Source organism: Leptodactylus fuscus, chromosome 2, assembly GCF_031893055.1.
Source record: "Leptodactylus fuscus isolate aLepFus1 chromosome 2, aLepFus1.hap2, whole genome shotgun sequence".
In the NCBI taxonomy this organism is placed as follows: Eukaryota; Metazoa; Chordata; class Amphibia; order Anura; family Leptodactylidae; genus Leptodactylus; species Leptodactylus fuscus.
Genome location: NC_134266.1, coordinates 171,356,909 through 171,501,087, shown reverse-complemented (window position 1 = coordinate 171,501,087; position 144,179 = coordinate 171,356,909). Strand labels below are relative to the sequence as shown.

The 144,179-nt window shown below is 42.5% G+C and overlaps 2 protein-coding genes across 3 annotated transcripts; both read right to left on the bottom strand.

Annotated features, from left to right (window-relative positions):
• Positions 1 to 26,550: 26,550 nt before the first annotated feature.
• LOC142193799 (interleukin-1 receptor type 2-like) lies at positions 26,551 to 41,072 on the bottom strand. The gene is made up of 8 exons (XM_075262804.1): positions 40,994 to 41,072; positions 38,181 to 38,427; positions 36,527 to 36,707; positions 32,531 to 32,705; positions 32,284 to 32,349; positions 31,998 to 32,130; positions 29,267 to 29,412; positions 26,551 to 26,678 (listed from the first exon to the last, which is right to left on the bottom strand). Exons 1-8 carry the CDS (start codon positions 41,070 to 41,072, stop codon positions 26,551 to 26,553), a joined length of 1,155 nt encoding a protein of 384 aa, XP_075118905.1.
• A 23,145-nt stretch (positions 41,073 to 64,217) lies between these two features.
• Positions 64,218 to 137,099, bottom strand: TBC1D8 (TBC1 domain family member 8). 2 transcript variants are annotated; one of them, XM_075265102.1, is made up of 21 exons: positions 136,953 to 137,099; positions 136,536 to 136,729; positions 114,859 to 115,002; positions 105,804 to 105,922; positions 104,474 to 104,702; positions 97,562 to 97,802; positions 89,547 to 89,754; positions 89,108 to 89,290; positions 86,614 to 86,763; positions 82,601 to 82,751; positions 81,949 to 82,163; positions 80,452 to 80,569; positions 79,626 to 79,911; positions 79,198 to 79,327; positions 78,784 to 78,882; positions 78,283 to 78,351; positions 77,142 to 77,382; positions 77,001 to 77,066; positions 75,356 to 75,445; positions 75,059 to 75,159; positions 64,218 to 65,212 (listed from the first exon to the last, which is right to left on the bottom strand). In XM_075265102.1, exons 1-21 carry the CDS (start codon positions 137,018 to 137,020, stop codon positions 64,784 to 64,786), a joined length of 3,531 nt encoding a protein of 1,176 aa, XP_075121203.1. In that variant the 5' UTR covers positions 137,021 to 137,099; the 3' UTR covers positions 64,218 to 64,783. The 2 variants fall into 2 exon arrangements, with proteins under 2 accessions (XP_075121203.1, XP_075121204.1); XM_075265103.1 differs by having other exon boundaries at positions 114,892 to 115,002.
• Between the last annotated feature and the right edge of the window lie 7,080 nt (positions 137,100 to 144,179).

Genomic DNA, 144,179 nt, shown 5'->3' with positions numbered 1-144,179 from the left:
TGTTTATTAGCAACTGAACTGACAGACTGGGAAAAGTAAACAAACAAAAAAAAAAGAGTGCAATTTTGTTACAAAGAACTGCAGAATGTGTTGGTGCTAAATAAGCAAGCCAAATAAATGAATTACATAAAAATAGACTTGAACATTCATAATTCACCAACAATGTGTCTGATTGAAAATAATAATTGCTTCCACTTCTGATGGTCTGTTGAGTGCTGATATTATGGCTATCAATGACTTTCAGAGAAAGTGTCAGGTGATAGGGCCTAGGCACTCCAGATAGAATTATGGAAGCTACACTCACACTGGCTGAGACAAGCTGCCTATAAAAAAAGCTGACCTGTGCGAATTGTCCTGTGCGAGCCTCCACAAGAGGAGCACTTGTATTTAAATTTACATTTTGCCCCGAACTTGCATCTTCTGTTGTTGGAAGAAAAAAAAAAAAAACAGTCCCTTGCATGGTCAGTAAGCGTTAAGAAGAATCAGAACCCCAGGCATCAGAATTGAATTGCCCTCACTGGAGCAGCCACAAAGTGATGTACTTCTGGTCCCACCGTAAACTAAGTTGCACCAATTTCCTTTGATGAAATTATTTATCATACTAGAGCCACACCTGACCTCTTGTACACCCAATACACCAAAGGCGTGCAACCAATTTAAAGGGGTTGGCCACTTTCAGACCAATATTAACAAACAAATGTACAAAATAAAAAGATATACAATTTTCCAATATACTTTCTGTATCAATTCCTCACGGTTTTCTAGATCTCGGCTTGCTGTCATTCATTCTGTTACTTCTAGTGGATAAAACTCTGACCATGGTCATGTGATTTACGGTCCATGATCATGTGATGAGCACACAGGTGCCGCTCGTTACAGTCACAACACAATAATCAGACATCTGCCTAGTAATCAGCTGTGCACCTGTGTACATCACATGACCAGGGACCGTAAATCACATGACCATGGTCAGAGTTTTATCCTCTAGAAGTAACAGAATGAATGACAGCAAGCAGAGATCTAGAAAACTGTGAAGAATAGATACAGAAAGTATATTGGAAAATTGTATATCTTTTTATTGTACATTTGTTTGTCAATATTGGTCTGAAAGTGGCCAACCCCTTTAAGAAGGTCTGTGGAATCAGTCAGTGTCTCCTCTTCCGTTCCTTCTCCTTCTTAGACTCATCTCTTTTGGAGTGATCCAAATTGAATTGCTCCAAGGGGAGTAGGGAAAATATTGCCATCTACTGCCCTTTCAATAACTTATCCCTACCCTCCTGCTTTAAGTGCACCCCCTCAAAACAAACATAAACCTCGCCCTTTGCACCATCATCTAACCACGGGTGTTCATCCTTTTTTGCTGCCCAAATCTTAGTCTTTGTCCTAGTTCTGATCCTTATTCACACCTTGGAATGCCTCCTGCCTCTACTGATTCACACTCACCAATCCAGTGCCACGCTCCCCCCATCCCACTCTAAACCGCTGATTCCACTTCCCCTATCCCATTTAACTACAGAGCCCAATGCCAGGCTCCTAGATTGCATGTCACCCAGGCATAGGCTCACCAATCCTCCAGCCATCTGACTTAACCATGCCATAATTGGTAATGAGGCTTGAGGGCACTCCTGAAGCCCTGACACAAAATGCAACAGAAGCAACTCAAGCAATCTTCTATTAACCTCCTCAGCATTTCTTCCACCCCGCACCACTTTTCCCATATGGCTTCAAATGCCAGGAGGATGCCAACTGCAGCCCCAATTCCACACAGCACACCAGCACACTTGCCAGACGATATTTCCTCTGCTGGCCTCCAATGGGAAGACTGCCACACCCTGACTAGATCCCGCAGAAACATCTCAAAGAGCAAAAGGCTCCTAAGCTTGTCATCACAGTGGTTCAGTTACAGTCCACACTAGGCATCACATCTTTTCTCAGATTCATCACGTGACCCATTAAATCTTTTCTCAGATTCATCAAGCTACCTTGTCACTGCGGGAGATGTTTGTAGCAGCAACCTCTTATTGTCACGCATACCGTACTAAAAAGGGAAGTCCCCACAACAACTGAAATCCCTATATTGTGTAACTGCATTGCTATTTGCTTCTCAAGTGTAGTCTTTCTCATTGTGAAAAAGACATGTTTTAATGCCAAGAAGGTCCTAGCCTATTTCCCCATGCTGCTCTCTTTCTCACAGTTACCTTAAACAACCCCTTTCTCAATAAAGAACCCCATGCCACCCTTTTTACCACACAGATTCGCTTTTTACAATAAATACACGTAGAGATAGCCTTAAGAAAGGCTATTCTTCTCTTACCTTTATTATTCTTATCCGCGCTGCCGTTCCTGAGAAAGTTCTTCTTTCTTCCTTATGTAAATGTGTTTTCTTGCAGTCCTGGGGGCGTTCCCAGTCCTCAAACAGTACTTAGCGAGTCCCCAGTGCTACTTGAAAACTCTCCAACGACATCCTCTGTCTTCTTCTCTGCATTCCGCCTCTTCTCTCGCACTCCTCTTCGTCCATAAGTACCGACTGCTCATGTCCGTCGGCCATTTTCCTGTGGCCTCTCCCATTCGAGAAAACTCATTTACATAAGGAAGAAAAAAGATATTTCTATGGAATGGCAGCGCGGATCAGAATAATAAAGGTAAGAGAAGAATAGCTTTTCTTATGGCTATTCCTACGTGTATTTAGATATTAGTTAGCTATTTAGTGATAGAATCCCTTTAAACTCAGACTATTCCCAAAGTCAACCCTATTTACTTAAACTGTTCTCCATGTCTCTCTCTCATAGTCTTCTCCCAACATTTCTCTTCTTTCAATGCCACTCCTTTTTTCACAGACTGCTCCGCAAACCTTCTTCTCTTACACAGACTGCTGCCCTCCCCCTCTTTTCTCACATACTGCTCCCCATTACACTCTATTTGTCACACAAACTATTGCCTATGTTAACCCTCCCTTCTCTAACAAAGACAGGCATTCTTGCCCTTGTCACATATTGTTTCATACTCTATTGGCCTTTTTTGGAGGCTGATTTCGAGGCAGATTCAGTGTCAAAATCAGCGCCAAAAAACTCTGTGTGCACTGACCCTTACTCAATGGAAGGCGGAAAAACCAGGTTGTGGTTTTTGATTTGGTTTTTGACATGGTTTTGCAAAACCTGCTTCAAAAACCGCTAGCATTTTTTCAGGGTCCATATGCTGTGCTGGAGGAAAAAACAAACAAATTAAAAACTCCTCAAAAAATGCTACAAAAAATGCCTTGTAAATAAATTGCTTCAAAAAAACATTTCCTAATTCCTGAAACAAATTTTTTCCTGAAACTCTGTGTGAACTTACCCTTAGGGTAAGTTCACACAGAGTTTTTTTGGTCAGGAAAAAATTTGTTTCACGTGCGATTCGGCACGAAGACACTCCCTCCTCTGAACTAGGCTCATTTATTGGGCCTAATCCGGAGCCGAGTGTGCACCGGCTTCCAGTGGTAGCTATCTGGCTTTTGGACTGAAACCTGAGGCGGCCTCCGCCTCAGGTTCCAGTCCAAAAAACTCCATATGAACTAGCCATTTTTTGGACCGGATTCTGAGGCAGCCTCCACGTCAAAATCCAGTCAAAAAATCCCCATGTGAACCCAGCCTAAGACAACCACCATCCGGACATAAAAACCCAATGGGTGGTCTGGACGTGATTAAACATAATATCACTAGTTCAAAGTCCCCAGCAAATGATATCATTTAATCTCCTAGGCTTCAATGTAACAGGACCCCACTTTATAAACCTACCGAATCTCAACACTAGAATTATTAGCCCAAATATACTCAAAAACACACTATATACCTATCTAGTTTCAAGGCTGCTGTTATGATTCATAATGTCCACAAACATATAGACTATACAAAATATACTTTATTTATTTTAATTCTGAGCAGAAAAGGAATTTCATAAAACAATTAAAAACATCTAAAAATAATATGAGTGGGAGTCACAGTAGGATGAGCACAAGATGTAGTCTACTGAATATATATATATATATATATATATATATATATATATATATATATGGGAAACAGAGAAGTATGCTATTCACTATTCGAGATAAACAGATATATATAAATATACAATGAGGTATCAAGCACTATCGATCAGCAAATAATTTACACGGTATAGTATTGCAAGTGCAAAAAGGTATTTACCAGATACAATCTCTAGGGATTACAACAGTTTGCCAGAAAGTGCTTAAAGCCATAGATAAATATAGACACAATGCAGTGGATTCACATAGAAGTAACAAGCAAAGCCCTTACCACAATTAGTATATACAAGGATTATGGGAAGAATATGCAAACCTGTCTTCCATGATGTAATTAGGAATATAAGTATAACCAAATGTTCCCCAAAAGATATTTGTATATCATTCTCACCACTGTGACTCCCACTCAGAGCCCCACTTACTATGTGCCATTTATAATACTAGTGTTATTATGTGGCAGAGGGGCTTCTGGTCTTCTGGTTACCATATCTGAATTACAACTGCATCCTCTGCACAAATCTATACTTAGTTACCACCTACAGGTATAAAGCACAGCTCACAATAAAACAATGTTGTATAGTAACATACTGAATATTTAAATCAGGGAATTTCTTCTATACTTACTAGCTATATAGAGTAGAAACGCCCACTTATTAAATGCATACTAAAATAGTGATTGACAATTCTAATAATAGCTCTAGATTGATTGATCGCAACTGTTAAAGGGTGACTCAGGCTCAAATGAAATGTAAGATGCTTCTTGCTATACAAGTTGGGTGATACAATCTAAAATATAAATAGCCGTTATAACTTTTACATAATATATAAATAACTCCTTATGAACTTATTGTCACATCATTTTAGCATTAATTTAAATGGTCACTAATGTTTAGACCTACTTTACATAAATCAATAGTATAGGAAAATGCAAGAAACATTTTACAACATTTCTCATCAGAGAAAAAGACTTGTTTACCGCTTACTGGCTTTGTTTCCTGCCCCCACCTCAAATAAACTGATATTCACTGAGAGGTCTCAACTGAACCTGTCTAGCTAGAAAACAGAACTGGGGGGAAGTGAGCAGGAACTGAGTTTGAGAAGCGAGATCCACCTATAGAAACAGACGTCTACAGATAACCGTAACTATGTATGTCACTTAGGGGGCGTTCACACTACCGTCGGTGTCCGACATGTAGTGTCCGCTCCTAGTGTCCGCTCAAAATCTGTCACGGACACTAGGAGCGGACACTAGATGTGTCCGTGACACCTGTCATTCACTTGAATGGGCATCGGGTGCGTTCTTTTGCACTCCGTGCCCGTCCTTCCCTGTCCGCAAGAGAAGATGTCCGACTTCTCAAGCGGACAGAAAAACCCTACATGCAGGGTTCCTCTGTCCGCTTGAGAAGTCGGACATCTTCTCTTGCGGACAGGGAAGGACGGGCACGGAGTGCAAAAGAACGCACCCGATGCCCATTCAAGTGAATGACAGGTGTCACGGACACCTCTAGTGTCCGCTCCTAGTGTCCGTGACAGATTTTGAGCGGACACTAGGAGCGGACACTACATGTCGGACACCGACGGTAGTGTGAACGCTCCCTTAGAGGCTAAGGCAGCAAGGGCCATATCCTCAGCACTAAAGCGCTGCGGGAAGAACCGCTGCGTGAACGCATTGCGGTTCTTTCCGCAGCGCTTTTAAGAGAAAGTTCACAGAGTTTTCCTCTGCGGACTTTCTCTTAGGCCGGGGCCCCACGGACCGGAAATGCCACGATTTGCCCGCAGCGGAGACGTAACAAGTTGTACTGGATTACAACACTGGTGATTTGTCTTTATGATTGGTCCCTCCACCAATGAGTGGATAGAAGTAGCCATGATAGGCGAGTGCCACTTCCTTTTGTTAGGTAAGGCGTGCAATATGGAAGGTACAAGAGGGACTGCCCTGGGGGCAATGTTTAAACTTTGGGAGATTTTTAGTACACAATGCTCTAGATGTGAGTGGACTCTGATAGTGGGCATTAGCGATGTGTCTCCACTGTACATTACAGTGGCGACCCTGTAGTGGCCACCATCTTTAAAGACTTGACATGTGCCATAATAGTATGACAGATGTTGGGAAGGGGTTAAAGGGATTGCCCAGTTTCTTACATATACTGAGAGAATTTTTTAATATACTTTCTGTATTAATTCCGCACAGTTTTCCAGATTGCTGTCATTCATACTTCCAGTGGATAATCAATCAGCGGTCATGTAATGCATCACAGGTGCACTGCTCGTTACAAGAGAGATCTCTATTTATTGTGCTGTGACTCAAACGAGCTGTGCACCTCCATCACATGACCATGGACTGGTTTTCATCCACTGGAAGTGAACATGAATGAAGGCGAACAGAAATCTAGAAAAACATGAGAAATTTTTACAGAAAGTACAAAGATGCATAAGTGGTATACAGGGGAAGATTTTTCAAACAGTCTTACAGATAAGGTGTATTTAAGAAAACCACACATGGTAGATAACATTTACATAACATAACATTTCATAAAAACCGTAAGCCAAGTATTTAATGCCAATGAAGAGCTTTATGCCAAAGTGTGTTGAAGTGGAAAAACTAAATTACAGCAATGTGTAGATGAGGGCTGCCCGTTTCAGCATATAGGATATAAAATCTAAATAAATATACAATATTAATAGGTATACAGTACAAATAATGTTTAATTGAATAACAAAAGAATGAAGTACAATCTCTTATATGCTGAAATTGGCAGCCCTCACTGTTGTACAGGCTTCATACAAGTGTGCATGAGCTGTAGTAGCGACACAGAGAAGGAGAAACATATTGGTGTTTTTAGTGACAACCACGCAACAAATTGTGTGATCATTTACAGGTTTGCTTTTCATTTTTTGAGTGCAGCCAAACAAATGCAACTTTCATACCACTCTTCATACTTGTCAACACTTAAATATGTTCTGGGCACTGCCAGAACAAAGGGAAATCTGTGACTCTGAAAATAGAAAGATTTTCCTAAATACTGATGTGTGTCCACTCCTACACTTTCCCTCATTCTCTGATGGAAGCCCCCGAAATAGGAGAATGCAGAAACAAGGCGAGGTGAGTAACTAAATATTTGGTCTGAGGTCTTTTAACCCCAGAACAGTCACATTAAAGGGGCTCTATCACTGGGAAAAGTCATTTTTATCTAATCACATGCTTGCATAGGCTTTAGAAAGTCTATTCCACACCTACCTTTTGTATGTAGATTGCCTCAGTAGTGTTTGAATAAGTCCGTTTTTATTAATATGCTAGCTCAGGAAGTTCTCAGCAGCCTCCTCCTCTCTCCTATTATCTCCTATGTGTGTGAGGCAAACAGGAAGCTGAGTCATCAGCAGCAGCAGCAGCCTCCCATAGGAAACAATAGGAGAGGTGTGCACGATCTATCGTGCACCAGTCTAATTAGCATATGAATAAAAACGGACTTATTCAAACACTACTGCCTTACATTTCAGCATATAAGAGATTGTACTTCATTCTTTTGTTATTCAATTAAACATTATTTGTACTGTATACCTATTAATATTGTATATTTATTTAGATTTTATATCCTATATGCTGAAACGGGCAGCCGTCATCTACAAAATTTCACTCCACAAATGTCACTATTCTATTACGGATTTTAAACTCATGACTTAAATAAATATTGCCGGCACATAACTCTGGAGACTTATGTACATTTTAGTTTTAAACTAGTAATATTTTATCCCTTTCTGCATCCCTGCTTTTAGTGCTTTGCCTTACGGGCTGGAGATGCCGCGATTTGCCTGTGGTGGAAACACCACAAGAAAAATCACGGTGTTTTACAGTAACTGCAAAATGGATGGGATTCTTGTGAATCCCATACACACTTTGCGGTATAAAGCACAGTGCGGACACAACGCAATTTCCAAAACTGGTGCATTTTTAGAAATTGCAGCATGTCAATTATATCTACGGAAATGCCAGCGGCTTCCCCATAGATATAATTGTAACAGAAAGTCTGCAGAGGAAAACTCTGCGAACTTTCTGTTTAAAGCGCTGCAGGAAGAACCGCTTTATAGCTGTGGGTCGTCCCGCGGGGCCTTAGCCTCAATTTTATTCCAATGTAGACATTGTATGTTGTGAGTACATATGACTGTTTGATCAGTTTTTATTAGTTTCTGATTTTGAGAAGTGAGATGAACAGAAAACATCAATTCTGACATCTGAATTTTAAGGTTTATTGTATTTATCATATAGAATATACATAATGTAATAATGTAACACTTTCACTTGAATGGCAATACCAATTGTGTGTGATTTTTTTTCTCATTAATTAAAAGGAGTGGGGGGACTTTTTAAAATCTTTTTCTGTAACACAACATAGGTCTCGCGATCAATATTGATCACAGCACATAAGGGGTTAAATGGCTTTCTGATTGATGGTGAGGGGTGATAGCCCCAGTTACTTCATGATATCTGAGATAATGGAGAGGATAATGAAAACATCATTCTCCTCTCCCTGCACATTGTCAGATGCATGTGTACTCATACACACTGGTTGAAGTGTAGCTACAAGTATATGCAGCAGGGCCTTAACCAGTGAGATCTCAAAATCCAAGTAGGCTACACACATGATCTCACTCTTATTTTAAAGTCAAGATTGATCCTTGACCAATATTGCATCTCTGGAGTTAGAGGCATTTAAACTTACTATTCCCTCTGCAGTGTAAGAAGTTGCAACCGCCAAGAGTCCCCTGAAATGCCTTAGGAACATATTAAGCATACCTCCCAACTTTTGAAGAACCGAAAGAGGGACAAAATGAGCGGCGCGGCAAATTTAGCCCCGCCCACTTGTGTTGACTCCGCCCACTCGTTAATTTTTCATGTGCCCGCACACAGTATAATCCTCCCACAGTCACCCGTAAATTATATGCCCCCCTCTATCTCTCCCCCAGTTTCATATACACCCTTCATCTGCCCCCAGTTTCATGTCCCTCTTCCATCTCTGCCCCCAGATTCATGTCCCTCCATCTCTGCCCCCAGATTCATGTCCTCTCCATCTCTGCCCCCAGTTTCATGTCCACTCCATCTCTGCCCCCAGATTCATGTCCCCCATCTCTGCCCTCAGATTCATGTCCTCTCCATCTCTGCCCCCAGATTCATGTCCCCACATCTCTGCCCCCAGATTCATGTCCCTCCATCTCTGCCCCCAGATTCATGTCCTATCCATCTCTGCCCCAGATTCATGTCCCTCCATCTCTGCCCCCAGATTCATGTCCCTCCATCTCTGCCCCCAGATTCATGTCCCTCCATCTCTGCCCCCAAATTCATGTCCTCTCCATCTCTGCCCCCAGATTCATGTCCCCCATCTCTGCCCCCAGTTTCATGTCCACTCCATCTCTGCCCTCAGATTCATGTCCCTCCATATCTGCCCCCAGATTCATGTCCCCACATCTCTGCCCCAGATTCATGTCCTCTCCATCTCTGCCCCCAGTGTCATGCCGTCCTCTCCTTCATCTGCCCCCAGATTCACGTTCCACCTCCACATTAAACTTACCTTCTCCTCTGCTCCCTCGCCGCTCTCTGCCCGCCTCTCTCACTGACACATGCGGCTGAAGGAAGGAGCTGACACAGGTTAGCTCCTCGCTTCGCCGCTGCCCGCCTCTTTCCCTGACACATGCGGCTGAAGCTGCTCGCGTGCTCGCTTCGCCGCTGCGTCTCTGTCTCGCTGACACATGCGGCTGAATGGTATGTCCCGATTTCAACTCAGATGCGGCTGAAGCAAGGAGCTGACACAGGTCAGCTCCTCGCTTCGCCGCTGCCGCCGGCTCCTGGCTTGTACATCGCGTCTACAAGCCAGGAGCCGGCGGCAGCAGCGAAGCGAGGAGCTGACACAGGTCAGCTCCTCGCTTCAGCCGCATGTGTCAGCGAGAGAGAGACGCAGCGGCGAAGCGAGCACGCGAGCAGCTTCAGCCGCATGTGTCAGGGAGAGAGGCGGGCAGCGGCGAAGCGAGGAGCTGACCTGTGTCAGCTCCTTGCTTCAGCCGCATCTGAGTTGAAATCGGGACATACCTCCCTCCAACCGGGACCGCGGGACATGTCACCCAAATCGTGACTGTCCCGCGGAAATCGGGACGGTTGGGAGGTATGTATTAAGGCTAAGGCTCCATGTAGCGAGCCACAGAAAAAAGTGCTGTGGAGAAGACCATATCAGAAACTCATCACTTGCACAGTGATTTTCACAGAAAGTCTGCAGGGTTTTCCTCTGCAGACTTTCTGTCCCTATTATACCTATACAGAAAACACCAGCATTTCTGTAGGTATAACTGACATGTTGTGATTTACAAAAACTCAATGGTCTTTGAAATTGCAGCATTTCCACTATGAATATTTTTCTGCAATTTGTGAATGGTGTTAGCCAGAATGCCATCCACTTTGCAGTATTGTAATAAAAAAAACGCAGAGTATTTGCAACATGGGGTCCTGGCCTAAATCAGAATTTTGCAATTAATTCTCTACCAGTTGTCCAACACTATTTTGGAGAGTGGAATCTAAGGTACCCCCGATGTATTCAGCAGAGCCCGCTGTAAGGCAGGATGGACTTGTCACAAAAACAAGAAGTCTCAGGCAACAGGTGCACTAGCAAAATAAAGAACAAAACCTGTTATTTGTAGGATGGCTAAGGGAGTAACAAAATAGCCAAGGTCATACCAGGAGAGCAGAAAGTAGCCAGAAATGAGTATCAGAGACGTAATCCAAGCCAAAAGTCCATACCAATTCCAAGTAAGCAGCCAAGGGGGAAAACTAGGAGAAATAGCTAGCAGTCAAAACCAGAATATCAGGAGGAAAAATCACAGGTAAGATTGTGCCTGGATCTGTGCCTTAGGCTGAGGCCCAACATTACAGAAAAGCTGATGTTTTGTTGCAGGTTTTGCTGTTATTAACTTGGCTCCTACCCTAACCTGGGTATGTTCAGATCTGTGTGTGTGTTTGGTGGTGGTGATGTTGGGGGGTTTAAATGTGTATTTTGGGGTCTGCTCTAGAATCTGTATACAGAGGATATATACTCTGAGTTGTGTATACAGCGTTCTAACCTAGAGGTCATTTTGATGTGCTGAAAGGGATTTGCATGTATTATTTTGTGATTCAAATGTGATGTGTCAGAGGAATGTCCTATATAGTGTAAATGAGTAAGCCATTTTCTGTGCCTACCTTTGGAATATCTATGATGTTCCTTTTTAAAAGTTATCAAGTATGGGATACCTTCTGATTTAGTGACTGCTTTTATTTTCCTATTCTTGACCTTCTTAGAAAATCAAAGTGAACATCATTAACAATGCATAGACCCTGGGACCTTAGGGAAGAGTCAGCCCTAAGTGAAAGTGGATCAGAATACAAGAAATGTTATCTCCATGCTGCAGAAAAAAAAGCAGTGGAAACTAACCCGCTGTGCAGATTTTCATCCTAGACTGTATACTTTGCAATGCATAAGGTACATTTCACCTCCGATCCAATGCACATAAGGTACATGTGGATTCTATTGCAGATTTTACTGTGGATTCCAGTAAAATCTACATCAGAAAATCTGTGTCAGAAAATGTGCACGTATGCTAGTGCTCTATTCAAATCATGAACAACTTAATAGAAATAAGCACAGACAGCAGACATTCTATAACAATGTAAATTCCAGAATCATTAGTCACCTTTCCTCACATATACATTTAACTCTGGTGTTGCAAAACCTGCTCGGCAGAACTACACGTATTTATGTCATACTTTTCTATTTCCCTATGTTGCAACACGTTTAAGACAAAATGAATATGATTACATGCAATATTTTACCATCACTCCCATTTCCAAGATACAATAACAACATAACACCTGCAATAGACTGAGGCTAAAATAGTTTATCAAGTAGTAACTGTGTTCTTGTTATTCGATTGTTTCTTCTATCCTTGGTAACTTTCCTCATTCTCCTCATCCAGTCAGTTATCGCATATATCCATGCCATACCCTCAGACTTCCACTGTAGTAAGGTTAGGGATTGCAGTCTCCATTCTGTGTCCCAGACTCCACCTGCATGCATGACTTTTGGGTCCACCACTTTCAGTTAAAAGGAAGGAATACCCAACAGACCCCATTATAGCAAATTCCTACACATAATCAGCAACTTTAAATCACTTTCTATCATTGTGATAGGAGTTTTTTCCTGAAAAGTATACACAGTGCACCTAAAAACTAGCATGAGCCACTCTCAGCTGGTGTCCAATGGAGCAGCTCATCCCGACACAGGTACAGAGATGTACAAAATATGTAACACTACGTTGTATGTTGTGTCTGGCTTCAAGTTACAATGGTTCATGAAAGGGCATTGGATGTTGAAGATATTGTATCCTGAGGGACCACTGTACTTCAATTAAAAAACTAAACTAAAATCTTGCAGTTTTCCCCTATAATAGGCTGGAAGTTCCTGTTCTATAGTGATCACTTCTGAGCAATTCAAGGAATACAATAAAAGATAACAAATATATAGATAAATGAAGATTGCAACATACGCAATAGGCAGTGCTCATATACTAGTTTATAAAAATGGTGATAGGAGTTAAAGTTCACAAGATATTGGAGTTGTAAGAAATGCTAAATAATTAGCAATCTTTCTTACGTCACAAGTGTTGTAAATGACTTGATACAATGAGTCACCTCCAGACTGCACATTCTTGCGGTTCTTGTGGCTGGTGTAAAGCAAATGGTTTTTGTTTTTTAAGACCTTTACAAAACTGTAAACCTTTAAAATATGAAAACAAAATTCTTTGAGTCACTATATTCTGATATCTGGAAATTTTTCATATTTCAATGAAAGGAGCTGTGTAAGATTTCTATTTTTACCCGTAGGTAGTTTATAATTAGACTATTTGGGGTATTGTCTAACATTTGATCTCTTTTTATTCAGCCATTTGGATTTTTTTACACTCCAATATTCACCATGTATAATAAATCTTTTTCAAATATGGAGATACTAATGTGTTTAAGTCTATTTTGGGTTATTTCTTTTTATATGCATTGTAGGAAAAGTGGAGTGATTTCAATGTTTCTATTTTTTTAAAATAGTTTTAAAACAAACTTTTCATTTTTTTTATCGTCCCTAGAGGGATTAAATGTTTAAGAGTCGAATATAAACAGTAGAGGACCCCTGTGCAAGAACAATATTTCAGCCTTGTTCTTAAACAGTTCATCATAATGTACTCCATGTATGTCACCCCCAGTATAGCAATCCACCTGTTTAAGGTGGTAGTCAGTGGCATAACTACCGCCATAGCAACAGAGGCAGCTGCCACAGAGCCCGAGGCATTAGGGGCCCGGTGACAGCCGCTAACGCTGCTATCATTATACTCGGGGGTCTTTTCGGACCCCCAAGTATAATGATTGGCGGACCGGGAGAGGTAAGAAACATAAAAAATACTGTTACTTACCTCTCCACAATCCTGGCCAGGCCTCCTTCCTTGTTGTCTGACGTCTCTGATGTCACATGAACCCGGCCTGCGTCCCGGGTCATGTGACGTTCGACGTCATTGCAGAAGGATGGCAGCGGAGGCCGACAGCGTAGGAGCCGGGGGACAGGTAAGAAACAGTAGTTTTTTATGTTTTTATTCCCCCGGGTCTCCGATTATTATACTCTGGGGTCTGAAAAGACCCCAGAGTATAATAATTGTTTATGGGTGTCCACAGTGGGACATAATACTGTGTGCAGGAGCCACTATGGGGGATAATACTGCATGCAGGGGTCACTATTGGGGATGATACTGTGTGCAGAGGCCACTGTGGGGGATAATACTGTGTGCAGGGCCCACTATGGGGGATAATAGAACGCACAGGAATGTGTAGGAGGGGGTCGGTCGAGGTCTTCGGTGTCGGTGTTGGTCGTGGGGGGCCCATGTCAAAAGTTCGCCACAGGGCCCCGCCATTCCTAGTTACGCCACTGGTGGTAGTCAACCCCTTTCCCTATTAGGCAGAGGTATGTTCACCTCTGGGTTCTACTGATTTATCAATAAAGGAAGAAAGGCGGTCAAGCAAACTGGATAGGACAGATTCCTCCTACTGCATAACTGGGTTATCATTATTATCACTTCCTTTAACCTTCACATTCAGATAATAACTAGGAGTGTTGTCCTTGTATAATATAGATCAGTATTACTGATATACTTGTAATTTGTGATATGTAATACTTTGTGAACAGGAAGTAACTTAAAATATGAATTCATCCACAATAAAGCTCTGCTTGCACGAACGTCACACCTTTCACTTCTATCTATGATTAATCCGTAACGTAAGGAAAGCATGATGGATCCATAGAAAAGACCATTAATGTTTCATTGGTGGTTGTCCAATATCCAGTATATTTACATATCTTATTTTCAATTTCTCAGAATTACCATTTGAATAGTAAGTATGGCCAGAATGAAAACATAGCTCCTTAGTTTAATTTAAAAAAAAACAACAACAAAAACAAACACTTGGGGATCTAAATATCGCCTCAAAAATATAAAACATCTATGTTCTAGGTTTCTTGTTTTTCATGCATTTTCTAATAGGCTTCTGAAATTCAAGAAAAATTGCTTATAAAAAATGTCTAAGCATGTATGACCAAAATAAACACAACTAATTCATGGCAATTTTTACAAGCAAAAATTAACACCACAAAAATAAAATTAATGCATGTATAGTTTTAAGTGAATTTTCAGAATAAGTTGAGCACTTTGGCTTATAACACTTTCATCCATGAAAGGGTATAAAAAAAACTGTATAGATGTCTATGCAGCAAAAGGTCAACAAACAAGAGCAATATGTCATGTGTGCATATGTTGAGGCCTTAGGCTAGAGAAGGGGTCAGCAACCTCCCACACCTGTGCCGAGGTCAGCACTTCAGTCAAGTCCACCTGGCACAAGGCTGTCTTAGCTGTGTTACTCAGGAGAGGAGGTGTGGGCATGAGCTAGCCTGCTTAGGGTAAGTTTACACGGCAGAAATGAAGATGAATTCCTCTTCATTTCTGCTCCCATTTTCCGGCTGTGATCAAGCTGCGACAGGATACCAATGCAAAGCATGCCAATGTTTTCCCTTTCTGATTAGGCATAGATGAATGGGAGCAGGGAGTCTCAAGGCACAAAAGAAAAAGCAAGATCAAGCAGGGCGCTTATTTTTTTCAGCATTCTGCTGCAATCTCTGCTTCCCATTCAAAACAAAACAGATGTCTGGGACATTACCATGCAGATAATGTTTATTATGTCCCCTCACCTCTCCTGGGTCTCTGATTATTATACTCGGGATCTGAAAAGACCCCCAAGTACAATAGTAGTTCATGGGTGGGCCACTATGGGGCATAAGAGATGGGTGGGTTTCTGCAACCTCCATTATGCCCACAGCATCCCCATGCAACCTCTATTGTGCCCCACGGTCTATTGTGCCACTGTTGGGCATAATATAGGCTGCAGGGTCGCTGTGGGACATATATAATATATATATATATATATATATATATATATATATATATATATATATATATATAAATATAGGGGTTGAGTGCATGGAGAAGTGAGGAGTCAAAGATGTCTGTGTTGCAAACTTTACAGAGCTAAGTAACAGCTGGAAGGAATGGTCATGGAGGTCCAAGGGGAAGAGATGGGAAGTGTGGGAAGACGTCCCCTGTAAGTGTTACTGCACAAAATATTACTGCATTGTATTCACTGTAATGTTACCACTAGCACCCCCCTTCACTGCCTGAGGCGGACGATCAAAAGATGAACCCCCTCCCTGGGGGGGGGGCCTCTTTTGATCGTCCGCCTCAGGCAGCAGAGATGCTCGGTTCACCATTGGTCTAACCCCCAAATTCTCAGCAAATTCCTTCGTGTGAACCTACCCTTAGAGGGCAGCAGTTTTTTTTTTACATTGAAGCAAGTCTCAAAGTATAATACCACAGCAGAACATGTATAGTGTGCTGTCATTTATTTCAACAAGGCTGGAAGGGTCCTCTGATCATACGAAAGTTGATCCTATCACCAGAGAAGGATCACACTGAAATATAAGTTGAATCAACTAATAATTTGTTTGCTGATATGCATTGTATTATATTAGTTTCATGTAGATGTCGATATCCTTACAATTATTGTATGGCACACTGAATACTTTGTCTCTGACGTTTCTAAAAAAAATCAACACACCATACACAAAAGGTTTCCGGCCCCTGGGCTACAGTCATTTTTGGCATTCTTGCAGGGGGTTAGCTGCTGCATACTCATTGGAGACTGCGGCATAGTGAATCAGATTTTACCAGGTTATGAGTGTTTTTGTGGCTTTCAGGAAAGCATGCTGCTTAAATTCGCTGACAAAAATTCAGCAGAGAAAGCCCCAAGTGTTCAATAGCTTGTAAATGCAGAAAGAAGGAAACTATTTTCATCTCATATATATTAATGTTTTCCCTACTGCCTATATACATAGCTATATTGCAGAATTATTAGAGGAACACAGAAATATATTAGAGTTATTATAGAGCAGTTGTATCTACAAGCTGATATAGCGTATCTCAGATATAGTCTATGAACGAAAGTACTGGAACACCTACACAATACACCTACAGGAGCTTTTATGACATCTCATTCGAACATTCCCCAAACTGTTCCCACAAAGGATGGATACAATTGTTGAAAACGTCTGTGTGCTGAAGCAAAGAACTAAAGGGTCTAGGCCAACCCCAGAAAACACCAAAGCATTATCCCTCCTCCACCAGTTTTACAGTTTGCACAATGCAGCCAGGCAGGGAATAGTCACCTGGAAAATCCAGACGCATCCATCAGACTGCCAGCACCAGTTTGCTTTACACCACTTCATCCAGCATTGGACTGGCCCAGCCACATCGCCGATAAAAGCCTACCCAGGGGAGGTGTGAAAAATAAACATTTATACTCGCCTCTCATGGGCGTCACAAGTTCCGGATGTCACCACTGAGGCCCAATCTCAGGCCTCCGCGGTGACGTCTGAGACGTGTGACATCGGCTGCAGATCTAAGGAGGAAGGTAGCACAGAGAGCGGAGGAACACAAGGATGCCCAGGAGAAGTGAGGCAATGTGACTAGGGGGTGTGGGGGCTCTGGAGAATGTATTATACTGTGTGGTAAATTATATACCATGTGGGGCCACTATGGAGGGGAGCTTGGGGGAACATTTGTCAAAAGTTTGCTTTAGGACCCAGTCTTTGTTAGTAGCTCCTCAGATGTGAGGGCAATAAGCAGTATGTATGCATGGGGGCATAATATAAGGGTTTTTAAAGGGATATTTACCTCTGGGGTATTGGGCAGGATGGGGACTTTGTGAAGGTGAGGAAAATGTGGGTCAGATGTTCTCAATGTGGGTCACGTGGCGGTTCTAACTGTAGATTCTTTTTTATTCTATTGCCTGTACATGATTATTAGGGCGGCCATATTGCCTGAACTTTTCATGTGATACCATGGGAGACTCATTGAGGTCTATGGGAGAGTTTTGTACACATGCTTGGTGGAGTGATCTTTAGTAAAACTGACATCATCTATTGACAGTAATGGATGCAATGATGGTTCAATTATGTTATGTATAAAGGTGTTATAATGTATTGTAATTCTGGCTGTCTTGTTTGTGAAGTATATGAGATGTCTGCTGAAAAGAAAATTCCTACAGAATAGCAAGTGCTGGTCTATTATTAAGCTTAGTTGCCAGAGTAAAACATGCAGGATTGAGCAGAATTTTTTAAAAAATATAGTGACATGGAAAATTTTAAGAAAACATCAAACATTAAAAAGTATATATATTTCACTTTAAAAACTTGATTTAACACTTAGGTCATTTTCAAGTAATCACTGCCTGGATAGTTGTCTAGTTTAGGGTGTAGATCTGCAGCTATACCACTGATGTTGGTTTGGGAGTTGTTTTGTTATGAAGCTAAACTAGGATTTGGCATTAGAAGCTCTCACTATTGTAGTGTTTGCCTTAAAATAATTGAGAAAAATTATCTCCATAATTATGTATACACTTCTTTAGTATTTTAGGATCATACACTTCTTTAGTATTTTCTTTAAATACAACTTATACTTTCAACATGTACAGACGCCTAAATGTTATAGTATTTTATTACAGAAAAATAGAAAACACAGTAGCTATAGGAAATCACCATAAAATGATATTAAATTGGTAAATAAAACTATGTGACGGTAATTTTACAATGATCATTTATCATGCAGCAATAATTCTCATATGGTATATATAAAAGCAGGTCTGATTTAACAGTTTGGTGGGTCTTCTTCAAAGGTTTCATAAGTGCCCTCCCTCTCATCACCACTACATAGACATACCTGACTTGCACACATTATAACGCATCCTCAGAGGTCCCTTACAATATGATGTCCCTTAGTGGCCGATCACACAGTAAATGCCCCATATATTATAATGCTGTGCCACACATTAACCTGTCCCTCCCAGTGGACCGTGAGACATTAACCTGCCACCCCGTCCCCGAGACATTATAATGCCCCTCTCCAGTTGCCCTCACAGGATGTCCCAAGTTGCTCCCACAGTATAATGCCCCCCTCCAGTTTCCCCCACAGTTTCACGTCCCTCTCCTGCTTGCTCCAACTGTTTCATGTCAACCTCCTGGTTCCCCCAGTTTCGTGTCCCTTTCATATCAGTTTCCTACACTTCTCCAATTGCCCCTATAGTTTCATGTCCGCTCCTGGTACCAACAGTATAATGTTTCAAATAAAGAAAAAAGAAAACAAAAAACAATTCTTACCTTTGACTGTTCCTTTCTGTCTCTGGTCCCAGAGGCTTCAGGGAGCAGCTGGCCTGATGTAAGTGACTTCACTAGAATGTACCTACTGTTCCCAAAACCATCTGGAAGCAGAAACAGGGGCTGAATGGTGAACCAAGAGGGGCCCCACTATGATAGGGCCTAGTGCAAGTGCACCATTTGCTCTATGGTTAAAGTGCCCTTGTCCAAATGTTTACTAAATATTAATGATGCATAGTAAAGCTATGTTCACACTGCTGGATCAGTGTCCATTGTTCTTGTTAGAACAGCAGACATTAAAATTTTCTTTATTAAAGGGGCTCTATCACTGGGAAAAGTCATTTTTAACTAATCACATCCTTGCATAGCCTTTAGAAAGTCTATTCCACACCTACCTTTAGTATGTAAATTGCCTCAGTGGTGTCTGAATAAGTCCGTTTTTATTCATATGCTAATTAGACTGGTGCACGATAGATCGTGCACACCTCTCCCTGTTGTTTTCTATGGGAGGCTGATGATGATGACTCAGCTTCCTGTTTGTTTCACACACATAGGAGATAATAGGAGAGAGGAGGCTGCTGGGAACTTCCTGAGCTGGCTGGAAGCTCATTAGCATATGAATAAAAACGGACTTATTCAGAGACCACTGAGGCAATCTACATACTAAAGGTAAGTGTGGAATAGACTTTCTAAAGCCTATGCAAGGATGTGATTAGATAAAAATGACTTTTCCCAGTGATAGAGCCCCTTCAAACATAGAGCATCCTGTTTGTAACCTCTAGCATATATTTCACACTTCCTGTTTTTATAGACATTGAAAATAGGCTGCAGGCTGCACTACTTTCTCTGCCCACAAAAACCAGATAGAAGAGACCTTCTGCTTTATGTTATCATTGAAGTGGATTAAGACCGAAACAAATCGATTTATTTGTATCTGCCAGTAAGACTGTACTGGCCATTGTGTCTGATCCTTTGACAGATCAAACCAATGGGCAGTTGTGCTGGCAGTGTGAACCTGGGCAGTATTTGGCATGTTCAAAACTAGAAACTGATAATAATTACTTTAAATAGGTTTTCTTTATCTTGTATGTGTATATATATATATATATATATATATATATATATATATATATATGTATGTGTATATATATATATATATATATATATATATGTATGTATATATATATGTATATATATATATATATATATATATATATATATGATAATTGTAATGGCCAGACTTATCACCATGAATGATACATCTAGGGGTAGCTTGTGTTTCTTCTAATCTTCTAATCAGTGCGCATAGTAATATCCAAAATAAACACCTAAAAGTTGAAATACATCATAGGATATCACAACATGTCGCTTGTGATAATTTCAGTTTTACTGATTTGCAAATAAAAATGTCATTATTAATATACAGTATATATAACCCCTTCACATCACAGCCATTTATCACTTTTCATGTTTGAATCCCCGTGTTCCAAATGCCTTTCTTTCTCCATCCAAAGAGCACTTAATTTTTACGGGACAAATCGTACTTCATTATGGTACCTTTTTTCTTATTCCGTATGATGTACTAGGAAATTAATTCAAAATGGAGTGGAATTGAAGAAATAACGTGTTTTTGTGACTTTCTTATGGGTTTTCTTTTCAAGGCACTCACTGTGGAACCAAAATTACATGTCACCTGTATTCTATGGGTTGATATGAATCCTGGGATACCAAATGCGTATAATTTTTTTGCTTAACCACTTCAGTACCGGGCCAATTTGTGGTCCGGGACCAGACACATTTTAGGTTTATTTTGTATGTGCGGTTTTGAGGTCTGTAACATTTTTCTTGTATGTCATCAAGTAAGTATGATGGGATGGGGACAGGGCTAGCATAGATTACATTCCATTTACAGAAGCAGGGAAACAGAACGTCACCCGGAAAATCTGAAAATGTGTCTTCAGCGGTCACATGACTGCCCCGACGGTCTAGGTAAATATATATTTTTGGTAAAGTAACTTAGAAGGTAGGTGGGGAGAGGATGTTTAACTTAGTGTAGAAATATAATTTTGTCCTGGACAATCCCCTTAAGGATCTTATTCTCCCCCTTACACCTACAATTTTTTAATGCGGTTTCCTTAACAGACATTGCAGACATACATAGCAGTAATTCTGAAATCTGGGCTTGTGAAAACTATAGGCATATATCACTGCATAACTTTGATTTAAAACTATTTGCTAAAATCATAGCTATGCATTTGCTGCACATAATCCCTACTCTGACACACAGGGAACAAGTTGGTTTTGTCCCAAACTGCAAAACCTGACACAACACCATCAAAACATTCTCTGATTACAAAAGATTGGGCCTTGGGTGCCCCCTTCTGTTTATTGTCAGTAGATGCAGAAGAAAGCATTTGACAGAGTGAGATGGAAGTTTCTAGAAACAATATTGCAATTGGTCATCTGGGGCCCCACACACTGCAGCGCTTTATAGCACTGTATAGTTGTTCCATGGTGGGGATTCAAGCCAATGGCATGCTTTCCTCTCCATTCTCTGTCTTGAACAGAACAAGGCAGGGCTCCCCTTTGTCCCCCTTCTTCTACATATATTATCTATGGAGCCTCTAATAAATGATCTTTGCTCGAATCTTTCAATCCAAGGTTTAAAACTTGGCACAAATGAGCATAAGTTGTCTCTATTTGTAGTCGACCTGCTGTTGTACTTGTATGTGTTCTCCCAGAACATCTACCTTGTTAGAAATTTGTTGGTAGGAGGAAGGGCGACACCGGAAGATGTGATGTGGCCATTTTTAGTGAGTTAGTCTCCAAGGATCGGGGAAAGGCACAGATGTTGGGATAGGAGCTGTTGCCATCCGTGCTACGGAACTTTGTGCCAGAACGGAGAGTAGCGCTGGGTGAGCAGAGACAACCTCTTCTACACTCTACAATGTGCATGCACAGGGTGTTAACACTTTCTATTGACACTCAGTGCAGCCTGTTGCTATTAGTTAAAGACAGCATCTTCAGTTAATTATTATTTGCATTATTAAGGAATCTGGATTCTTCATCGTTTCCTGTTGTAACCTAACCTCAGAGGATCCTGTACCTTTTGGAAATATTACCAAGTCCATCAAATTGCCTGTTTCCACTTGCTCAGGACTGGATATTGATATTCACTAGGGGTGACCAGGGAGGTCTAGGTTTAGAGTTTCCTATAAGTTTGTTAGCCCCCGTGCTGCATCACCGGTAAGCTGACTTTACATACAAAAGTCTTCCTTCTTTATCAGTGGTATTAGTAGGTAACTGGGGCAGCTGTCCTAGACAGGCCCTTTGGTAGGTAAACTATAGTGAGGTAGTTTGGACATATAGAGCCTACCAGGTTATGCAGCACTGGGGTCTCAACTATCCAGCCGAGTCTGTGTGAAATTCTGTGTGGTTCTTTTACCATGGTCTTAGTAAAATACGTTTTTAAATGAACTGGTATTGGGCCATCCGTCTTCTCTATGACTTCGTTTAATCTGGGAGCCCACCCCTGTCATGGCTTGCAACGTCATATGATCTAAACTCAGATAATAGTCCGAGTGCCTTGACAGTGATGGGTAAATGTTGGAAGGAATAATTGCTAAAGCAAATAAAATTATAGGATACATCAACAGAGGCACAGAAGCTCATGATAAGAACATAGTTATCCACATGAACATGAAGACTAGGGTGCGCAATTTTGAACTGCAGTGTACAAGTAGGACATAACTAGATACAGTGCAAACAAAGGCAATCAAGATAATTAGAGGAATGGGAGGTTTCAAGCATAGAGACAGAATAATAAATTTGGCGTTATTTAGTTTGGAAAAAAGATGTCTATGGGGAAATATAATCACAATGTACAAATACATGAAGGGACAGTATAGACCTTTCTAATGATCTATTTACACCAAGGCCTGTAACAGTGACCAGTGACATCCTCTACGCCTAGTGGAAGGAACATTTCACCAGCATTATAAACTGGGATCCATTACTATAAGAGCAGTGATGAGAGACTGAGTGGCTGAGAGACTGTATCTGGTAAAATCCCAACATCATTGCAGACAAAGGCCTCTCAGAAGGTCGGCATGATGTTAAAGGGAGCGCCCTCTATAGGTTTTGCTTGACTGAGATTCTGTCTTCCTAATTACATCATGGAAGATAGACTTGCACATCCTCAGTGAGTGCCCTCTATTGGACTGCATGACTGAGGCACTGGCTTCCTAATTACATCATGGAAGTCAGATTTGCATATTCTTCCCATAAGAGCAGTGAGGCTATGGAACTCACTGTCACAGGTTACAATTCATTGTGCAAATTCAAAAACAGTCCTATTGTCTTTCTTGAACAGAAAAATATTACAGGTTGTGGGTTTTTGATTTTTGGTAAAGACAAGGGTTTTTTTCAATTGGCATCAGCCTCATGGGATTTTTTTGCCTTCCTCTGGTTCAACATTGTAGGGTTTTAGATTGATCTTGATGGACCAGTGTTTTCATACACCTTCATCTACTATGTTACAGGAGACGGCTCACCCTATTTTTTATAATGAAAGCTTGGAAAGAGGGAAAGAAAGTATTTAACCCCATAAACTAATTGTAATCTGTAATACGGGGTTCTAGGCTTATAATTGCAGCTCAGTATTCCAGAACACAAACTTTCCTGGCTCAACCCTGAATATATGAAATCAGTCTTTGACTCTTGACAATGACATTACTGAACTGTAATACCTTATCTAGAACACTTAACAGATTCTAGGGACGTGAAATGGTCTGGGAAAGGAAATGATTGAAATCAGCAGGCTATTCATCAGTATGAACCTCAGTAAAGGTCAATGGAAATTTACTCTAGCATTAGAACAAATCACCACCGAATAAACTACAGAATCTACTATTTACTATACAAGTTCTCCTAACGGATGTAATATTTACAATGCTAAAGACACAAAAATAAACCAAGTTAGAAATAGTTTACCAATGGAAATTTACATGAGAAAATGCAGACTAGTCAGACTGTGTGTGTTATTATTACAAGAAAGTGCACATATATCTCACTCAAAGATATAGTAACAACCTGAAAAACTAAATGAGTGAGTCAATAAACCAAGTGGTTACTACAGGCAACTGCTCCACTTTTCTATGGCCTTAGTTCCTCGGTTTTGTTACTGCTTTGTTATTGCTCTTCTTGAAAGCTACCGTATATACTCGAGTATAAGCCGAATTTTTCAGCCCAGTTTTTGTGCTGAAAAAGCCCCCCTCGGCTTATACTCGAGTCAGCAAAAAAAAAAAAAAAAAATTATTATTTTTTTTTTTTTAAGGAGGGAGGGTCTATGACCAGCCACAATATTAATGTATAGAATCTCCCATAAAATAGTGCAAAAGAAAAAAAAAAAAGAAGATTTTAATAACATAAAAGTTCTAAAACACTCCTTTTCCTAGAATACATACAAAAGTAGAAAATGACTGTGAAACACATACACATTAGGTATCCCTGTGTCTGAAATATAGGGGATCTGCAGTGCTCCTGTTCCGTCGGGAAGGGGTTAATAGAAGCACTGCAGATCCCCTATATTCAGCCAGACTGATTTCCAAGTGGGGGGAAGAAAAAACCCAGTCCTCAAGCTCAGGGAAGGGGCAGACAGACAACCAAAACACCCCCTCCCCTTTCCCAGCAACTACTGCACCCAAAAACTCTGACCATTTTAATTTTTGAAATTTTCCAGTAGCTGCTGCATTTCCCCCCCTAGGCTTATACTCGAGTCAATAAGTTTTCCCAGTTTTTTGTGGTAAAATTAGGGGGGGTCAGCTTATATTCGGGTCGGCTTATACTCGAGTATATACGGTATATTCACATTGGCAGCTGTAATATAGCTGCATTTTACAGTCTGTATCATGGCTCCAACACCTGGATCTGTAAATCTGAACTCTACAAACAGGACTTAGATCCACAATGCACTCTGATGCACTAAGTTCAGTGCAAAAGAATTGTGGGGTCATGGCAGGGGTATAACTAGCAAAAACTTGCTCCCATAGCAAACTTTTGGATTGGGCCCCCCACGGCATAGCGCCTCCTTTCCTGGCCCCCACATAGTATAACACTGCATTTACACACTCTATAATGTCCCAAAGTGGCCTCCACAGAGTATAATGTCCCACAGCGGCCCCGCCACATAGCATGTCATATAGCAGAGCCTCTACACAGTGTTATGTCCCATAGTGTCCCCTCCATACAGTATTATATCTTATCATTCATTGTAAATATTTCAAAAATTTCGGGATCCACAGAACCCAAAATATTTGTGGTACACCATCCATAAAGGATTATAAAATACTACCACCAGCTGCTATGGTGGTACCACTGGGTGCTGGTGTGCCTATTGTAATACAGACATTAAAATGCAGTGATTTACACTTATATGAATCTGGCCTAAAGCAGAATAAAGACATTTTCAATCCAGTAGAGACATTGAATACTTATTACCGGGTTTCTCTACAGATTACATTTCAATGCTGGGGCTGCCAGCAACAGGGCACTTAGTCTCAATGGACCCTTCCAACAAGTAAGAATTGAAAATTAATTAAAAATTTAAGACGTTGTCCAAGACTTTTATTGTTTAATAGGACTGCTTTACTCACCTCTCCCTGTGCCTCCATTTCCAACAGCAGCAGGTTGGTTGGTTTACAAGCCAATCACAGGCCTTAGTATTCACCACAGTTAGGTGCTATTTGTTAGACCGACTGCTGCCACTGGAAATGGAGGCCGGAGAAGAGGTTAGTAAACTTTTTTGTTATATTTATGGCCCCTTCAGCAGCCATTTTAAGCAATACAAAAAAAGAGTCGGAAAACCTCTTTTTAGAACATAAAAAAAACTTCTCTCATGTTACAAACATTATTTTGACTTCAGATTATGTTTTATTTTACAACACTATGAAATGTGATCAGGGTAACTAATACGAGACAAAATAAGAAATATCAATTCACCATTCTTATGAAAACTCCTGCGATAATCTCAGCAGGTTTTTATAATCTGTGCTGTTTTTTCTTGAGCAGTACAGAGGTGGCCTAGTAAACTTATCATATTAAGTAAATGGAACTTAAAGGGGTATTCTCACAACAACAATCATACTTCATATAAAAGTACTCTGCAAAATATCACTGTCATCCATTGAAAGTAAAAAGTCAAGCTGTATATGTTACTAGATAGAGTCATATATATTCCCACTTTCTCTAGCACAGCTTGAGCATTGCTGCCACTGCATAGTCCTGTAGTCCATCTTCATGTAGGACAAGCATGTGCAGTTTCTCCTTTTCTTCTCCATCGCTATTTCTAACATCAGGGCTATATAACCATGCATGTGCCAATGCGATTATTGGAGCACGTGCAGAACATTAGAAAAAATGGCCAGTGTGGCAGTAAGAGGCAAGATGTACCCTGGAAATGTAGATTTCATAATCACATGTTGTATAGTAAGAACTACCCACTCTTGTCATTGTAGGGTGAAAATGCAATGGTGATATACACGGGTGCAGATCTAGAAAGAGAGGCCACACATAGGTGGATGAAGTCACAGATACTGTACAGCTGGTTTATATGCGCAGAAGTTTGGAAATAAAAGGTTGTTTACTAGAAAAATCTCTTTAATTTCCCAGCTATGCGATCTATCTTTCCATGTTTAAGAACAAGTTACATTCACCATTTTATGACTTGGCAGGAGAATAATTGTTCTTATTTCCACGTTTCCTGTATTTGGTTATAAAAATAATGACTAGAAGCAAGAAAACCGCAAAGGCAGGAACTGCTGCTATGTACCAAGGAAAAGAGGGGGCTGTAAAAGAAAAATAACAAGCGTGCTTACTAATACATACCACAACATAAATAACACAGCTTACAATGATAAGATCACATATCTTTAACATGGCTAACAAGGAGGACAGGAGCATGAGATTAGAGAAAGTATAACACTGAATAAAGCCCCTTACGCACATTACATTAGAGAAGAATACAGACATTCTTTAAAAGTGAGTCTTGCTCACCTATACATTGGTTTTCCAGATTTATCTAATAGGACCTTATACATGCAGCTATGGTTTAACTCGCAGCCACAGAGAATCCAAACATGTTTCATAAACAGATTTTGTGATGTTTTCTGTACAAATCCAAAAGATCTCTTCTAGAAGCTATGTGTACAAGTGTACAACTCCATGCGGAGTCCCTGTGGCTTGATATACATTCTGCATGCTATGTACAAGGCCTGAAGACAATTCATTGTATAATGAAAAGATGTACAACTTTCTAACTTGCTTTGTGCAACAATTTCTCCCTAACTCAAATCCCTGTTTTCTCCTTCCACGATTTTTCATTTCTTTTTTTAATTCTTTCATTGTATTCTTGTTACCCATAGCAACAAAAATACAACATTCAATTACTTAGTGTAGCTTTTACTTTGCTAAAGCACTTTTTGATTGGTTGCTTTGGACAGCAATGGCAGTGTTTGTGTTACACATTTCTAAAACTAAACACCCTGTCAGCCCAAGTTATTAAAGTAAGTCTATCACCAGGAAAATTGATATCAGTCCAGCTACAGGCTGATCCAACTTTGATGTAATGTCCATAAAACATGTCAAAATGAGGCTCAGTAGTGTGTGTGGCCTCCACGTGCCTGTATGACCTCCCTACAACGCCTGGGCATGCTCCTGATGAGGTTGCGGATGGTCTCCTGAGGGATCTCCTCCCAAACCTGGACTAAAGCATCTGCCAACTCCTGGACAGTCTGTGGTGCAACGTGACACAATAATTCTCCCACCTGGCTCCCAGACACCTAGTAATGCTCCCCCATGGCCCCCAGGTATATAGTAATGCTCTTTAGTAATACCTGGGCAAGTAATAATGTCCCCTGTGATTCTCAGGCAAGTAATAATGTCCCTCAGTGGTCCCCAGAATCTAATAATGCTCCCCCTTTGGCTCTCAGAAACCTAATAATGCTCCCTAGTGTCCCTCAGACAACTAATAATGCTTCCCAGTGGACCCCTAGGCAAGTAGCAATGTTCTCCAGTAGCCCCTAGACAAGTAATAATGTTCTCAAGTTTCCCCTCTGACAACTAACAATGTCTCCCATTGGCCCCCTGACAACTAAAATTGTCCCCCAGTAGCCCCGTAACATCAAATAATGCCCCTCAGTGTCCCCCTGACAACTGATAATGTCCACTAGTGTCCCCCTGACAAATAATAATAATGTCCCCCAGTGGCTCACTAACAACTAATAATGCCCGCCAGGGGTACCCTGACAAGTGATAATTTTCCCAGTGGCTCCCTGACAAGTAATGTCCTTCAGCGGTTCCCTGAGAACTAACAATGTCCCTGTGGTCCCACACTGTAGTTGTGATATATAAATAAAAAACAAACACCACTAACCCATCCTCAGTCCCCAAAGCTCTGTGATTCTCCTCCTCTGCAGATCAATGCAGCAGGTATCACTAGCTGATGCCTGAGTAATAGAGCAGAGAACATTACATAATAGAACATTACAGAGCTATGGACCGTACTGTCAGGAGGACGTTCCTCACAGCCCAGTTAGCCTGTCAGCTTTCTAGAAGTATATAAAACCACGTATGCCCGAGGACATGAAGGTCCTCTTTAAGTACATCGGCTTAGGATGCCAATGTAGTTAAAAAGGGGCAAGCAGCCATTTCCCCACCGGATTGTCGCAGCACAAAAGGGATTCTACCATTAAAACTTGTTTTGTTGTGGATAAGATGTCAGAATAGTCTTTAGAAAGGCTATTCGTCTCTTACCTTTAGACGTGGTCTCCGCCGCGTCGTTCCTTAAAAATACCGTTTTTTACTGGTATGCAAATGAGTTCTCCCGCAGCGATGGGGGCGAGCCCCAGCGCTCAAACAGCGATGAGGGCTTTCCCACCGCTGCCAGAGAAGTGTCTCCAAGCGCCGCCTCCTTATTCGTCCGCCGCATCATGTTCAATGTCTTCCGGCGCAGGCTCGTAACTTCTAGCAGAGCAGACTGCGCAGGCGCACAGGTCACGGGAAAATGGCCGCTTGCACAGTATTGTTAGCGGCCATTTTCCCGTGACCTGTGCGCCTGCGTAGTCTGCTCTGCTAGGTTACGAGCTTGCGCCGGAAGAAGACATTGAACATGATGCAGTGGACGAAGAAGGAGGTGGCGCTTGGAGACACTTCTCTGGCAGCGGTGGGGACGCCCTCATCGCTGTTTGAGTGCTGGGGCCCGTCCCCATCGCTGCGGGAGAACTCATTTGCATACCAGTAAAAACCGGTATTTTTAAGGAACGACGTGGCGGAGACCACATCTAAAGGTAAGAGTATTATTTGCTAATAATGAAATATTACACTTGTATTTTTAATCACACATGCATATTATTATTATTATTATTATTATTATTACCTGCTTGTTTTATTTGTGTTGGCAGAACTTCTTGGCCATAGTCATTGACTGCTATACATTTAAAGTCAGTAATAAAATCTTCCTCTTCAATTCTCTCGAAAATCAATGACAATTCAAAGTACAGGCTATCCGCCTCTGTGGTTTCTCTGGTAGGAAGAAGGTTTTAGATGATTATTGGCAAGAGTTTGGGTGAAATACTGTAACATAACATTTCAGCCATAAAAATGAGGCTGGTGATTTACACCTCATAAAAGTCTAAATATTGATTTAAACAATTCTATATTTATCAGCAAGTTAATACAGTGGAGAGATATGATAGCTAGTTGGTTTCAACATTATATACTGTCAGTCTGAATTCAATTTTTTTTATGTATAATAAACCGAAGATAAAAATTTATCCGAAAACTAACCCTGAACAAGAACTTATCTGCTATAAGAACATTCTGCAAATTTTATATTTTTTTTGCTCATTAGAGAATTTTTGAGAAATAACATTAAACAGGACATTTCCCACCTCCAATCCTATTGGATCCAACACAGTTGGAATTTCTGTCTAGACCCTACTGTTGCCAATCAATCAGTGCTGTTAATCTTGATGTCTGATATGTTTCTTAGACTTTGTACTGTCAGATGGGCAGTGTCAGGGGTGCCTGATTCAGAGCTCCAATCAGAGGTGGATAGTGTCAGAACTCTGAATCACACCGCTTGCCCTCCTGACAGTACAAAGCCTAAACAGCATATTAGTGACCAAACATTTTTGTTCATTTCGGCACCCAATATGTTAATTAGGCTCTCTCTACTGTCAGTTCAGGACCAGCCACCTGATTGTAAGGAGCCTAATTATCTTATTGGGTGCTGAAACTAATAGCATGGATTGTTCAGGAGAGTGGCAGCCGTTGAATGATACAAAGGGTTGAAATTGGTGAAGGTACTCTTTATGTAAGTAATCCTAAAATAGAGAAGTAACGCTAAACAAAATGTATTGTATCCACAAATAGGAAACAGCTCCCCATGAGTCCCAATCATAGACCTCAGTGTTGACCCCTGGGGCACATCTATCAGTCACAGTCTGGAAAAGACCCAAAGAGGACCCTGGGGAACTTTAGAAGCCCAGGAAGGGTGAGTATAAGTGTTTGTTATTTTTACTCACCTCCCCTGGGCAGGCTTCCATTGGAAAGGGGCTCAGTGGCATTTACCTACATCACATAACACCGGGACCCTTTCTATTAATGAGATATATGGCGGTCAGGGAACCAGGCTTTCATCGTGACCACTATTATGGTGCTGTGGGACCCCAGCCACCTCCAGCTGGCTGCAGGCCACCTACCCCCTGCAGTCGCAGTGAGTGCTGGTATGTCACAGGTGCTGTTCACCAACTATAACTTGACTGATGTTCTTCCAATATGTCAGCATGGCAGCTAAACTAAATCTTCAGAAGCAGCCCTAGTGTACAACTTGCAATCTGAAAGTCCAGCACTTTGCAGACTTTCCATGAAGCACCAAACAGCAGCACACTGCAAGGTGCCACTTATCCAACAAAGACCTCTCATCTAATAGTTTAGTGTTATCTAAAACTGACATATATGTGTTCTCCCTGGGGATAAGGTAGTTAGTCAGTGCTAGATGACACAGCACAACATTCACAACCCTTCTCTTCCTCAGCATCTGCTTTGGAAGGAGAGGAGAGACCATAATTAGGGTTGAGCGATCGTGTTCGGAAAAGATCGGATTCCGATCGGCGATCGAGAAAATTTCACGATCGCGATCGGAATTCCGAACACGATCTTTTTATGTGGGATTGAGATCGGTGATCTTTTCCCACAATGCTTTGCTTAGCCTTCACACTGAGTATACAGCGTATACTCAGTGTGAAGGCTCAGCTGCAGTTCCATAGGAATGAAAGGAAGCAGCTGGCACACAGCCTTAACCCCCTGCGCACCGGCTGCCTCCATTAATTCGAATGGGAGGCTAAACTAAACATCTCTAGCAGCTACTTACCTCTAGAGATGGCTGCTCCAGTGCCCTCCTTCTTGTCCTCGCTGCCTCTCCACGCTGCAGTCTTCTTTCCTTGCTGCCCCGCCTCCCAGGTCAGTATTTAAAGCGCTAGGTAGGCGGGGCTTGTGACTTAGGAGAGTGTGGGCGGATGCAGGGCGGGGAGATGTGACGTCTCCCCTCCCAGTACCCGCCCACACTCTCCTAACCCGCCCACACTCTCCTAACCTGGCAGGGAGGGGGCAGCGAAGGGAGAAGACTGCAGCGTGGAGTGGCAGTGAGGACAAGAAGGAGGGCACCGGGCACCGGACCAGCCATCTCTGGAGGTAAGTGGACACCAGTGGGGCTAAGTAGCCAGAGGATTAAAAAAAAAACCTCTGGCTACTTTAGTGATTCACTACACAGCGTGGATTCTAACAATTGTTAGATTCCATGCTGTATAGTGAATAGGATTGCTTTTAAAATCCGGTCTCCGATTAATAAAAAAATCCCATTGACTTGCATTGGGATCGGAATTGGGATCGAGATCGGGTTCGAATGAAAAATGATCGGAAATCGGATTTTAAAATCGATCCTGAAAAGTCAAGATCGGCTCAACCCTAACCATAATGCATATTAGAAAGTCTGTTATTCCTGCCAGAATCAGCTGGTTCCACTGACTTACCGCAACTCTATAGGGCCAACTTAAGATTTAAAAGTGTCTCATAGGCTCTTTTAAAACAAAAAAAAGTTCACTCACTTTAAAATACCTTCTGTAACACGGCGATCTTTTGAGTAGTCACTCACAAAGGAGTCATTTGCCATCCACCAAACCATGAGATCACCGTCATCGTTGCTGGCAAACACTTTGCATGGGATGACTATCTTAGAACCTTGTGAAATACAAAAATACCTTTGTAAAACAAACATTAAATAAAAACTCCAGTGAGTTGAATAGTAGAAGCTCAGTGGCTAGTTAATTGTCTCTTAAACTTTTCTTCCAAATTTATATCTATCATACTGCCCCATGATGCAATATACCGTACCTATGGAAGCTGCTATTGTCTTGGGGTTGGAATTCACAATGACAGGATGTTGCTTCTTCCCTTGACCTACAAAATTCAGGCGAAAGTTGTTACAAAAGAAATTGTGAAACAATCATAAAGTGTGACAATTGTACAACCAAGAAAGATGAATTCCGAGTGACAAACTCTGTCCTTCTTTCAAGTACAACTTGTACAGGGTATTTCCTGTATATTATTGTATTACAAAATTCTTTAAATTAGTAATTACCAATAATCCGAAGTTGGATAATCCTTGACATGGTGTAATATATATTCTCAAGGGAAAGTGTTAACTGACATTTGTAATAGCCTTCATCCTCATGGCTTACATCATTTATCAACATATATGTGGTCCCGTCCGAGTAACTGTATTTCACAGTGTCATTAAGTAAAGGTTCTCCATCCTAATAAAAGATATGTCCATATGTTACTTGTTCTGTATTATTCCATATAACAATTGCTGTATATATCGTTTTGAGGTTTCTATATCATAACTTTTTTTTTTTTTTTTTTTTAATGTAGATTGTGAGCCGCACATAGAGCTCACAATGTACATTTTTTTCCCTATCAGTATGTCTTTTGGAATATGGGATGGAAATCCATGCAAACACGGGGAGAACATACAAACTCCTTGCAGATGGTTTTTTGCCCTTGGTGGGATTTGAACACCAGGTCCCAGCGCTGCAAGGCTGCAGTGCTAACCACTGAGCCACCGTGTGGCCCCGTTTCTATATCATAACTTTGTGTGCCTGCATATGTAGGTGTAGCATGATTAACTAAATTTTTGCAATTGGTTATACTGTTGCAGCGTGATCTTTTATCAAAGATGACAAATACACTGCTCCAAAAAATAACACATCCTAGATCTGAAATAATTAAATATTCTCATTGAATACTTTGTTCTGTACGAAGTTGAATGTGATGACAACAAAATCACACAAAAATCATCAACGGAAATCAAATGTATATACCAATGGAGGCCTGGATTTGGAGTCACCCCCAAAATTAAAGTGGAAAAACACACTACAGGCTGATCCAACTTTGGTGTAATGTCCTTAGTAGTGTGTGTGGCCTCCACGTGCCTGTATGACCTCCCTACAACGCCTCGGCATGCTCCTGGTGAGGTTACGGATGGTCTACTAAGGCTGATTTCATACAGAGTTTTTAGGTCAGGATTTTGAGGCGGAATCCGCCTCAAAAAAACGCCTCACCATACAGTCCTATGTGTTACACATGTAATTTTTTCCGCTACCGGAAAAAAGAAGTGACATGTCCATTCTTCAGGCGGATTCTGCCTGAAAAATTCAATGCAAGCCAATGGGAGGCATTGAAGATAATGCATGGGCACATTCCAAAACGCCTCTAAAAACGCATAAAAAATGCCACACAAATTTTACTAAGCAGATTTTTCCTGACCAAAAAACTCTGTGAACTCAGCCTAAGGGATGTCCTCCCAGACCTGGACTAAAGCATCTGCCAACAACTGGACAGTCAGTGGTGGATCATGACGTTGGTGGATGGAGCGAGACATGATGTCCCAGATGTGCTCAGTTGGATTCAGGTCTGGGGAACGGGCAGGCCAGTCAATAGCTTCAATGCCTTCATCTTGCAGGAACTGCTGACACACTCCAGCCACATGAGGTCTGGCATTGTCCTGCATTAGGAGGAACCCAGAGCCAACCACACCAGCATATGGTCTCACAAGGTCTGGATCTCATCTCAGTACCTAAGGGCAGTCAGGCTACCTCTGGCGAGCACATGGAGGACTGTGTGGTCCTCCAAAGAAATGCCACCCCACACCATTACTGACCCACTGCCAATCTGGTCGTACTGAAGGATGTTGCAGGCAGCAGATCGCTCTCGACGGCGTCTCCAGACTCTGTCATGTCTGTCACATGTGCTCAGTGTGAATCTGCTTTCATCTGTGAAAAGCACAGGGCGCCAGTGGCGAAGTTGCCAATCCTGGTGTTCTGTGGCAAATGCCAAGCGTCCTGCACGGTGTTGGGCTGTGAGCACAACCCACATCTGTGGACATCGGCCTCATACCATCCTCATGGAGTCGGTTTCTAACCATTTGTGCAGACACATGCACATTTGTGGCCTTCTGGAGGTCATTTTGCAGGGCTCTGGCAGTGCTCCTCCTGTTCCTCCTTGCACAAAGGCAGAGGTAGTCGTCCTGCTGCTGGATTGTTGTCCTCCTAAGGCCCCCTCCACGTCTCCTGGTGTACTGGCTTGCCTCCTGGTAACGCCTCCAGCCTCTGCACACTACACTGACAGACACAGTAAACCTTCTTGCCACAGCTCGCATTGATGTGCCATCCCTCAGGAGACCATCCCCAACCTCATCAGGAGCATGTCCAGGTGTTGTAGGGAGGTCATACAGTTACGTGGAGCCTAATTTTGACATGTTTTAAGGACATTATATCAAAGTTGTACAGAACAAAGTATTCAATGAGAATATTTCATTCAGATCTAGGATGCGTTATTTGAGTGTTCCCTTTATTATTTTGAGCAGCAGTGTATATTGTATAGGGAGAGCTATATTGTAAAGGGAGAAGTGGTGAACTGACTATCCATTTACTTTGTACATGCTTTATTAAATTGTATAAAACATGTTTAGGGCTAGTTCACACGTGAGTATAAGGGGAGGTTTTTGACAGCGGATTTCGCGTCCAAAACCTCCCCTTATAATGGTGGTCTATGGAGACCGCTGGGCTTCTGTTCTCCGCTAGCGGCGAGCTGCTGCTAGCGGCGAAAAGAAAGGACATGTCCTTTCTTCAGGCGGAAGCCGCGCGGGCTCAGCCGCGCGGCTTCAGCCCCCGGCAGCTCCCTCCTATGTCGGCTCATTCATTTGAGCCGACAGCAGAGGGTTAAGCCTCGACAGCGATGGTCGCGGCGGGCGGGTTTTGACAAGAGAGAGACGTGGCTCGCCGCGTCTCTCTCTCTGTCAAAACCCGCGCGGGCAGTTCACGTGTGAACTAGCCCTTAAGAAGAAGCAAACTAGCACCATCCACTGGTTAAAATAAAAATATCCTCAAACTAGGGACAGTAGAAGGGACACAACTAGAATTATTATAATTTTTTTGGCAACAGGTCTGTGTTTATTTGTTTGTATATTTATTTTTAAATATGGTATTTTATATATTCAAATATTTTAACATTTTTGACACATTAGTATGGTAAAAAAAAAAAGTTTTCCCCATTTTAAATTAATATTTCAAGTAAAATGTCTAAAATATTTTAATGTTTACATGTTTCTATCTTATGATGTATAGGTTTATGCATATACATACATCAATCTTTCCTGCAAGTTTTTTTGCTAGCATAGCAGTCTAAGCTGCAGAGGAAAACCATCCTGTATTTGTGACACTTGCTGAGCACTTAGTATATTGAGATCAAGAGATAAAACAACATTTAAGACTTCTCTTTTGGGTGTATGACTGTTATAGACAGGCAGGAACTCAATGTGTGTTTGAAAGATTACTTCCCCTGAATGATTCTAGTGAAATTGCAACAGAATACTCACGTTAAACAGGTCAGGGGTTAATAATACTAATGACCTACATACAGTGTATGTAGCTTTGCTAGTCCTGATACAATGTGGCCACTGCAAAGAGATGATCAGCAGGGGTGCTGGGAGTCAGTTATCCACTGACCTACTATTGTCGACTCTTCCAAAGGATAGGTCATTAATAAGTCACCTACCGGCCGACTCCCTTTGAAGACACATAAATATCTCCAATTACATGTAAAGTGTAAATTACGTTTACTTTTTTTTTTTATTCGCCATTGTGTCGAGAAGAGGGGGGGGCCTTTCACGAGCTGCCAAGATTATAGTACTAGCTGTACAATAATAGATATCAAAACCATTTTCTAGGTGGTATAAAACTGTAGATACAGTCAATTGAAGTGGCCCCACTCGTCACCCCCTTTGGCAAATGCTTCAGCTCTGCATATTTAGAATATAACTGTGTATGGTCTTTCCCTATAATACAGTATATTACAAAAATAGTCACCAGATACCCCATGACACAATAGCGAAATAAAAAATGGAAGTTACATTTTAACTGAAAACCTGCACCCAAACCTGCCACGGATTATACATAAAGACATTGGAGCAGCAGTGAGACACCACTTCAGGGGACATGTATGGAGAGAATGTAAATTTTAAGGAAATGCAAATACATGGTATATGGACAATTGTCACATCAGTTAAATAACATACCTTAAACCAATCTATCTTCACATGCGTATAATCTTTTGTAAAGTCTGGTAAAGCAGGACAATTCATGAAAAATTCTGTGCTTTCAAAAGCAATTTGTTCATATTTAATATAAGGGAATGATGTCAGTGTGTCACTCATAACATTTAGGAACATTGATATTTCAATACAGTAGGATGCATTTCTGGAAATAAAAAGGTGAAAATATATAGTAGTTATACCTTACTAAAGTATTCCATCAGATTTTCATGAAATTCTAAGAAACAAATAATTCATAACAAACCTTTGAGTTATGCTTTGTATAACTTCAATAATATAAATGGAGATCTTGGTGTCATTCATTGGTGGGCAAAGAGAGCAGCAAGAGAAGAGGGAGTGCCCTATACTTCTGCTGTAGCAGAGCACTAAAGGAACACTCCCTCTTCTTTTAATATATGCAGGTCTTGAGCTGGCTGCTGTGCCAGCAAAATATACCATGCATGCCACTCTTGGTACGCATGCTAGGGCTTGCTGACCTCTGTTATAGATACTTAAACGTAACGGGTTATTCCCATCTTGGCTAATTATAGGCAGGACAAGAAAAAATAGCTGCAAGTCCCGACCACCAGGATGGGACTTCTGGAAACAGGGAAGAGATATTGCTCTGCTAAGATTCTGTAAGGGGGCTTTCGCTCGTTCTCCGGTTTGTGCATTCCGCCGGTTTCCGTCTGCAGCCCCGGTGAAATTGGTGAGGGGAAGGAAACCCGGCGGTTTAGTAAAGAGTTAGTGAATGGGTTAGTAAAGGTGACCGCCCATACCTGCGGGGAGACCATTTTTTTTAACCGGACACAAAGTCCTGCATGTCCAACTTTGTGTCCGGCTAAAAAAAAACAGGCCACAGGTGGACACAGGCAGTCACCTTTACAAACCCATTCAAGTGAATGGGTTTTAAAACTGACCGCTGAGTTTCTGTTCCCTGTGCAGTTTCACCAGGTTTGAAGACAGAAACCTGGCAGAATGTACAAACCGGAAAACGAGCACAAGTGTGAACCCCCTAACTCTCGTTGGAGCTAGGAAAACAGGGAAGTACTGCTGTACTACACTGTTTCGGTAGCTACATGGTTATGGAAATAGCATAGACCAGAACCTCTCATCTGTTTACATAAGTCCTGCCCCTGATGGTTGGCACTTGCGGACAGCTTTTCTTGGACATGATTTGCCATGATCTAGAGAACCCTATAATGTGCCTCTTTCTCAAGACACTTCAAAATCTGCATGTTCAGGGGCACTAGAAGTGGATAGTTTGGTTTCAGTGCTACTCGATAGAAGTACCAAAGATAGCCGAAGTACAGTACTCAGCTATCTGTGGCGCTCCTATTAAAGAGAATGGGGGCCATGGGTGCTCTATCCATCCACGAAGCAGAAGATGTGTGAAGTTATTTTCATTGTTAATGCCCTGTTGTTGATCTGATACTGAAGCAATACAGTAAGAAGAATTCTTAAAAACTCTTTTATAACTTTGTGTATGTTTATTGTTCGACAATAGCAGCATGTGAAGCTAGTAGCATGTAAACTTTTTGTGTGTGTGGGGATGGACGTCTTTCTATAGTCCGCCTCAGGCAGCAAAGAGACTAGATTCATCCCTGATCAAAGGTAATATAATTTAATTGTTACATACCTCAAAATACATGTGTAGCGTCCAGTATCTGCTATTACAGCAGGCATGAACCACAAGGCATCTTGTTTCCCCTGTATTCTAGGTTCTTGTTCTGTATCCAAAGTTTCTGAACCGTTTCTAGTCCAGACTAATTCAACTGTTGAAAGGTCTAGTGGCAGATACTGTAAGACTGGACAACCCATGGTAGCGAGCTCTTCATTTAGTACATAAGATCCCAGTGAATGTGTGATCTGGACTTGACATTTCTCTGTAGGAATATCAAAATAGGGATTGTCACTTTATTTAAATATCACATAAACAATTTTTAAACCTTACCCTCAAAAAATGCAGATCTGGACCCCCCACCCCCTGCATGAGTAGAACATGGCACAATATAGTCCATATTATTGCACCAGTTCATATATAGAATGTGGTAGACTTGAAATTGTACAGTGAAGGAGCTTAGTTCTGAGGAGAGATTGTTATTGCTGTTATTAATTCATTTCTTTATAGAGCACCATTCATTCCATAGTGTGAATTCCACACTGAATCTGTCTCAAAATTAGCCTTTAAAAAAAGCCTCCCAATAGAGTTCTATTGGGAGGCATTTTTAGACGGCTGACTTTGAGGGAGATTCAGCATCAAAATCAGGGCCAAAAAACTCTGTGTGCACTGACCCTTACAAGATCCATTTAAGATGACACCTCACTCCATCACATTTGTAGGATAGATTGTGGCTGTCTGGTAGCCATTATTGGCATGATGAGTGTACACTGATATTGTACCATTTTACAATCTGCTAATTTGTTTTAGTTATTGGCTTTTTTGTATTTATACTGATGGGTCTACTTATTGGCATCTCACATGTAATTGTTTATGTTTCTTAGGCTATATTCACATTGGCGTTGTTTGGTCCTTTGTTCTGATCTGTCCTGAGATCAGAAAAACGGATCTAAAAATTGACACAATTTTGGAGGCAGACATTGCATCCTCCATTTCTATCCTTCATAGTTGAATCTAATGAAAAAAAAAAAAAAAGACAGAAGCTATCTTCTGTTGTGCTTATTTATTTTGTCAACAGAAGATAAAGTATAACATGCAGGGCTGCCATTCACCCTTTTCTCCACTTGATGGCATTAGTCCTGTTTTTTTCACAAAGAGGACCTTTCACCTTCACCAATTTAAGTTCTTTATATCTGCTAATAGGAGCTGCTCCACTGATTCCAACAAAGTTGGAAAAAAAAATTTCTGGCCTCCACCATTTCCAAGCAACAAGTATTTTTGTGCCTGATGTGCTATTTAAAGAGGACCTTTTATGTTCTCATGAACATTCAGTGTTATATACTGCCAGAAAGCCGACAGTGCACTGAATTCAGTGTCAGAACTCAGAATTACACTCGCTGACTGCTCCTGCCTGACACCACTCCTGGCACCAACACTAATAGCATTGATTGCTTGAGAACAGTGGGGGCTAGAGAAAAAATTCCAGCTGCGCTGAAATCAGTGGAGCAGCACCTATTAACAGATGCTAAGAAATAGAGTTAGTGGAGGTGGTGATGGGTCCACTTTAACCCTTTCCCAACATCTGTCATACTAATATGGCAGATTCTGAGTGTTTAAAGAGAACCTTTCATCAGATCGGGCACATGCAGTTTTATTACTGCTGGAATCTGACAGTGCGCTGAATTCAGCGCACTGTCGGCTTTCCCGATCTGTGCCCGGTGTAAAGAGCTATCGGTCCCGGTACCGTAGGGCTTTACAGTCAGAAGGGCGTTTCTGACAGTTAGCCAGGGACGTCCTTCTGCCTCGCGGCGCCTATCGATCTGTACAGTGTGAGCGGGGAGGAACGCCCCCTCCCTCTGCTCACACAGCTCGTCCATAGATGAGTATTATCAGGAGGGGAGGGGGGAGTTCCTCCCCGCTCCACAGTACAGCGCGATAGGCGCTGCTGGGCAGAAGGGCGTCCCTGGCTAAGTGTCAGAAACGCCCTTCTGACTGTAAAGCGCTACGGTACCGGGACCGATAGCGCTTTACACCGAGCACAGATCGGGAAAGCTGATAGTGCGCTGAATTCAGCGCACTGTCAGCTTTCCAGCAGTATATAAAACTGCATGTGCCCGATCTCGTGAAAGGTCCTCTTTAACTATGGCGGCCACAGCAGGCACCCAGCACTAATGTCCACGATTGGTGCCTGCACTGATTGCATTAACCCTTCTGGCGCCTCGGTCAAAGCTGACTGAGGCACCATTTTACCTGTGGTGCGTGGGCGCCACCATTTTGTCGGTTATCACCGGCACCCAGAGCAAGCTCCAGGGCTGGCATAACATTGTCATGACATGACAGCTGGGAGCCTTGTAAAGGGTTCTAGGCCTGTCTGCAATGATTTTCTTTTGCAGGTTACGCTACGATTTTTTGCAATGCATTGCAATGCATTAGCACTGTAATGCATTGCAATGCATTGCAATGTATTAGCATTGTAATGCATTGCCTTAGTGATCAGACCCCCTGGGGTTTAAGACCCCCTAGGGGGTCTAAGTGCAAAAAAAAAAAAATATATATATATATATATATATATATATATATATATATATATATATAAAAATTAAAAGTATTAAAAATTCAAATCACCCCCCTTTCCCTAGAACACATATAAAAATACATAAATACTATGAAACATGTACACATCAAGTATCCCTGTGTCCAAAATGGCCCGCTCTACAAATCTATAAAAATATTTTTCCCATAGGATAAACACGCTGCCTTTAATAGTAGCCACAAAAAGATGCTGTTATTAGCAATATTGCATACATGAGTAGTGATAAATTATACTTTACCTCCAGTATTCATCCGATGAACATTAAATCCAGATGTCTCTAATAAATATGTTCCAAACATGATCAATGGAAACCACATCTTACTGTGAAGAAAAAAGAGATGAAAATGGTTTTTACCATGGTAATGTTATTTCATGTTATATATGTATATATATATATATATGTGTGTGCGCATATGAGTGTCTTAGATATCACACATTGGAATGTAAATCAGTGTAACTGTAACACACTAATAACAAAATCCATAAACCTAACCTGTAAGTCATTGTGCTCCAATCTCTGTTTAGAGAAGGATGACAATCTGATATAGTTTACCATAAATCACATACTTCATAAGTGAATTGAATTAAGATGATTTTTTTTTTCATGTATTGCCAATACTGTGATAATTTGTTATTACTAATGTTTGCCTATCCTATTTGAATACATTTGAAAACAGGGTTGAACTTAGGATCTCAGACCAACAGGGCAATGGTGCCTAACAATCCTAGACAGTACGAAAATCATCAGGAGTATTCATTAATAAGATTTTATTCATCAGATTCTGAGTTATTTAGAAAATGTATAAATAATATTAAAGTTTTTTTTATCAATCTGATATCCAAATTGTTATGTCTTTGACCAGATGTAAAAATAACAATTCCAGACTCCAATTACAATTGAAGGTCAACTGAATAAAATGTACTTATTGCTTTACTTTTACACTATGTAATCTAGGTAATTTTTTTTCTATATTTAAAGGTAACAGAAGCACCGACATTATATATATTAAATATGATTATTTATACTATAATGTGTCGCCAGAATTTCTGAAGCAGTGGAGTACAGAACATGTATACAAGAGAAAATTACAATTAGATGCGCATTAGATATTTATAGACATAGAGGTTACCACAATTTCCAGGTTGTTTAATATGATATTATCTTTCACCCAGAAAACCAGGATAAATAATAATAACCAGATTTGCTCTTACCTTATTTTGGATAATCTAATGGTCTATTGATAAAAGAACAAAGACGGACACTTAAAAATGAAAATTCCTTGAATGGCGTGACTTGTTTTGCATACAAACACTAGTAAAATGAAATAATATGAAGACAAAATGTGGATAAATTCACATATATATAGACATCCTGCGTACGTTGTGGAACTTCCTCAAACATTTCTCAATCGATGTCATGTCTAAAATAAAGCAGACACTTTCCAGGTCCCCTTCAATATCCTGATTGCTCAAGTTAGGACATATAAAGGGAAAGCACATCACAAGTTCCTTTTTTGTGAGGTGCGAATATACAGTGCTATCATGCACTATGGTATGACATTAAATATATATTCTGTACACGCTATAAATCTAAGCCATTGTCTTTTCAAACAATAAGGCTGAGTTCAGACGGCGTTGTTTGGTCCAGAATTTGAGGCAGAGGCCGCCTTAGATTCCGGACCAAAAGACTAGTAGCTGCGACTGGATGCCATTTCAGTGCACCACCATTCAGTCGCAGCACTCTGCTCCGGATTAGGCCCAAATGAAAGGGCCTAGTCGGGAGGGAGTGTCTTCAGGCGGACGTCCGAGGCTGAACCGGCCGCAGCATCCGCCTGAAAAATGAGCATGTAGCTTCTTTTTTCTGGGAGCCAGAACAGACCGCTCGCGGCAAAAAGAAATGACCGGCTCCCACTGATTTCAATGGGAGATGTTTTTTTGGTCAGGATTTTGAGGCAGATTCCGCCTCCCAAAAAACTCTGTGTGAACTCAGTGTTAGAGATGCAGAAATGCCCTCACTTGAGGGTTTCAGGTAAAATCTGCTTTTTTATACTAAAATTCTGTTTTGGTTCTAATTATTGTATTAGAAAATGTAAAGAATATAAAAACATCAATTTCACTTAATTTACAGTAATTCAAAGACATTAAAGGGCAACATTTCTTAGTAGATAGTGTAGTTAGTTATTGAGGATTAGTTCTGCCAAATAATCCAGTGAGGTCACCAATATATAACTTGATATGATTCCGGATGTCACCATCAACCTGTGTAACCTGATTCCTATGGCCCATATCATGCATTTCATACCACCATTCTTCCAAATGACTCTACCTTCCTTTCCAGTTAGGGAGGAAAATATGGTTGCTGATGCTAACACTGAATAATTTGACCAAGAATGAATGAGAGTTTAAGAAGGCAATGCAAAAATGAATCTCCCTGGATCTTGTGGGTTATATAAGTAGCATCAAGCAGGAAATTTGATATAGCATGACAAAATGGCAATAATACCATATCTAGTAAAAATATAAAATACAAATGTATAGAAAGATGTGTATACAATAGATCAGTGTGTCAAAAGAGTAATGCTAGAAACTAGATGCGAACAAGCCACATAAACTGTGCCCCTTCCAACCAAATTGTGAATCGCTGGGCTGAAAACAATAGCGCTTCTTTAGCCAAATCCAGACTACTCATAATGACATCGACAAAACTTGTTAAAAGCAAACTTACCATCATTATTCAATTGGCATGTCTTCTACTTCACGACTAAACAGTGTAATCTGAGGAGAGTACCTATAAGCATTAACATCAACTATTATCTATGCATTGGCCTCATTCACACAACAGTGAAAAATGGCCATGCAACGGGTGCTTTTAAAGTCCTTTTAAAAACAATGGGAGTGAATGAGTGTATTCACATGTCCGTTTTTTGACAGAAAAATTGTCAAGTCAATGGATCCATTTTTAAGAGATGTAAAACAGATTAACATCCAAGTTACCTCCATTAAATCAGATCAGGCTTTATAACACTCCATTAACAACGGATGACATTCGAAGAGCAGAACATATGCAATACGGCCGTCACTAAAGTGGACAATTCAATTCTTTTATTTCTCTTATTTCACAAGTTCAGGAAACCCTCATGAGTACTGCTATGTACTGAAATGTCTGTTTCCTGTATTGTATAAACCAAAAAAAGTTATTTGGATCTGGAAGTGTAGTAACGTATAAAAAATCTTCTTGTGATAATGTTTTAATAGATTCCATTTCAAACTATTCCTTGTTCAGAAAATAGGTGGAGCTGAAGAGGGTTACAAATAGCACGACAAACCGTGAAATATATAAATATAGTGTAAAGACTAGAGATGAGCGAATACTGTTCGGATCAGCCGATCCGAACAGCACGCTCCATAGAAATGAATGGAAGCACCTGGTACTTCCGCTTTGACGGCGGCCGGCCGCTTAACCCGCCGCGTGCCGGCTACGTCCATTCATTTCTATGCGAGTGTGCTGTTCGGATCGGCTGATCCGAACAGTACTCGCTCATCTCTAGTAAGGACTTAAAACACATAGCAAGATTTAAAGGAGGTGCCCAAGACTGGCATTTAGAGGGATAGTCCGGTTATGGACACTTGTCCCCTATAAAGCTGAGGGGACAAGCTTAGTATTGCAGATTAGTATTGCTGTTTTTTCATTTTTGTAACCATCATTCACTTGTCATTTAAAATTCTGTTTCGATAGCTTGAGGTCAGAAACATTTCTGAGTTACTCCTAAAAGTTAGCATCAGATCTAATCCGTATGCTAATCCGTATGCTAATCCATATGATAATCCGTATGCTAATCCATATGCTAATCTGTATGTTTTATTTTAGTGTACAGTAACTCTCTGCTAAAATATTAAACTAATATGCCAATTCATCCACACATCTATAGTAAAGGTGATATGTAAAGGTCTTATTATGTATGTATTCATCTATTTATGAAGTTAGGCCTGGCTCACATCTGCGTTCGGTATTCCGTTTGGGAGTCTGCTTGGGGACCCCCCCCCCCCCCCCTCCCGAATGGAATACTGAACTCATTGACAAGTAGAGAGCTTATGAAAGCACACAGACCCTATAGACTATATTGGTTTCTGTGTGTTTTCCGCGCGGTGTCCGCATGAGTCATACAGAGAGGAAGTACTTCATGAACTACTTTTCTTTCTAGATGACTCGTGCGGACACCTCACAGAAAACACACGAACCCCATTATTGTCTATGAAATCTGTGTTTTTTTGTAAGCTCAATGCTTGGCAACGCATTTGGTATTCCTTTCAAGGGGTCCCCTTGCAGACTCCTTGAACAGAATACCGAATGCAGATGTGAACCAGGCCTTACATCTCCTACTCTGATGGTCTGTTTCATAACATTCTATAGACATTACAGTGCGTTTCTTGCTGAATAACTACTAATTTAGAAGAATCTTCATGTATTAAACCAATTCTGTTTGCTTGTATTTGTCCTCTTATTTGTAAATCTCCTTGACTTTACCTTGTTTTAGATTTTGGTGGAATTTGTAAGGGAGTTTCTGGTCATAAAGAGTGAAGACCAACCCTATGATCAGCTGTTTAAAGAGACTGTAGAGTTAACATGAGTATTGCAGCCTCTTCTCTGAAAGCCGTGTAAAGAGCCGTACTATGTACTGCAGCTGAGCTCGGTATTGCAGCTCTGCCGCATTCATTATATCCAAAAAATATTAATATCTCTACATTACTTCATTGGTTTGTGTCCACAAATGTGTAAGTTATTTCTGCACCTAATTGTAACATCTCTGCCTGTTCGGGTCACTGCACCACCCTCTGCTCGCATGCTGCGGCGCAGGAGGCATGTGCAGTTTGAGAATCTGCTTAAAGTTTTTAGTTGCACTGTGTGAATACGGCTCTAGTCCTTAATTGGATTTGCACCACACCCGTCTTCTGCCAAGGTTTCCTCTGTCCATTTAGTGGTTAATCTGGCCTTGCCCTGTGATTGACAGCTGCCTTTCTGTGAACTCCATGGGCGGGTTCTTCCTCCCTATTTAGCCTTGGTTCCCATTCACACCAGTGCTTGTTATTGCCGTGCGCATACCTGCTCTTATTTCCCTGTTTGCTTATACTATTATACTTGACCTTTGGCTTTTCTCATTGACTATTCTCTTGACTCCGATTTGGCACTGCATCGCTCTCTTGTTACCGAACCCTGGCTAGCTGACCTCCCTTTGTTGTTGTTCGTCTTGTCTGCGTTTTGTGTTTCACGTATTCAGGGAGGGATTGTCCTCGTGGTTGTCGCCTATTACCTAGGATAGGGCCTGGCAATAGGAAGGGAAATCGGGGGGCTTCAGCTTAGGGCTCACTGTCTCTTCTGCCCCTCCCAGGGTTTAACAGTTCTGGGAATTGCTGTCTTAGCAATTCCCTTACAGAATAACAAGCCCAAAAACCTACATCCATTGCTTCCCTACAGACAGCATGGATCCTATTCAGTGCTTTGCAGCCAAGTTGGAAGGTTTGACCGGCCTGGTAGCTGAGCTAGCTAAACAGGTTCAGACCCTAACTGACGCTGCTGCATCATCCCCAGCTGTTTTGGCACCTTACAAGGTCAAGATGTTACTCCCGGATCGTTTCTCAGGGGACCGTGAAAAATTTGAGACGTTCAGCGAGTCTTGTTGCTTGTATTTTTGGATTAATCCACATGTGACTCAGGCCCAAATGGTGGGAGTGGTTATATCTCTGCTACAAGGGGACCCACAAGCTTGGGCCCTTAAACTCCCTCCTGATGCTGATGAGTGGTCTGATGTGGAAAAAAATTTTAAGTCTCTGGGCTCTATCTATGCTGAGCCAGACCACATTGCGCTTGCGGAATCTCAACTCCTCACCATGCGGCAGGGAAAACGCTCTGCAGAGGAGTATTGCGCAGAGTTCCGTAAGTACAGTGTAACTGCAGGTTGGTGTGAGTCAGCTCTAAAGGCTCACTTTAAAAAAGGTTTATGTGACCGTGTTAAGGAGCTCTGGGTTGGTCACCCAGATCCCCCGACGCTTGAGAAAGCCATGACTTTGGCGGTCCGTATTGACCGCAAGATCCGAGAAAATTTAAAAGAGAGAGTAGGGTCTGTTGCCTCCAAGTTTTCTGTCTCTTCCTCTCTCTCCTCTGAAAAACCTACCTTTCCTCCCATCACTTCTGGTGAGGAACCCATGCAACTGGGAGCTATGGACGCCAAGACACGACGAGAGCATCGTCTCAGGAATAACCTGTGCCTGTACTGTGGTTCCTCTGGTCATGTCATCCGAGACTGCTCTATCAGACCCTTGTCACCTGTGCAAAGACTTCAGTGCCTGAGTGGTAATCAGAAGAACCACTCAGGCAACCAGGTATTTGGTGGGAATAACTATAAGATGATGTTATCTGTGTCTGTTTCTGGCAAGGCCCTAGTTGACTCTGGGTCTGCAGCAAATTTTGTTAAATATTCAGTTGTTGAATCTTTGGGCATTGAGCTTTTGCCACTGGACTCGCCTATGTCTGTTACTGGAGCGGATTCTACTCCACTGGCCAGGGGTAAAGTCAGGTTTAAAACCCCCTTGATCTCTTTGCAAGTGGGTTCTTCACATTCAGAGGTCATAAGCCTTTTTGTTATGGAGAATCTCTCAGCTGATGTTATTTTGGGGTTCCCCTGGCTGAAGCTCCATAACCCTATTTTTGATTGGGGTAAAAAGGAGTTGGTAAAGTGGGGAGATCAGTGCTCATCCCACTCTATTGCTTTACATTCTGTAGATTGTGTCACTGTGGAGAAGGTCTCAGCTACTAAAAGTTGGGAGCGCCCCTCTGGTATTAAAACCTGGTGGTATCAGAAACGCCGGATGAATAAAAAAAATGTTTGCCTGGTTCTCAAGCGTCTGTGGTTCAAGCAGAACCAAAATACAAAGCAGGGAAAACTCAGAATCCCTCTAGAACTGGTTTGTCTGGTGAGGGTCCGGTGGCCCCTCATAAAAGGGGGGGGTACTGTAACATCTCTGCCTGTTCGGGTCACTGCACCACCCTCTGCTCGCATGCTGCGGCGCAGGAGGCGTGTGCAGTTTGAGAATCTGCTTAAAGTTTTTAGTTGCACTGTGTGAACACGGCTCTAGTCCTTAATTGGATTTGCATCACACCCGTCTTCTGCCAAGGTTTCCTCTGTCCATTTAGTGGTTAATCTGGCCTTGCCCTGTGATTGACAGCTGCCTTTCTGTGAACTCCATGGGCGGGTTCTTCCTCCCTATTTAGCCTTGGCTCACAGTCACACCAGTGCTTGTTATTGCCGTGCGCATACCTGCTCTTATTTCCCTGTTTGCTTATACTATTATACTTGACCTTTGGCTTTTCTCATTGACTATTCTCTTGACTCCGATTTGGCACTGCATCGCTCTCTTGTTACCGAACCCTGGCTAACTGACCTCCCTTTGTTGTTGTTCGTCTTGTCTGCGTTTTGTGTTTCACGTATTCAGGGAGGGATTGTCCTTGTGGTTGTCGCCTATTACCTAGGATAGGGCCTGGCAATAAGAAGGGAAAGCGGGGGGCTTCAGCTTAGGGCTCACTGTCTCTTGTGCCCCTCCCAGGGTTTAACAGTTCTGGGAATTGCTGTCTTAGCAATTCCCTTACACTAATAAAGGCCCTATACAGCAATATTATTGATTTGGGAGTCATTTTGGACCTGATAACTTCTCTTTAACCCTGTATTACATGTAACCTTGGCTGACTTCTCTCCTTGGGTTCTCAGCTCTGAACCTTTTTGGTCATAAAAGTAATATTACAATCAGAGATGAGCGAATCAAACCTGATGAACTGGAATTTGATCCGAATTTCAGGAAATATTCGATTCACATTGAATCCGGATGACCTCTTGCTTCGTAGTAACGAATAGCATTTTCCTAAAATGGTTTGCTGTACATGATAGAACATGGGGCAAAGAACTCTGGGAACGCGGGATCACCCACAATGTCATGCGTGCATCCAATGAGCAGCTAGCCGGCCCTGATTGGCTGCAGACATGGCATTTTGGTAGAGGCTAAATACTATACTCAGTAAGGACCTTTTGCCATCAGCCGGTCACATGACATTCTCTTGTCGTGTGACTGGGAGGACATGTCTACTTGTAAGAAGGTCACAGTGGAGGAATATGGAGAGATGTGGGGTGCAGGGTGTAGTGTGGGGAGGAAAAATGTGGGGTACACAGTGGACTGTGGGAGGGAGAGATGTGGGGTGCATCTCTCTTTCAAACAAAAGTGTAACCATGCCCATATTATTAATAGAATGAACGGTGAACTGTGGGTGGGAGTGTTGGGGTGCATGGTGAACTTGGGGGTAGTGTGGGGGTGGGGATTTAGAGCTGTATTACTATAGGGAATGGCAAGCTATAGTCAAGGTTTGGTGAATTTGGCAAGCTGTGGCCCTGTGGGGCTGAGCTGTAGGGGATAGCGATCTTGATACCTTTGTGAGATGTTTTACTATGGGGGACCTAGTGAGACACTGAGGCTGGATACTTTGTGCTAGGCCATGTTGCTATGGTAACTTGTAAATCATTGGGCAATGTGGCCTCCTTAGCAGATACACCGCTATACAAATAAGAAATAGCTGGGGGGGGGGGGGGTAACACGATTCACCGCAAATTAATTTGGATTGAATTGAATCTTTTTGAAAAATTTGCTGATCTCTAGTTACAATGCACAACAGAGCGATACTGACATCACAAACCACAGGCTACTGGTGAACTTTAACTGCTCTATTTTACTTTCAAACAAAAGTGTAACCATGCCCATATTATTAATAGAATAGAAAGAAGAAGAGTTATTGTTCAGCACTGACACATGATCACCCCATTGGTTGTATCTCTAGGATGAGTATTTGCCTCAAAAAGGAAGCATACAAATCATTTTACAAAAATAAAATCATATGATATGAGTCAACCATAGTAATGGACTGAAAATATAGATACGGTAATGGGAGTTGGCCTTAGTGTTCTTTAATGCAAGAAGGCACAACTATGGAATGTTAGGTTTTGCACGTTTACTTGAACTTCTTTCACATTACATTTCTTATGCCATTCTTAATTCATTCTCCAACAAGCACAAGATTTACCAGAATTACTAAGGGTGTGTTCTCAAATGTACGGCTGAGGTATCAACTTCCAGCATGGTACACACAATCCGGAAGGAAACTGACGACAGAACAGATCCCTTAGTTTTCTATGTGATTGACTATGGGTCAAGAGGTATCAGTTCTAGCGCCATATGGCTACCTGCAGTGTTTTTCATCTGACTCCTTTAATAGTTCTTCAGCTCCAGATGTACGCTACACAATCTATGTACACTAGTGAAGCCGGGAATTGCCATTTTCACTACTGTACCCAAACAAGGGTTGTTCTCCCAGCAGTGAATGTTCCTCCCAACCGCTGTTAATGTAAGTTATGTATGAGGAGCACTAATGGAGAATTATACTGTGCAGGGGACTAATGGAGAATGGGGGTGAGGGGATACTTAGGAGAATACTGAGAAGGCACAATAATAGGGCATTATATTGTGTGGGGTACAAAGTATAATGCTCATTAATGCCCCCACTTACAGTATAATGCTCCTTAGATCCTCCTGCACAGTGTATTGCCATGATAGTGCCCCCTGCACAGCATACTGCCACACCAGTTGCCCTTGCACAGTATACTGCCACGCTAGTTGCCCTTGCACAGTATAATGCCACATTAGTGCCCCTGCACGATATAATGCCATGTTAGGGCCCCATGCAGAGTATAATGCTACGTTAGTGCTCTCACACAGAATAATGCCATGTTAGTCATCCCCTGCTTACTCCTAATTTTTCTTGTCTAAACCTGGGGTGCATTTTATAGTCAGATGTGTCTTTTCGCCTGAAAAATATCATAAATACTGGACTTGTTCAACTCAGTCTTTTACTTAATGGCGGGCCACGATCCCATCATGCCTCATGGACAATCATGATAAAGATTGATGAGAACTGATATCAACTTATGGTTTAGGAATACAAATTTGTTAAAAAGCCTAATGACAACTGACACATTCTTGCATCAGTTGTAATGACTAAAGGACAAAAAAAATTGTACTGATACAACTGACACTAGGCTCACACCTTAAAAAAGTGGTTACCAGCAGAAACCTAGGGACCTCATAGACTATAATGGGGTCCAACAGTTTTCTGCTCAAATAGGTGTGAACCTAGCCTGATATATGTGAATGTTCCCTAAGAGGATCTGGCCTCTAAATAATCCCTGCAAATGTCGATGCAACTGAATTCAAATCCATGTATGATATAAATCATGCCAAATTTCTCTACACCAGTCTGACTGATTTCCCACTCTCCATCCATTTTCTAAAAATAAGTAGGGTGTGGGGAGCAGGAGCTGAGATGCACCATTGTGAAATAAAAAGCCAAAAGGTTTAATAAATCTGGGTAAATGTCTTTTAACCACAGATTTTATACACCTGTATTGCAGAAGTTATTGCATGTATTGGTTGAACAATATTCCCCAAGAAAAATCTACCTTTAGATACAGTGTTGGCCAAAAGTATTGGCACCCCTGCAATTCTGTCAGATAATACTCATTTTCTTCCAGAAAATGATTGCAATCACAAATTCTTTGGTATTTTTATCTTCATTTAATTTGTCTTCAATGGAAAACCACAAAAAGAATTGTCAAAAAACCAAATTGGATATAATTCCACAGCAAACATAAAAAAGGGGGTGGACAAAAGTATTGGCACTGTTTGAAAAATCATGTGATGCTTCTCTAATTTGTGTAATTATCAGCACCTGTTACTTACCTGAGGCACCTAACAGGTGGTGGCAATAACTAAATCACACTTGCAGCCAGTTGAAATGGAATAAAGTTGAATCAACCTCTGTCCTGTGTCCTTGTGTGTACCACATTGAGCATGGAGAAAAGAAAGAAGACCAAAGAACTGTCTGAGGACTTGAGAAGCAAAATTGTGAGGAAGCATGAGCAATCTCAAGGCTACAAGTCCATCTCCAAAGACCTGAATGTTCCTGTGTCTACCGTGTGCAGTGTCATCAAGAAGTTTAAAGCCCATGGCACTGTGGCTAACCTCCCTAGATGTGAACGGAAAAGAAAAATTGAAGATAGATTTCAACGCAAGATTGTGCGGATGGTGGATAAAGAACTTCGACTAACATCCAAACAAGTTTAAGCTGCCCTGCAGTCAGAGGGTACGACAGTGTCAACCCATACTATCCGTCGGCGTCTGAATGAAAAGGGACTGTATGGTAGGATACCCAGGAAGACCCCACTTCTTACCCAGAGACATAAAAAAAAGCCGGGCTGGAGTTTGCCAAAACTTACCTGAGAAAGCCAAAAACGTTTTGGAAGAATGTTCTCTGGTCAGATGAGACAAAAGTAGAGCTTTTTGGGAAAAGGCATCAACATAGAGTTTACAGGAAAAAAAAAAAAAGAGGCCTTCAAAGAAAAGAACACGGTCCCTACAGTCAAACATGGCGGAGGTTCCCTGATGTTTTGGGGTTGCTTTGCTGCCTCTGGCACTGGACTGCTTGACCGTGTGCATGGCATTATGAAGACTGAAGACTACCAACAAATTTTGCAGCATAATGTAGGGCCCAGTGTGAGAAAGCTGGGTCTCCCTCAGAGGTCATGGGTCTTCCAGCAGGACAATGACCCAAAACACACTTCAAAAAGCACTAGAAAATGGTTTGAGAGAAAGCACTGGAGACTTCTAAAGTGGCCAACAATGAGTCCAGACCTGAAACCCATAGAACACCTGTGGAGAGATCTCTTGATGGCAGTTTGGAGAAGGCCCCCTTCACATCTCAGGGACCTGGAGCAGTTTGCCAAAGAAGAATGGTCTAAAATTCCTGCAGAGCATTGTAAGAAACTCATTGATGGTTACTGGAAGCGGTTGTTCGCAGTTATTTTGTCTAAAGGTTGTGCTACCAAGTTTTAGGCTGAGGGTGCCAATACTTTTGTCCGGCCCATTTTTGGAGTTTTGTGTAAAATGATCAATGATTTGATTTTTTTTTTTTTCATTCTCTTTTGTGTTTTTTCATTGGAAGCAAAATAAATGAAGATATTAATACCAAATAGTTTGTGCTTGCAATCATTTTCTGGAAGAACATGAGTATTATCTGACAGAATTGCAGGGGTCCAATACTTTTGGCCAACACTGCATATGACTGTATTAATATCATACACAGTACATATAGGGTCAGTGCACACAGAGTTTTTTAGCGCTGATTTTGATGCTGATTCTGCTTCAAAATCAGCCTCCAAAAAAAGCCTTCCAAAACAACTCTATTGGGAGGCTTTTTTGGGGGCGGAGTCAGCATCAAAATCAGCCCCAAAAAGCTCTGTGTGCCCTAACCCTTAAAGTACAATAAATCAGGGCACTACCATACTTTAGGAAACAGACAACTACCTACTAGCCATGATCATGGACTGTGGCCTATAAATTAGGACAAAGATTTGATCTGTGCCAGCCTCATTTGTGCTTGATATTATATGTTGTATAGTATAAACGGTGTCATGAATGTCCTAGTATGACTGCAACCCAGCACAAGAATCAGAACCAATTTTTAAATATATCTGTATTATTAGCACTTGGCTTTGGGTCAGAGATATTTGGCAATATTGTCAGCACTGAAGAACAGGATTTCAACCGTCCTACAAATGATTTCTAACAAGCATAATATATAATGTACAATTGTGGGAAAAACATGCTTCTTCAATTCTATGTTTTGTCTATCAAGGTCTAAATAACAATTGTGGGTTCTCAACATTTAAGTTTTTACTCAAAAGTGAACCAACCTTCAGAGATCAGGAATGTTAACATAAGTATATATTTAATTCAGTACCATGGCTACCTTGTGAGAAGAACTTGATTTTTTTGTAGGAGTTTGTCAGTATCTGATGTGGTTTTGGAAAAATATGTGCCCATTTCTCTTTACAACATTGCTTGATGGTTAACCTATCTGTGTAAAACAGTATAAACCTACAACACGGATTTGAGCAACTTCTCGTACTTTAATGTACAGTTACATTAGAAACTCTGAAGTTTGCCCGCGCCTTCAGGCTAAAGCAACTGAGATCGGAACTAACCACGATCTAGGCCAAATACTGTATTTTTCAGACAAAAAAGATGTGTCTGACTATAAGACAGTTGTCTCATAGGGATTGTACAGATATAGAAAACATTTTTTTTCTTCCTCTCAGGAAGTTACTACACGTCCGTTGGTTACATGGCAGTGCTACAGCTCAGTACCTTTAAAATGAATGAAACTGAACAGCAGCATAGTCATGTGACCAATGGACATGATGTCACTTCCTGAGAAAAAGAAATCAGCCATGTTTTCTAATCCTGAAAAACCCTATTAGGGCTCGTTCACACGTGGGGCGGGTTTTGACACCGAGAGAGACGCGGTGAGCCGCGTCACTCTCGGGTCAAGACCCGCCTGCCACTACCATCGCGGTCGCGGCTTTCCCCTCCGCAGCCGGCTCAAATGAATGAGCCGACATCAGAGCTGCTGATAGCGGAAAAAAAAGCTAGTGGTCTCCATAGACCACCATTGAAAGGGGCGGATTATGACGTGGATTCCGCTGTCAAAATCCGCCCCTTTAGCCCCGTGTGAACTAGCCCTTAAGCATCTATTCAGTAGGGTCTGGCATTCCTGGACCTGCTGACTCTGGAGTAAAAGACAAAGGAACTTTTTAGGACGGTTTTAGGAAGGTTGCTAAAAACTGTGTCACAGATTCACTGCATGTAAATAACAGGGATACAAGGAGTCTTAAGTAAAATAGAATTGAGAAAAAGTTGCACAAGGAAACAATGAGGATCTAGCACTGCATTGGATATATTTGCAGATAATTTTTGGAAGCTGGATAACTCCATGAAGATATCACCTGCAGTATATGTAACGTGGTAACACATTTTCTGTTTTGAAGCTATAGATTTTTCCAATGTTTCCTTTCTCTCGATTACTGTGTACTTCCATCATATAAAGACAACATGTGAAACATCCTTCATTATGCATTATTTGGTAACACATTCTCAGTGTTGCATTACAGATTACTTCAGTATGCTTGAAGTTTCCATTCCTATAGTTGTTTAGTGTACACTTTCATCATAAAAGGAGAGTATGAAGATTGCTCTAAAGGTCACAAGGTGAAACTTAAAGCAGTTTACCCATGAATACAACACATTTCCTCAAAGACATGATGTGCATTGGCAAAGTATAATGAAAGTGTGTGCCATCTCCTCTGTATGTTCCAACTAAGGCTAGGTTCACATCTGTGCTCGGTGAACGCTTGGGGATTCTGTTCCCCATACCACTTTAAAATTGCAGACAGAAAAGTCCTGCAAGCCACACTTTTCTCTCTGCATTTTTCAGGAGGAAGCTGGGAGAAAACCTGACAGACCCCATTATAGTTATATTTTCCATGGGTAACCACTTTTTAAGCAGATTGGGTTTCTGTTTTTCAGCTTCCCAAGCAGACCCTAAGAAAGGAAAACCAAGCGCAGATATGAACCTAGAGTAACTTGAATCTTTCCTCACTGACTTCTTGTTGTCTAGCTCTGCTATATGGGTTCTGCTTGGTGCAGAAGATCTGATACTTCACATTACTATACTCTCCCTGATCACTGCTCAAGTTACAATTTCTACTTTAAGGGAGCCTTCACACGGAGTAAACGCGCGTGTATTTTTGCAAAACACGTGTAAAAAATATAATTGAAGTCAAAGAGAGTCTTATTTTTACACATGTATTTTGCAAAAATACACACGCGTTTACTCCGTGTGTAGGCTCCATAATGTTTGTTTTATTACAGTTTAGCTTATTGTCAAAAAGGTGGAAGCTTATTCTTGACTTTGATACAGAATAACCTCAAAAGAATTGTCCCATGACTACATTTTTTTTAATTTTTCTCTGCTATAACAGGCAAAACATCATTTTTTAGTTGGTATTATTTAAGATTAGTAACGACTTCTCACCAGCACATTAGGGCACATTAGGTGGGGAATAGTCGGGGCACCATAAACAAGTCTGTAACAGCAAAATTTAGATTCTAGACACGGGGGCATTTTTTTTTATGTTTTTATTTGGGAGATCCTCTTTAAATCGTATTAAAAATTTATACATTTAGTTGTAATAAATTTGGGTCACTTTCTTGAATTTTTTTATAGTTTGACAATAAAGTGTCCTTTTGTCTTGATCAATATTAAAGAAGCTTATGTAGTTACACACAGTGATATCATGGAATAAATGTTAGCGTGTTAACGTCAAAGAAGAGTTAACAATTAGGAAGTGACAAGTGTCTTTTGTAACTGTAGTCATAGTTACGCACTGAAAATTGCACAAGTTGTCACAATGACTAAGCTAAGGACACCTCCCCCGTTGTCTGCGAATTACTTCCCCCTTATTCAGCTCATTGACTGGGAAGTTTTCACCAGACTCCACCTCCTTCTTTACCTAATGATTTCATTACTTATGTGACATCAGTGTCCTTGTATACAGACAGAATGAGAATGAAAGGGTTTTTTATTTTTAACAAAAATATTTAGCTAACGTGGGAAATTTTATAGAACATGCAGTATCTATCTGTTAGAGGGCTCCAACAATTTTTAGTACTGACTCCAGTGCATCTGACCCCCACCGTTCCTGAGTTAGAACTTAGGCTCTGTATTGTCAATTGGGCAGTGTCAGAGAGGAGCAGGAAAGGGGTGTGATTCAGAGCTCCAATCAGAGGCAGCCGGTGTCAGAGCTCGGATCACACCCCTTGTCTGCTCCTGTCTGGCACCGCCCACCTGACAGTGTGGAACCTAAAGAGCAGACTTTGGCGGATAGAGAATAAAATCCATTTGTGCTAGAATCAGTGGAGATAACTTATTAAATGACGCATAGAGAAGGACCTGGTGGAGGTTGTGAATAGTCCTCTTTTAACTTTCCTGGCACTGATGCTTCCTACCAGTCTCTGTTTACTCGACTGCGGCAATTATATGCTACCCACATGTCTCCATTGCAGTCAATCACTAGTTTGAGAAATCTAGGATATCCATACCTCTCAATCATCCTGGATTCAGCTGGACATTCTTGGATTTTGGGTGCTCTCCCCTGATAGAGCACAAAGAAAGAGAAATATACAAGGCAAGATGAAGTTTGATCACGAGTGATGAGAAGCTGGATTGTAGGGATATGAGAGAAAGAGATACATGAAAGAAGCCTGGAGAGCAGGGTCTAGGCCACATAGCAAAACTGACTTACCCTCCCCAAATCGCCCCCTTTCCTGGCCCCCACACAGTATAACGCCCCATTTACACACAATATATCGTCCCATAGCAGCCCCTCCACACAGTATAATGTCCCATAGTCGCCACTCTTCACAGTATAATGTCAGAGGCAGACCCTCCACAATAATGTTGCATTCACCCCGATACAGTATAATGTACCACAGTGGCTACTTCACACAGTATTATGCCCCATTGTAACCCTAATGGTGTTCATTGCAAAAGCTTCAAACATTTCAAATTCAGTATAACCCAAAATTTTTGGAGAACACAACCCATGAACTATTAATATACATTGGAGTCTTTTCAGACCCCACACTATAAAGATCAGAGACCAAGGGGAGGTAACAAACATAAAAACCAGTTTTACCTCTCCTGTGCTGCGCTGTGACTTGCTGCTTAGCCTTAGGCTGGGTTCACACGGGAGTTTTTTGGTCCGGATTTTCACGCGGATTCCATGCCTCCCATTCACTTCTTGCTCGCGGAAAAAAGAAGCGACATGCCCTTTCTCCAGGCGGATTCCGTGGCTGAATCAGACGCAGACATCCACCTTGTGACAATCACAATTCATTTGGGCCTAATCCGAGGCGGAAACTGCGACTGCATGCCGGTGCACTGTATGCACTGCACAGCATTCAGTCGCGGCTAGCCATTTTTTGGACTGGATTCTGAGGCGGCCTCCGGCCTTATAGTGAGATGCACAGATGATAAGAATTAGGCTTGACAGCGAGACATAGCTAAAAAAAACACTGTGGAAAAAAAATAGCAGTGACTCACATTGTTTTTTTTTCCCCACATTATTTTATATTGAGCCTTTGATGCCTATTCTAATTTATCTCAACTTCTCTGGCTTCACTGAAGAAGTGCCAGCGATGGGAGTACAGCCAAATTACACCGCCTTGACAGGTTCACTTTAACCTGTTGCAGCCAATTTCGATTTGTTTGAAGAACAAACTGTACTTCATAATGGGGCCATTTAATATTCCATATGATGTATTGGGAAGCCGGAAAAAATTCAAAATGTGGTGGAATTACAGAGAAATTGTTTGCGCAAAACTTTCTTAGGGGTTTTGTTTCTACAGCGTTCTTTGTGTCCAAAGTGACATGTTACCTATACTCTGTGGGTCATTATGATTTATATAGGCATGTTCTAACTCCTGACAAAAAACTCAGACCTTTGAAACAAGGTTGTTATTTTTTTATGTATATGAGGCTGTGTTAGCCTATGGTCAGACTTGTGTTGTGATCTTTCAGGGATTCTATCCCCCAATCCGTTTGAAATAAGGACTTTTCTCTCTGCATTTTTCAGGCGGGAACCCCCCATTATACTCTATACTTCCCGCAGGTAACCTAGTGTAAGGTGTCTTTTTGTTTAGGGCAGTGGTTCTCAACCTTTCTAATGTCGTGACCCCGCAATACAGTTTCTCATATTGCGGTGACCCCAAACCAAAAAATAATTTTGGTGGCTACTTCATAACTGTAATTTTGCTACAGTTATGATTCGGAATGTAAATACCGAATATGCATTATGTATTCTCATTGCTACAAATTAAACATAATTTAAACATAGTGATTAATCACAAAAACAATATTTAATTATATACCCCCCCACTATATTATATGCTCCTCAGAACGCCCCCCCCCACCCCACTGTATTATAAGCTCCTCAGTACCCCCCACTGTATTATATGCTCCTCAGTACACCCCCACCCCACTGTATTATATGCTCCTCAGTACACCCCCCACCCCACCGTATTACTGTATATGCTCCTCAGTACACCCCCACCCCACTGTATTATATGCTCCTCATTATGACCCCACCCCACTGTATTATATGCTCCTCAGTTCCCCCCTACACTGTATTATATGCTCCTCAGTACATCCCCACCCCACTGTATTATATGCTCCTCAGTACAGCCCCCACCCCACTGTATTATATGCTCCTCAGTACACCCTCCACCCCACTGTATTATATGCCCCTCAATTCAACCCTCCACCCCACTGTATTATATGCCCCTCATTATGACCCCACCCCACTGTATTATATGCTCCTCAGTTCAACCCTCCACCCCACTGTATTATATGCTCCTTAGTACACCCCACTGTATTATATGCTCCTCATTATGACCCCACTGTATTATATGCTCCTCAGTTCCCCCCACACTGTATTATATGCTCCTCAGTACAACCCCCACTGTATTATATGCTCCTCAGTACACCCCCCACCCCACTGTATTATATGCTCCTCAGTTCAACCCTCCACCCCACTGTATTATATGCTCCTCAGTACCCCCCACTGTATTATATGCTCCTCAGCACCCCCCCCCCCACCCCACTGTATTATATGCTCCTCATTATGACCCCACCCCACTGTATTATATGCTCCTCAGTTCCCCCCCACACTGTATTATATGCTCCTCAGTACACCCCCCACCCCACTGTATTATATGCTCCTCAGTTCCCCCCCACACTGTATTATATGCTCCTCAGTACACCCCCCACCCCACTGTATTATATGCTCCTCAGTACACCCCCCACCCCACTGTATTATATGCTCCTCAGTTCAACCCTCCACCCCACTGTATTATATGCTCCTCAGTACCCCCCACTGTATTATATGCTCCTCAGTACACCCCCACCCCACTGTATTATATGCTCCTCATTATGACCCCACCCCACTTTATTATACTGTATGCTCCTCAGTTCACCCCACACTGTATTATATGCTCCTCAGTACACCCCCCACCCCACTGTATTATATGCTCATTATGACCCCACCGTATTATATGCTCCTCAGTACACCCCCCACCCCACTGTATTATATGCTCCTCAGTACACCCCCCACCCCACTGTATTATATGCTCCTCAGTACACCCCCCCACCCCACAATATTATATGCTCCTCAGTTCAACCCTCCACCCCACTGTATTATATGCTCCTCAGTACCCCCCACTGTATTATATGCTCCTCAGTACACCCCCCCCCCCCACTGTATTATATACTCCTCAGTACAATAAATACACACAATCACACACTCAATTATACTTACCCATGAAGAGTGTCCTCCTTCAGACTGCAAGCGCGATGACATAATCGCGCCTGCGTCGGGGCAGAGGCCACTCTCTGCAGTCAGTGTAGGCCGCACAACCGTGGCCTACACTGACCGCTTTCAGTTTTATGTGCATTTTGCACATACAACTGAAAGCAGTGATCCGCTCACTATCAGGAAATCAGATTCCCCGTTAGAGAGCGATCCAGGCGATGGCGCGTGGGCCAAATAAATGTCCTCAGCGGGCTGCACGTGGTCCGCGGGTCGTAGTTTGAGGACCCCTGGGCTAAAGCAATCGGAAATATGTATTTTCCAATGGCTTTAGACGACCCCTGTGTTTTGGTCGTTCGACCCCCGCCGTCGCGACCCACAGGTTGAGAACTGCTGGTTTAGGGGAATGTCTGATGTTAGGAAGATGAAAATACAGCAGTTTGGCATTTTTGATTCCCAGTCTCCCCAAAATTGCCACACATTTAAAAATTAAAAAGGTTAATGCTGATGTGGCTTAAAGGGGGTGTCTCTGGAAGAGAACAACCCGTCTGTCTGTCCTTTTCAGCAACTATTGTCTAAATGTGGTCCGTACATGATTTAAAGGGTTTGCTTCAAAGTACCATACTTGCAGATTAGCTACAGGCAATATAATTCAGCCGCCTTTCACACCAGACGTTTACTTTGTGTATTGTAGATTAATTCTGGTTTTCTCTAGCATGTTTTTACATATATAATGTTTGAACACTCGTGTCCATCCATGTCAGATTGTGGTATTTTCAGCTTGACTTTTTGCGTTATTGTAGAGAGGAACCAGACAAGGTTTTATTAATCTGCAGCTCACCCAGATGTCTAGCAGGTCTCTCTCATCAGAATGCTTGTTTCACTTTCTAAAGTCGCTGATTGGCAGCAGTGAATGGTAAATATGTCCACACATTGGGGACAAGTAGAGCCTAACATTGCTTAAAGCGATTGTTCAGGAATTTCAAAAGTCAGGGAGTAGGCTGTGGCAGGAGAAACTTAAAAAGAAAAAATACTCGCCTGTTGCTGCCACCACCACTGTCTCTGCACAAGTCATGCGGAGAGAAAAGTAGTTCATGAAGTACTTTTTTCTCCACATGACTCGTGCCAACAGGATGCAGAAAACATACAGACCCCATTATAGTCTACGGGGGTCTGTGTGCTTTCATAAGTTCAGTGCTTGTCAATATGTTCCTTATTCCTTTCAGGGAGTCCCCCTGAACGGAATACCGAATGCAGATGTGAACCAGGCCTAATATGTATCAAATCTTTTAATAATAAAAAAAAACAGTTCAATATGTGCAGTATTTGCAGATATACAGTGTTGGCCAAAACTATTGGCACCACTGCAATTCTGTCAGATAATACTCATTTTTTTTCCAGAAAATGATTGCAATCACAAATTATTTGGTATTATCTTCATTTAATTTGTCTTCAATGGAAAACCACAAAAAGAATTGTCAAAAAGCCAAATTGGATATAATTCCACAGCAAACATAAAAAAGGGGGTGGACAAAAGTATTGGCACTGTTTGAAAAATCATGTGATGCTTCTCTAATTTGTGTAATTAACAGCACCTGTTACTTACCTGAGGCAACTAACAGGTGGTAGCAATAACTAAATCACACTTGCAATCAGTTGAAATGGATTAAAGTTGACTCAACCTCTGTCCTGTGTCCTTGTGTGTAACATATTGAGCATGGAGAAAAGAAAGAAGACCAAAGAACTGTCTGAGGACTTCAGAAGCAAAATTGTGAGGAAGCATGAGCAATCTCAAGGCTACAAGTCCATCTCCAAAGACCTGAATGTTCCTGTGTCTACGGTGCGCAGTGTCATCAAGAAGTTTAAAGCCCATGGCACTGTGGCTAACCTTCCTAGTTGTGGACGGAAAAGAAACATTGACGAGAGATTTCAACGCAAGATTGTGCGGATGGTGGATTAAGAACCTCGACTAACATCCAAACAAGGTTGCTTTGCTGCCTCTGGCACTGGACTGCTTGACCGTGTGCATGGCATTATGAAGACTGAAGACTACCAACAAATTTTGCAGCATAATGTAGGGCCCAGTGTGAGAAAGCTGGGTCTTCCTCAGAGGTCATGGGTCTTCCAGCAGGGCAATGACCCAAAACACACTTCAAAAAGCACTAGAAAATGGTTTGAGAGAAAGTACTGGAGACTTCTAAAATGGCCAGCAATGAGTCCAGACCTGAATCCCATAGAACACCTATGGAGAGATCTCTTGATGGCAGTTTGGAGAAGGCCCCCTTCAAATCTCAGGGACCTGGAGCAGTTTGCCAAAGAAGAATGGTCTAAAATTCCAGCAGAGCATTGTAAGAAACTCATTGATGGTTACCGGAAGCGGTTGTTCGCAGTTATTTTGTCTAAAGGTTGTACTACCAAGTATTAGGCTGAGGGTGCCAATACTTTTGTCCGACCCACTTTTGGAGTTTTGTGTAAAATGATCAATGATTTGACTTTTTTTTCATTCTCTTTTGTGTTTTTTCATTGCAAGCAAAATAAATGAAGATATTAATTCCAAAGAGTTTGTGCTTGCAATCATTTTCTGGAAGAACATGAATATTATCTGACAGAATTGCAGGGGTGCCAATAATTTTGGCCAACACTGTAACCAATAGAAGGACAGTAAATTCACTTTAGTTGACTTAAAGTTATATTATCCACCTTCATGTAACTTTGTGGAAAACATAAGCTGATGAAGCACATTTAGTCCCATCAAGTTGTTCCGCAACTACTTTCATCTCCTCCATAATTTGAGAGGAGGAAGGGGGGGGTTGTGAGGGAGAAAGTGAGAGAAGGGATCTAAGTGATCTGCAACGCATACTGGTAATTGTAGGCTAAGACAGCAGGAAGCTACCTATGTAAACAAATGCAGAGGATACCAGAAGCTCCCAGAGAAACCAAGAAATCCCTCAAAACACTGCTAAAGGTATTTGGGTGCACTTATGAACACATTAATAGCAATAACAATCCTTTTTAAAAAATATTTTTTTTTTTGCCAGGAATATTTTCAAAACTTGGCATGTTGGTTAGGGCATGGGTACAGAGATCTCAATGATCACGAAAATAAAGGCAGAAATGATTGCTTTGGTTTCCCTAAAAGAACAGAGTGACTCCCTGAACAGAATACCAAAAGCAGAGGTGAAGCAGGCCTTACTTTTTTGCTTGAGCTACACTTTTAGCAACCAATAGGTTTGTGTGTGTATATAATATTCATTTTCTATAAGAACTCCAAATTGAATCAAAATTGTACGAAGGTGCTTGCGTGTATAAAAGTCCTGAATTTGCAGTTTAATGCTGCAATATGCCAGGTGTCTACTAAAAAAAGTACCAAATGTCCAAATTCCTCTGGCAGCCAGAGAGGTTATGTTGAGGATTTAGATAGCCGTTTCCACCAGATACATATTTAAATTAAGTATTTAAAACATAACTGTCATTTGAGGATAAGCTGTTATATGTGTATACAAGGAGATACATTATTTCTGGTCATTATGATTTATACTCTGCAGTTTTTAATCCATGGTCATGGTTGATTGGGATTAGTTGTAATTGTCTAGAGTCTAGGCAGTAAAGGGTTTTTAAAGAATATGCCTCCAATTGCTAACTTAAAAAACAAAAAAACAAAAACCTGGATGTCTTATTCCCCTTGCCACCCTAAGTTCACAAAGTTTTTTAGTTTTTTGGTCAGGAAACTGACTCAAATTCCTTCTCCTAAAAATGCCTCGCCATAGGACTGTATGGTGAGGCTTTTTTGGAGGAGGAATTTAAGTCAATTTCCTGACCAAAAAACTCTGTGTGAAGGCTGCATGGCCAGTGTTTTGCTTTAGTGATTGTGACCTAGAAACAAGAGTGGGGAAAACACAGATATAAGGTATAATGGATAGGTTTACACTATTTCTGCATTTAACTTGCTGCTGGATTTGGCTTATATTCGCTGACTTTGGATTTTGCTGAGAAACTGCGAGATCTTTGATATACCACAATGTGTAAATGCACCTTTCAATAAAAAGCTGTAACATCACATTAAGCTTGAGTCATAATGTAAAAAAATGTTTATTGAAAAGTGCAGCTGTTCACAAACCAAGACAAAAAGCACAAAAGTCAGTCAAGTCGACATCTTAACTACATAAAAATTGTAATGCAAATTGAACAGAATAAAAGTTTCAATTTCCAGCATTGAAACATTATTATTAGTGCAAACACAAAACATAACTGAACTCACAAATACAAAGATTGGACAAATGACATAAACCCTGAACAAAATTCAACAATAAGAAATGTTTGGCATGCCTGTACTGGATATAAATGAGTTTTGGAAGTTGTGTAGGGATCTCATCTCCTAAGGATAGTTTCACAGATGTGACACATCTTAAGAACGAGATGTCATCCAGTGTGCTTTGGTAACTCAAGAATACATATTCAAGTCAGTGGTGTCTTGTCTCCTCTACCATGTTACCGTTTCCTTCTTATTCCATAAGACATACTTTAGTGTCATATCAACAAAAAATTCCTTGGTAATTTCCATTAGGTTGCTGGGACATCTATAGATATGGATATCTGGTGCTGTTCACACCTTATCAGTGAATTACCTTCACTCGCTGTCAGACTCTAAAATCCAGGAGACAGCAAGATATATGTTAGTACAACATAGGGGATTGCTGGCTAATTCCATTAGTCTTGAGGCTGTATGGATTCAGTTTAGCATTTTCTAGCTTTGGCTTCAGCTCCCACGGCTTCTCGAAAAAATTAACCAGTGACTGCTCTGTCAAGAGAGATGCCAGTATATGTTCCAGCGACACTACCCAGTCACTTTCAGGTAGTGGATGGGTTGGAGTACTGGTGGTCTCAGAGAACACACAGTCATGGTCTGAGGAGCAGGCACAATTTTCTGAATCTACAAATTCATCTGAAGCACTACCTGAGCTTATACTAATGCTGCGCTGTCCAACCTCTCCAATCTGAAGTAAAAGGGTTGTCACTGTAGCAATGGCTTGGTACAGATCATTTTCCTCTGGATCTTCATGAAATAAACTGTACAATGTTTTGCAGAACTGGATAAATTCCTTCTGAAATTTCAAATGTAAAATGTATATTAGCTTTATATTGAATATTAAACAGACATTTCACAATCTCAATGCATGCTCAAATGATAGTCCAGTCTTTACAGTGGCATGGAAAATGGGCAACTTCAGAGCTCAGTCTACAGTATTATTTAGTACAGATTCATGAACCCCCCATTGTACCTCTACGTGCCCCAGGTTTCCTACAATATTTTTTTGAATTCATCAATAATAGAGATGAGCGAACACTAAAATGTTCGAGGTTCGAAATTCGAATCGAACAGCCGCTCAATGTTCGTGTGTTCGAACGGGTTTCGAACCCCATTATAGTCTATGGGGAACAGATACTCGTTAAGGGGGAAACCCAAATCCGTGTCTGGAGGGTCACCAAGTCCACTATGACACCCCAGGAAATGATGCCAACACCTCTGGAATGACACTGTGACAGCAGGGGAAGCATGTCTGGGGGCATCTAACACACCAAAGACCCTCTATTACCCCAACATCACAGCCTAACAACTACACACTTTACACACTCAATACCACCTCTCTGACAGTAGGAAAACACCTTGAAACGTGTATTTGGCACTTGCAGTGAGGAGAGCTTGTCACCAGCAGTGAATTTGGCCCTTGTAGTAAGTTGAGGTTGGCACCAACATTTGTTTTGAAAATCAGGGTGGATTGAGCCTCTAACCAGCAGAGTTTGGGCAAATTCATGGTGGAGGGAGCCTCTAAAAACCCCAGTTTGGACCAATTCATGGTGGAGGGAGCCTCTAAAAACCCCCAGTTTGGACCAATTCATGGTGGAGGGAGCCTCTAAACAGCCCAGTTTGGGCAAATTCATGGTGGAGGGAGCCTCTAAACAGCCCAGTTTGGGCAAATTCATGGTGGAGGGAGCCTCTAAACAGCCCAGTTTGGGCAAATTCATGGTGGAGGGAGCCTCTAAAAACCCCAGTTTGGACCAATTCATGGTGGAGGGAGCCTCTAAACAGCCCAGTTTGGGCAAATTCATGGTGGAAGGAGCCTCTAAAAACCCCCAGTTTGGACCAATTCATGGTGGAGGGAGCCTCTAAAAACCCCAGTTTGGACCAATTCATGGTGGAGGGAGCCTCTAAACAGCCCAGTTTGGGCAAATTCATGGTGGAGGGAGCCTCTAAAAACCCCCAGTTTGGACCAATTCATGGTGGAGGGAGCCTCTAAAAACCCCAGTTTGGGCAAATTCATGGTGGAGGGAGCCTCTAAAAACCCCCAGTTTGGACCAATTCATGGTGGAGGGAGCCTCTAAAAACCCCAGTTTGGGCAAATTCATGGTGGAGGGAGCCTCTAAAAACCCCAGTTTGGACCAATTCATGGTGGAGGGAGCCTCTAAACAGCCCAGTTTGGGCAAATTCATGGTGGAGGGAGCCTCTAAACAGCCCAGTTTGGACCAATTCATGGTGGAGGGAGCCTCTAACCAGCAGAGTTGGTGGAAATCAGGGTGGAGGGAGCCTCTAACCAGCAGAGTTGTGGGAAAGCAGGGTGGAGGGAGCCTCTAACCAGCAGAGTTGGTGGAAATCAGGGTGGAGGGAGCCTCTAACCAGCAGAGTTGTGGGAAAGCAGGGTGGAGGGAGCCTCTAACCAGCAGAGTTGGTGGAAATCAGGGTGGAGGGAGCCTCTAACCAGCAGAGTTGGTGGAAATCAGGGTGGAGGGAGCCTCTAACCAGCAGAGTTGTGGGAAAGCAGGGTGGAGGGAGCCTCTAACCAGCAGAGTTGGTGGAAATCAGGGTGGAGGGAGCCTCTAACCAGCAGAGTTGTGGGAAAGCAGGGTGGAGGGAGCCTCTAACCAGCAGAGTTGTGGGAAAGCAGGGTGGAGGGAGCCTCTAACCAGCAGAGTTGTGGGAAAGCAGGGTGGAGGGAGCCTCTAACCAGCAGAGTTGTGGGAAAGCAGGGTGGAGGGAGCCTCTAACCAGCAGAGTTGGGGGAAATCAGGGTGGAGGGAACCTAGTATTAGCAGAATTGTGCAACGCTTATGGTGGATGAGTATGAGGATGCGGAGGAATTGGAGAGGTTGAGTACAGACATGGAGTTTCATGTTGGGGTGCTTTACACAGGTGGGCACAAAAATGAAGGCTCTATCCAGTGGTGGTTCATTTTTATCAAAGTGAGCCGGTCGGCACTCTCAGCTGACAGACGGGTGCGCTTGTCAGTGATGATGCCACCGGCTGCACTGAACACCCTCTCAGATAGGACGCTGGCGGCAGGACAGGACAGCACCTCCAAGGCATATAGGGCAAGTTCAAGCCACAGGTCCAACTTCGACACCCAATACGTGTAGGGCGCAGAGGGGTCGGAGAGGACAGGGCTGTGGTCGGAAAGGTATTCCCGCAACATGCGCCTATACTTCTCACGCCTGGTGACACTAGGACCCTCCGTGGCGGCACTTTGGCGAGGGGGTGCCATCAAGGTGTCCCAGACCTTAGACAGTGTGCCCCTCGTTTGTGTGGACCGGTGAGAACTTGGTTGCCTACTGGAGGAACTGCCCTCCCTGCCGCCAACGTCACATGCTGGAAACATCTCCATCATATTCTGCACCAATTGCCTGTGGCAAGCATTGATACGATTGGCCCTCCCCTCTACCGGAATAAAAGACGAGATGTTGTTTTTATACCGGGGGTCAAGGATGGCAAAGATCCAGTACTGGTTGTCCTCCATGATTTTGACAATACGCTTGTCGGTTGTAAAGCACCCCAACATGAACTCAGCCATGTCTGCCACAGTGTTAGTTGGCATGACTCCTCTGGCCCCACCGGAAAGTTCAATCTCCATTTCCTCCTCATCCTCCATGTCTACCCATCCGCGCTGCAACAATGGGACGATTCGAAGTTGCCCGGAAGCCTCCTGTATCACCATCACATCATCGGACAACTCTTCTTCCTCCTCCTCCTCCTCCATTAAACGCAGTGAAGCGGACAGATGTGTGGACCTACTCTCCAGCTGTGACGGATCGGATGCTATCCCTAACTCCTCTGTGTGATCTGAGTTATCCCTGATGTCAATCAGGGATTCTCTCAGAACACACAAGAGCGGGATTGTAAGGCTCACCATCGCATCCTCAGAGCTCACCCTCCTTGTGGACTCCTCAAAGACCCGTAGGATGTCACAAAGGTCTCTCATCCATGGCCACTCATGGATGTGAAACTGAGGCAGCTGACTTTGTGGCACCCTAGGGTTTTGTAGCTGGTATTCCATCAAAGGTCTCTGCTGCTCAACCACTCTATTCAACATCTGAAACGTTGAGTTCCAGCGTGTGGGGACGTCGCACAAAAGCCGGTGTTGTGGCACATGCAGGCGTTGCTGGAGAGATTTTAAGCTAGCAGCGGCTACTGTCGACTTGCGAAAGTGGGCGCACATGCGCCGCACTTTCACCAGTAGCTCTGGAACATTGGGGTAGCTCTTTAGGAAACGTTGCACCACTAGGTTAAAGACGTGGGCCAGACATGGAACATGTTGGAGTCCGGCAAGCTCCAGAGCTGCTACCAGGTTCCGGCCGTTATCACAAACGACCATGCCTGGGCCCAGGTGCAGCGGCTCAAACCATATTGCCGTCTCATCGAGGAGGGCATCCCTCACCTCGGAGGCAGTGTGTTGTCTGTCCCCCAAGCTGATCAGCTTCAGCACAGCCTGCTGACGTCTACCAACGCCAGTGCTGCAACGTTTCCAACTCGTAGCTGGGGTCAATCTAACAGCGGAGGAGGAGGCGGAGGCGGAGGAGGTAGAGGAGGAGGAGGAGGGGGGTGTTCTTCTCGTGTCCCTGCCAGGAATGTTAGGCGGGGAGACGAGGTACACCGGGCCAGTTTGGGAAGCAGTCCCAGCCTCAACTACATTCACCCAGTGTGCCGTCAGTGAAATGTAGCGTCCCTGTCCGCATGCACTTGTCCACGCGTCGGTGGTCAAGTGGACCTTTGTGCAAAGCGCGGAACTAAGGGCCCGCCTGATGTTGAGTGACACGTGCTGGTGCAAGGCGGGGACGGCACACCGGGAGAAGTAGTGACGGCTAGGGACGGCATAGCGAGGTGCCGCAGTTGCCATCAGGTCCAGGAAGGCGGGAGTTTCAACAAGCCAGAACGCCAACATCTCCTGGGCCAGCAGTTTAGCGATGTTGGCGTTCAAGGCTTGCGCGTGTGGGTGGTTAGCAGTGTATTTCTGCCGCCGCTCCAATGTCTGAGAGATGGTGGGTTGTTGTAAAGAAGCGCCTGATGGTGCCTTTGATGGTGCAGGAGAAGGAGATAAGACAGGAACAGGGGAGGATGAGGGAGAAGTCAACAAAGTGGCGGAGGCAGATGAAGTGGTGTCCTGGCTCGTCCTCTGGAGTGCATCGCCAGCACATTCAGCAGTGGCAGTGGCAGAGGCAGAGGCAGTGGCAGAGGCAGTGGCGTGAACGGCAGGCGGCCTTTGTCCTGCCGTTGCTGCCTGCCACTGATTCCAGTGCTTGGATTCCAAATGACGGCGCATTGAAGTGGTGGACAGGTTGCTCTTCTCAGAGCCCCTAATCAATTTCGAGAGGCAAATTGTGCAGACAACACTATATCTGTCCTCGGCGCATTCCTTGAAAAAACTCCACACCTTCGAGAAACGTGCCCTCGAGGTGGGAGTTTTTCGGGGCTGGGTACGAACTGGAACATCTTGGGAGATTCCGGGTGTGGCCTGGCTTCGCCTAAGCTGCTGACCTCTGCCTCTAGCTACCCTTTTTGGTGCTGCACCTGCCTCAACATCCACACTACTTTCCCCGCTTGACATCCCCCCTGTCCAGGTCGGGTCAGTGTCCTCATCATCCACCACTTCCTCTTCCAACTCCTGTCTCATCTCCTCCTCCCGCACAATGCGCCGGTCAACTGGATGCCCTGACGGCAACTGCGTCACATCATCGTCGATGAGGGTGGGTTGCTGGTCATCCACCACCAAATCGAACGGAGATGGAGGAGACTCTAGTGTTTGAGCATCTGGACACAGATGCTCCTCTGTTAGGTTCGTGGAATCGTGACGTGGAGAGGCAGGTTGAGGGACAATGAAAGGAGCAGAGAACAGCTCTGGGGAGCAGGGACAGTTGGGGTTATTGTTCTGTGAAGCTTGGGAATTTTGGGAGGAAGGAGGACAAGACTGTTGGGTAATAGGAGGAGAGGAGGCAGAGTCTGACTGGCTGCTGGACAATGTGCTGTAAGCGTTCTCTGACAGCCATTGCAAGACCTGTTCCTGGTTCTCGGGCCTACTAAGGTTTGTACCCTGCAGTTTAGTTAATGTGGCAAGCAACCCTGGCACTGTGGAGTGGCGCAATGCTTGCTGCCCCACAGGAGTAGGCACGGGACGCCCTGTGGCTTCACTGCTACCTTGCTCCCCAGAACCATTCCCCCGACCTCGCCCACGGCCTCGTCCACGTCCCTTTCCGGGAGCCTTGCGCATTTTGAATTCCCAGTTAGAAATTGGCACTATATACCAGTAGCAAAAATTGTGGGTGCACGTAACCCCAATATATTCTTTGAATTACCAGTCAGAAACTGGCACTATATGGCAGTAGCAAGAAATGAGGGTATTTGTAACCCCAATATATTCTTTGAATTCCCAGTCAGACAATGGCACTATATGGCAGTAGCAAGAAATGAGGGTATTTATAACCCCAATATATTCTTTGAATTCCCAGTCAGACAATGGCACTATATACCAGTAGCAAGAAATGAGGGTATTTATAACCCCAATATATTCTTTGAATTACCAGTCAGAAACTGGCACTATATGGCAGTAGCAAGAAATGAGGGTATTTATAACCCCAATATATTCTTTGAATTCCCAGTCAGACAATGGCACTATATACCAGTAGCAAGAAATGAGGGTATTTATAACCCCAATATATTCTTTGAATTCCCAGTCAGACAATGGCACTATATACCAGTAGCAAGAAATGAGGGTATTTAGAACCCCAATATATTCTTTGAATTACCAGTCAGAAACTGGCACTATATGGCAGTAGCAAGAAATGAGGGTATTTATAACCCCAATATATTCTTTGAATTCCCAGTCACACAATAGCACTATATACCAGTAGCAAAAATTGTGGGTGCACGTAACCCCAATATATTCTTTGAATTACCAGTCAGAAACTGGCACTATATGGCAGTAGCAAGAAATGAGGGTATTTGTAACCCCATTATATTCTTTGAATTCCCAGTCAGACAATGGCACTATATACCAGTAGCAAGAAATGAGGGTATTTATAACCCCAATATATTCTTTGAATTCCCAGTCAGACAATGGCACTATATACCAGTAGCAAGAAATGAGGGTATTTATAACCCCAATATATTCTTTGAATTACCAGTCAGAAACTGGCACTATATGGCAGTAGCAAGAAATGAGGGTATTTGTAACCCCATTATATTCTTTGAATTCCCAGTCAGACAATGGCACTATATACCAGTAGCAAGAAATGAGGGTATTTATAACCCCAATATATTCTTTGAATTCCCAGTCAGACAATGGCACTATATACCAGTAGCAAGAAATGAGGGTATTTATAACCCTAATATATTCTTTGAATTACCAGTCAGAAACTGGCACTGTATGGCAGTAGCAAGAAATGAGGGTATTTATAACCCCAATATATTCTTTGAATTCCCAGTCAGACAATGGCACTATATACCAGTAGCAAGAAATGAGGGTATTTATAACCCCAATATATTCTTTGAATTCCCAGTCAGACAATGACACTATATACCAGTAGCAAGAAATGAGGGTATTTATAACCCCAATATATTCTTTGAATTCCCAGTCACACAATGGCACTATATACCAGTAGCAAAAATTGTGGGTGCACGTAACCCCAATATATTCTTTGAATTACCAGTCAGAAACTGGCACTATATGGCAGTAGCAAGAAATGAGGGTATTTGTAACCCCAATATATTCTTTGAATTCCCAGTTAGACAATGGCACTATATACCAGTAGCAAGAAATGAGGGTATTTATAACCCCAATATATTCTTTGAATTACCAGTCAGAAACTGGCACTATATGGCAGTAGCAAGAAATGAGGGTATTTGTAACCCCAATATATTCTTTGAATTCCCAGTCAGACAATGGCACTATATGGCAGTAGCAAGAAATGAGGGTATTTATAACCCCCAATATATTCTTTGAATTCCCAGTCAGACAATGGCACTATATACCAGTAGCAAGAAATGAGGGTATTTATAACCCCAATATATTCTTTGAATTCCCAGTCAGACAATGGCACTATATACCAGTAGCAAGAAATGAGGGTATTTATAACCCCAATATATTCTTTGAATTACCAGTCAGAAACTGGCACTATATGGCAGTAGCAAGAAATGAGGGTATTTATAACCCCAATATATTCTTTGAATTCCCAGTCAGACAATGGCACTATATACCAGTAGCAAGAAATGAGGGTATTTGTAACCCCAATATATTCTTTGAATTCCCAGTCAGACAATGGCACTATATACCAGTAGCAAGAAATGAGGGTATTTGTAACCCCAATATATTCTTTGAATTCCCAGTCAGACAATGGCACTATATACCAGTAGCAAAAATTGTGGGTGCACGTAACCCCAATATATTCTTTGAATTACCAGTCAGAAACTGGCACTATATGGCAGTAGCAAGAAATGAGGGTATTTGTAACCCCAATATATTCTTTGAATTCCCAGTCAGACAATGGCACTATATACCAGTAGCAAGAAATGAGGGTATTTGTACCCCAATATATTCTTTGAATTCCCAGTCAGACAATGGCACTATATACCAGTAGCAAAAATTGTGGGTGCACGTAACCCCAATATATTCTTTGAATTACCAGTCAGAAACTGGCACTATATGGCAGTAGCAAGAAATGAGGGTATTTGTAACCCCAATATATTCTTTGAATTCCCAGTCAGACAATGGCACTATATACCAGTAGCAAGAAATGAGGGTATTTATAACCCCAATATATTCTTTGAATTCCCAGTCAGACAATGGCACTATATACCAGTAGCAAGAAATGAGGGTATTTATAACCCCAATATATTCTTTGAATTCCCAGTCAAACAATGGCACTATATACCAGTAGCAAAAATTGTGGGTGCACGTAACCCCAATATATTCTTTGAATTACCAGTCAGAAACTGGCACTATATGGCAGTAGCAAGAAATGAGGGTATTTATAACCCCAATATATTCTTTGAATTCCCAGTCAGACAATGGCACTATATACCAGTAGCAAGAAATGAGGGTATTTATAACCCCAATATATTCTTTGAATTCCCAGTCAGACAATGGCACTATATACCAGTAGCAAAAATTGTGGGTGCACGTAACCCCAATATATTCTTTGAATTCCCAGTCAGACAATGGCACTATATACCAGTAGCAAAAATAGTGGGTGTATATAGCCCCAATTCTATTGCTAGGGGACTTGCAGGGTATTTCTGAGGTGAAGGTGGGGGGGCACACCGTTGGAACGGGGATTTGGGGTGTATATATGGGGTATACGGGAATACACTGTCAGTGTGTTCCATTCAGGATCCTGGGAAAGCTGGGTTGCGGCGATTGAGCCCGTCAGTGCCACGTTACACTGACAAGCTTCTCCCTGGAATTGAAGTTATATGTAAGCCCAATATATTCTTTGAATTCCCAGTGAGACAATGGCACTATATGGCAGTAGCAAAAATAGTGGGTGTATATAGCCCCAATTCTATTGCTAGGGGACTTGCAGGGTATTTCTGGGGTGAAGGTGGGGGGGCACACCGTTGGAACGGGTATCGGGGGTATATATCGGGTATACGGGAATACACTGTCAGTGTATTCCATTCAGGATCCGCGGAAAGCTGGGTTGCGGCGATTGAGCCCGTCAGTGCCACGTTACACTGACAAGCTTCTCCCTGGAATTTAGCTCTTATAAGAGCTGTTGGTTGTCTTCTCCTTCCTATCCTAGCCTGTCCCTGCCTACCCAGAATCTAAGCCCTAGCTAACTGGACGGAAACCTCCGTCCCCGGTGAATTGCAAGCTCAGAATGACGCGAAGCTGGGCGTCGCTGTTCTTTTAAATTAGAGGTCACATGTTTTCGGCAGCCAATGGGTTTTGCCTACTTTTTTCAACGTCACCGGTGTCGTAGTTCCTGTCCCACCTACCCTGCGCTGTTATTGGAGCAAAAAAGGCGCCAGGGAAGGTGGGAGGGGAATCGAGTAATGGCGCACTTTACCACGCGGTGTTCGATTCGATTCGAACATGCCGAACAGCCTAATATCCGATCGAACATGAGTTCGATAGAACACTGTTCGCTCATCTCTAATCAATAACTCTAGTCTACACATAATAGGGGTGCGGCTTATGATGGACAGGCTTAGATACCAATTCATCTGCCCTGAAATCAGTCCCTCATGGCATCTTACCTGCTTTTATGTGTATATCAGGACTCTGGGAAATGTACTATGAACTTCAATAATCTGTTTATTAGGACTTTAATTTCATTTGCCTAGTCTATATAACCTAAGGAACCCCTAGTATATATTAAGTGAGAAAATGCATCAGGGGGACTAATGGCTGATAGTGTGGCCTATGCCTAGTTTGGTTGATTTATATTTAATCCACAAGTGTGGATAATACTTACACTAGGCATCAAGTTAGAGAGCTTTTTTCATGTCCTGTATCCAACAAGAATTCCCTAGTAGACTTTATCTTATCACATAAGGTTAAGGTCTGATTATATTATACGACTCAAATCTACAAGGACCCACCAGAGATCTAAACAATTAAGCTTTGATTTTCAGAAAGGTGATACTTGGCTCAGCCACGAATAAGGGATTGGCACAGATACTATACCTGCGTCATTTTGGGAAGCTCTTTTTCTGTGCTTTTATCTTTCTCTCTTGCCAAGTCTCTTAGCATTTGCTTTAGTTGTTTTTGATAATCTTTTTCCCCACCTGTGGACAAAAAGTTTTTCAGGTTTTTAGTGAAGCCGTTCTCATTACAGGAAATAGTGAAAATTACAAATCTGCAGATGAATTTATTAGGTCTAATAGATAAATAAAGGCCACGTACAATAGCAGGAAAAGTTCCATCTGTAAGAGTTTAAGTAATAAGCACTTAGTATATGTAATATGTAAAATGTATACATACCATTTGGCTTTGTAAGCTTTAGTGGTCTAGTAGTGGATAAAAGTGGCCCCTTGAGTGGTGATTGACAATCATGGTCATTCTCTGTAAGAGCTGCCAAAAATAAAATAAAAATACAAAATTAGCAAATTTGATCAAATTAACAAGACAGACTTAGACCTTGAAATGTAATTTATATAAACTCTTGTTATGTCACTGAACAAAAGTGCCATCCCATATGAGCTGTCAAATCTTCTATATTGATTGTCACCTAATTTTCCCATAAATAAAATAGCTATTAGAAATTTATACAACTTTACAGAAGGAAATGCTCTAAGGGAGCGTTCACACTACCGTCGGTGTCCGACATGTAGTGTCCGCTCAAAATCTGTCACGGACACTAGGAGCGGACACTAGATGTGTCCGTGACACCTGTCATTCACTTGAATGGGCATCGGGTGCGTTCTTTTGCACTCCGTGCCCGTCCTTCCCTGTCCGCAAGAGAAGATGTCCGACTTCTCAAGCGGACAGAGGAACCCTGCATGCAGGGTTTTTCTGTCCGCTTGAGAAGTCGGACATCTTCTCTTGCGGACAGGGAAGGACGGGCACGGAGTGTAAAAGAACGCACCCGATGCCCATTCAAGTGAATGACAGGTGTCACGGACACATCTAGTGTCCGCTCCTAGTGTCCGTGACAGATTTTGAGCGGACACTAGGAGCGGACACTACATGTCGGACACAGACGGTAGTGTGAACGCCCCCTTAAACTGAAAACCGGTGCATCCTTCTGCTGTGTTTTATGGCTATTTTCACAGTGTGTATTATGTGTACATTTAATGTACACATTTACATGTTAAATGGAGCCACTGAACTCCATTCACCAAGAGTTGGCTAAGTGGGGAAAAGAAGCATTTGATACACTGGCGATTTTGCAAGTTTGCAAAGAATGGAGAGGTCTGTAATTTTTATCGTAGGTACACTTCATTCAATGTGATTTTCTGTTGTTTTTTTTTTTGTTTGTTTGTTTGTTTCTGTCTCTCACAGTTGAAGTGTACCTAGGATAAAAATTACAGACCTCTCAATTCTTTGTAGGTGGGAAAACTTGTAAAATCACAAGTGTATCAAACACTTATTTTCCCCACTGTAGGAGATAGAAGTCACACATTGTGTTTTTTGTGTATGCTCATATCAACCTAAAAGGGATCATGGAAAAGCAGTCTGTCAGGTTTGTAAACTGTAAACTAATGAGCAGTTTGGTGCACCCAAGACATGGCCAGATCTGTCAGCAAATCTGTTTTGATAGCATCAAGACCTATCAATCTTTATGTTAGAGGCAGAGCCTGCAGTTGAAAACAGAATGGGTGTGGTGTTATTCACAGGTTGCTGCCGCTGGAACATTGCAGTCACAAGAAATCCAGCAGTACAATTCTTGCCACTGTAGTGTTGCACCAACGTGTGAGTTGCAACACGTTGCCATTTACTTTTATTATGCTGCGGTGTAGCAAAGCTATCATGCACTCTTCATTTGTGTGGCCAACATTGCTATGTATCTGCAGTCTAAGACCAGATTAAAATTCAATTATACAAAATTCACCATCATTCACCAAGCAGTAGCCTGTGTACATGTCAATGTCTAGACATCAAGCTTTTTATGATGCAGGCATCTTACCTGGTGGTATATGAAGTCTATATAACAACTTGATTTTTTCATTCATTTCACCATGATAAATAATGTCTGAGAAAAAAAAATATAGATAAAATAAGTCATCACATAAAAATAATTTTATAACCATGTGCAAAAAAAAATTACCTAAACACCATGCAAAAGACTTGAATTCAATCAGATGGTCCTGATTTTCATCCAGTAAACGAAACAATCTTTCTGCTAAAACTTCTGTGTGTGAACCCCAAGGCCAGGGCGAGCACAATCTGAAGAGGGACACAAACTGTCGACTATCAATCTTGTACTGTTCTGCATAGGGCCTTCTGGGGTCATGGCGTTCAACTAATGAAGATGTCCCTTCCCAGTAACAATTGATGAAATGCTCTCTCTGAAAGAAAAACAAACAGAAAAAAAAAACATAGGCATTTAGGAGTTAAAAGTGGTGTACAGTCAGGTTTACTCAAGTTTCAGAATTGCATACGGGATAAATAGAATGCTTTCTATGATACACCTCCTTTCTTGTGCTCTGTTTGAAGGCCTAAGAACTGTGACTTCTTTTTCAACCACGACTCAATAGTTCCATCTTCATCCATTTCTATTCTAAACTAAGTCAACGGCTGACAGATCAAACTAATAGAAACTAAAGTGGGCCCTGATCACACTGCCTGCACAGCTTCCATTTTTCAACAAAAAGAATCCTCTGTACCTGCACTGTAAAAATGATAATGCATCTGATAATTATAAGGCTAGGTTCACATCTGCGCCCGGGGATCCTGGTCCCCATTCCGCATGAAAAATGTAAGTAGCGCTTTTCTCTTCGCATTTTTCGCCCTTTTTGGGCAGAAACCCAGGAACCCCATTATAGTCTATGGAGTTCCCAAGTTTCCAAAGGTAACCACTTTTTTTTTTTTTTTTTAACCAGATTGGGTTTGTTTGGCGGACCCCATGTACAGAAACCTGAACGCAGGTGTGAAGCTAGAGTATTGAGACTGCCAGAATGCCTATTCATAGTTGATAAAATGGTGTAGCATATTCCAATACTCTAGCCTTCAAACATGTGATGGAAAATAACTACTGAAAGAGTGACTAGTGCCTAGTACATAAACCTTGATAGTATAGTTGGCATTTGACAGATAAAGTCTACATGGTATAAGGCAAAGCCTTGAACTACAAGTGAATGCACAGCTAACAGTAAGAGTTCACTGCACATCTTTAGAAGAGATGAAGGCAAGGACATAAGCCACAGAGCAAACACAGAGATTGGGCCCTCACACAGCATGACCCTTACCTTAAACATGTCAAAAAGATCTTCTAAATCTTCAAGCAGAAAGGATACATCGGGTGCAACAACTCTAAGCTAGAAATGAAAAACAGATCTCTTTTGAGACGTTTTAGGTTACAGCATCTAACAATTTGCAATCTATACCTATTGGGAAACCTTCATGACAAACACCAAATTTACTGTTAAAAGTGGTCTTGGAGGAAGAAGATATCCAGTATGTAAAATATAGTACACTGAAAATTTGTACAACTGAAAAGTTGGGTCTGGATAAGGGCGACCTTCCTGAGCAGTTTCACTGTGTCTTATATCAGTGAAACTATAGGTTGGCCTGCTTGTGATTTTATAACAACAGACCAGAGGCTCCAGAGGGGTCAGGATATATTTTTAACAACCCTTATGCATTTGTAGCGAAATAACATGAAGATTTGGTTCTGTGAACATGCATGTTAATGGGGATCTGGAGCCAATTATAATGGTTTTCTCATTAGCCCTCTATAAGGTACTCACAACATTTTGTTTTGTAGTCTCCTCGTGGCTCTGAAGAACACGGATCCTATGTTTACAGCGCAAGTGTTCAATCTGTTCAACGGAGCCATTGGCAAATTTCTGGAATGACATCGAACAAATCGTTAATTTTATTCACAATAACAAAACAATGAAAAAAATCTGTCACTATAAAAGAGAACAAATCCATGCACAAGTGACTCAAGAACACAGCAGTAAATGATAACGTTGAAGCATTCCCTTCCAGTGCCTGGAAAGCAGGACTGATCTGATATTGGGGGTTTATCCTAAAGACAGGTCATAGATATACTTATCACTTAAAACCCCTTTAAACAAGCATGAGAAGATACCATAGCTGGAATACATAGTATGGTACATTTATTGTGTTTTAGCTATTTCAGGCTTTCATTTACATACCTCATAGGAATCCCGTATTAAATCTGCAATGTCAGTAACTGGGTAAAGCTCTTGTTCATTATTCAATAAACTGTGCAAGTTTCCAGTCTGGGGAAGAGGGCTCTCCTTATTCCTGACATGCTCTAAAAATCTAGTCACAGCAATATATACATTAGCAGCTGAAAGTATATACAAAATACACACAGCACAGCAATATATTTGGCACAGCAAATGCTTAATACACAGCCCAAAAGATTCTCTAGTAGGATTTTAGGTACAAATGGCCAATTCAATTATCAAACGAAAACTAGAAATCTATTTTTTGACATACTATATCATTAACAGATTTGGTCATAGATGTTATTACTTCTTCTAGAATTTAGGCCTGAAGTGAAGTAACAAAGAAAAACAAATGCGATTAAAAAAAAAAAAAAAAAAAAGTCTCCAACCTGCTCAGAATCATTAATGCCTGTCCATCATCTTTACTGCTACACAGTTCAACTGCTGTGGCATCCAGAACTGCCAGGCCGATCTGGAAGACAGCCTTGATACCATCAAAAAAGAAGCAGTCCACAACATTGACAGCGCTCTGCAGGGGCATAATACTGATGAACAGCGTCAGGAACCATGACAAGGATATGGAAGCCAATGTGGATAAGTCAGTGATATGCTCTGCCAGCTCAGGAAGCCGCTCCTGTATGAGTTCTTCAAAAACCGATTGGTCAACCTGGGCCCCTGTCAAGTATATGCCAAGATAAGAAAGCAGAAAACAAATATAACTTGGAATCTACCATTTTACATCTGGATCCGTAGAAGATTAACGCTTTACAATTATATGTGATACTGTTAAGATAAAAGAACAGTTCTAAACCTGCAGTTTTAATAAGCTGAATATAGGACTGGGCAATTTTTGCCTAAAAAAATAAAATCTTCAGTTCTCGATTTCAATCTCATTTGCATGTTTTTGCTGAAAGACAATACAGCAAAAATTACAATGACGGCCGTAAATGACAGCCGTAAATGACTGCCGTCTTTTCCTATAGAACTCTATGTAAACGTTTTATGACGGCCGTAAAAGACACACAAATTACACACAAATGACGCCTGGCGTTACTCTGTGTGAATGCAGCCTTATTACAATGATATGGTTCCTTTAAACAAAATGATTCATTTACTACTTTTTAAACACTACATAAATCCAGTGCAAAGGAACTGTAATTCTATTCTTCGCCAGAAGATGGCATAAATGTCACTGATTACGAATGATTAACTTACCTAAGACCCTGTGATTAAAATAATCGGGAAGCATCCTTTCACATACTGCAACCAATAGCCAAAATGCCTCTTCTTCCTTGGCATAAAGTAGTAAGACTGAAGTGAGGATATTCATGGACTAATTGAAGAGAAGAAGAAATAAAAAAGGCCATGTACATTTGTCAGATCAGGATATGTATAACATAGACATGTGACCTGGCATTTTGGGTGAATAGTACAAAGCACAGGATGTCCATGAAATACGAAGATGCATAACAGAAATGCAAAAAGTTCACAACAGTGTTAGAATAAAAGTAAAAAACAATGCCTAGTCATAAATAATCGGTTAGAATACTTTTACACACTCCTATTACTCTTTTAGGTTAAGTTCCTAAGACAAAAAAACGCTGCAGAAATGCATTTCTGTATGTGTAATTGTCAAGCTGCTATTTACAAAATCGCAATCGTTCTTGAAATCGCAGCATGTCTGCTGCAGATATTATTCTGCAATGTGTGGATGGGATTAGCCAGAATACCATCCATATTGCAGAGACCGTAAAACAGTTTTTGCGTTTGTTACGTGAGGCTCCGATCTTAAAGGGTTTTCCAGACTCAAATTGTTTTTTCTATGCTGATAGGATAAGTCATTAGTATGGGATCTCTGGAGATCTGACATCTGGACCCCACAGAGATCAGCTGATGAAGCAGCCTTGGGGTACTCAAAACTGCTAGTGGACAGGCAGTTCATGCAGCACTGCTACTATACATTAGGGCTCGTTCACATCTGCGTTTTGCTCTCCGTACTGCAGGTTTCCGTTTCCTGCATAAAACAGAGCAGGAGACGGAAACCTGCAGGAGTCTTTCTCACCCATTCATTTGAATGGGTGGGAAAGCTGTCCGGCCGTGAGCGGCGGTGAGCGTTTTATGCTCTCCGCCGCAAAACCGGGTTTTATAATCCGGACACAGAGTCGGACATGCAGTACTCTGTGTCCGGATTAAAAAAAAAACAGTTTCGCAGCGGAGAGCATAAAACGCTCACCGCCGCACCCGGTCTGTGGTTTCTGTCTTCTGGCATGCAAGAATTTACTTGAATAGTAGCGGTGCTGTATGCACTCCACATCCACTAGCCACTTCTGGCACCGAGAAGCTTTTGCAACAGCGGATATGTGCAGAAACCAGGTATAGGACCCTCACAAATCACATAGTGATGACCTATTCTGTGGATAGGTCATCAGTATAAAAAAACTATTTGGGGCCAGAACACCCATTAAAGGTTCTGTTCACAAAAGACTGTTAGACGGCAGAAAATCCACACTAGAATTGACATACTACAGATTTAAAATCATGGATTCCACAGAAATTTCATTCTTAAGTGTGTGGATGAGGTTTGTTAAAAGTCATCCAACTTTGCGGCTACTTTAAACACTAGATTTCCCACACGCAATGTCATTGTAGAAACTTGTAAAAACAGGGAAATCCCCTTTAAGATGTAGCTAAGGCTATGCTCTAATGCATTACCTGACAGTATCCTATTTTAGGGTTTCTGTGGGCGTAAGCAGTAAGCACTCTTCTCAGAGCTGCAATGCCAGTTTCGTTTTGGAAGGCTGGATGTTCTGGTAGTGATCGGTGCAAATCACGCTCTATCTCTTCTCTCACCATACAGCTTTTACCCATTGACTCATCTACCAGTCTGTTGTAGTAACCAGGATGAGTGGCCAGGTCAGTCACTGCATCTGTATGTAAGGAAACATTGTGTAACTAAGGCTTATCAAACAGATAGGAAATGAAGAATTACGCTATATAAAGAAGACCTATGCATGTAGACTGCTTAATGTGGTGATCCTGATCCATAGCATCTGTCAATGTGGCAGTGGTTCAAGCCAACAAAGTGTACACATTTATTGTATCACTTGTGATTGATCTATGTGTTGTAATATCCAGTCAGTTATCAATTTCGCAATTGTTATGGTGGCAAAGTTTTAGATAATGCCCATTCCTTGAACACTCCCTAAAGGTGGTCATTACACAGTTTATGTATTTCCAGGCACTGACCACGGGCAAACTGTGGATGCTTGATGGCAAAATAGTGGCTATTTGGGCTAGAGATAAATGCCAAGAAAAAATAATATATTTATAAATACTTTTTACTTTTCAAAACTTTATTGACTACCTGAAAAGATGAGCCACAGTTCTCCTCGCAGGGATTCGGGTATTCCCATAGCAACAAGCTTACGGATTTTCTCTGTGCGGAACATACAAACTGTCCTTCCATACTCAGCAAAATGGTCCATCCATAAAAGCTCCTGTATCTGTTCTTGTGGCTAGGAGTTCAGAAAAAACACAGAAAAGTCAAATAAAAAAATGGAGGAAACTCATTCTAGGTCAATAATCTGTACGGAGACGTGAAAGCTGCACAAATGCAATAGCTGTCAGGTGAACACATTGGTGATAGTCCAACAGGCCCTTCCTTCATTACCCTGATATCTGCCATCCAGGAACAGTCAAGAGGTGCTCATACACATTACATCTCAAAACCAAAGATTTTTATAAAATAAAAGCTAAATCCTTCTTTGCAATTCTGTCCTTATTAAAGGGACTCTCTGCTTCACAATAAATGTATAAGGAAAATGTTTGTTCTCGTACCGTGTTAGCCAGTGGGTAGGAAATATAAAAAAACAAAAAACTTTATATAGTCTTCAGTAGTTGATACCTTTTTAATGGCTAACTTATTAGTTAGCCATTAAAAAGGTATCAAGTACTGAAGACTAATAAATGTATAGTTATAATACCTGATGCTCTACGTTTTAATTTTCGTGGGTGGATCCTCCAAATTATTGCAAGTAGTAGCTGGTGGAGTTTTTACAGAATCTAGGAAACTTAGGAATCATACCAGAAAAAGGAAAGCTAAAAAGGAAGGCACCGGGTATATTAACTACGCATCATACATTCACTGTAAATTTTTTTACTGGCAACCAGATGGTTCCTTAAATAAGGTCTGTGGAGTAGTATACTGTCCTTGTGATGTCACTTCAACACAGCCAGATACTGGAACTGAAATGACTACATATACCAGATAAGATAGGGACTATCGCATTTGAGGCTAAGGCCCCGTGTTGTAGAAACACAGCTTTTTTTTTTTTTTTTTTTAAATTTAGTGACAAATATTGCTGTGTGACCCTAGACAAAGGCTTTTCTTGACCCTTATGTTTCCCCATCTGTTTCACACAGGTAGATTTTTGGTTACCATATAAATTTATTTATAATTCCCTGTATTAGTAGGTTCTGAATGTTAAAATGCAACGCAATGTTTGTTTCCTTATTTTCAGTGATAAAAGGGAAACCAAAAACTAGGACATTCTTAACAGAAGTCACTCAATTCATTAAATGAAGGTGGAAAAAAAATGCAGTTCTTTGATGCTAAATTTAGGTTAAAGAAAATCTGCACATCAGCACTTTCATCCATGTGTATATTTGCGCTCTAGTATGCCTTTTGCTTGTCAGAGAACTCATCTACATGGAGCTGCTTTAACCATACGGCAGAAGGTGCTTCTACTCCAGGCTCTACAGTAGTGCCAACCCGGATCGAGCAGAACAGTCTCACATTTCGGTGCTGTCCTGCACAGCGGGTATCGATTTCAACTCTGTGTCCTTAAAACACAAATTAAGTGAATACAATAGTGGAGCACAGAGCTAACAGTTCTTTGCTCCATTATTTAGTTTTCAGCTAATGATGCCTGCTGCAGGGAGAGGTGATGAGTGCGGAGCCGCTGATATTACTGCTGCAGCCTGCAAGCATATTCATGGGAACTGGACAAGAATAGGAAGTATAACTATATTTTTTCTTATTTGTATATAATGCTAGTGAACAATGAGGAAGGGAACCTGAAGTGGAGGCTATTTCAAGATACAGTAAAATTATGTGTGGGAAGGCCCAATTAAGGATATTTTGAATGGGGCCCACTAATCTATTAAAACGGCTTTTATTCAGGATTCCTCATCTATTAGCTAACGTACAATGTCCAGCTCAGTTCTCTTCTCTGCAGGACTGGAAATATACATTAGATCTGTGACCTGAATAAAAGAAATTAAAAAAAATATAAATAAAAGGGGTGAAATAAGTATCGGCCAGTTAGATAAAAGGTGCTTCATTTCTCTTGAACAAATTGAATCTAATTTTGTAGATGTGAACTAATCGGCCAAGCCAGACGTGCGCATTTGGCTGACAGCTATCTTGCCCAATTCCCATATATACATGCATGGAGAGCTTGACAGCAGTGCTCACATTTATTCCCAAATTCCCATATTCTAAACCTGACAACTGATGTAAAGGGTTAGGAACTCTCTCTTTGTGCTGGAAACAGGGCCGGATTAATGGGGTTATTAGTGTACTAAAACTTCCAGCACTGTATTACATGCAGCAGAAGGTCCCACTTCCATAAGTATTTGCTGCATTCCTGTCGCAATTACAGTGTGTCTTACAATGATGGGTGAACCTTGCAAGATTCATTTTGCAGATATTTGCAAGGTTCACCAAGTTTTGGTTATGGACAGAAGGGAAGAGCTATTAATATACCCTGGGGTCTCTTCAAGCCCCATTGTATAATAAGAGAAAGGGCAGGGAAGGTATTGAAAAAACAAACACTGATATGCACATTTCACCTCACCAAGGCTCCACCACGGCATCCTGTCTAGTGCCATCTTCTGGTCTCTTGAGTGACATCACTGGTGCTTGATCATCACCGAGGCTTGTGGTTGGACTTCATGTGTCATATGATCCCTGAGGCCCAATAACATCAGCCTCATCAGTGACCCAGCACCAGTGATGTTACCCAGGAAGCTGGAAAACGGTACAAGAGAAAAACCAGAAGCTGCACGAAGCCCCAGGCAGGTGGTGAAAGATGGCTATTAGTATGTTATTCTCTCCCCCCCCCCCCAAAAAAAAAAAATAAAATAAAAGGCACCAGAGTATAATAATGACCCAAGTGCTGAACCCGAAAGTTTTGGAAAATTCATCATGAACCCAACTCGCTCATGTCTACTCTTGACACAAGTGGAGAAATAAGTGAAGTAGAGCAGGGTTGGTCATTTGACCAAAAGCTGGTGCATCAAGAGGGCATTGGGAAATGAAAGACTTCGGGCTTCTAGATAGTCTTTTGAAAAGTTCAATACCATGACTCACAGCTAGAAACGACCATGACATTATAGTTGCAAAAAATACGGCAGAGTTGGATATCTTGCACCTGTAAGGTCTTGCACCTGCAGCACAACCCCATTCACTTTCAATATGCTGCAATATACCATAGTTAAAGTGTGATCTTTGATAGTGTGAAATGCGTCCCCAGCCAAATTGTTTTGTAGCCCATAGCCTAATGCACCAACATACTAAAAACATGATTGACAGTAAGGTTCTGTTCTGGCAAATATACAATATTAGGTTCATAAAAACATCATATTTGCCATATACTAATGAAGTTTTACAAAAAAAAAAAAAAGCCAACCCAAAAGATGCTGCTGTATATAACAATGACCTCTGTCATGCAGAAATGAAAAGTATGGCCAAGATGTTTCCCGAATATTTCTGTTTTATTGCCCAAGATGAGATCTAACATCTCACATGTCTGCTCTAAAAAGTGCATTAGTTATCTTTTTTTTTAACGAATATTCCAATTCTCAAAACTGAAAGGACAAGCTAAACATTTACTTATTGACTAAGCTACTTTTGTTCTAATTTGTGTGGGAAAATGTGAATATTCTGCATTGTGCCACATTCCTGACCCACAGACTGTAGAATACACATACACTGCTCCCACTGGACAATTATACCAGGAAGATCAGCATTGTTTTACCAATATATTATTCAGAATAATGTCAAATGGATGATAAAAATGAACAACAGTATAATGGAGATGATAAACTGGTATCATTGAGAAGGATTATCATAAATTCTGAATTGTGGTCATAGAAAACTGTATAAAGATCTCTTGTAAAGGTAGAAACTTTCACAGAGCAAATGTCAACACACACTTTGCTATGGGTCAGTTCACACTACCTTTTTTAATGTCTGTTGCTCTGATTCGTTACAAGATTAGAGCAATGGACATTAAACAACAGTTGCAGATGGAGCCCCTGCTATAGATGAAGTTTCATGAAGTGAGTTCCTACAATGAAGTAGATATACTGTACCATTTTAGTTTCAGGATTATCAGTTCCAGTCTGATGTAAAGAGGACATCAAAGCTTCTGCTTTTGTTGACAACTTCTCCTTTTCATTTCCACCTTCCACATCTTGAGTAACCATTATGTTCATATTACCAAACCCTTCTTTGCCAAACACCTAGTCACAAGAACACAGTTATGTTACAAATGGCTGCTCGATTTTATCCAATTCTCACTAAATTGAGTTTCTACCAACTTTTTTTTTATGTAGATTGTGAGCCCCATATAGGGATCACAATGTACATTTTTTTGCCTATCAGTATGTCTTTGTAGAATGGTAGGAAGTCCAGACAAAGCAGATGTCTGATTTTATGCAAGCATGTAAAGTGGAAAAGGGTTAGGAAATGGAATGACATGGCCCCAATGTTAATGTGTCATACATGACAGTATCAGCAGTAAGGACAATGACTGGCTGCAGCAGTCTCATGTGCATATGGAAATAAGGAGAGACTGGGGAGGAGCACAAAAAGCCAGAACAATAAACTAACAAGGGATTGACGTGGCGAATATTTGTTTTTTAATGGTTCATCCCATTGTTTTCCCTTGGGAAAAAAAAGTGCAAATCCTGACAACTGTTTTAAAATTTATGTCTACGATTGAAGATAGCATAGACCCCCAACTTTGTGCCCCGCTGGCCCCCCCCCCTTTTTTCCCTATCCGCTTCAACATTCCCTCGCTCCGTTCTCCCTCCCCAACCCACGACCCTGAGCCCACTTCCCACCTCAACCCGTGCCCCCTTTCTTCCCCTACACCCCCCCACCCTGTGCCCCATTTTTGCCATCTCTAACCACACACACACACACACACACACACACACACACCTGCGAACCCGGCTCCACCCCACGCGCGTCGAGGTTACAGGGGTGCATGGAGTTGGCAGACCATGCACGGCACGCGGCACAAGTAGACGGCGATCTGTGGACTGCTGCACAGTTCCCTGTACCCCTTCCGACCCCTGGGGCCCCGGCGGACTCACCGCTCCACGTCGCGCTCCAGCAATGCCGGCAAGGGGCGGCTCTCAGATGCCGTCATGCACGCCAGCATTTTCTTCCTGTGAGTGGGTGCACGCCAGCTTGTGGGTCTATAGCTCCACCTGCGCAGTTCCTGGGCCAATCGAAGCCCCGCGCATGACGTGGTGACGTCAGCTCAGGTCCTTCAGCCCTGTTTGTTCCAACCGAAAGTCACTGCTTCTGGTGCGGCTGTCTGCAGAATGTGGGATGAGGCGGCCACAATCTATGCCGGCTCCATGCTGCCGGCCGGCATGGCGTCGTCGCTCTGAGCCGGGAGCAGCCGCCATTTTCTCGGGCAGAGACTTTGTCAGTGGTGCCGCCCACGCAAGCCCACCAACGTATCAGGCCACTCAGCTTCCCCTGTGGCCCGCCCCCAGACTGCAGCCAAGCAATCGGAGCCCCGCTGAAAGACCTGTGATGACGTCATCTCAGGTCCTGCAGTGGAACTGGAGAGCACTTTTGCTGGTCGCGGTCGGGATTCCGGGTGAGTGTGGGACCTAAAAAGTAGCCTATGTTTTCTTCCTAGTGAATATCTAGGTCTGTGGCAAATTTCATGCTAATCCGTTCACCCGTTTTTGCGTGATTGAGGAACAAACATCCAAACTCACAAACATCCAAACACACAATTATATATCCTCCTGTGGAAGCTAGTTCAAAACACACGTTGGGGTGCAGGTCAGTGGTCACAGGACTTCTGGTTGGTATTCACTCTAATTTGCTTCATGATTAAATAAGTGTGAGGAGCTCATTGGTACTTTTCTTGCACATTGCAATGGTGCACTTCTGTGGTCATGACTTGCTGCTATTTGGGTTTATTTATCTTATGAATTTATTTAATAATATTTAATTACATGAACTTCATTTGTTTCTGGATTTTGATGTAGATTTATGAAGTCCAATGATTGGTTTTCAAATATCCTATACTAAGCCTGCAGAAGCTCTTTAAATATCTACAGAAGAGAACCACATACAGGACTGGGATCATCAGATTTAGGGCCCTAAACCCAATGAGCATAAGTATATGCTGCTGGATCAGAGATCCCAAACCTGGTTACATAGTTAGAAAATGAAATAAAAGTATATTAGAAAGATAAAGAACATAAAATAATACAGTGGTTAAGCCTCTTTATACTTTGCTTGAAGCTGTAGAATATGTATGACACCTCCTTCATATAGATTACATTCATCCACACTGATAACAGAAATAAAATAACTGCACAATATGTATCCAACGAAAAATTAACATCTCTAAAATCAGGCTGAAATTTGGGGAAGTTACAAATGATGATAAAACAAGCTGTACGACTGATCAATTCTGAGCCGTAAAGTCGGTGTAAATAAGCTTCTCATATGGCTTTGTTCTATGTAATCTTTCCAACAATACAAGGATTAAGTATTATGTGTTTATGAAATATTATGGGACAAAAACTATCCATTATGTATGTACCGTACCAGGTCTCCGTTTCTTGGACACACTGTGCTTGTGTTGACTTGCTGAAGCCTTTGGAGTAAACCATTAACCAGACTCTCTCGGTCTTTTAGCTCAATAAACTGGAAAGCCATCTGCTGCCTTATGCTGATAATGATAGGGTTTGGTAGAAGGCTGGTGTCCTCCATCTTTTCCACACTTACTACCTTCAATTATGAAAAAAATTATTATATAAAAGAGACAAAGATAAACATGTCTGCTAGATATTATATTTCATATATGAATATTAAAAAAAAGACCTGTAACTTCAAGCAGTGATAAGTAAGCTTTCTATAGGGCCTTCTCTACATTTTGTCTGGTAGGCCTACTTTATGTATCAGATATAGTAACTGAGCATATGTTGTAATTACGTCAAATATCATGCATCCAGCACAAAAAACGGAAAAACATTCAAAGTCCTACCTCTTTGAGTGGTATAATAACATTGCATACTCCATCTTCCTTACTGGCAAAGCAGAGATAGCTGTCAGAAGTATATATCCTTCCTGGTGTATGGCATCGGCTGAAAGGTGTCCACAGAGAACAATCCACAACATCATACAACCTCTCATTTCTTGGAAGCTTAAACATAGCGCGAAAAAACTCCTTTTGTGCTCTTGCTTCTAGATCCCTTTGAAAAGAAACACAAGATCCTTCTATGAATTTTTCTTTTGATATGAACCGAAATACATAAAATAAATTATTTAAAAAGAACATTTCATCACTTTCACCAGGTCCAGTTCTTAGAATCTGTTACTATGCACTGAACTTTTTCTCCAGACCTTCTGTTCCTGATCAATCAGAGTTGTTAGTTTTGGTGCCTGATAGTACAGAGTCTAAGTAGTCTGTCAGGAGGGTGGTGTCCAGCAGAAGCAAAAAAAAGGGGTGTGATTCAGAGCTCCAATCAGAGGCAGCCAGAATCAGTGCTCAGAGTCATACCGCCTTATTTGCTCCTGCCTGACACTGTCACCTGACAGTACAGAGACTAAATATCATATCAGGCACCAGAGCGAACAGCATTTGTTGGGGATTGGTGGGGGCTAAAACAGGTTGAACAGGGGGTAAAGTTCCTCTTTAAGGAATCAGCAGTGCAAAATTTACGTTTACAATTCAATTTTTATATTAAATCAACTACAACTCTAGTTAATTAAAAAAAAAAAAAAAAAAAATACTCTCTACTTTAAAGGGATTCTATCAATTGTAAAATGCATTTTTAGCTAAACATATGCCTGCATAGCCTTTAAAAAGACTCTTCAGGTACTGCCTCTACTACTGCAAGGAGGAGGGCATACGGAGCACAAGCAGTGGAGGGGCGTTTTCAGAGGTATGACACGTGGGTGCTCAGAGGCCCTGGGAATGCCCACGATGCTCTGTGGGGCTGATTTACATATACAACTTTTTCGTTTTTTAAAAGAAACGGTGGGGTCAGTTGCAGTAGTAGAGACAGTACCTGAATAGTCACTACTAGTTATATTTGCCAACTTTCCCTATGGCTCCAGGAGGATCCCGAAAAAGGGGTTACTTCCTGGACTCCCAGAAGAGTAGGCAAATCTCCCACTGGGAAAGCAGTCACTTTGTGTGTGTCTTGGGCACTTTATGTGCCATCAACTACGAAATGGGGTATGGTCAGACAAAGGGGGCAAGGTGATTTATAAAAGGGGATCTGATGCTGGGTCTTCGGCTAGTTCATAAATATATGGTCGACAGGGGTCTGATGCTAACAACCAAGTGAGAACGGGACTGCAATAGATCTCCCAGGCCTGGTGTAAAACTGTTGCATCTGCCAAGCACTCAGACATATTCTACATTTTATGGGCACATTAGGGGTCTGACTGGCATCAAAACGTGGGATGGGGTTTTACTGAAATTGAGAGTAGCCATATAAGTTTTGCGACACTCTGCAAATGGACTCCTGGGGTCAACCAACAATAGTTGGCAAATATGGTTTGAAGTAGTGTGCATGCAGTTCTCCACTACAACATCACACAAATTAGTGAAGAAATGTAGTCTGACCAGTCTACCCATAGACATTATTAACAAGGATGCAAAATCCACAAAAAAACACATTACAGACTCATTTTTAAGGTTCTCAAGAATGAACTCCTCATTTGTAACCAAAGACACTGCTTCCTCCTTTCTTCCTCCTTTCTGAAAAGATGAAACAAAACTCGTAAGAAAAAATATAGCTCTTTTATAGGAAATGTGTGTGAAAGCAGAAGTCCTAGATGCACAGAAATAACAATACTGTAAAATGTAACCTTCACAGAAATACCGTATTTTTCGGACTATAAGACGCACAGGTTTTAGAGGAGAAAAATAGTGAAAAAAAATTTTCAGGCAAAAAATGGTAAAATATTTAATATATGGTAGTTGTAGTTTTGGAACAGCTGCAAGGCCACACTGACAGGTGACCCTGCAGCTGTACGGGGATGCATAGGGCGTTTTTTTTTGTGGGGCCAGGTGTACTTTTTAGATATACCATTTTGGGAAATGTTTATTGCTTAGATCACCTTTTATTTAATTCAGAGGCAAAACAGAGAGAAAAACCCGGCAGTTTAGCACTTTTGATTTTGACGTTCACTGTACATAAAAATATTAGTAGACCGGGCATTTTCAGACACAGGGATACCTAATGTATATGTTTCACAGTAATGTTATACTTTAATATGTATTCTAGGGAAAGGAGGTGAACTTTTATTTATTTCATTTTTTATTATATTTTTTTTAAGTGTTTTTTTTTTTTTTTTTACTATTTTAATATCCCCCGCCTAGGGGGCTTGAACCTGCAATCATTTGATTGCAAGTCTCATAGACGGCAATACAAGTGTATTGCCGTCTATGGGAGATTCTATACATTACTATCGTGGAGGGTCATAGACCAGCCGCGATAGTAATATATATCTATGACAGGCCTGGGAGCCTTCATTAGGCTCCCGGCTGTCATCGGAACAGGTCGGCTCCTGCGGCCTCGCCGTGCAGGAGCCGGCCTGCATCACTAAAGGTATGGGGCCGGTGGGGGGGCTAACTGACTGCCGGGACCTGTGGAGGAGGAGTGGGTTTGCAGCATGGCCGCGCTACTGCCACCGCTGGTTTTCTTCAGCGGCAGTAGCGCGGCAATCTGCAGGCCCCGGCAGCTAAGACAGTCCCCGGCATCTGCTGTAATAGACCGGCGGATGCCGGGGAGTGTCTTAGCTGCCGGGGCCTGCAGATTGTCACGCTCCTGCCGCTGAAGAAAACCAGCGGTGGCAGTAGCGCGGCCATGCTGCAAACCCACTCCTCCACCCACATTCAGACTATAAGACGCACCCTCATTTTCCTCCGAAATTTGGGGGAAAAAAAAGTGCGTCTTATAGTCCGAAAAATACGGTATATATTATCTACATACTGTGTTCATGTCTGAGTAGGTTTTCTGCCATACACTTAGTAGCCCTTGAAACCTGCCCAGAAATCTTCAATAGAACTTTAGGGCATGTCCTTGATATTCATATACTGAAGTAAAGTACTCTACCGAATACCTGACAGAGAATGTGTAGCACAACCTGGAACCATGTAAATGTTAAGAGTGAATTTACACAGGGAACAAAGATCAGTCCATTCTAACGTGGAGTGCATGCGGAACATTTCACTTGTTTTTTTAAAGCATGCATCCATTATGTTGTGACGTGTTTTTGAGCCACCTAAGATGCAGATAACAAAACACATGTCCTACCTGTATGTGTAAATGTGAGGTCAATAAGCTTGGAGAAATCTTGGCCAGTTTTAGTAGTCACGAACAAGGCATTGAAAGACTCAGATCAGACAATGTTTTTTGTTGTTTTTTTTGTGTGTGAAGCAATCATCTTTAAACAAAATATTTTGCAACGATGGATGTTTGGGCATTACACATTACTTGAAGCTTTTCCTTCTTAGTCCAAATAAGGCTCCCTTTAATAGTAGTCACTCTCCCAGCGAATAGTAAGACTTCTGGGTGGCACTCTTCCAATTTCCTCAAATGTCATAGCAGCCTCCCACCACACTAGCCATAGCAAAGTTCTACTGCAACAACTTACTCACCTCTCAAGTAGTTACAGCAGGACTACCTTAACCTTCAGTAGTCACAGTACTGCACCTACTGTTAGTAACTTCAGCAATAGTCACAACAAAGTAGTAGTAGTAGTAGTTCTCAACATTTACTCTTAAGTAGTAATCCAAGAAGCCTTTTTGTTTCTTCAGTAGTTGTCACAAAAGCTCTCCTCATTTTTAGTAGTAGTCGAATTAGTTCCCCATTCTTTATTAGTAGCCATTGCACCCCAGTTCAATTTTACACTGATCAGCCATGTCATTACAGCCACCGGCCAAGTATTGTTTAGATCTTTCTTGGACCACTGAATGTGACTTTAGGCACAGACTTCACAAAGCCTTTAAAGTTGTACTGTGGCATCTGTTACCAAAACATTAGCAGTAAATCCATTTGGGGGGGGAGGGGGGGCATCTTAGATTAGAGTTGTTTTTCCCATATATATGTGATTGGACTGAAATCTGGAAGCGAAGTTAGCAGCTTTAAATCTCTATCCTTTTCCTAAAGTCACACCTGAATAATTTTGCAGTGTGGCCAGGTACATTAGCCCACTGGCCTTAGGGTATACTGCAGTTTTGTAGAGCTGTATCATGTTTAGGTAGGTTTTACATGCAGTCATGTATCCAGCTGTCTTCACGACTGAGATTCTTCATCTTCCACTACTCCCATGATGCAGTTGGGATGTTCTTGTGCCCTTTCTAATCACATTCCATAGTGGGCAGGAGTCTGCACAGATTTGCTGAGCAGGAATTTGAGATCCACTCTTGTGTTTTGACACCATATAACCAGCTTTAAATTTTTCAACAATTTGTGTTACAATAGTACTTCTGTGGGATTGGACTTGACTGTCTAGTAGACGTCACACCTCACAAGGATCTAGGCTGCCTATAACTAGATCAATGGGTGCCCTACTTTGGACTATTTCTAGTACATATTAACTGCTATACACTGGGAACACCAGCCGACTTGGCATTGCCCTGATCCAGTTCCCTAGCCATTACAATTTGGCCCTTGTCATAGTCTCTCAGATCCTTATACTTGAATACTTTGTCAACTACAAAAACTGACTGTTTACTTGCTCCCTAATATAGCCCACCTTTTGACAGATGCCACTATCACAAGATAGTCACTGTTAATTATGTCACCCTTCATGTTTTTAAGGTTAAGGCTGATCAGTGTAGCTCCATGTGCTTGGCACTGAAACACTCAGCTGCAGAATATATAAAGGTCAAGAAGCAAAAGAAGATGCCAAGGAGAATTTTGTCCAGCCCTGCAGTACGTGTGTAAAAACAACCAATATTTTCCGCATGAATATGTATTATAGAAGTTAATGAATTTGCATGAGTTGGGATATGGATTACAGGATAATTGGCAAGACCACACAAGACAGTAATCTCAGACTGTATTTGCTAGGCATCTACAGAAATAATATTGGATTGGCTGGTCAGATAAACTGTTCAGTGAGAGCATGCAAGTCTTGTTGGGATAAGTCATTCAATATCTATCCCAGGGGATATATAAGGAATTAATGAGATTTCCTAGTCTAAAACCTCAGTGCTATAGAACTTATGAGTAAATAACAAGTAAAATAAATCATTTACTATCATAAATACACAATAACGGACTTCAGCTTGCATATAATACACACCTTAGCACAGACTACATGGTTCAATTACATGAAATTTTGGTTTAAAGAGGGAATTTTAAATCAAGGAAAGAGCGACGGATTTATGAGTACAAGCTGATGACCCTGCTTCAAACACTGGAGGAAGGGATGAATCTGTCACATGGGTTCATGGTATCCAACAGAAATCACTGAACTGAGACGGCCATAAAGACACACTGTGAACTGATAAGAACCTGGGAACTGTGGAATTGTTTACTTGTATATACCAATAACCTTCTTTCCCCCTTCCCCCCTCCCTCCTAAAATTCTATTCCCAGTGTCCTTTTGAACATAAATATGCAGCCTTCAAAAATGGTTTTTAAATTTACTTGAGAAAGACGCCGAGAGCTTACAAACGTTGTATTCTGTCATCATTATTAGTTAGCCATTAAAAAAGGTATCAACAACTGAAGACTCAAGTTTTTTGTAAAAAAAAAAAAAAAAAATCGGTGTAAATGATGCTGGAAATCTACACCACCTATGAGTTAGAGTAGATTTCACTCCAGGAGCACGACCAAGCAGTGGGAGTTCCTCATATGTCAGGGGTAGGGTTATGAGAACACCAATCTTCATAAATCTCCCCCATTGTTTTAGTCAAAGATTTGATTTTCTGACAATTCTGCTAAATTTATTAGGCATGCACCTTTTGGAGAATCTATAGCAAATTTGGCCAACTATCTTCTTTGCAAATATGGGGATGGGATAAACCAGTTTTAGTAAATGTGAGCTATATACTCATATTTAGGTAAATCGCATGATGGCCCTAAAGGATTTGTCCAAAGCTAAGGTTTTTATGGTGTATCCTTAGGATAGCCCATTAATACCTGACTGGACCCCACATCACTCAGCTATATGGAACTAATGGGCGCTGAGCTGCAATGATTGTGCCTAGTCCCTATACAGGGGATTGCACTTTCTGCTTCCTGTCCTGTTTTGTGTATAGGATGTGTACTGGAAATAGCTTAATACAGCTGATCAACGCGGGGACCATCTGTCTGACCCCCACTAATCAGGTATTTATGGCCTACTTGAACGTTAAAATCAGTTAACCCTGGATCCTAAATAATGGCTTTCCAGAATGGAAAATGTTAATAGGCACAGCATACTACAGACTAGCACGCATTAGTGCAATGCTCCACAGTAAATTTAATTATACCACTCTAGTCCATTTGCAAAACCTTACCCAGATGTATCATGCAACATCAGTGTTAGATTAAAGGGAAAAGAAAAAACACTGAGGATGGAAAGTCAATAAGCAGCAGGATGCCTATTAGCCATAATTATTATGTACACTCATGAGTACAGCCTGAAGAATATTTTTAATGACTAAAAATGATTGATTCATTAAATATTTATGTGTGTACAAATTTGGACTGCCAGGAAGCGTAAGACACTGAAGTCCCCACGACAGACTGAAGACAGATCCTTCAAGGTCAAGAGTAATGCATACGAAATGCAGTTACAATACAGCACTGCTTCCTTATAACATCAAGTAAAATGAGCACTAGATCAGATTGAAAAACAAAAGGATTTCTTGCATATTTCAAATATATAAAATCATGTAGAAAGATGCAGAATAGCAGTCTCAGCCTCTTACACAGTACAGCGCATGAGCCTATCAAGTCAAGTTCAGCAAATACCAGAGATTTCCCATTGGGGCTCAGGAAAAACTCAGATATGTATGGAAACCTTATAGACTGTCGAACACTGGACTGCTATCAGTGGAATACGGACAAATATGCTGGTAAACTCTTTTTAAAGGGGTATTTCAACCAGAATCACTAACCACCTAACTAGTGGGTAGATGATAAATGCTAGAGGAGAATTTTGACTGCTAGCTCCAACTAAGGCTCGATTCTTTCTCCCAGTACCATGGGCAATGAAAGAAGTGGCAGGGTGCATGTTCAACCACCACTTCATTTAACCAGCTGTAATCTAAAGTCTCGGGGTCTTGGGTTTTGGAGACTGATGAAAATTCCAACAGTTGCACCCCCAGCAATCTATCATTTATTACCTATCTGCTACTAATTAGAAGGGCCAGCTCTGTCCTGGGGAGCCCCCTGGACCCAGTACAGGTGGTGGGTGACAGAAGGATACTGTCTGTGGTGACCTCCATGTGAGAGAACAAATCCCACCCCATGTATGAGACCTTTAGGGTACTAGGCAGCACTGTCAGTGACCGTCTGCTTCACCCCAAGTGTGAGGAGTGCTATCGGAGGTCCTTCCTCCCAACCTCAGTCAGGCTACAGAATCTACATCAGACCAAGCGAATGATCCTGAAGTCTTCTTTCTTTTCTTTAGCTGCTATGATTCCTAGTATTTTTCTCCTATCCGCTATCCTGAGCTTATGTGTTTCTCCTTCTGTAATATATTACTGTTTTTTATCCTGTATCTGTATTATCATGCTGCTGTAACACACTGAAATTTCCCCATAATAAAGGATTATCTTATCTTAAATTCTTCTGAATGGAGTTCCCCTTTACTTAAATATTAATAGTAACAAGCAACTACCGGCAATAAGAAAAGTAAAAAGAGTAAACATAAAATAAATTTACATTATACATAGGAACAGCTCTCCTGTCATGAATACAGCAAACTCATAGCTGCGAGTCTTATTGTTTCATCACCGCTATCAGTCAAACAGCACAATATTTTCTTTTGTGCTCCTTAAACTAGAGCTATCACTTTAAATTCTACTGAAATAAAACCACTTACCTCTTAGTGATCTGCGTTGGTTGCTGCAAATTTTGATCTAGATCAAAGACTTCATTGTCCAGTAGCCTCCTAACAGTCACATCTGCAAGCTGCTCCATTATCCTAAAGACTTCATTGATATCAAGGAACATGGAGAACTCCCGCTCTTTCCCATGTGTATAAACCATGATGATGTCTGCCATAAGAACATTCGATGTCCTTTCAAGTTTCTGAACCTCCACCCAGGGGATGACAAGTTTTACTTAAACAGAAAAAGAAATGTAATGAAAAAGTGCTGCCATCTATCTAACCCAACTAATACAATTAATCCAATCCCCCAATGGCACTTTTAGGCTAAGGCCCCACATAACGTCCACAGCCATAAAGCACTGTGGAAAAGACCGTGGCGGAAACGCAATGTGTTTTTTTCCACAGTGCTTTTCACAGAAAATCTGAGGAGTTTGCCTCCCTCTGTAGACTTTTTGCTTCTATTATACCTATATGGAAAACACCAGCGACTCTGTAGGTATAATTGACATGCTGCGATATATAAAAACACAAGCGCTTTTAAAATCACAGCATTTCTGCTGCAGATATTTTTCTGCAATGTGTGGATTGGAAAAGCCAAAATACCAACCACTTTGCAGGTACTGACAAAAACAACATTTACGCCACATGGGGCCCTGGCCTTAAAGAAGTTTTCCTGTAATTATCTGACTCAGGTAATATGAAATTTCAGTGACTTTTATAACTATTGATGGCACTTGAAATATAGGATTACTTTGGAATCAATGACACAATGTTTCAGACATATTGGCACCGGCACATACCATTTCCATGCTTCATGTAGGGAATAAATTAATATGGATTATGATCAATGATCATTTAACATGTCTACTGACAACATTAAAGAGCGCTGCTCCACAGATTGTGGCGTAGTTGGAATTTTTTCGCTAGCCCCCACCCCTATCGTTCTTGAGCAATTGGTGCTGTTAGTTTTGGTGCCTGATATGCCAGTCAGGCTGTGTACTGTTAGGAAGGCAGTGTCAGGCTCCGATACGGCCTGATCCTAATTTGAGCTCTGAATTACACCTCTTGCCTGCCTTTGCAAAGTCCAAGTAGTATATGAAGTATCAACACTAAAAGCTCTGAATGCTCAAGAACAGTGGCGGGGAAGGCTGGAGAAAAAATTCTAACCACAATTGAATCAGTGAGAAGGACCCTATGAAATGATCTAGGAGTTGGTGGTGAAATGTCCTTCATAAGTGTTTGCCCTGACAGATATATATATATATTTATTATTAGAAAATGGGCGCAATAGGCTAAAATAAAATAACTATTATACATCTCGCAAGTTCTCCATTCCACTCTTGTGCCAATGCTCCCTGGGTCTTCCATCATTCTCTACACATCGGTCAATCGCGGGCTGTAATGGATTAAAAATTTGGCCAATGACAGGCTAAATGGTCACTTTCTGTGCATCAAAAGGGACCAGAGAGTAGAGGGTAGTAGGGTATCTGAGAGGTGTCAAAAAGGTAGCTGCAGGGGGAAGGGTTAATCACAAGGATCACTGCAGACACCCTATATTCAGCCAGGCTGAATTCCAGGTGGGGGACAAAAAAAAGACAGTCCTCAAGCTCAGGGAAGGGGCAGACATACAACCAAAACCCCCCTCCCCTTTCTCAGCAACTACTGCATCCAAAAACTCCGACCATTTTAATTTTTGAAATTTTCCAGTAGATGCTGCATTTCCGACCCTCGGCTTATACTCGGGTCAATAAGTTTTCCCAGTTTTTTGTGGTAAAATTAGGGGCCTTGGCTTATATTCGGGGCAGCTTATACTGGAGTCAATAAGTTTTCCCAGTTTTTTGTGGTAAAATTAGGGGCCTCGGCTTATATTCGGGTCAGAGTATATACGGTAAGTCCATTCTGTTAAGACCATCTCTTTATTATTATCTTTGTTTTATTAATACTGTTTTAGAATCAAGTGGTGAACCTAGCAAATGAAACTATAACAGGATCACAACATTCCATCTTACTGTGCTTAAGTCTATAAGAAAAACTATTGTAAAGAAATATACACAAAACAGATTCATAATAAAACCAGAATAGTAACAAGTGGTAACAAGTCTTTTAGTATATACAACAATAAGAATTCAGCTTTCTTTTTTTGCCTTTGTATGTACATTAATTGCTGCTATTTGGTAAGGGGGCGTTCACACTACCGTTGGTGTCCGATTGCAGTGTCCGTTGCTACTGTCCGTTCAAGATTTTAGCAACGGACACTAGCTCTGTCCGTTACAATTTCCATTCATTTCAATGGGATTTCATCTGTTGTCAGTTTGTGTCCGTTTGTGTCCTTAAGGGTCCGTTAACAACCATGTCCGTTTTTTCAAGCGGACAGAGAAATCACACATGCAGGATTTTTTTGTCCGTTTGAAAAAACGGACAGAAAGTGTCCGTTTTTTATTTAACATTGAGGTCTATGGGCAACGGACATATAACGGACAGTAACTGATGGCCCTCAGTTACAGTCCGTTATTTTCTGTCCGTTTATTTTCTGCACATGCTCAGAAAACATAAACAGCAAGAAGAAAAAAACGGACAGTATAAAAAACGGACACTAACTGATGCTAACTGATACTAATGTGTCCGTTTTTTTTTTTAACTGATCCATTAAATGGATCAGTTAAAAAAAACGGACACATTAACATCAGTTAGCATCAGTTAGTATCCATTAATGTCCGTTATGATAGGTGTCCGTTTTTTTTCTTTTAAACGGACACCTTCATAACGGACACCAACGGTAGTGTGAACGCCCCCTATGAGGAACATGCTAAATTTCAATATATTCTTAGGGCTAGCTCACATGGGGTTCCGCGTGTACACATTCCATCGCGACTTCCGCGACAGGATGCCGGTGCAGTGCACTGGCATCCCGTCGACGCTTTCTGCTCCGGATTAGGCCCAAATGAATGGGCCTAGTCCAGAGAGTGGTGTTGCGAGGTGGATTCCGCGTCAAAATCCTGACCATTTTTCCCCGTGTGAACTAGCCCTTATACTTTAGATCACGTACAGACTGAACGCTTCAGAGGCACTGTGGGTTGTGCCACTTTCGTGAGGCAGGGCTTATTACATGGTGTATGGCACCATATGAATGGATATTGGAGCAAACACTATTATCTGGAGACAATATGCAGCATTTACACCCAGCACTGAATGGTGCAACTTGAAGATGTTAAAGTGATATACACTTTAGTAGCTGCCCACCTCTACACCTCACACTTTGGACTTTAATACAGCCACTGGTAACTTTTGTCCCCTACCAAGTTTATAAAATATTACAATTTGCAATGTATAGTTAGAATGTAAAATGTACATTTAAAATGAATAGATACTTAGATATTGATATCCACACAGCTGTTTTTATAGAATTCCTATAGAATGGTTAATCCAGCATTACTTTCCACCTAGACACACGCATCTTGGTTTGGTCTAACTATATTATAGTAAAAAAAAAAAAAAAAAAGCCTCATCTGTTCACTGTAAAAAACTACTTCTTGTGTCATGGAAATGAAAACAAGTAAAATAAATAACAGGACAGTGTGCCTAGCAGACCTTGAAGATGTCAGGTTTATACTCTAAACATAAAAAGTTTCGAGGAAATAAACCAAACTAGAACAGGTTCTTCTGCTTCCAGGACAAGAGTATTGTGAGGCTTCTCACACAAGGTCTGAGAACGTCTTAGAAACCTGCATGAACAATCACTATTATTCAGAGCCATCGAGGAGGAATCCTGTCTGTACAAGTAGAGCGACAGAAAATGAAGCACATGCCCTTGTAAATACATATATAATTCCACAACACATTAGATTGCGCAGTCTGGGGGAAAGATAGCTAAGGATTTATAGACTATTTTTAACCAGACTTGTGATTAGGACAAAGCTCTATTAACTATACATAGAATCGCAAACAAATTAGCACTGAAAAGTGGGAGCAGCCTAATAATTATTATGCACATAGTGTGGTCCCGATAGTACGTCCAAAGTTAAGTTACGTGTCTATACCAAAAAGAGCATAGAACTAGCAAAAAACGTAGGTATAAAGACACTAAAAAATTTTTATATCAATGAAACAAAAAACAATCATTAAATAAAACATATAAATTTTAATAGTATGATTAAAACATATAACTATAGGATGCGAATGATGTAGTAACAATACAGATCCTGACTGCGGCGTGCACCAAAATAGTCCCTCAAACAAATTTCTCCATGAGAGTATATATGTATATATATATATATATGTATATATATATATATATGTATATATATATATATATGTATATATATATATATGTATATATGTATATATATATATATGTATATATATATATATATGTATATATGTATATATATATATATATATGTATATATATATATATATATATATATATATATATCATGGATCACAATAATGTGGTAGTCATCAATGCAATTATATAGTAATATATACCTTCTGAATATGAAAGCGAGATAGACTCCGAAACACTGTGTATAAATATGGTACTGTTAACCAAACAAACCAGAGGTATATTCCACATCATGTGTATGCATTTGTAAATAGTAAACTAAAACCACAAAGAGCCATAAATGTAATATGAAAATAACTGTATACTGTATATGCAACTAACAAATTACCCCATTAGGGTTAAGGGCTCGTTCACACGGAGTAAACGCGCCGCGCATTGTGGCACATTTACGCCGCGTTTTTTTTTTACGGTGCGCAATTACGCGTAAATGTGGCGTAATCGCGCACCGTAAAAAAACGCGGCGTACACGCGCCACAATGTGCGACGCGTTTACTCCGTGTGAACGAGCCCTAAGGCTTACCCATAGTGATTGTAATGAATCAGGACTACAGGGGAACTAGAGGTGGAAGCTGACTCTCACCCGACGCGCGCGTTTCGGCACGCCTGCCTTTGTCTGGTAGTCCTGATTCATTACAATCACTATTGGTAAGCCTTAACCGTAATGGGGTAATTTGTCAGTTGCATACATACAGTTATTTCCATATTACATTTATGACTCTTTGTGGTTTTGGGTTACTATTTACAAATGCATACATTTCCATCAGGAAATAACCCAGTAATGAAAGATGTCTCACAGTTCCTTTCTTCTTCTTGCCTTACTACTTGCACAAACGACCCTTTCCAGTCACATCTCCTCTAGTTTGTGTCCCCTGCTGTTACAACTCGCCTTACTAAATTTTTTTACCTCTCTCTCTTATGGAATCTTTCCCTCCTACTTCAAACATGCTGTCATAACCCAACTACTCAAAAAACCCTCCCTTGACCCATCCTGTGCTACCAACTATCAACCAGTCTCTAGCCTCCCCTTCATCTCTAAACTCCTGGAATGCTTGGTCTATTCCCAACTAACCCACTATCTCTCTGCTAATTCTCTTCTAGACCGCTTAATGAGCTTTTCATGTACTACACTCTACAGAAGCGTCTCTTATTAAAGTTTCCAACAATCTCCTGATGGCTAAACCTAAAGGGAACTAGTCACTGCTTATTCTTCTGGATCTCTCACCAACATTTGACACAGTAGACGGCCAACTCTTCCACACTATGCTCCAATCTATTGGCCTCTGGGACACTCCTTAGTTTTCTCACCTCTTGTGTCCCCATATTTCCTCGTAGATATTAAACTCTGGCAAGCAGGGCCCTCACTCCTATTGTGTGATATGTTATTTCTTTGTCACATTGTAATGTCAAATACTAGGTGTTCTTGCATCCTCTGGGTTGTAAAGTGCTGCGGAATATGTTGGAGCTATATAAATAATGTTGTTATTTTTATCATTATTACTAAATACCAAATATCTCAATCTGCAGTCTAAGACCACATAGCGCTTCTATGCTCTGCTGTGTGCCCACACAACAGTTTATGCCCAGATGTATGACATTATTGTACCCAGGATAGCATACTTAACATCTTTATATATGAGGGTATAAACTGCTGTTTGGACACACAGCTGGGCACAGAAGGGAAGAAGTGCTATTTCTCTCGTTACTTTACGTTTTTATATAGGATATGGTTTATTGGGCACTCCCATAGAAGGAGCACAACCAGAAAAAGTTTCGTAAAGTAGAATTAATGCTAGATTCATTGAGAAAAGCAGAGTAGCACATCCGAGTGCAGTAAGGAACTACATAAGCATGAGATCATTATAAGCAGGGAGTAAGTAGTAAATAGTTGGTAATGGTTATGCCATATATCCCTAGGAAACGCAATAGGGTCCAGTAGAGTATTGCGACCAGTTGCTACTGGGAGGTCCTAACTCAAGATGGGCAAAGGCCAATCACAACTTCTTTACTTCAGTCCAGTGGTTAAAGGCCCATGGGATGGACCAAGAAGCTAAGTGGTGTAAGGGTGTCAAATAATAATATAGAGCAAGATCAGAATCCATCATGTTTCCCCTTGCCGCACACACCCTCATTGCTGGTTTAGGAATGCAATGGCATTTGTTCGCCCATATAAACTGAAAAAAAAGGAAGCCTGAGTTCACACTGGAATCTGCACAGGGAGTGTTTCAAATTAATAGAGGATACTGATTAACTTTTATAAACTTTCTACAGGGAATGGGAGAAAAAACAAACAAACGGAATTTAGCCACAGTTTTCAGCATTATAAACTGTGTGACACTCCTTGTTTAATACAGATGAACTTTCTTATTGCAAATTATACTATGCGGTGGCCCTGTCAAAAATGGTGTAAACTTGTGTGTGCAGCACAAAAATAAAAACAGTGGCACAATTTTGGCACAAAATGACATTCCTCAAAACCTGTGTCACTTTCACAATGGAATTCTAGCATATAGCCAGTGGTATATCAGAATTCGTGAATTATAAATAAACTTTTGGTGACTTACATTCTTTTCCAAGAAAGAAGGAATAGAAACAAAGGTGGTTGATGCTCAGGTACAGCCAACCTTGACGTGGCACTCTACCCTTCCAGCAGCAGCAAGAATAAAAAGTGATCAGCTTTTCAGCCTCTGGGAAGTTGAATCTGCTCTCAAACTTCACCAATCCTTCACGGAATTTTTCAGGATCCTCCTCTTGCTCTGCCAACCTGCTGCTGGTCTCCTCCGCAATAAGACCCTGTAGCAAAGAGACATAATTCCTTTAATCATATTTAAAATATAAACAGATCAACATTTTATTTGTTCCATTGTCTATATTTTGCATGTCTACAGGTCTGTAAAAAACGACTGACACACGTGATGTGTGAGCATTTGTGAGAAGAAAAAAAAAAAAGGACATGCACTCCACAAAAGAACACTGACATCTGTATAAACACATTGAAAGAATGGTGTCCACAAAAAATGTGAACGTCATACATGCGTTAGATGCAGATGTGTGAATAAGACCAGATCAAATAGACTACAGCATCATATATTAATAACCACATACTAAATACCAATTGCAAACACATGATTATTTTGCACAATAACTAGCAAAATAGGCTCAGGGCTCGTTCACATCTGCGTTGTGGTGTCCGTACTGCAGGTTTCCGTTTCCTGCCTAAAACAGAGGCAGGAGACGGAAACCTGCAGGAGTCTCTCTAACCCATTCATTTGAATGGGTGAGAGAGATGTCCGGCCGTGAGCGGCGGTGAGCGTTTTGCGCTCTCCGCCGCGAAACCGGGTTTTATAATCCGGACACAGAGTCGGACATGCAGTACTCTGTGTCCGGATAAAAAAATCCGGTTTCGCGGCGGAGAGCCTAAAACGCTCACTGCCGCTCACGGCCGGACCCGGTCTATGCTTTCCGTCTTCTGGCATGCAGAAGACGGAAAGCACAGAACGGAAAGAAGAACGCAGGTGTGAATCTAGCGTTCACATCTGCGCATGGGTTTCCGTTCAGGAAGTCCACTTGGGGACCCCCAAACAGAAACCTAATCCGCCTAAAAAAGTGGTTACCTTAGGAAACGGGCAGACCTCATAGACTATAATGGGGTCAGTGTGGTTTCTGCATGAAAAATGCAGAGAGAAAACTGCTCTTGCAGGACTTTTCTTTCCGCATTTGTCATGTGGAGAGGGGAATGGAATGGCCCAAACGCAGATGTGAACTGGGCCTCACGTGTGTGGTCATCTATATTTGATAAACAAGAGAATTCCTTCAAGCCATTGCCACTGCATGACAACTATACAGAGACAAGAAATATAAAGACTTTGAAGCAAAATGGTTATTTGGGCTTACCTTAACCTTTCCCTTTACAAAGTCAGCTATGTCCTCTTTGTTATCGAACACAGACAGAGTGTGAAGCAAGTTTTGTTCTAACCATTCCCAGTGCTTTAGAATCTCTTCCATGGTGGCTCCTGGTGAAAAAGTTCATGCACTATATTCATAAAGTTTACATATTGTTGAAAATAATAACATTATAATTGTTTGCAGACAAAACAGATTATCTAGTTGTTTAAAAATGTGCAGCGGAGGCTACAAATGGCTGAAAAAACAAAAACAGAAACACAAGCCCTTATACTTCTATTGCTCCACCTGCGCCCAAGTTAACTGCACTACACTTCCTGTACCCCTCCCCAAAGAGCAGGAATTGGCTGAAAATGCCAACTCAGCCAGTCCATAGTTGCAGTTGTCACCTGTCTATGTGGGCATTCCCAGCCATTTCAGACACCATCAGAGCAGCAGCAGGTGATCAGTATTTTTCCTGCTATTTGAAGCTCTTGGCTACCCATTTTATACAACTGGTAAGGCTAGGGCTAAATCTAGACTAGGCTTTGGCAACCTTTTTAGCCTGGGATGCTTATTTGGAAAGAAAATAAATAAAAAGCAAAGGTGAAGTACTCAATGTGCTGTGTAATCATTGTAAGGGTAAGTTCACACAACAAAAAATGAAGAGGAAATCCTATTAATTTTCCACTACTGTTTTCCTGCAGGTCATTGGTATTTAGTCATGGCTTTCTTCTGCTGGTTAGGTCCAGATGAATAGGACTAACCAAGCAGGGATTCTCAAGCTGCAGCAACCATGGCATGAGCAAGCAGGATGATTTCTCTGCCTCACCTTGAAAACAACGGGAGGCAGAATGTGGGCAGGGCAGAATCCCCACCAAATCCACAGCAAAGGATGTCCATCACACAGACTACAAACAAAGACCAACAAACAAAGACCGCAGGTGTACCCACCCTAAGGAGGAACCCTCCGAGCTTGGATTGTCTCGCTATCAGGGGGTTGTGACCTAGGTTCACAACCTTGTAAGGTGAGCCTTTTTCTTTCACTTCCCATTATTGATACCTGAAATACTACACTATGGGTTGCTCGGTGTCTTCTTTTGTTTTGGAGAATCCATCACACCGGCTAGGCTTTTTTGTTGAAGAAATCTAAACAAATCTTTTCAGCCTTATTAAAATGAATGAAGGCAAGTATAGCTCTCATAATATATTTTGCACAGGCAATTGCTGTCCTCTGCCTGGACACCTGAGCATTGTGCCTAATGTTCTCCCCCACACCCCCAGTGCATCCTCCCCTCTGACTGTATTTACATGGCCGATTAGAGAGAGATTGCCACCTGGATCAGCAAAGAGAGCCCTGTGCCAGGTAGATATGCTTTGGGTGCATATCAAAACTGCTGTCCATAGGGAATACACTGATGAACTCTTCAAGTAAGTAATGCTGGCACAATTTAATTGCTAAGATACATTGGCTGTAAAATTGCTACAGGATTGTTTTTTTAAAGAGTTTTCCAGGCTTATCAACTGACTCCCAGGTCTTCCACGATCAGCTGTATGAAGCGACTACAGCAATCTGATGAGAACTATGGCTCCTTCATAGTAAACCAAGCACAGCGTCCACATTCGTATACCACATTGTGGTATCACTAGCTCAATGGGATTGAGTTACAAACATACTATGTGACTAATGATTGTCACATTTTCGTAGTGTGACAAAAAGATAAAGGAAACCAATCCTATAACTGATTCACTATAAAACATATGGATTAATTGTGATAAAAACACTGTGCACGGGTACAAAAACTTCAGTTGTAATAGTATTTGATTTGTATCCCATTTTCCTTCCAAAGGGACGATCAACTGGCTAAAGAATTTTGGAAACAGGAAATTCTTGAAAATGGAACACAATAACCATGTCACAATGTTGCGTAATTAAAAAAAAAATGATTTAAATAAAAATATTTACTACTCTTTAAAAAAAAAAGTGCAAAAGTACTATGAATTGCGGATGCCAGAGATGATCTTTATGGTTTGCCACTGTAAAATAAATAAACTTGCTTATATGTTACATGTGGCAGACATACAGACAGTCCCCGGAATCCGGCATATCATTCTGCAAATAGACAGGTTAAGGTGTCCTGAATCAAACAGTGTTTTCCCCTTGAGAATAGGCGAATCAGCTGCCAAGATATCATAGTTTAAGTCAAAATGCAAATGACCCCTTTGGAGCAATGAGGGCATTGCTTTTCCTCCAAAGTAGTAAGCGGAAAAACACTTTTTGGTCCAAAATTGCATGTTGACATAAAGGACAATATCTTGGCAACAGAGCAAGAATTTGCAAGGGTTAAAACACAAAGTGGTTCAGGTGATCCTAACTTATCTTTCTTTGGGGCTGGGTTGATATGCTAGATTCCGATGATCAGTTCCCTTTAAAGAATGTCAGGAACACACAGTGAAGGGGAGGAAGCACTCGGCCACCAAAGCATTAACTTGACCATTAAAGTGTGCCGCAACTCTCCATGTAGCAAGAAAACATTTAGTTAGACCGCTAATTTAATAATGAGACCATCTGAAATGTGATCAACAGCAGGATCAGACTACACAGGGTTTGTTTGTAATGTGCCATTGTGGAGAAGCTTAGGTTTGCATAAGAGCTGCAAGCACAAAATGGTAAGATATTTTTAAAATCAAAATTATTTGTAAAGTTGGTTGTTGTTTTTTTTTTTTGTTACTTGTATTAGAGAACGCAGTCCTGGTAACAGGGCATAGCAGTGGTGGGAACTAAATTCCCTGCAAGTGTCATTTTGGCCCTCTTCGTCAAATACAATATTGTATAGTATACTTCCAGTTACAAATGAGAACTGATATGGTATGTTGCAGCACTCTTCTTCTACTGATCACAAGTGACTTTTTCCTCTGTTGAGATACATCACAGACACCCATGCTGCACATTTCTAGATGTGGTTGATGTTCTTGCCCTAGGTATTCATAACAAGCAGGAAGCTTATTGTTGCAGACAGAGCTTCAATGGTAATCAATAGAGATGAGCGAACAGTGTTCTATCGAACACATGTTCGATCGGATATCAGGGTGTTCGCCATGTTCGAATCGAATCGAACACCACGTGGTAAAGTGCGCCAAAATTCGATTCCCCTCCCACCTTCCCTGGCGCCTTTTTTGCACCAATAACAGCGCAGGGGAGGTGGGACAGGAACTACGACACTGGGGGCATTGAAAAAAAATTGGAAAAAGTCATTGGCTGCCGAAATCAGGTGACCTCCATTTTAGACGAATAGTGGATTTCAAATCCGGGTCATATGAGAATGTGAACTTTGTGACTATGAGACAGGGATAGCTGTACAGGCAGGGATAGCTAGGGATAACCTTTATTTAGGGGGGAATGTTATTAAAAATAACTTTTTGGGGCTCTATCGGGTGTGTAATTGTGATTTTTGTGAGATAAACTTTTTCCCATAGGGATGCATTGGCCAGCGCTGATTGGCCGAATTCCGTACTCTGGCCAATCAGTGCTGGCCAATGCATTCTATTAGCTTGATGAAGCAGAGTGTGCACAAGGGTTCAAGCGCACCCTCGGCTCTGATGTAGCAGAGCCGAGGCTGCACAAGGGTTCAAGCGCACCCTCGGCTCTGATGTAGGAGAGCCGAGGGTGCACTTGAACCCTTGTGCACCCTCAGCTCTGCTACATCAGAGCCGAGGGTGCGCTTGAACCCTTGTGCACACTCTGCTTCATCAAGCTAATAGAATGCATTGGCCAGCGCTGATTGGCCAATGTATTCTATTAGCCTGATGAAGTAGAGCTGAATGTGTGTGCTAAGCACACACATTCAGCTCTACTTCATCGGGCTAATAGAATGCATTGGCCAGCGCTGATTGGCCAGAGTACGGAACTCGACCAATCAGCGCTGGCTCTGCTGGAGGAGGCGGAGTCTAAGATCGCTCCACACCAGTCTCCATTCAGGTCCGACCTTAGACTCCGCCTCCTCCGGCAGAGCCAGCGCTGATTGGCCGAAGGCTGGCCAATGCATTCCTATGCGAATGCAGAGACTTAGCAGTGCTGAGTCAGTTTTGCTCAACTACACATCTGATGCACACTCGGCACTGCTACATCAGATGTAGCAATCTGATGTAGCAGAGCCGAGGGTGCACTAGAACCCCTGTGCAAACTCAGTTCACGCTAATAGAATGCATTGGCCAGCGCTGATTGGCCAATGCATTCTATTAGCCCGATGAAGTAGAGCTGAATGTGTGTGCTAAGCACACACATTCAGCACTGCTTCATCAAGCCAATACAATGCATTAGCCAGTGCTGATTGGCCAGAGTACGGAATTCGGCCAATCAGCGCTGGCTCTGCTGGAGGAGGCGGAGTCTAAGGTCGCTCCACACCAGTCTCCATTCAGGTCCGACCTTAGACTCCGCCTCCTCCGGCAGAGCCAGCGCTGATTGGCCGAAGGCTGGCCAATGCATTCCTATGCGAATGCATACTTAGCAGTGCTGAGTCAGTTTTGCTCAACTACACATCTGATGCACACTCGGCACTGCTACATCAGATGTAGCAATCTGATGTAGCAGAGCCGAGGGTGCACTAGAACCCCTGTGCAAACTCAGTTCACGCTAATAGAATGCATTGGCCAGCGCTGATTGGCCAATGCATTCTATTAGCCCGATGAAGTAGAGCTGAATGTGTGTGCTTAGCACACACATTCAGCTCTACTTCATCAGGCTAATAGAATACATTGGCCAATCAGCGCTGGCCAATGCATTCTATTAGCTTGATGAAGCAGAGTGTGCACAAGGGTTCAAGCGCACCCTCGGCTCTGATGTAGCAGAGCTGAGGGTGCACAAGGGTTCAAGTGCACCCTCGGCTCTCCTACATCAGAGCCGAGGGTGCGCTTGAACCCTTGTGCACACTCTGCTTCATCAAGCTAATAGAATGCATTGGCCAGCACTGATTGGCCAGAGTACGGAATTCGGCCAATCAGCGCTGGCCAATGCATTCTATTAGCCCGATGAAGTAGAGCTGAATGTGTGTGCTAAGCACACACATTCAGCACTGCTTCATCACGCCAATACAATGCATTAGCCAGTGCTGATTGGCCAGAGTACGGAATTCGGCCAATCAGCGCTGGCTCTGCTGGAGGAGGCGGAGTCTAAGATCGCTCCACACCAGTCTCCATTCAGGTCCGACCTTAGACTCCGCCTCCTCCAGCAGAGCCAGCGCTGATTGGTCGAGTTCCGTACTCTGGCCAATCAGCGCTGGCCAATGCATTCTATTAGCCCGATGAAGTAGAGCTGAATGTGTGTGCTTAGCACACACATTCAGCTCTACTTCATCGGGCTAATAGAATGCATTGGCCAGCGCTGATTGGCCGAATTCCGTACTCTGGCCAATCAGCACTGGCTAATGCATTGTATTGGCTTGATGAAGCAGTGCTGAATGTGTGTGCTTAGCACACACATTCAGCTCTACTTCATCGGGCTAATAGAATGCATTGGCCAGCGCTGATTGGCCGAATTCCGTACTCTGGCCAATCAGCACTGGCTAATGCATTGTATTGGCTTGATGAAGCAGTGCTGAATGTGTGTGCTTAGCACACACATTCAGCTCTACTTCATCGGGCTAATAGAATGCATTGGCCAATCAGCGCTGGCCAATGCATTCTATTAGCGTGAACTGAGTTTGCACAGGGGTTCTAGTGCACCCTCGGCTCTGCTACATCAGATTGCTACATCTGATGTAGCAGTGCCGAGTGTGCATCAGATGTGTAGTTGAGCAAAACTGACTCAGCACTGCTAAGTCTGCATTCGCATAGGAATGCATTGGCCAGCCTTCGGCCAATCAGCGCTGGCTCTGCCGGAGGAGGCGGAGTCTAAGGTCGGACCTGAATGGAGACTGGTGTGGAGCGACCTTAGACTCCGCCTCCTCCAGCAGAGCCAGCGCTGATTGGCCGAATTCCGTACTCTGGCCAATCAGCACTGGCTAATGCATTGTATTGGCTTGATGAAGCAGTGCTGAATGTGTGTGCTTAGCACACACATTCAGCTCTACTTCATCGGGCTAATAGAATGCATTGGCCAGCGCTGATTGGCCGAATTCCGTACTCTGGCCAATCAGCACTGGCTAATGCATTGTATTGGCTTGATGAAGCAGTGCTGAATGTGTGTGCTTAGCACACACATTCAGCTCTACTTCATCGGGCTAATAGAATGCATTGGCCAATCAGCGCTGGCCAATGCATTCTATTAGCGTGAACTGAGTTTGCACAGGGGTTCTAGTGCACCCTCGGCTCTGCTACATCAGATTGCTACATCTGATGTAGCAGTGCCGAGTGTGCATCAGATGTGTAGTTGAGCAAAACTGACTCAGCACTGCTAAGTCTGCATTCGCATAGGAATGCATTGGCCAGCCTTCGGCCAATCAGCGCTGGCTCTGCCGGAGGAGGCGGAGTCTAAGGTCGGACCTGAATGGAGACTGGTGTGGAGCGACCTTAGACTCCGCCTCCTCCAGCAGAGCCAGCGCTGATTGGCCGAATTCCGTACTCTGGCCAATCAGCACTGGCTAATGCATTGTATTGGCTTGATGAAGCAGTGCTGAATGTGTGTGCTTAGCACACACATTCAGCTCTACTTCATCGGGCTAATAGAATGCATTGGCCAGCGCTGATTGGCCGAATTCCGTACTCTGGCCAATCAGCACTGGCTAATGCATTGTATTGGCTTGATGAAGCAGTGCTGAATGTGTGTGCTTAGCACACACATTCAGCTCTACTTCATCGGGCTAATAGAATGCATTGGCCAATCAGCGCTGGCCAATGCATTCTATTAGCGTGAACTGAGTTTGCACAGGGGTTCTAGTGCACCCTCGGCTCTGCTACATCAGATTGCTACATCTGATGTAGCAGTGCCGAGTGTGCATCAGATGTGTAGTTGAGCAAAACTGACTCAGCACTGCTAAGTCTGCATTCGCATAGGAATGCATTGGCCAGCCTTCGGCCAATCAGCGCTGGCTCTGCCGGAGGAGGCGGAGTCTAAGGTCGGACCTGAATGGAGACTGGTGTGGAGCTATCTTAGACTCCGCCTCCTCCAGCAGAGCCAGCGCTGATTGGTCGAGTTCCGTACTCTGGCCAATCAGCACTGGCCAATGCATTTCTATGGGGAAAAGTTAGCTTGCGAAAATCGCAAACTGACAGGGATTTCCATGAAATAAAGTGACTTTTATGCCCCCAGACATGCTTCCCCTGCTGTCCCAGTGTCATTCCAGGGTGTTGGTATCATTTCCTGGGGTGTCATAGTGGACTTGGTGACCCTCCAGACACGAATTTGGGTTTCCCCCTTAACGAGTTTATGTTCCCCATAGACTATAATGGGGTTCGAAACCCATTCGAACACTCGAACAGTGAGCGGCTGTTCGAATCGAATTTCGAACCTCGAACATTTTAGTGTTCGCTCATCTCTAGTAATCAATAAAAGGTTTGCAGGAAAGGCTTCCTGGTTTATACAGATTCCAGGAAGACTGGGACATCTTCAAGACATTACAAGATTCAATTGTCTATTGTTTTACACATTAACACAATGCTCTATACTACAGCAGGTAGAGGAGGTTAGCTTCAGCAGTAAGGAAAATGCTCAGAGGGTGATAACATTAATACTACAGTTAATATTCAAGACAGGAATATCCAAATAAAAACTTGGAAGAGAGTTTAAATGGAACTGGGTATTAGATTTTTGCTCATCAAACTGCCAGCATAACACTAGAGGATCTTTATATACAATCCCAAACAAGTTCTATTCAGCTACTTCTGGTGGCCAAAGTATGTGCAACCGTCACCAGGACAGAGTTGCAAAGCCAGAGTCAGTGCTAGAACTATGCTTATTCCTCTGTGACCGACATCCCCCATGCCTGCTGATGCTTTAGGCAAGTGGGGTCTCAATCACTGAGTAATAGATACAAAATGGGCCACCTGGAGATTTTAACAAGAACATGATTGGAAGAGTGTATAAAGGTCTCGCTACGCTTGATGTACAAAGAACACTTTAATGAAACATGTATGTCCTTAATCTGCCACAAGATTCCAAACCACAAAGTTCCTCATGATTATATCTTGTGCTGATGTTCCTTAAGGGTCATTCACATCACTTTTTAACAACTGTTGATGTAATGGATGGAAAAAATGGAAGAGATGGGTAATGGTACCACTTAATATATTCTGTATGATGTACTGGGGAGTTGGATAAAAATTTAGGATGGGGTTGAATTGGAGAAAAATTGCATTTGTGTGACTTTCTTATAGATTTTTTTTTTCACGGCGTTCACTGTGCAGCCAAATAACAGCCTCAATATTTAAAATATCCATATTTGCTGTACTATTACAGGGAAAGGGATAAGAAAGCATGGATGAGAATTTAAAAAAAAACAAAAAAAAAAACTGATTTTTTTATTTATTTTTTTAATCATATTGGAGATTTATCAAGCAAAATGCACCAGAATTCAAAAGTAATTAATATAAAAAACTGTCTAACATGGTGTGTGCCACATTTATCTAGTGTTTTAGACACTTTTACTTCTTTGATGAAAAACCTGCATGGCCTAACGGGAAAGGACCGTGTGCCAAAAATGCACCAAGGATTTTTAAACCAACTAGTAAGTGACTTAATGTTAGATTAGACAGTCTAACAATACCCCAGGTTTATTAAACAGCATCAGACACTTGAATGGCCTGGAATTCTGTACAACCATGGAGAGATTACTTTTTTTTTGCGCTGCACATTTCAGTACTTGGAAATTCCGTTTAGATGTTTCTACTTTGCAAGAGATGCAGTGACAGTAGCACACTGAGTCACAACCCATTTTATTACTACCTGTAAGCTTTCCGTACCAATGTATTTCCTAAGCAGGTACCCCTAAATCCACTAGTTTTTAGAGCCCAATGTTAGTCAATGAGGTCATTACTGTGAAACACTGCACACAACACTGTTATTTGTGGTTACCTTAATATCCATTTCCATGCAGGCACAGGGCATGCTTTGGATGTGGACACGGAAACTCACCAATTGCTAGGGCCCAGTATACCTCTGACTCACCACAAGCGATGCTTGAGTAAACTTGTGATCCAGGGACTTGAAGTAATATCCGGAAAGGAGCAACTCGGGCACTGGAATCCAGTACAGCATCCAGTGCACCCACAAGACGACCTAGAATAATAAACAGCAAAGACTAGTTTTAGTTTGTAATAAAAGTGTAATAATGTTAGAAGAGTTTATTTTTGGTTTTAAGGAGAAACCACATGGTCTGGCTTTTGCTTGTGACCAAACCCAATCCACTGAGGCCAATGGCCAAATAACTGTAGTAAATGACCTTCAAAATTGTGTAGCCATTGGCTGGTATGGTAGAACGGGGTTTTGGCCACTTGTGGCAGCTGAACCATGTTGTCAAACTTTAATGAATTAGAATGGAGTAAAAAATAAGTCAAATTGCATTTCCAGGGAGCCTTATGGAAAATAATTCAGAAGAACAGAATCAATTTGTTACATAAGGATTACACATTATTTGCTCCATGAAACTAGTGTAGATAACAGGTTACACAATAGGGCAAGCAGGTACATTTCAGAACAGCTTAAAGCTTAATTTTCAATTTTTTTTATTTATATTTGCAAATTTAACGAACGAGGATTGGTAGGTAAATGGGGCCTGTTATTCCAGCAGGTAAAAGCCCAACAAAGAGCAGCAGCTACTGCAGTTTTTTTTTTTTTAAATGTAGATTGTGAGCCCCACACAGAGCTCACAATGTACATTTTTTCCCTATCAGTATATCTTTGGAATATGGGATGGAAATCCATGCAAACACGTGGTGAACATACAAACTCCTTGCAGATGGTTTTATGCCCTTGGTGGGATTTGAGCACCTGGACTCCAGCGCTGCAAGGCCGCAGTGCTAACCACTGAGCCACCGTGTGGCTCCCCCAGCTACTGAAGTTCTTATGCCACTGTCATACATATATACACACACGTTTTTCTTTCTTTATTTTAACACAGTTTAATATCCCAGATGTACCTTGAAATTAAAGCATAAAAGACAAACAATTTAACATGAATAAAAATAATGGATTAACTTTGTTTCATCAAATTAAATCTAGATTTTTGACTCTTCCCTGCAACCACCACTAGATGCTATAAACAGCTGTACACAATCCAGATATTCTTTCTACAATTGCGTTCTGGTATTGTTCAGAAATTTGTTCCTAACGTTGTTGCAGACGTTTCCGCAAATCTGCTACATCCGTAAGTTGCTTTGCTTTCACCCTTATGTTCAGTTCATCCCAAGCAAGCTCAATTGGGTTTAAGCCCAGAGACTTTGCAGGCCATTCTATATGCTTCTGTTAATCTTGGATCAAAAGGGTCCCAGACCATGACGCTTTCTACTTCACGTTTAGCAGTTTGTGACACACTGGGGATCCAAAGTTTCACCTACTCAATAAAGTACAAAATCCAAAGATGTCAAATTTTGATTAGTCAGCAAAAACTTTCATCCACTTGCTTGTAGTCCATTTGTGGTTCTGCTTACTTTTGAACCATTTTAGTGCTTCACAATATTTGCAGTGCTAAAACTGTGTGGCGTAAAAAAAAAAAAAAAAAAGCGCAGCGTTTTATAGTCACTGTGTAGTGGATAGGATTCTAGTGAATCCCATCCCCACAGTGCAGTAAAATACGTGCAGCGGAGATGCTGCGATTTCCAAAACCATTGTGGTTTTGGAAATCGCAGCATGTCAATTATACTTAGGGAAACCGCCGGCGTTTCCGTATAAGTATAATTGAAGCAGATAGTCTGAAGAGGAAGCCTTCTTAGTGAACTCTCTGTGAAAAGTACTGTGGGAAAAACCGCAGTACGTTGCAGCCGCGGTTTTTCCTGCAGCACCTTTTTGCTGTGGGACGCTACATGGGGCCTTACCCTTAATGTGTTAATGTCAGCTACAAAGGCTAGCACGGTGGTAGACATACTTGTTTATGCCCATACAGACTGCAAGTGTACAAAAGCAGGCTCTCAGCTGTCAGAGGTGCTGTAAATAGCATGTTCTCATTACTGGAATTCAGAAGGCAAATGAACCGCAAAAGACGGCTACGTTTAAGAACTAACCCTAAGACCTGGTTCAAATGTGTCACAACTAGCTATATATTTGGATGGGATTTCTGGAAGACTAATCAAAGATAAACATTTATATATATTACAATATTTAGATTACTGATGTAGTGAATTTACTCTTCTGAGACTTGAGACTGTCCTATTCATCCGCACAGAGCTTGCAAAAAAACTTTTGTCTGCTGTGGAAACAACTACATTCAGGTGAATTGAATTCATTTAGTCACAGAAACTATTGTAACAAATCTGCCAAGTTTAAAGTTGCTCCATCGTACTAAAGCAGCATTCCAGGTCATATGATAAGCCGTGGTACTGTTTACTTTCTGGAACTGGAATTTGCATCTAGTCCCTGGTTTGGCTTACATTCACTTGCACACCCCACAGGACAGTATGGTACATCACTGCTCACATCATTACCCTTCTGAACTTGCACAAGAGCAAACTTATAACTCATTATACACAAGCTCCAGTTGTTTGTATTGTTTTAGCACATTGTGAGCAGCAAGCTCATTGAAGAAACAGGAGTTCTGTAAAACCCTGTTGAAATGACTTGACCTGAATTATCCAATTGTAGTGCAAATAAAAAAAAAAATTATGACACCTAATTATATATATCATCCTGTGACATCACCCCACACTAATACAGAACACCAGTGACTGTCTTTCTGCTGTCTCACATATCATGTCTTTGCTCTATCTGAAACTGAATCTCTCAGACTGAACTTCTGCTGTTTCCACCATCTAATAGATCTGTCCCTGCTATATCCATTGTAGTCTCAGGCCTTACTATAACTCCTAGGCAGCATGCTCACTGCCTCTGGGTTATGTTTGACTCAGACCTTTCCTTCACCCCTCATATCCAATCACTCACATGCTCATGTCACCTCCACCTCAAAAACATCTCAAGAATCCGCCCTTTCCTTACCAGATACATTAAAGGGGTTGTCCCATGACAAGGATCCTATCTATACTGCTTGATAATGCGAATGTAAGACGTTTACTAAATACATTGCTTCAGCAAAACTGCTTTGTTTGTCCACTATCTTACTTTATTCAATTCATTGTTGACACATCCCTTGACTTATCTGCTCAAAAGTCAAGTGATGTATCTGCCTGCTCTCAGGGGGGAGGGAGAAGGGGCTAAGTGCACGGGAGCGAGCCTGGAGGGGTTTTTACAGTTTACACTTTAGGGGGGGGGGGAGGCCGCCAATACAGACCCGGCATCCGCTGTAACAGAGAGGCGGATGTCGGGGAGGGTTAGACGCCGGCACAGGTGCCTGCGACATCGCTACGCTCCTGCCCTGCATGAAGTCAGCAGCGGCAGGAGCGATGCTGCTATTCCGCTCCTCCGTCCCCTCCGGAATAGCAACATCACTCCTGCCGTTAGCGATGCTGCTATTCCGCTCCTCCGTCCCCTCCGGAATAGCAACATCACTCCTGCCGTTGCTGGCTTCATGCAGGGCAGGAGCGTAGCGATGTCGCAGGCACCTGTGCCGGTGTCTAACCCTCCCCGGCATCCGCCTCTCTATTACAGCAGATGCCGAGTCTGTATTGCATTGTGAAGGCTGTACGTCCGATGCCTAGCTGCATCGGGAGTGCACACGCAGGGCCAGCGGCATAGAAGCAACGTCTTCTCGCCGCTGGCTTTGCATATGTAACCCCACCCACCAATGATGCAACAAAGCAGGAAGAAAGAAGAATTTACAGCAGCGAAGACTAGTGAGTATGCGACGTGGGAATACCCTTTTAAAGACACTTATTGTTGCCCTGTTCTACTCTCACCTTGACTACTGTAAACCCTTACTAAATTCTCCCCTCTGCAATATATTCTGAATGCAGCGGCCAGGCTCATCTATCAGTCTAGACGCTACAGCGATGCCTCCGTTCTGTGCCAGTCACTACATTGGCTGCCTATTCAATACAGCATACAATATAAAGTTATCACCCTCATCCACAAGGCTCTCCGTAATGCTGCACCTCCGTACATTTCCTCCCTCATCTCAGTCTATCACCAACCCGTACTCTCCATTCACTAAATGAGCTAAGACTAACATCCTCTATTATCAAAATCTCCCACGCTCGTATACAAGACTTCTCCCAAGCTGCACCACTTCACTGGAATGCTCTATCACGGACACTCAGATTAGCTGCCAAGGACAGCCTCAAGCACAAACTAAAGACACATAATTTCAGACAGGTCTATCACAATTCCTAATGTAAATCCTTCTGCAGTTAGAATCCCTAAAATTAACCCTCCTCTGTTCACGCTCCCACATTACCCCACAGGATATGATACAGTTTCAGGCTAACTTTATTTCTCCAGGTACCATCTGCACGTTTAAAGGACACAGCTCATACAGCTTCATTTATGTGTAATGACTAACCTCTATTACAAAATTGTCTGGACACTGCATGAGCAATGCTACCTCTGATGCCTCCCTGCTACCTCTTGTGTCACGCCCTCTACCTCATAGATTGTAAGCTCTTGCGAGCAGGGCCCTCAGTCCCATTGTGTGAATTGACTATTTCTTTGTAATGCATATTTTTTGTCTGTACTTGAACCCTACAAATTGTACAGTGCTGCAGAATATGTTGGCACTATATAAATGAAAATTTTAAAAAACTGTACAAATAATGTTGTATTTTTTAACACCATAATATGATTTCAGGGAAGATCTGAAAGCCCATTGAAGTGGAAAAGAAAACAACAGCAAAAAAGTATATTCGTGTCCAAAACCTACCTGAGTTTATATACTGTTTTATTACACTACTGTTGTTTACACTATTAAATAGTATACATTAAACATGCATAAATGTAGTTCTACATGGACACATGCTCACAGTAAAAGTTTTTTGTTTTTAAAGGGGCTCTATCATTGGCAAGTTATTTTCAACTAAGCACATCCTTGCATGGCCGTTAGAAAAGCTATTCCACATTTACCTTTAGTATGTAAATCGCCTCAGTAGTGTTTGAATAAATCCATTTTTATTCATATGCTAATTAGCTTCTCTGTGCACAGGAAGTTGTCAGCCAGCTCTCCTCTCTATGCTGTGTGTTGTGTATAAGAGCAGGGAGGAGTCAGCAGCCTGTGCTGTATATACAGAAGACAGTGCACGAAGACACTTCTGGGGTGCATGGAGAAGGCTCATTAGCATATGAATAAAAACTGACTTATTCAAAATCTACTGAGGCAATTTACATACAAAAGGTTCCTTTAAAGCAGCAGAGGTGCAGCATCTAGCGCCCCACTACTGCTACATGGAACCCAGCCTACATGATAAAATGTAAATATGTCACTGCAATTTAACACTGGGTAGATTTTATAGTAAGATTTGTATTTTCCTGCAAGTAAACAGCATGCAATCCACAACTCATTTGGTAAATTGCATTTTGATGGCTGAACCACAAGCTTCCAAGTCATTTGTAAACCATACTACAACACAGAGCTATTTTTGTCTGGGTGCAATTTATACGGCAAAGAACATTCCTTCTATTTACTGTGTAATACAATCAGCCTGGAGTCTGCGGCCACATGACTGCTGAGCTATACTACCATACCAAGATGCATCAAATCGGATCACCTCAGACAAGATGTCGTTTGCCTTGTAACACATGGAGATTTTTTTTCCTCGCCACTGTAAAATCTTAATTACTGTCTACTGATCTTTGGAAGACTATGAAGTAATGTTGGCTTTGAAATTAGATGATTGTTGGTAAGGCCAGATGATTTCATTGGCCATTTCTTACATCATTTACGCCAGATTTCTGTTGTAAATGATGATTAATCTGGCAGGGTGAGTAGCTCCACCCCCTGCATGCCCTTGCCATACCCCACTTTTTGAGAAAGTGGCAGAGCTGGGGCAGAGTTTAAAAGTCACAATTTTCTGTGCAATGCTACATTTTGCACATAAAAATTTAAACTTTTTATGCTTTGTATGGCAGAAAACAAGCATAAAATCTATGAAAAAGAATATTATGATTACTAGAAATCTAATATAAAATAATTAAAAAAAAAACAAAACACAAAACCGTACATGCTGCCAGGAAGAACATTGGGATTCTACTAAATTCAACACTGTTGATATCTCTATATTTACATACAGAGATAACAGGCACAGAGCAAGCTCACAGTCTGAGCCCAAACCTCCATTAGAGGAACTGGAGACCAGGTTTGAGAGCAAGCAATATCATCCTCCCTCCAGATAGCAAGGAGTGATGTCACTCAGCTAGATAACAGACCAGAGCCGAAATTTAGTCATGGGGAGGAATAATCTCAAATAGCATGTAAACAAAGCAGCAATGCTGCAAGAAAACAAACAGCATGAAGTGGCACTACTGTAAATATTAGCTACTGATCAGCAGGCTCATAACAGAAGATACTTTTACCGTGGTCTGGTAAGGGCTAGTTCACACGGGGGGGGGGGGGGGGGGGGGGGGGGGGGGGGGGGGGTCAGTATAGACTAACTTGGTCCCGATTGTGATGCACAAAAGAGTAGGCCTAGACTGGAGGGTGCTGCCGCGAGGCGGATGCCGGGGCTTAATCAACAGTGGAATACAACTGAAGAAAGGGCAGCTCGCTTCCACATAGCGGTCCACATAGACCTCCATTGTGAGGGGGCAGATTCTGACATGAATTCAGCGCCGGGAAAAATTGCGGCATTGTACAGTGCAGGCAAAGTGGATGGGATTCATGCGAATCCCATCCCCACTCTGAGGAAAAGATCGCAACGCGGACACGCTGCGATTAGCAAAGCCGTTGCGGCTTTGCAAACTGCAACATGTCAATTATATCTACGGAAACACCGGCGGCTTTCCCGTAGATATGTTAAGAGAAAGTCTGCAGAGGAAAACTCTGTGAACTTTCTCTTAAAAGTGCTGCGGAAAGATCAGCAATGCGTTCACGCAGAGGTTCTTCCCGCAGTGCTTTAGTGCTGCGGATACAGCCCGTGGGGCCTTAGCCTAAGGCCCCACATTGTGGAAAAGCAGCTTTTTTGCTGCAGTTTCCTTATATTTCCCATTCCTCTTGTAGCCATTCTTAGCTTTGGCTCAAAAAACCACAACAAAATCTGCAACAAAAAAAGCTGCATATCAGCAACGTGGAGCCCCAGCTCTAAGGTGTGAAACGATCGTCGCTGCAGATCTACCAGTCATGCCTCCTCCGTGTTGTGTTGATGTTTTTTTCTGAATGATCAATAAAATTTTGTGAGTTTTCACAAACGCCTCAGATGAGTGCCCTGCTATATATTTTTCTTATTGCCGTATAAAGCAGTATTTCTACAGTCCTATATTTAGGAAACCTAAATTTACATAAACTAGTAGTACTTGAATTTACATAAACTAGTAGTTTAGATAGGATCCTTGAGATGGAAATACCCCTTTAAAAGGGAATGTAGAGCGAAATTTTATTTTTGTTAAAACCGTAGTGAAATAACTTTTTTCTAATAGGTTTTTATTTTTAGATAGTAGGGTTTTTTTTATTCTATTTTCTGTACATTATTATGAGAGCTGCCATCTTGCCAGAGTGCCTTCTCCGCAGCATTTAGTGAGTCTTGGCCATAAGCAGTAATAGTCTGCTTTTTTTACTAATTGAGGTTCATAGAAGAGTTTTATTATATATGATCTGTTCAGTGAGGGGAGTAGATAAACTGTGACATTCTATTGTCAGTTGTGGATGCAATGATGATTCACTATGAGTGCTATATGTAGAGGTGTGATCGTCTAAGGGTCCATTCACACAGAGTAAAGTGGTGCTGATTCTGTCACGATAACTTGCGGCAGAGTCAGCGCTGATAAAAAGCCTCCCATTGATTTCACTGTGTTCCGCACGGAAGATGGAACCCATTGAACTCAATGGGAGTCTTTTTATCAGCGCTGATTCTGCCGCGGGTTATCGTGGCAGAATCAGCGCCATTTTACTCCATGTGAATGGACCCTAATAAGATCTTGTCTGTCTGTTTGTGATGTAAATGAGGTGACTGCTTCAAATGAAAATCCCTACAAACTTGGCAATTGTCCGTCAATTATAAGGCTTACGCTAGGATCACACCTGTGTTATAGGTCTTCTCCAGTGAGTTTTACTGTGTACATTGTGAGGGCTTAGATATTATTTGAGCAGTTGAAATACCACAGGAAATTCAACTCTGTGTGTTACTTCCTCATTCACTGGCGGGGAATAATAAGAAGGCAGACATTATGACTGGTGGCCAGTTCTGAGTATATACTGAGATTCAGCAAAGAGGAAGGCGTCAGAGGAAACAGTCTGAAAATATGAAAACATTCAGAAAGCCTGAAGAAGAAAGACAAAATAAGAATCCAGAGAGCAAGACTCAAATGTAAATAAGCTCAATATTAACATACAGTATATGGTGTCCATACCTTCTTGGAAGCACTGCATCCAAAAATTTACTAGTGTTTTTAAAGGTTTTTTTTTCAAAGTAAATAAAAATTTTTGCACATACCTCTAGTTTAAAACATTTCATAAAAGAATAGTGCATTTGATAAGAAACTGTAAAACATTCTACTAAAAAAAAAACAGTTTCCTTCTCCACTAATGAGAATGCGTTTCATCTTTGGACAGGCTGCTTGTTTATTTATCCAGTCTACAAACTCTCCACATTTAGAATACTAGTAGATGGAGGCCATCACTGGCTGGTTAATTGATTTATTGGCTCATTCTGTGCAGCGTTAATTTTGTTTTTTTATGGTCCATTCCGCTAGTGGAAAAAAAAAAAAAAAAAGCTAGATGCACCCATTGAAGTTAATGGGAGGCTTTTTCTTCAGCGCTCAAAATTCAGCACCAAATAAAGCGCCATTTTCCTCCGTGTCAATGGACCCTTACAGCTGTTCACAGGTAGACTTGCTGGTGTGTTTCAGATCATTGTCCTGATGCAGAACCCATGTACGTTTCAGTTTGAAGGTCAAATTGATGGCTGGACGTTCTCCTTCAGGATTTTCTGATATAGAACAGAATTCACTGTTCCATCAGCTACTCGTCCAGTCTCTGACATGTGTGACTGTCAGTATGATTTGATGTCATGGGAGGAACAGCTTCCAAAAAGTTCCACTTTCGTCTTGTCAGTCTCTAAAATATTTTCCCAAAAGACTTAGGGACTTTCAAGATGTATTTTTTAGAAAATGTGAGAGGCCTTTGTGTTCTTTTTGGTCATTTGTGATTTACTCCTTAAAACTCTCCCATGGATACCATCTTTGCCCATACGCTTTCTTTTTGTTGAATCATGAACACTGACCTTAACCCTTTCCCAACATCCGCCATTCTAGTACGGTGGATGCTGAGTGTTTAAAGATTGCGGCCACTTGCTTTATACAGCAGTCAAATGCACTTTTTCTTCAAATCAACCTAATAAAGGTTTTTTTTTTCCCCAGCTTCCCAGTACATTGTAAAAAATAATTAATTGTAGCATCATGAAGTACGATTTGTTTCCTCAAAAATTAAAACCTCCTTTGGCTCTGAGCAAAAAAATTAAAAAAGTTATGGGTTTGGAAGGAGGTGGTGGTGGAGTCAGAAACGACAAAATGTCTGAGGCCGGAAGGGGTTAAAGTGGTTGTCCAAAATATTTTTCTAAATTAGGCTGGTGGGGGTGGAAAAAATTTAAATTAAGATAAATAAATAAAAAGCCACACTCACCTGTTCCTGGTGCCTTCCTGTGCAAAAAGACCAATCAAAGGTCGCAGGACCTCACAGCTGTTGAGGACTTCTTCCAGAAGAAAACATTGAAGCAGCAGGACCAGTGTGCTGGGAGACACTGGAGCACCAGGGACAGGGTTTTATTTTTGTTTTTTTTTCAAGTTATCCTGGACAACCTCTTTAACTGAGGCAAGTGAGGTCTGCAGGGCTTTAGATGTTGTTCTGGGTTATTTTCTGACCTCCTAGATGAGTCACAAATGCGATCTTAGAATCATTTTGGTAGACCGGCCACCCCTGGGAAGTTTAACCTCTGTTCCATATTTTCTCCATTTGTGGATAATAGCTCTCACTGCGGGTCACTGGAGTCCCAAGGCTTTAGAAATGACTTTGGAACCTTTTCCAGACTGACAGATGTCAATGACTTGATGTCTCATTTGTCCTTTTATTTCTTTATTGCTTACTTGTCATTCTTTATTTACCTTCATTGGTTAAAAATCAGTCCATGGTCATGTGATGTACGGTCATGTGATGGACAAACAGGTGCACAACTTGTCACAGCACAGTAACAACAGCTCTCTCTTGTAACGGGGCCATATACCTGTTTGTGCATCAGTGACCATGGACTGATTTTTATTCATAGGAAGTAAACCAAAAAAAAAAAAATTACAGGAAGCAGAAATCTAAGGCAGCACGGTGGTACAGTGGGTAACACTGCAGCCTTGCAGCGCTGGAGTCCTGGGTTCAAATCCTACAAGGAGTTTGTATGTTTTCCCTGTGTTTGTGTGGCTTTCCTCCTCCACTCCAAAGACACACTTATAAGAGAGAAAAAAAAAAAAGCAGAGATCTAGAAAACCATGAGGAATTCAAACAGAAACAAAATATAACATTTACTTGCTGAAACTGGACAACCATAAATATCTGTTATGATTCTGAGAAGGTTTAAGAACCATATATAAATGTATATGTATTTATTGCTCCTCAACAAACTACTATTCACCTGTGAGATAGATGGACAGTTGTAACTGAATACCAGGGGACTACATGACTAAATGCCATCATATATATATATATATATATATATATATATATATATATATATATATATATATATATATATATATCTCCACACATACATACATACGGACAGCTGCATTTGTATAATAGGTATAATTATGGTATGTCAGTAAAATTGTAAATTAATGTATATTAAAAAACTGCCTGACTTCCTCTTCTCTAGATAAATAAATTGAATGAATGAACAAAGAAGGAACAAAGTATGAACAAAAATGTCTGTAAACCGGCTACAAACACTCCATGTCTGCCATTAGACATCAACATAATCTGAAAAGGTTTCTGACTACAATTCCTGGTAGTCTGTGAGAGATTCGCAGTCAAATGTTACTATTGTAACAGGTACCGTGTTTCTCCGAAAATAAGCCTAGCATGATTTTTCAGTATGTTTGGAGTATGCTTGAAATATAAGGCCTACTCTAAAAATAAGACCTAGTTACAATTCATGATAAAAAATAATGTTTAGGCAACTATACGTGTAAAAAAGAAATAGGAGACAGGAGAACCGATAAAGTAGACCCTTCATCAAGGAAATCAGACACCCGCAAAAATATCCCACCCCCAAAAGAATGAGCCATTGACTTTACGTGAGCTATCTGCACAAGAATGCACTAACGAGTTCTCCCCAACAATAAGGATTGCATAGCGCTAGTGCTGGGCTCTCACACAGATCAGCAAGTCCTGCTGGGGTAACTTCATTGCGGTTGCTTCCAGTCACCAGGGGGTGCCGACTGCTACACTTGACTGCAGTGGAACACTGCTGCAATGGCAACAGACCTGACAGTGACAGGCGCGACTCAGATCTGCATGTGAGAGCCCATCCACCACTGGCAATGGCAGATTAATTGGTTTTGATATAAGGGGGTCTGGTGATTTGATTGTTGTTCATGGAAAAAAATAAGGCATCCCCTGAAAATAAGCCCTAACCCATCTTTTGGAGCAAAAAATAATATAATAAATAATCTCATTTTCAGAGAAACACAGTAGTAGCTAGTAGATATCGTCATCAGTGGTTAATTAAAACATCCGACTTGATTTAACGATGTATACTAAATATTGTAGTACTAAAACTCTAAGAATAGCGCGTTTCTGTCATACAATGTGAGACTACACAGCTCCAGCCACAGGAGAATATAACAGCTTGGGAGGCAGTCATTCATGCTTGGATACAGATCACAGAGCAGTATTAGAAGACATATTAAAGTTCAGTGTGCACAGCAGAATAGAAAGAAGACTGCAGTCATAATGAAATAGTGTAATGGAAACCACAGCCCCAAGTAATAACTGGAGTTAAAAACCCCAAAAGTCTCCAATGCATGAACAGTTCTTTCTGGAAAGGACACTTCACTTCATGTCAGTAAAATTGATTTGTTATGAAAACTCTATAGGAAAAAGTGATCAAAGTCTGCCAAATGTCCCTCCAGCACAAATTATGTCACCGTCCTCAACCGCCATTAAAATGATTTACAGCTGAAGGTAAAGGATACTACTGGTGATTCTTAGAAAGCCTAACTGGAATGACTGCAGAAACCTCACTTCAGAAAAAGTCAGCGTTACAATGTTACTAGTTTGAGAACACATTGAAAAGTGATCTACAAACAACTACACCTTATATTAAAGGGGTTTTCAAGGAACTTTTTTTTTCCAAAAACAGTCGATTAGGTTAATATGTTGAACCAAATAACTTTAGCAGTGTTTTGAGGGATTTCTGGGTTTCTTTGTAAGCTCCTGGCATCTTTTGCATTTGGTTAAATGAGTAACTTTCTGCTCTGTTTTCCTACAACTGTCATGATACCTAGCGCTTCACTCAGAGCTGGCTGACTCCCTCCCCTCCTCTCCTTGTTTCCCTAGCTAGCCTGCCCACTACTAGCCCTTTCTAACTAACTCACACCCCACTTACCTGTCTTCGAGGCAGGACCTTCTGAGCAGGGGACTTCACTTGTTCTGGGTTGCCAGCCACCCACGTTTACACAATAGAGCCAGAGTGCCCAGAAGTGACGTTCCCTGCCCAGAAGATCCATACAGGTAAGTATGATGGGTTGGGAGTTGGGAAGGTGGATTGGTATTGGAGATGTTCCATTTCCGAAAAGTCAGAAAATATGCCTGGGGGCGGTCACATGACTGCCCCAGCAATGTAGGTAAATATGTTTTTTTGGTACAGTAATTAATTTAGAATGTAGGTGGGGGTGGGGTGGTTAGCTTAGATTGATCAGTTTTTCCTGGACAACCCCTTTAACTGCAGTATTACAGCACTATTTTACCCTATCTACATTGGTATAGATATAATCTTAACATTTTGCTTCAAGGTTATAGCAGTTTTGGTTTTTTTTTTCAATTTTTATAAACACCCCAGTGACTATGAAAAACGTCAAACATCTAATGTAAGCACTCACTAAGGCCCTGTTCACAAGGGGAACAGGACCGCGTATTTTGGTCCTGATTTTGACGTTGGAAGCCGCGTCAGAATAGGACCAAAATGCGCCTGTCGCGCTTCCCCCCCCCCGGAGTAGGCCCAAATGAATGGGCCTAGTCCAGAGGGTGCTGCTGTGAGGTGGATGCCGTGGCTGGATCAGCTGCGGAATCTGCCTGAAGAAAGGGCAGCTTGCTTCTTTTTTTCCGCCAGCTGGAACATACCGCTCATGGAAAAAAGGAAGCTAGACCTCTATTGTGAGGGGGCAAATTTTGAGGAGGGTTCAGTGTCAGAATTCGCCCCCTCTTGCCCCGTGTGAACAAGCCCTAAGGGTACAGTACATATATACACAAGTATTGCTGGAAAAACAAGTTGGAAATAAAACAAACAGTGTTTACAGTCCGGGCAAAGTGAATGAGATTTTATTTCATTCCCATATTGCAGAAAAAGCATTGTGGAAAATGTAGCATGCTAATTTTACTTGCAAAAACGCATTGTTTTTCCCATAGATTTATAAGCTAGAAGGCGGCCAAATGTATTTTTTTTTCTTCTTATAAGAATTGTTTATTTGATATTAAACTAGTATTGTAAATGTGAACTGTTCCTATTAATCCTTGCTATAAGACAATTCACTGACAGGTCTGGAAGTCCTCACAAGACTTCCTGCTCCCATAACAACTGAATGGCTCCCGCAATCGGACTGACCTTTCAATGTTGTAGCAGCAACTGACCATTGCATCAGAGAATTTATATATGTCTGTAATTGTAGTTATCTATAGGTCTCGAGCTGAGATAGCGCATATATAAACAGGCAACATATGCGCCAGGTGTCGGGATGTGGATAAAGGGGTAAGCCCAAGAACCATTCTCATACTATGAATTCTGAAAGGTTGCTGATATACATTTATTAATCCACGCAATTTTTTTTATATAAGAAATAATGAAGCACAGGTCACTAAACAGTGTTGTACTCACATAACGCTGCACTAAGCTATAAGGTATTAAAAGCGATAAAAGGAAAAAATTAAATAAACAGCTCCAAATGAATTGCATAAATTGCAACTAAAGTATAGTAGCAAATGTCTTGATCAAAGTGCGGTGTCTAAGTTTCATAAAATAAGACTGAAGTTCAAAAAGTACTTGAAAAACATGACAGCAGTAGCCACTTCCCATATCCTGAACCTCCTGTGACAAAAACATAACAGGAACCAGACACTTCAGCTTGGAGTGTTCCTTGGCGCACGGAAACTACATTTCTTTGAACATTTGCAATATTCAACGAGTTCATTGGTTAGAAAACAGAATCAAATACAAGTTTATATACTGAGATATTAAACTCCTCTGTACTATACTAGACAGTATATTGGCCTGGTGCAATGCTCTATTTTCATCGTACCTGGCTCTGCTCTGTATGTAAAGTTTTTCCATCACGGTTTAATAGGGCTCGGCGATATTCACATAAATGAACATTTACCTTTATCACAATTAATGAACAATTATTTTAGGACACACCTGTTACATGCCAAATCCATATTTATATTTCACAGAATTTTGGTTTAGTTTATTCCTTGAAATATCTGCATGTACTCTTCCTATGTATACCATGTATGACATGAAGGTCATATATACCTGATACATAAAGACATATCTCTTGTCCTCCAACTTGCCTAAGGTTCACAGGCAGGACGCTATTTGTTTATTGCGCATGAACGGTTTATTAGTTTACAAGTGCGGCCTGGAACTAACTAACAATATTGTAAAGTTTTTTGGGATCTGAGGAATGATCGGCCTTAGGACAGGGGCATGTGGAATTCTGCACTATCACTCGGATGTTATTCATCACACATGACTTTTAGATGAGATCAGTACATGCACTTTGTACAGTGTGTTAGTGTTGATGGTTACTATGGCGACTCATTTATTATGCACATTTGCTTTTTAATGTAAGAGAGACTGGAAAGGGGTACATAGATGTGAAAGTTATACTTATACTGTCATATTAAATTACATGGAGTTTGTGCAGCTGAAACTGCAATGGTATATTGCTATACCTGATTATACTAGCACGTCTGGCGCTACAAGCATCGTGGCCACAGCGGAAATGAACCGCAGTGCTGACTCTTCACCTATCCATGATGTCCTATCTAATCTCTGCTGTTTTTGGTGGAGATGAATAATTACACCAATATATGCAATTGGATTTACGTATTCCACAATAAGCCTGCACACAATTCATACAGTGCTCACCTAAAACAAAGCACAGGATGCAAGATATAAAATAATAATAATAATTATAATAATAATAACAACACAAATAATAACCACCATCATCTTTATTCAGTCCAGGTAGTATAAGACAATAGAAAATGCACATACACATCACCCATACAAAACAGAAGGCCCTAAGTCAACTACAACAACTAAAAATTTATATATATATCCTATTAATATTATAAAATGTGAAAGTTTGTGAGTTTGTGTGTTTCGATGTTTGCTCCTCAATCACGCAAAACCCGCTCGACCGATTTGGCTGAAAGTTTCCACAAACATAGTTACTACACTCGACAGCGCAATAGGCTACTTTTCGTCACAATAGCGCACATACGTTTGTGCCAGGACCCCCACAAAACCCAAACTCACACCACCATCTCTGCAATCTCACACACTTTGGACCATAGCAAGCCACAAAATTCATATTGCCCTCTACAGCCTAGCCCCTAACCCCACACAATCTCATATACATATACTTTACCACTTTGCCCCTTACCTTAACGATACTCTAGGAGGCGCTCTTTAACGCTCCAGAGCAGCCATGTTTGCCCACCCCCACCAATCTGACAATCCGCGACATCGCCCACCCATGTCAATACCCCTAGGAGGTCTAATAAATGCAAAAACAAAAAAAAGGAAAAAAATAAAATAAAAAATAAAAAGTATTACAAATTCAAATCACCCCCCTTTCCCTAGAACACATATAAAAGTAGTTAAATACTGTGAAACACATACAGTGGGGCAAAAAAGTATTTAGTCACCAATAGTGCAAGTTCCACCACTTAAAAAGATGAGAGGCGTCTGTAATTTACATCATAGGTAGACCTCAACTATGAGAGACAAAATGAGAAAACAAATCCAGAAAATCACATTGTCTGATTTTGTAAGAATTTATTTGCAAATTATGGTGGAAAATAAGTATTTGGTCAGTAACAAAATTTCATCTCAATACTTTGTTATATATCCTTTGTTGGCAATGACAGAGGTCAAACGTTTTCTGTAAGTCTTCACAAGGTTGGCACACACTGTTGTTGGTATGTTTGCCCATTCCTCCATGCAGATCTCCTCTAGAGCAGTGATGTTTTGGGGCTGTCGCTTGGCAACACAGACTTTCAACTCCCTCCAAAGGTTTTCTATAGGGTTGAGATCTGGAGACTGGCTAGGCCACTCCAGGACCTTGAAATGCTTCTTACAAAGCCACTCCTTCGTTGCCCTGGCGGTGTGCTTTAGATTATTGTCATGTTGAAAGACCCAGCCACGTTTCATCTTCAATGCCCTTGCTGATGGAAGGAGGTTTGCACTCAAAATCTCACGATACATGGCCCCATTCATTCTTTCATGTACCCGGATCAGTCGTTCTGGCCCCTTTGCAGAGAAACAGCCCCAAAGCATGATCTTTCCACCCCCATGCTTTACAGTAGGTATGGTGTTTGATGGATGCAACTCAGTATTCTTTTTCCTCCAAACACGAAAAGTTGTGTTTCTACCAAACAGTTCCAGTTTGGTTTCATCAGACCATAGGACATTCTCCCAATACTCTTCTGGATCATCCAAATGCTCTCTAGCAAACTTCAGACGGGCCCGGACATGTACTGGCTTAAGCAGTGGGACACGTCTGGCACTGCAGGATCTGAGTCCCTGGCGGCGTAGTGTGTTACTGATGGTAGGCTTTGTTACATTGGTACCAGCTCTCTGCAGTTCATTCACTAGGTCCCCCCGCGTGGTTAAGGGATTTTTGCTCACCGTTTTTTTTTTGTTTTTTTTTATACTGATAACAAGTTTAAACAGGTGCCATTACTACAGGTAATGAGTGGAGGAAAGAGGAGACTCTTAAAGAAGAAGTTACAGGTCTGTGAGAGCCAGAAATCTTGATTGTTTGTTACTGACCAAATACTTATTTTCCACCATAATTTGCAAATAAATTCTTACAAAATCAGACAATGTGATTTTCTGGATTTGTTTTCTCATTTTGTCTCTCATAGTTGAGGTCCACCTATGATGTAAATTACAGACGCCTCTCATCTTTTTAAGTGGTGGAACTTGCACTATTGGTGACTGACTAAATACTTTTTTGCCCCACTGTACATGTTAGGTATCCCTGTGTCCGAAATCGCCCGCTCTACAAAGCTATACAAATATTTTTCCTGGACGCTTAACACCGTAGCGGCAAACATACTGAAAAGTCCAAAACCGCTGTTTTTTCACTATTTTCATTATCATACAAATATCTATCAAAAGTGACCAAACCAATAGCATTTCCCGAAAATGCAACAACTAAAAACTACACCCGGCCCCGCAAAAAAAGACATCCCCCGACACAGACAAATAAAAAAGTGACTGCTGTCAGAATATGTAAACTTTTAAAAACAAAAAAATGTCAACACAGTACTGGCAGAAAATAACAAAGCATGCAGTGTCGTATATCGAGGTATATTCACTTCAAATACCTCTGTCCCAAAGACACTATGTACAGTTTCTCACAACACCGTATAGCAGCTCAAATACAAATTACATTCAACACAAAAGTCTCATGTGCTCTCAGAATTACAGCAAAAACAAGATACAAAGTTACATTTCATATCCCATACCTTATACACAGTACGAAAACCTTACCCGCGCTTGTATTTACCCACTTCTACAATCACTGCAGACGAAGTCGCGGGTACCAGCTAATTTTTTTTTTTTTCTACTAGCATCTGCCCGCAACTTCGTCTGCGGGTCAGCGTTGGCGCTGACCGCATACATGTGGGCAATTGGCAGTGGTTATGGTACGCCGTGCCTAGGCCTCCCACCCTCCGGCTGCACCCCCTTCTCCCCCCCACCTCCCGTGCCACCCCCCTCCCCACTCGGCCTCCCTTCTCACGGCGACCCCGGCGCCTACCTCCGGGCCCGCAGAATCCCCCGCCCCTGCGGCGACACCCGACCCAACATCCCTCTCTCCCATGCCCCCCCTTCCCCCTAGCACCCCCCCACTCCTCCCCCATCTCCTCCCCCCCCCCCTCCTGTTACCACGGCATCCCCTCCCACGGTTCCCCCTGTCTCCCCTTCCAGCCACACTCTCACCCTGTTTCCTCAACCCCCACTACCCCTCCTATCTCGGCATCCCCATTCCGTGCAACCCTCCGGCCCAAGCTCGGCTGAACATGCCAGTGTCCCGGTGTACTCACAGAAAAGCGATAGCCGATCCAGTGGGCGCACGGCTGGAAACTCAGGCTGTATGTGCAGTCCTCTCCCGAGCGAGTAAGCGCCGCCTTCTTCTTTAGCTTGCAGCCCAGCCGATAGTTCCACCCACACTACAGCGCGAGCCAATCCAAGGGCCTGGGATGACGTCATCTCAGGTCCTCAAGCGGATACTGGAGGCGTAATTTACCATGAAGTCCGGTGAGGTAGGGCTATACAAAGTAGCCTATGTTTCAATCCGGGACCCAAGGTAAGTATATGCAAAATTTCACGCAAATCCGTTCAGTTGTGATTAGGGAACAAACATCCAAACTCACAAACATCCAAAGACACAAACTTTCACATTTATAATATTCACATTTATAATATTATATTATAGTAGGAACTACTATATATGGTTGTTTTAAGATACAACAAATTTTTCATGTCTAATACTGCTTACACTGCATTATCTCTTAAGATGGAGAAGCCATGACTGCAGGACAATGATGCTTAACATAGTAGAACAGGGCTAATACTTTAAGGTCAGAGATGACTGCAATGAGACATTACTGTGAAACATAACATAGAAGAAGGCTGGAGTTCTATTAAAGTACACAGACGATTACACACAGTAAAGCAATAATAGGCTAATGGACTGCCATAAACCACCTCCATTATACAGTAATTAAAGTCTATTGAACCATTAACAAGGTGATTCATGTCAGAACCAGAACAAGATCACAGACAATTCAATGTATGAGCTACAAGATGAAGCGACGAGACAAAGGCTTTATATACAGGCTGAGAGGAAAGCAGGCCCTGCAAAGTCACAATATGCAAGTGAGGCAGTTACAGGCCAAGATGACAAAGCTAATGGTTCATATAAAAACAAAGTATTCCACTACAGCAACCAAGAGAATATACAAAAGAATGTCAAGTAGAGTAAATAAAACTTCTAATAACCTATGAGGAAACTGCTCATGTACAAAGCTTAAGGCTAAGGCCCCACAGGCCATATTTGCAGCGCTAAAGCGCTGCGGAAAGAACCGCGGCGTGAACGCATTGCGTTTTTTTCCGCAGCGCTTTTAAGAGAAAGTTCATAGAATTTTCCTCTGCGGACTTTCTCTTAACATTATATCTACGGGAAAGCTGCCGGTGTTTCCGTAGATATAATTGACATGCTGCGATTTGCAAAGCCGCAACGGCTTTGCAAATCACAGTGTGTCCGCACTGCGATCTTTTCCGCAAAGTGGGGATGGGATTCGCATGAAATTAACCACTTTGCCCATTTTCTGACTTGCTCAACACTTGCTCAAAGCCTTTCAGAGCTGGAGTCCTGGATTCAAATCCTGACAAGGACAACATCTGCAAGGAATTTGTATGTTCTCCCTGTGTTTGTGTGGATTTCTTCCCATACTCCAAAGACATACTGATAGGGAAAAAAAATGTACATTGTGAGGCCTGTATGGGGCTCAAAACCTACATAAAAAAATAAAGATTTACCATAACTCATGTTCTAAAAGTGGCATAAGTTATACCAAAAATCTATATATCCTCCGTGTGCTAGAATAAGTAAGAGGCCAGACGCCTCTTAATTCTGGTGCATTTTTGCTCGCATTTCTCTCTAAGTGTTATTCCTCCCTTCTCCCCCTTGCCATTTCAGTGACAGGACTCCCATCATCTCCTTCCATTCCTGTTTCTAGTAATCCTGCAATGACATCAAAGACCTCCATGTGCCTGCTGTAGCCATTTTCTGGTCTCAGCGGTCACATTCAGTAGTTAGTTACATCATCACTGCAGAGGTTCCCCCCAATTCCCGGTCTTTTCCTCATTTTCGTAAAACAGCCATCAGTTTCTCACACTATTCTGTACACACTAAGGAAGATTTACTATTTTTGATACCACCGAATTTTGCAGTGTGCTGTGACACAGTTTTGAGGTCAATTTTCTCCTTGCACCTGGCTAGAAACTTTTCTCTGCAACAACAGGAATGATTTTCCATATTACATAGTATATGATTTCTGCTATAGCAAATAACATAAATAGGCATAATGACAGACCTATTACATTGTCCAACAGATTCCCAGAAGAAAACCCTGGATGCAATTCTGCACTGTAAGTGAAGTATTCCAAGATGTCACATGGTAAACTGGCCAAAAGGCATCACTAAGATGCCTATGGCTCCATGTAAAGTCTATGGCACAGAAGAGCACAGCCCCCACTGTTTCCATCAGACTAAGGCAGGTCTTACATGACCATAGCGGTTTTTGCGGTCCGCAATTTGCTGACCAGCAACTCAAATTTAATTTCAAAAAGTCATTCCGCAGACGTCTGTGTCCATTGGCACGCACCCAGAGTTCTATGGGACAGTCCATGCCGTGTTGTGATGCCCGTGACTTTGCGGACCTGCAGTACTCATTGCCGACCCCAGTCACAGCACGACACACCATGGATAAAATTGGTGTAAGAGGCCGCATTGAATACAATGTGTCTGCAATTGAGAACCCACAATTGCAGACTAAACTTAGATGTGGGATCACCTCTCCAGGGAATGAATGGGGGACCAGGGTCCCTTACTTGGATGATCACTGGAGATCCTAGTAGTTGGACCGCTACTGATCCAGCAGATAGGTGACAAATACATCATCTTTAGCGTCCAATACATATACATACAGTACAGGTCATAAATAACGCCATTTTAGTTGCTGTATTTTTACAATCCACTCCTGGTTTTGGTTACAGAAGCTGAAGGTGTCAGCTCGTCATTTACTAAACCCCCCATGTCTACCCTCCCCTACTGCACACAAAGAGTTGGCCACATGGGCACTTTCCATGAAGTGTTAGGAGCCTGTCTATGGGTATCACCATCTTACCTCAGGTTGCCGGATCTGCATGTAAACAGCGCGTGAAGCGTGGCCATAGGGTGGCCAGTGAGAAGTCACATCCTCCATACACCTGTATGACCTGAAGCCCTATCTATATACAGCTGAGTGGGCCTGCAGTATACATGGGCCTGTGCACTGTACTCACCCGTGAACTTGGCTGCGCCGTCCCCATGTCCGCGGCGCCGCTGCAGTATGAAGTACTGGTTGGACTTGTGTGTAACCCATAGCCGCAGCGCGTTCTTCAGCAGAACCTCCTCAGGCTTCAGCCACATCTTGCCCGTGTCCGCGGCTGCTACTCCCGCCTCATGTCCGGTAGCTCGGTATACCACGGAGGTATCCCTGTGAGGAGAAAGATCTATGAGCGCACAGCCTACACGGACCAACCCACAGCAGCGGGCATGTCCTGCCGGAGCCCCCGGCGTCTCCCCGCAGCAGCAGCAGGCACAATCAGGGCTTCACCCTCCCCTCAGCGGCTCTCTCTGCTGGCAGCTGCTGTATCACAGTGTCACCACTCATGTCAGCAGGAGTCACCGGCCACAACCCCCACCAACAACGGCTGTACCTGTCCCTGCAGCTCCACTCACTGACATGCACGGTGCCAGCCCGGATCTGTGTTGTTGTTCCTCGCATACACTACACATACAGTTCCGGCATCCAGAGAGGAAGTTCATCCCCAGCCAGCTGGAATGTCCCTGCAATACTGCACGCGAGATGCTATTTCCTAGTGGGCTAAGGACCCCATGATGACGTCACGAATAAGATTGGTGAATGGGGGTGCAGGCTGTGTGTGAGAGAAGGGGGAAATTAGGGTGCAGGCTGTGCCAGAGGGGGAAATGGGGGTGCAAGCTATGTGTAAGAGAAGGGGGAAATATATACTGTGTGAGAGAGGGAAATGGGGGTACAGACTGTGAGGGGGGAATGGGGGTGCAGGCTGTGTGTGAGAGAAGGGGGAAATGGGGGTACAGAGTGTGTCTGAGAGGGGGAAATGGGGGTACAGACTGTGTGAGAGGGGAATGGGGGTGCAGGCTGTGCATGACAGAAGGGGGAAATGGGGGTGCAGGCTGTGTGTGAGAGAAGGGGGAAATGGGGGTATATACTGTGTGAGAGGGGGAAATGGGGGTACAGACTGTGTGTGAGAGAAGGGGGAAATGGGGGTATATACTGTGTGTGAGAGAAGGGGGAAATGGGGGTGCAGGCTGTGTGTGAGAGAAGGGGGAAATGGGGGTATAGACTGTGTGAGCGAGGGGAGAAATGGGGGTGCAGGCTGTGCGTGAGAGAAGGGGGAAATGGGGGTATAGACTGAGAGGGGGAAATGGGGGTGCAGGCTGTGTGTGAGAGAAGGAGGAAATGGGGGTATAGACTGTGTGAGAGGGGGAAATGGGGGTGCAGGCTGTGTGTGAGAGAGGGGGAAATGGGGGTACAGGCGTGTGTGAGAGAAGGGGGAAATGGGGGTACAGACTGTGTGTGAGAGAAGGGGGAAATGGGGGTATATACTGTGTGTGAGAGAAGGGGAAATGGGGATGCAGGCTGTGTGTGAGAGAAGGGGGAAATGGGGGTATAGACTGTGTGAGCGAGGGGAGAAATGGGGGTGCAGGCTGTGTGTGAGAGAAGGGGGAAATGGGGGTATAGACTGTGTGAGCGAGGGGAGAAATGGGGGTGCAGGCTGTGCGTGAGAGAAGGGGGAAATGGGGGTGCAGACTGTGTGAGAGGGGGAAATGGGGGTGCAGGCTGTATGTGAGAGAAGGGGGAAATGGGGGTACAGGCTGTGTGTGTGAGAGGGGGAAATGGGGGTGCAGGCTGTGCGTGAGCAAGAGGGAGAAATGGGGATACAGACTGTGTGTGAGAGAAGGGGGAAATGGGGGTACAGGCTGTGTGTGTGAGAGGGGGAAATGGGGGTGCAGGCTGTGCGTGAGCAAGAGGGAGAAATGGGGGTACAGACTGTGTGTGAGAGGGGAAATGGGGGTGCAGGCTGTGTGTGAGAGAAGGGGGAAATGGGGGTGCAGGCTGTGTGTGAGAGAGGAGGAAATGGGGGTACAGGCGTGTGTGAGAGAAGGGGGAAATGGGGGTACAGACTGTGTGTGAGAGAAGGGGGAAATGGGGGTATATACTGTGTGTGAGAGAAGGGGGAAATGGGGGTGCAGGCTGTGTGTGAGAGAAGGGGGAAATGGGGGTATAGACTGTGTGAGCGAGGGGAGAAATGGGGGTGCAGGCTGTGTGTGAGAGAAGGGGGAAATGGGGGTATAGACTGTGTGAGCGAGGGGAGAAATGGGGGTGCAGGCTGTGCGTGAGAGAAGGGGGAAATGGGGGTGCAGACTGTGTGAGAGGGGGAAATGGGGGTGCAGGCTGTATGTGAGAGAAGGGGGAAATGGGGGTACAGGCTGTGTGTGTGAGAGGGGGAAATGGGGGTGCAGGCTGTGCGTGAGCAAGAGGGAGAAATGGGGGTACAGACTGTGTGTGAGAGAAGGGGGAAATGGGGGTACAGGCTGTGTGTGTGAGAGGGGGAAATGGGGGTGCAGGCTGTGCGTGAGCAAGAGGGAGAAATGGGGGTACAGACTGTGTGTGAGAGGGGAAATGGGGGTGCAGGCTGTGTGTGAGAGAAGGGGGAAATGGGGGTGCAGGCTGTGTGTGAGAGAAGGGGGAAATGGGGGTGCAGGCTGTGTGTGAGAGAAGGGGGAAATGAGGGTGCAGGCTGTGCCAGAGGGGGAAATGGGGGTGCAAGCTATGTGTAAGAGAAGGGGGAAATATATACTGTGTGAGAGAGGGAAATGGGGGTACAGACTGTGAGGGGGGAATGGGGGTGCAGGCTGTGTGTGAGAGAAGGGGGAAATGGGGGTACAGAGTGTGTCTGAGAGGGGGAAATGGGGGTACAGACTGTGTGAGAGGGGAATGGGGGTGCAGGCTGTGCATGACAGAAGGGGGAAATGGGGGTGCAGGCTGTGTGTGAGAGAAGGGGGAAATGGGGGTATATACTGTGTGAGAGGGGGAAATGGGGGTACAGACTGTATGTGAGAGAAGGAGGGAAATGGGGGTATATACTGTGTGTGAGAGAAGGGGGAAATGGGGGTGCAGGCTGTGTGTGAGAGAAGGGGGAAATGGGGGTATAGACTGTGTGAGCGAGGGGAGAAATGGGGGTGCAGGCTGTGTGTGAGAGAAGGGGGAAATGAGGGTGCAGGCTGTGCCAGAGGGGGAAATGGGGGTGCAAGCTATGTGTAAGAGAAGGGGGAAATATATACTGTGTGAGAGAGGGAAATGGGGGTACAGACTGTGAGGGGGGAATGGGGGTGCAGGCTGTGTGTGTGAGAGAAGGGGGAAATGGGGGTACAGAGTGTGTCTGAGAGGGGGAAATGGGGGTACAGACTGTGTGAGAGGGGAATGGGGGTGCAGGCTGTGCATGACAGAAGGGGGAAATGGGGGTGCAGGCTGTGTGTGAGAGAAGGGGGAAATGGGGGTATATACTGTGTGAGAGGGGGAAATGGGGGTACAGACTGTATGTGAGAGAAGGAGGGAAATGGGGGTATATACTGTGTGTGAGAGAAGGGGGAAATGGGGGTGCAGGCTGTGTGTGAGAGAAGGGGGAAATGGGGGTATAGACTGTGTGAGCGAGGGGAGAAATGGGGGTGCAGGCTGTGTGTGAGAGAAGGGGGAAATGAGGGTGCAGGCTGTGCCAGAGGGGGAAATGGGGGTGCAAGCTATGTGTAAGAGAAGGGGGAAATATATACTGTGTGAGAGAGGGAAATGGGGGTACAGACTGTGAGGGGGGAATGGGGGTGCAGGCTGTGTGTGAGAGAAGGGGGAAATGGGGGTACAGAGTGTGTCTGAGAGGGGGAAATGGGGGTACAGACTGTGTGAGAGGGGAATGGGGGTGCAGGCTGTGCATGACAGAAGGGGAAATGGGGGTGCAGGCTGTGTGTGAGAGAAGGGGGAAATGGGGGTATATACTGTGTGAGAGGGGGAAATGGGGGTACAGACTGTGCGTGAGAGAAGGGGGAAATGGGGGTATATACTGTGTGTGAGAGAAGGGGGAAATGGGGGTGCAGGCTGTGTGTGAGAGAAGGGGGAAATGGGGGTATAGACTGTGTGAGCGAGGGGAGAAATGGGGGTGCAGGCTGTGTGTGAGAGAAGGGGGAAATGGGGGTATAGACTGTGTGAGAGGGGGAAATGGGGGTGCAGGCTGTGTGTGAGAGAAGGAGGAAATGGGGGTATAGACTGTGTGAGAGAGAAGGGGGAAATGGGGGTGCAGGCTGTGTGTGAGAGAAGGGGGAAATGGGGGTATAGACTGTGTGAGCGAGGGGAGAAATGGGGGTGCAGGCTGTGTGTGAGAGAAGGGGGAAATGGGGGTATAGACTGTGTGAGAGGGGGAAATGGGGGTGCAGGCTGTGCGTGAGAGAAGGAGGAAATGGGGGTATAGACTGTGTGAGAGGGGGAAATGGGGGTGCAGGCTGTGTGTGAGAGAAGGAGGAAATGGGGGTATAGACTGTGTGAGAGGGGGAAATGGGGGTGCAGGCTGTGTGTGAGAGAGGGGGAAATGGGGGTGCAGGCTGTGTGTGAGAGAGGGGAAAATGGGGGTACAGGCGTGTGTGAGAGAAGGGGGAAATGGGGGTACAGACTGTGTGTGAGAGAAGGGGGAAATGGGGGTATATACTGTGTGTGAGAGAAGGGGGAAATGGGGGTGCAGGCTGTGTGTGAGAGAAGGGGGAAATGGGGGTATAGACTGTGTGAGCGAGGGGAGAAATGGGGGTGCAGGCTGTGTGTGAGAGAAGGGGGAAATGAGGGTATAGACTGTGTGAGCGAGGGGAGAAATGGGGGTGCAGGCTGTGCGTGAGAGAAGGGGGAAATGGGGGTGCAGACTGTGTGAGAGGGGGAAATGGGGGTGCAGGCTGTATGTGAGAGAAGGGGGAAATAGGGGTACAGGCTGTGTGTGTGAGAGGGGGAAATGGGGGTGCAGGCTGTGCGTGAGCAAGAGGGAGAAATGGGGGTACAGACTGTGTGTGAGAGAAGGGGGAAATGGGGGTACAGGCTGTGTGTGTGAGAGGGGGAAATGGGGGTGCAGGCTGTGCGTGAGCAAGAGGGAGAAATGGGGGTACAGACTGTGTGTGAGAGGGGAAATGGGGGTACAGACTGTGTGTGAGAGAAGGGGGAAATGGGGGTATAGACTGTGTGAGCGAGGGGAGAAATGGGGGTGCAGGCTGTGCGTGAGAGAAGGGGGAAATGGGGGTATAGACTGTGTGAGAGGGGGAAATGGGGGTGCAGGCTGTGTGTGAGAGAAGGAGGAAATGGGGGTATAGACTGTGTGAGAGGGGGAAATGGGGGTGCAGGCTGTGTGTGAGAGAGGGGGAAATGGGGGTACAGGCGTGTGTGAGAGAAGGGGGAAATGGGGGTACAGACTGTGTGAGAGAAGGGGGAAATGGGGGTATATACTGTGTGTGAGAGAAGGGGGAAATGGGGGTGCAGGCTGTGTGTGAGAGAAGGGGGAAATGGGGGTATAGACTGTGTGAGCGAGGGGAGAAATGGGGGTGCAGGCTGTGTGTGAGAGAAGGGGGAAATGAGGGTATAGACTGTGTGAGCGAGGGGAGAAATGGGGGTGCAGGCTGTGCGTGAGAGAAGGGGGAAATGGGGGTGCAGACTGTGTGAGAGGGGGAAATGGGGGTGCAGGCTGTATGTGAGAGAAGGGGGAAATGGGGGTACAGGCTGTGTGTGTGAGAGGGGGAAATGGGGGTGCAGGCTGTGCGTGAGCAAGAGGGAGAAATGGGGGTACAGACTGTGTGTGAGAGAAGGGGGAAATGGGGGTACAGGCTGTGTGTGAGCAAGAGGGAGAAATGGGGGTACAGACTGTGTGTGAGAGGGGAAATGGGGGTGCAGGCTGTGTGTGAGAGAAGGGGGAAATGGGGGTGCAGGCTGTGTGTGAGAGAAGGGGGAAATGGGGGTGCAGACTGTGTGAGAGGGGGAAATGGGGGTGCAGGCTGTATGTGAGAGAAGGGGGAAATGGGGGTACAGGCTGTGTGTGTGAGAGGGGGAAATGGGGGTGCAGGCTGTGCGTGAGCAAGAGGGAGAAATGGGGGTACAGACTGTGTGTGAGAGAAGGGGGAAATGGGGGTACAGGCTGTGTGTGTGAGAGGGGGAAATGGGGGTGCAGGCTGTGCGTGAGCAAGAGGGAGAAATGGGGGTACAGACTGTGTGAGAGGGGAAATGGGGGTGCAGGCTGTGTGTGAGAGAAGGGGGAAATGGGGGTGCAGGCTGTGTGTGAGAGAAGGGGGAAATGGGGGTGCAGGCTGTGTGTGAGAGAAGGGGGAAATGGGGGTGCAGGCTGTGTGTGAGCGAGGGGAGAAATGGGGGTGCAGGCTGTGTGTGAGCGAGAGGGGGAAATAGGGATACAGGCTGAGTGTGAGTGACGGGGACATGGGGATACAGACTGTGGGTGATCCATGGGGAAAAGGGGTGCAGGCTGTGGGTGAGCGACGGTGAAATGGGGGTGCAGGCTATGGTTGAGCAAGAGGGAGGATTGGGGTGCTGGCTGTGTGTAAGTAAGAGTGGGAAATAGGGGCATAGGCTGTGTGAAATGGGGGTGCAGGCTATGGTTGAGCAAGAGGGAGGATTGGGGTGCTGGCTGTGTGTAAGTAAGAGTGGGAAATAGGGGCATAGGCTGTGTGAAATGGGGGTGCAGGCTGTGTGTGAGCAGTATGGGGAAATGAAGGTGCAGGCTGTATGTGAGTGAGAGAGGGGAATGGGGTTACAGAATGTGTGAGTAAGAAGGGGATACATAGAGAATACATGGTAAGTGAGGCCCGGCAGCTTCAAGTTACCCCTTTGGTGCAGACAACAATGAATGAAAACTCTGAGGTGGCATGCTGATCATCTTGTCTAATCTTTTGTATATTATTGATCTCTTGGAGAGACTCCGAGCTTTATCATCGATAATCAGCATTGATGTGAGTCTCTACAGTTGGCGACCTCCTACTAAACCTTTGTATTACTGCTACTGGCAATTCCTGGAATTCATTCCAAATTTCTCAGATTTTCTGTTTACAAGTTTTAGGGCCCAATCTGACAGCCGATCGATAAATCCTCTGCACATTGAAAGTCATTTTTTCATCCATGAAGATAATTCAAATTCTAGCATATGCCAGAATATTCATATTTTTCATATTCATGAAAAACAGAAGTATGAGGAATTACCCCATTTTTTTTTCAATGGGTGTGTGAACTGTCCATCAGATTGAAATGAGAAATATAAATGAAAGACTTTATGGTTCTTCCTGTTGGATCTACTTTTGGCTTTGGCACAAAAATGCATCAAAAACTATGGCACTGTTTACACAGGGGACCCTGGACTCTCAATAATCAGACACTTATCTCCAATCCTTTGTATACAAAAAAAAACCCTTTAGGCTAAGGCCCCACATTGTAGAAACACAGCTTTTTTGTTACAGATTTTGTTGTGGTTTTTTGAGCCAAAGCCAGGAGTGGATTGAGCAGAAGGTAGAAGTACTTCCTATATATTTCCCATTACTATTGGAGCCACTCTGGAGAAAAATCTACAGATAAATCTGCAACAAAAATGCTGCGTTTCTACAACACGGGGCCTCAGCCTTAGAGATTTAGGCTGAAGCCTCATGTTGCGGAAATAGCTTTTTTGTTGTTGCAGATTTTGTTGTGATTTTTTGAGTCAAAGCCAGAAATGGATTAAGCAGAAGGGATAAGTATAAGAACTTCCTATATATCCCCCATTCCTTTTGTAACCACTCCTGGCTTTAGCTAAAAAAAAAAACAGCAGCAAAACCTGCAACGTGGG

What these genes read in the sequence shown, in the direction of transcription:
- LOC142193799 (XM_075262804.1), bottom strand. Translation starts at nt 41,072, where the DNA reads ATGTGGTTTCCATTGATCATGTTTGGAACATATTTATTAGAGACATCT. An exon ending in TCATCGGATGAATACTGGAG is followed by an intron (nt 38,428 to 40,993) that starts GTAAAGTATAAT and finishes ATATTCCTACAG; the next exon opens with AGAAATGTCAAGTCCAGATC. An exon ending in CGCTACACATGTATTTTGAG is followed by an intron (nt 36,708 to 38,180) that starts GTATGTAACAAT and finishes TTTTATTTCCAG; the next exon opens with AAATGCATCCTACTGTATTG.
- TBC1D8 (XM_075265102.1), bottom strand. Translation starts at nt 137,020, where the DNA reads ATGCGAGGAACAACAACACAGATCCGGGCTGGCACCGTGCATGTCAGT. An exon ending in ACTGTGGCTCATCTTTTCAG is followed by an intron (nt 82,164 to 82,600) that starts GTAGTCAATAAA and finishes CCTTACATACAG; the next exon opens with ATGCAGTGACTGACCTGGCC. An exon ending in AAAGCTTACAAAGCCAAATG is followed by an intron (nt 75,160 to 75,355) that starts GTATGTATACAT and finishes TTTTGTCCACAG; the next exon opens with GTGGGGAAAAAGATTATCAA.